Raw genomic sequence first — 144,179 nt, forward strand, 5'->3', positions numbered from 1 at the left:
GGCAAGAAGGCTGAACTCCTCCAGGCAGGTGAGTGGACAAGAATTCCCTGGAAATTTTGCCCATAAAGAAGAAAACCTAAAGATACTGATATGTGAGTGTAGGGAGGTGGGTGATGGGCAATGACACAGCCCAGCCAGGTCACTCCACAGCAATGCTCAGGCTGCCTCTTTCTAGAAGACAATTGGGCAGCCAAGGAGTACGAGACCTTTGAGGAAAACTGAAAGACACAGGCTAAAAGAACCAAACAGCCAAAGGCAGCCCACACGGAGGAAAGCAAAACTCTCTCTCCCTAAAACATTAACATCGTCGATAAGAGAAAATACTGCAGCCACAAAATAAGAATCAGAGGTCATTTTTTTAAAATTCAGATAACAAGGAAGAGTTCTGGGAAATTAAAAATATGAGCACAGAAATGAAAAACTAAGTAGAAAGCTTGGATGACACAGTTGAAGCAGAAAGCAGAGCAAAAAAATAATAATAATAACAAGACATGGAACTTGGAGAGAAATGATAATTAAGAAAAGGAGAGGACCAGTGCAGGAGTTCCAATGCCAAATACTGGGAGTTCTAGGAAGAGAACAGAGGAAACAGAGGGGATGAAAAAAAAAAAAAAATCCAATAAAATTCCCAGAACCAGAGGACATGAGTTATTAGACAGCAGGGATCCATGCAATGGGTGGAAATAGACCCAACCAATAAATATCATCATTATAATTCAGATTACAAAGGGACAAGGAAAGGTAGAAGCTAGTGGAAAAAAATACGAAGTTTGCATCTAAAAGTACAACAATCAGAATAGCATCAGACATATCCTCAACAACATGGTAAACTCAAGGATAGTGGAGCAAGGCCTTCAAATTTCCGAGGGACAATTATAGTTGATCCTCATTATTAGCGGATTCAGTATTTGGAATTTATCAGCTCGTTACAATTTATTTTTATCACCAAAATCAATACTTGAGAAGCTTTGGGGGTCATTCAAAGACGTGCAGAGCAGCCAAAAAAATTGAGTCACATGAAGCATGCATTTCCAGCTGAGGCCAACCAAGGCAATGCTCTACCTTCTTGTTTCAGATCTCATACCTAAGCAAGTGGCCTCTTCACAGTCTATTTAGGGCCACATTTTTTGTGTGTGCTTTTTGTTAGTGATTTCAAACTGTTTAAAACAGCCCCCAAACCTAGTGCTGAATTGCTATCTAGTGCTCTAAGTACAAGAAGCCTGCCATGAGCCTTGTGGAGAACATCGGTGTGGTAGGTAAGCTTTGCTCAGGCATAACTACGAGCTCTGTTGGCAGAGAGTTCAACGCTAATGAATAAACAATATATATTAAATAAGCTGTCTTTCAACAGAAACACACATAAAATAAAGTTATATATTGATGTGTTGAAGAAAATGTCATGACCAGGGACTCAAAGGAACCCAACTCTGTATCTCCTCTAGAAGCAGTGGTTTGGTTTTCGCTAATTTGGTAGTCATGGTGACTGCAGGACACAACTAACTCAAACACCAAGAATCAATTAGAATTATAACCTAGGATGTTTCTTTCGTTTTTGTTTTATAATACAGGTAATGACTTTTTTCTATCAGTGTACAGTTCTATGAATTTTAACACGTGTATAGATTTGGGTGACCACCACCACAATCAGGATACTGAATATTTCCATCACCCCCAAAATTTCCCTGGTGTGGCCCATTTGTACTCAAAGCTTCCCCTCACCCTTAAACCCTGGCAATGATTGATCTGTTCTCCATCACTCTATCATTTTGTCTTTTACAGAGTGTCATATAAATGAAATCCTACAGTAAGGAACATTTTGAGACTGGCTTCCCTCATTCAACCTAATGTTTTGGGATTCACCCAAGTTTTCACAAGTAGCTATCATTTGTTCCTTTTTGCTGCTGAGTAATAGTCTACGTAGCCTAGAATTTTAAACTCAAATCAATGAAGTGTGAAGATACACAGATCTTAAAATGTACCTTGCTTATACTTTGTCACAGGAATCTACTACACACACACACACACAAAGGAGAAGTTAGGGAATAAACCAAGAGGTGAAGACAAGATCTATAAAACCAGGGGATCTGCCATAAGGAAGAAACATAAGAAATCCCCAGGATGATGGTGAAGACAACGTCTTAAGACAATAGCTCTTTAGCTGCTCCAATCCACATTGAAGAAACTTCTTCAGAAGATGAAATCGATAGAAGTTGTAAAGTGTTTGAATACATTGAGAAGAGATTTACACAACTGGTGGTGACTAATTCAGATGAATTAATACACGGAAAAGTAAGCAGACAAGCAGAAAAGGAAAATTATTAACTCTAATGAAAACAAAAAGGTGTGCAGAACAGGAAGAGTAATCAGAATACCCTATGGTGCAACTATGACCACTGGATATTTGTCTAAACATAATTACACTGTAATTCCTTCGGGGCCTGGGAAATAGGGGTGGGGAGATCACTCTCGTTCATAACAAGCCTTGCAGAAATATTTAACTCTTTAAAATATGTGCCTTTATAACATAGATAAAAATTAAAACTAAATTTAAAAATTTAACTTGATGAAATATATATTTTTTTCTATATAAGGCCTGAGAGAGAGAGAGAGAAAGCCATTCCTGATAATACCATCCTTGAAGCGGAAGTCATTAATTCCTTTCTTTGTCTAAAGCCAGTTCAAATTTGGATTTCATTAACAAAAGAAAACTGACAAATACTAAAGCTATGGACCCTCCACACCAGGAAGCACCATGTCTTCATTGTGGTCCTCCATTGAGCAGCTGGGACGGTGCAGGATGTGCTGAATGTGGTCCAGAAGGTGCTCCACCAGCTGGACGTCCACGTCAGCTGCAGAGCTCGCTGCTACGAACAGTGGCCAAGGCGTCCTGGAGCTGCTGGAGGAGCTTGTGTTCCAGATGCCCAAGGAACATGGTGCCCAAGCTGACCAGCATGGGGTTGGTTGGGGGTCTGGCCAGATCTCCTAGCTGGTCCATTTCCAGGTACGTAGTGGTCCTGATCTCTGCCTTTGTATAAGTTGGTTACTTCACTGCGTCCTCAGTTGTGCCTGTTTAGTGGATGCAGGCTACCAGCAAGTGATCGCTTGAACCACACCTCTGTGTTCTGCTGGTGGTAGTTCATCATTATTGTAAAATATACGATATTTCACCTTTAAGTCTGATTGGACTTGAAAGCCATTTGCACTATCACAAGAAATTCCAACATTTACCAGTGACAGGAAAGGATATGCTTGCTGTTAGAGCCTTTAAATAAAACGTTAGTATTGGAAATTTCTGAAAGTTTGTTATAAAAATAGTGTATGTTTTGGGCTTCCCTGCTGGCGCAATAGCTAAGAATCTGCCTGCCAATGTAGGGGTTATGGGTTTGAGCCCTGGTCCAGGTAGATACCACATGCGGCGGAGCAACTAAGCCCGTGCGCCACAGCTACTGAGCCCATGTGCCACAAGTACTGAAGCCCACGTGCCTAGAGCCCATGCTTGGCAACAAGAGAAGCCACCGCAATGAGAAGCCTGTGCACTGCAACGAAGAGTAGCCCCTGCCCACTGCAACTAGAGAAAGCCCGTGCGCAGCAACGAAGACCCAACGCAGCCAAAAATAAATAAATAAATAAATTTATTTAAGAAAATAAAAAAACCATAGTGTATGTTTTTATATAGCTTCCTTGTGCTAACAAAGCTTTGCATTGATGGTACCTATCATATATGTAACATGATCGTCATTAAAAAGACCCGAACAGGGAGGATTAACCAAGATGGCGGAGTAGAAGGACGTGCTCTCACTCCCTCTTGCGAGAGCACCAGAATCACAACTGGCTGCTGGACAATCATCGACAGGAAGACACTGGACTTCACCAAGGAGGATACCCCACGTCCAAGGACAGAGGAGAAGCCACAGTGAGACGGTAGGAGGGGCGCAATCAGAGTAAAATCAAATCCCATAACTGCTGGGTGGGTGACTCACAGACTGGTGAGCACTTATACCACAGAAGTCCACCCACTGGAGTGAAAGTTCTGAGCCCCACGTCAGGCTTCCCAACCTGGGGGTCCGGCAACGGGAGGAGGAATTCATAGAGAATCAGACTTTGAAGCCTGGTGGGAATTGATTGCAGGACTTCGACAGGACTGGGGGAAACAGAGAACCCACTCTTGGAAGGCGTACACAAAATAGTGTGTGCATCGGGACCCAGGGGAAGGAGCAGTGACCCTGGGGGAGACTGAACCAGACATAACTGCTGGTGTTGGGGGGTCTCCTGCAGAGGCGGGGGCTGGCTCTGTTTCACCGTGGGGACAAGGACACTGGCAGCGGTGGTTCTGGGAAGTACTCCTTGGCGTGAGCCCTCCCAGAGTCTGCCATTAGCCCCACCAAAGAGCCCGGGTAGGCTCCAGTGTTGGGTTGCCTCAGGCAAAACAACCAACAGGGAGGGAACCCAGCCCCACCCAGCAACAGTCAAGTGGATTAAAGTTTTACAGAGCTCTGACCGCCACAGCAACAGTCAGCTCTACCCACCTCCAGAGCCTCCCATCAAGCCTCTTAGATAGCCTCAACCACCAGAGGGCAGACAGCAGAAGCAAGAAAAACTACAGTCCTGCAGCCTGTGGAACAGAAACCACATTTACAGAAAGATAGACAAGATGAAAAGGCAGAGGGCTATATACCAGATGAAGGAACAAGAAAAAACCCCAGAAAAACAACTAAATGAAGTGGAGATAGGCAACCTTCCAGAAAAAGAATTCAGAATAATGATAGTGAAGATGATCCAGGACCTTGGAATAAGAATGGAGGCAAAGATTGAGAAGATGCAAGAAATGATTAACAAAGACCTAGAAGAATTAAAGAACAAACAAACAGAGATGACCAATACAATAACTGAAATGAAAACTACACTAGAAGGAATCAATAGTAGAATAACTGAGGCAGAAGAACGGATAAGTGACCTGGACACTTATGACAGAATGGTGGAATTCACTGCTGCGGAACAGACTAAAGAAAAAAGAATGAAAAGAAATGAAGACAGCCTAAGAGACCTCTGGGACAACATTAAACGCAACAACATTCGCATTATAGGGGTCCCAGAAGGAGACGAGAGAGAGAAAGGACCAGAGAAAATATTTGAAGAGATTATAGTCGAAAACTTCCCTAACATGGGAAAGGAAATAGCCACCCAAGTCCAGGAAGCACAGAGTCCCATACAGGATAAACCCAAGGAGAAGCACGCCGAGACACATAGTAATCAAAGTGGCAAAAATTAAAGACAAAGAAAAATTATTGAAAGCAGCAAGGGAAAAACGACAAATAACATACAAGGGAACTCCCATAAGGTTAACAGCTGATTTGTCAGCAGCAACTCTACAAGCCAGAAGGGAGTGGCATGATATACTTCAAGTGATGAAAGGGAAGAACCTACAACCAAGATTACTCTACCCGGCAAGGATCTCATTTAGATTTGATGGAGAAATCAAAAGCTTTACAGACAAGCAAAAGCTAAGAGAATTCAGCACCACCAAACCAGCTCTACAACAAATGTTAAAGGAACTTCTCTAAGTGGAAAACACAAGAGAAGAAAAGGACCTACAAAAACAAACCCAAAACAATTAAGAAAATGGTCATAGGAACATACATATCGATAATTACCTTAAACGTGAATGGATTAAATGCTCCAGCCAAAAGACACAGGCTTGCTGAATGGATACAAAAACAAGACCCATATATATGCTGTCTACAAGAGACCCACTTTAGACCTAGGGACACATACAGACTGAAAGTGAGGGGATGGAAAAAGATATTCCATGCAAATGGAAATCAAAAGAAAGCTGGAGTAGCTATACTCATATCAGATAAAATAGACTTTAAAATAAAGAATGTTACAAGAGACAAGGAAGGACACTACATAATGATCAAGGGATCAATCCAAGAAGAAGATATAACAATTATAAATATATATGCACCCAACATAGGAGCACCTCATTACATAAGGCAATTGCTAACAGCTATAAAAGAGGAAATTGATAGTAACACAATAATAGTGGGGGACTTTAACACCTCACTTACACCAATGGACAGATCATCCAAAATGAAAATAAATAAGGAAACAGAAGCTTTAAATGACACAATAGACCAGATAGATTTAATTGATATTTATAGGACATTCCATCCAAAAACAGCAGATTACACGTTCTTCTCAAGTGCGCACGGAACATTCTCCAGGATAGATCACATCTTGGGTCACAAATCAAGCCTCAGTAAATTCAAGAAAATTGAAATCATATCAAGCATCTTTTCTGACCACAACGCTATGAGATTAGAAATGAATTACAGGGGAAAAAGCATAAAAAACACAAACACATGGAGGCTAAACAATACGTTACTAAATAACCAAGAGATTACTGAAGAAATCAAAGAGGAAATCAAAAAATACCTAGAGACAAATGACAATGAAAACACGACAACCCAAAACCTATGGGATGCTGCAAAAGCAGTTCTAAGAGGGAAGTTTATAGCTATACAAGCCTACCTAAAGAAACAAGAAAAATCTCAAGTAAACAATCTAACCTTACACCTAAAGAAACTAGAGAAAGAAGAACAAACAAAACCCAAAGTTAGCAGAAGGAAAGAAATCATAAAGATCAGAGCAGAAATAAATGAAATAGAAACAAAGAAAACAATAGCAAAGATCAATAAAACTAAAAGCTGGTTCTTTGAGAAGATAAACAAAATTGATAAGCCATTAGCCAGACTCATCAAGAAAAAGAGGGAGAGGACTCAAATCAATAAAATCAGAAATGAAAAAGGAGAAGTTACAACAGACACCGCAGAAATACAAAGCATCCTAAGAGACTACTACAAGCAACTTTATGCCAATAAAATGGACAACCTGGAAGAAATGGACAAATTCTTAGAAAGGTATAACCTTCCAAGACTGAACCAGGAAGAAGCAGAAAATATGAACAGACCAATCACAAGTAATGAAATTGAAACTGTGATTAAAAATCTTCCAACAAACAAAAGTCCAGGACCAGATGGCTTCACAGGTGAATTCTATCAAACATTTAGAGAAGAGCTAACACCTATCCTTCTCAAACTCTTCCAAAAAATTGCAGAGGAAGGAACACTCCCAAACTCATTCTATGAGGCCACCATCACCCTGATACCAAAACCAGACAAAGACACTACAAAAAAAGAAAATTACAGACCAATATCACTGATGAATATAGATGCAAAAATCCTCAACAAAATACTAGCAAACAGAATCCAACAACACATTAAAAGGATCATACACCACGATCAAGTGGGATTTATCCCAGGGATGCAAGGATTCTTCAATATACGCAAATCAATCAATGTGATACACCATATTAACAAATTGAAGAATAAAAACCATATGATCATTTCAATAGATGCAGAAAAAGCTTTTGACAAAATTCAACACCCATTTATGATAAAAACTCTCCAGAAAGTAGGCATAGAGGGAACCTACCTCAACATAATAAAGGCCATATATGACAAACCCACAGCAAACATCATTCTCAACGGTGAAAAACTGAAAGCATTTCCTCTAAGATCAGGAACGAGACAAGGATGTCCACTCTCACCACTATTATTCAACATAGTTCTGGAAGTCCTAGCCACGGCAATCAGAGAAGAAAAAGAAATAAAAGGAATACAAATTGGAAAAGAAGAAGTAAAACTGTCACTGTTTGCAGATGACATGATACTATACATAGAGAATCCTAAAACTGCCACCAGAAAACTGCTAGAGCTAATTAATGAATATGGTAAAGTTGCAGGATACAAAATTAATGCACAGAAATCTCTTGCATTCCTATACACTAATGGTGAAAAATCTGAAAGAGAAATTATGGAAACACTCCCATTTACCATTGCAACAAAAAGAATAAAATACCTAGGAATAAACCTACCTAGGGAGACAAAAGACCTGTATGCAGAAAACTATAAGACACTGATGAAAGAAATTAAAGATGATACCAACAGATGGAGAGATATACCATGTTCTTGGATTGGAAGAATCAACATTGTGAAAATGACTATACTACCCAAAGCAATCTACAGATTCAATGCAATCCCTATCAAATTACCAATGGCATTTTTTACGGAGCTAGAAAAAATCATCTTAAAATTTGTATGGAGACACAAAAGACCCCGAATAGCCAAAGCAGTCTTGAGAGAAAAAAACGGAGCTGGAGGAATCAGACTCCCTGACTTCAGACTATACTACAAAGCTTCAGTAATCAAGACAATATGGTACTGGCACAAAAACAGAAACATAGATCAATGGAACAAGATAGAAAGCCCAGAGATAAACCCACGCACCTATGGTCAACTAATCTATGACAAAGGAGGCAAAGATATACGATGGAGAAAAGACAGTCTCTTCAATAAGTGGTGCTGGGAAAACTGGACAGCTACATGTAAAAGAATGAAATTAGAATACTCCCTAACACCATACACAAAAATAAACTCAAAATGGATTACAGACCTAAATGTAAGACTGGACACTATAAAACTCTTAGAGGAAAACATAGGCAGAACACTCTTTGACATAAATCACAGCAAGATCTTTTTTGATCCACCTCCTAGAGTAATGGAAATAAAAACAAAAATAAACAAATGGGACCTAATGAAACTTCAAAGCTTTTGCACAGCAAAGGAAACCATAAACAAGACGAAAAGACAACCCTCAGAATGGGAGAAAATATTTGCAAACGAATCAACGGACAAAGGATTAATCTCCAAAATATATAAACAGCTCATTCAGCTCAATATTAAAGAAACAAACACCCCAATCCAAAAATGGGCAGAAGACTTAAATAGACATTTCTCCAAAGAAGACATACAGACGGCCAAGAAGCACATGAAAAGATGCTCAACATCACTAATTATTAGAGAAATGCAAATCAAAACTACAATGAGGTATCACCTCACACCAATTAGAATGGGCATCATCAGAAAATCTACAAACAACAAATGCTGGAGAGGGTGTGGAGAAAAGGGAACCCTCTTGCACTGTTGGTGGGAATGTAAATTGATACAGCCACTATGGAGAACAGTATGGAGGTTCCTTAAAAAACTAAAAATAGAATTACCATATGACCCAGCAATCCCACTACTGGGCATATACCCAGAGAAAACTGTAATTCAAAAAGACACATGCACCCGAATGTTCATTGCAGCACTATTTACAATAGCCAGGTCATGGAAGCAACCTAAATGCCCATCGACAGACGAATGGATAAAGAAGTTGTGGTACATATATACAATGGAATATTACTCAGCCATAAAAAGGAACGAAATTGAGTCATTTGTTGAGACGTGGATGAATCTAGAGACTGTCATACAGAGTGAAGTAAGTCAGAAAGAGAAAAACAAATATTGTATATTAACGCATGTATGTGGAACCTAGAAAAATGGTACAGATGAGCCGGTTTGCAGGGCAGAAGTTGAGACACAGATGTAGAGAACAGACATATGGACACCAAGGGGGGAAAACTGCGGTGGGGTGGGGATAGTGGTGTGCTGAATTGGGCGATTGGGATTGACATGTATACACTGATGTGTATAAAATTGATGACTAATAAGAACCTGCAGTATAAACAAACAAACAAAACAACTAATACTAAACTTTCATTGGGTTATTTGTATGGAAATATGTTAATATAAATGTTTCAGACATTAAAAAAAAAAAAAAAAAAAGACCCGAACAGGAATTGCATGGAGCCACTTTAAGCATAAAATCTGATACACAAACTTTATGGATGCAAACTCAAGTTTCTCATGTAAAAATCTGATATGTTATAACAAGAAGTTTTGTAAAATTGTAATATTTAATTACTTTCTAAAATTTTCTATTTTAGTTTTTATATTTTAAGGAAATAACATAAAGAAATATTAATTTTCTTTTTCCAGCCTCCATATCAATGCCTCAAAATTTCTGCCATTTTACCCCAGTGTGATAATAATTAAATTATTATCATTTTAATCATGTACCCTAATGTGAAAAAAATCTTGGAGAGAACTGGCTGAAATCATAAGGACATCTATTATTATTACAATTAATGAAAAGTCAGGAGGTAGGCAGTCCCAGAGTAGGTTCGATGGCTCAGTAATATCAGCAAGAACCCAGGTTCTTTTTAGTTTTGCTCTCCACCTGCCTCAGCATCCCGGCTTCCACCCCCAAGCCTGCCACCTGGTGTCCACAAGACGGCTGCTGCAGCTCTAAAACCCAGGTCCACTCGTGACAATCCCCAGAGCAAAGAGGATCAAGTTGGGAATGAGGGAGGAAAGGGCTTTCTTCTCACATGCCTCTTTCTTTTCAGGAGGAAAATTTTTTCTCAGAAGGTTCCAGGAGACTTCGCCTACATCTTATTGAGCAGAACTTGGTCACATGTTCCAATGTGTGTGTGGGCGGGGGTGTGTGTGTGTGTGTGTGTATGTGTGTTTCGGCACCAAGTAATTCTCCAGCACCAGCTGGGTGTCCTACTCAATTCTACAGGTACATAGTGTCAGATCCCACAGGCTAAGGGCTCAGTCCTGCAAGATGGCCTCCCACTCTACTTCAGAAGCCAATCACAAGTCCACATTGTCACCTTTGCTTCTGACAATAGCTATAGATCAGAGATTCCCAAGACCCCCCTCCTTGAGGTCAATTAATTTGCTAGAGTGACTCACAGAACTCAAAGAAACATTTTACTTACTTGTTACCAGTTTATTATAAAAGGACACAACTCAGGGACAGCCAGATGGAAGAGAGGCATAGGGCAAGTATGTGGGAAGTGGCCCAGAGCTTCCTTGCTCTCCCTGAATGGCCAAGTGTTCACCAACCCAGACGCTATCTGAAGCCTGTTCTTTGGGGTTTTCATGGAGGCTCTGTTACACAGGCAGGGTTGATTAAATCATTGGCCACTGGTGATTAAAGGGGGAGGTGAGACTGAAAGTTCCAACCCTCTAATCACAGGGTTGGTTCCCCTGGCAACCAGCCCCCATCCTTAGGTTACTTAGGGCCTTTCCAAAAGTCACCTCATTAACATAACAGAAGACACTTTTGGACTTTTGTGGTGGTGCAGTGGTTAAGAATCCACCTGCCAATGCAGGGGACACGGGTTAGATCCCTGGTCCGGGAAGATCCCACGTGCCACAGAGCAACTAAGCCTGTGCACCACAACTACTAAGCCCGCACTGTAGAGCCCATGAGCCACAACTACTGAAGCCCCCACACCTAGAGCCCGTGCCCCGCAACAAGAGAAGCCACAACAATGAGAAGCCCGCACACTGCATGGAAGAGGAGCCCCCGCTCGCCGCAACTAGAGAAAGCCCGAGCACAGCAACAAAGACCCAACACAGCCATAAATAAATAAATAAATAAATAAAATTAAAAAAAAAAAAAAAGACACTTTCATCCACTCTCATCTCTCAGGAAATTCCAAGGGGTTTTAGGAGCTCCATGCCAAGAAAAGTGGAAAACCAAACACATATTTCTCATTATAAATCACATCATACATGTCCACCGGTAGACTAATCACTAGTGAAAGGAAATGAGTATTTTCATGTATAGCTTAGAATGAGGCTGGACACAGCCCGAGACAAAAGCTAGTCCTGACCAATGTAACCAGTCCGGCAGCTCCAGTAAACCCACTCCTGTCCATCTACTGAGAGGACTGACGTTATCTATGCCTTGAGGCATAACTGAGAAAAACTCTATGTAAGATGTTGGCAGCCAAAGGCATCCTAACTGAAACAGGCCAACAAGTCAACCAGTGGTTACAAAACACTGTGGTAAGTGCTAGAATATGGCCACACAGAGGGATCTAGGGAGAGGCTCCTAAATCGACCTAGGAGATTCTGAAAGAGGTTCCGTAGAAGGGGACCTTGAGCTCAGATTAAATAAGGAGATATGATCCTGGTACATAAAGTGAGAAACAGAATTTCAGATGGGAAACAGAATAGAACGTATATGGTACAGAAACTTGGATGAGCTTCAGATAATTCAGTATGGTAGGAGATGCTGGCTTGGTCTGCGTCACATGACCACCTTTGTGACCTTTGGGCTGGGGGGCTGCGATTAACATTCTGTGGAGTAAGGGGAACCTTTCTCAAAGGAAGTCATGGAAAGAAGCAATCCTGTTATCAGAAGTAAGAAAAGGATACTAGGAAGACCAAACAAAAAAGTCCAATCAAGTTAGCTAAATAATAATACACTGGGGCTTCCCTGGTGACGCAGTGGTTGGGAGTCCGCCTGCCAATGCAGGGGACACGGGTTCGAGCCCTGGTCCGGGAGGATCCCACATGCCGCGGAGCAGCTGGGCCCGTGCGCCACAACTACTGAGCCTGCGCTCTGGAGCCCGCGAGCCACAACTACTGAAGCCCGTGTGCCACAGCTACTGAGGCCCGTGCGCCTGGAGTCTGTGCTCTGCAGCAGGAGAGGCCACCACAATGAGAGGCCTGCGCCCCGCAGCGAAGAGTAGCCCCCGCTCACTGCAGCTAGAGAGAGCCCGCGTGCAGCAGCGAAGACCCAATGCAGCCAAAAATTAAAATAAATGAATAAATAAATAAATGTAAAAAAAAAAATAATAATACACTGAATTAAAACCTAGGTCTACATATCTCCTGGGTGATACATCATCTGAGAAAAAGTAGAGAACCTTTTCTGTGGCAGACAGCTATCCATCCATCAAAACTTGCCCCACTCCCACTCTAGAAGGTCCACATCTCCTTCAAGGAGACCCCCTTCCACTGACAGCAACACCCATCTTAGAATGGGGAATGAGAAATTAGTTTCTATGACTTTGGCCCTTTGTATTTTGGGGACTATTGATTTTGTTAGCAAGTGTAGCCTAACTAAAATACTTACTGGGACACTTTAATGAAAATCTGGATTATCAATACAATTGTGACATGACTACCTTCTGAATTGGCTGTGAACTTGGATGGGTCAAAAGCATTTAAAAGTAACGAACATTTCAAGATTTTTTTGGCAAGACAAAAAGAATATGATGTTATCACTGGGGTGGGGAGAAGGTAATGTGAGAACTCTGTACTGTTTTTGCAACTTCTTGTGAGTCTTAAACTATTCCAAGAAAAAAAGATATTAAAAAGTATTCAAAAAGGTAAAAAAATAAATAAATATTTTCAAATTTCCACCAGCAGCTTTGGATTCCCACAAGGGAAGGACCTCAGTTTCCCATTCTGTAAAATGAGAATTACAGCAGTGGTTTTCAAACCATAGGGTCACTGAGGGTGTTTCAAAAGCTCAGCAAATATCTGATTTGAATTTTATCTTTAACATATTAAAACTATTTGAAAACACACAGGCCAAAGCATTACATGCTAACTTTTAACACAATGGGGACCCCTGCAAGTTCACATGAACTGTCACATTAGCTCTTTGACATTCAGACTTTGGAACAAAGTGTCTTCTTTGCCATCTATGCATTATATTTGAACTTCTACTGAAACAATAATTATACATTTTGTAACTACATTGTTCTGTTTTGTTGCAGATAGGTGTTAGGAGTTTGTTTCGTTTTGTTTTGTTTTGTTGCTTAAATTCAGAACTGTATCATAATTAGAGAAATGCAAGTTAAATTTACAACATAGCATTTTTTTTTTTACCCACCAGATTGACAAAGATCAGAAACTTGATAACACTGTGTGAGTTAGGATGTAGGAAAGAGGTGTCCTAACAAGTTATTGATGGGAGTTCTAAGTGCCATTGGAAAGCATCAAAAATGTAAATGCACATACCCATTGACCTAGCAATTCTATTTTAGGAATGTATCCTACAGATATACTCTCTTCTGTACAGGCATAGATACAGATATATATTCATTGCAGCTTTGTCTGTGGTAACAAAAAAACAAACTAAATGTTCATTAACAGGGAATGTTTAAGTAAATTTTAGTATATGTATATACACAATGGAAACCTGAACTCTTCCTAAAGCAATGAGGCAAATCTAGATCCACTTGTAAGCAATATTTTCCAAAATACATTGTTATGCAAAAAAAAAAGCAGGCCGTAGAGTGTTGTTTGCATTATGGTATTATTTGGAAGAAAAAGAAATGGATGAATATACATATACCTTTCTGAAGAACACCCCAGAAACTGGTAATAGTGACTATTTCCTGGAAAGGAAACTGGGGGGCTGTGAGAGGTTGAAGGGGCGCCCACTTCTCACTGTATACCTTTTTATACTGTTTGAGTGTTTTCATGTTAAGATATTAACTATATAAAAGAGTGAAAAAATCGAGCATGTGTATGCTTGCTCGTATGAAATTATCTAAGTGAATATACTATTAAAACACAGGTGTGCCACCCTCAGATGCCAGGCAAGACTCAAAGCCAATTCTCATCAAAATAATTGGTTGTATAATCACCACTTAATGCCCGACAGGTTGAGTCTTGATTATATCCTATTACAGTAGGTTTTAGCACTTATTTAACTTTCAAGTGTTTCTTTATTGACCTTCATGTTTATGTAAGGACTGCACACAGTTGTTAAATATTGTTAGTGAATCAATTTTGGAATATAAAAAATTTTCCCCTGGTCTGCTCCAAGATTTCAGATCAGGTTTCAGTGAAAAGGTCAGGAGGGGCTTGCTAGTGTCATCCACGACGTGTCTCCATGCTACGTGCCTGGAGCCCATGCCCCAAGATTCTATTCCAGTGCATCTGGGTGGTGCCTGAGCTTGTGTGTTCTCAGCAAGTTCCCTTGGAGACTCTAAGGCACTCTCCAGTTAAGAATCACCTGCCGCGTCCAGAAAAGCAAGAAGAAAATTATAAGCCCCGCAAACCTTAATCCAAACCTTAAACCAGAGCCCAACCAGAAAGAGAAAGCAACTCTGAGGATTTAAGTAAAGTTGATGTCAGGAATTGATTCACAGGTGATGAAAGGGCTGAAAGGCCAAATGGGAATGGTTAGGCAACCAGAGATTAGTAACGGCTGGAAGTCACTACCCCTGCTCCCCAGGGAGAAGGCTGGGGACCAAGGGAGGAGGACATATTTTCAGACACCAGGAACCAGTCACCTGCCAGAAGCTGAGGCCACAGTGGGCCCTTCTGGGATCTGGGGCCATAGCAGAGACACAGCCACTGCCACCCAGATAGGGAGAGTGGGGGAGAAATACTCTGGTTTCTCCCTTCCACCCATTAGGCAAACCCAACAGGAAGCTAGAAGCCCCAGGAACCTGGAAATTACAGGGGTCAGCTCCCCTGACATGCAGAGCTGAGCGGGGTGGCAAGGAACGGATCAAAGGGCAACAGACTCAGGGCCAGCTCACCAGCCTCGGTTAAATTTACAGGTGAAACTTTAGGCCAAAATTTTCTGTAGTACTTTTGAGGAAACTGAGGGAGAGGTTGCTGACACAAGTACTTCTGAAAAATGCAAAGCTAGCCATTCTCGTTAGCCTTTGTCTGGGAAAATAAAGGCGACTAAAAAGGTATTTGCATACCAGTTACCACACAACTTAAATGGAATCTATAATTTTTCTAGATTCTGTCATTGTACCACACTTTTGTCTGTATGTTTACTGAAAAGGGAAAAATGCTCTTCTGTAATAGTCAAAGGTTTGCTTTAATAGTTACCTTCCAAAGTAACCGTGATACTAATCACCCATCCATCCATCACTTTTTAGATATCAGGCACTGTTATAGACGCTGGTGTACAACAAGGAAGAAAATAAAAGTTTCTGCCTCAAGAACTTAAATTTTAGTCTATTGTGCATGGTTGCCACAGGAAACTAAATTTGTTAAAATGTCTACTATCAAAAAAAATTTTGATCACTTGAAATTACAAATGATTTTGTTAAGAGAAGGATATCTTTGCTCACAAAACTTATGACAATTAACCTAGTGACTATGGCCTCATTATTCTTGTTATGATTAATATTACCAGAATTTTTTAAATATTGTGTATTTTCTTAATAATTGAAGAAAGTATCTGGAAATCTCCTGCCAGGAATCATTTAATGAAGGATATAATTCTAATTGATTGACTTTGAAGCATATGCAAATCTCTGTTCTTCTACAGTTTCTGATACTTGCCCTCAAGGATTCTTAACTGAGCTGGTCCTTTATTGGCCTTTTGACTGGAGGAAATTTATTTAACCTTTAAGAGGCTCAGTTTCTACATCTATAAACTAGTATGATAGTGTCTATCTCTGTGTTGTTCTGAGGATTACATGACATAGCACAGGTAATACAGGTAATTCCTTGGTAGAGATTTTTAGTCAAAAGGAATATTTAAACCATGGGGGGGTAAATCCCTTTTTCTATCAGAAACATGTTGGAAATTTTGTATAAATACATTTTATTTGAATGTAAAAATTCAAATACATGCAGCACAAGGGCAATGATCTAGGGGAACTGATACTCAGTCTTGATATCAAGAAGTAATAGGGAGGAGTGGAGACTGGGGTAAACTGGAGAAGTCAGGCTTCATCCAAAGGAGCGGCTTCTCAGAACTAGCCAAGCGCTAACATGTGATATTCCAAGCCCAGATTGCAGTGCCCACTGAGGCAAAGAGATTTTTATTTTTCATCCCACGTTCATTAGGATTTATTGAATGTAAGGGGCAAGGGAAAACAGGTAATAAACAAGTAAATTGTCATCTATCTCTATAGACAGATATACAGATAGACTGATGGATTGATAGATAAATACAGATAGAGATATTCCAGATATACAATGTTAGATGTGATAAATTCTAAGAAGATAAAGCAGACCGGAAGGAAACAGGGAGCCACTGGGTGGTGGAGGAGGGACTGCAGGATTAGAATGGGCTAGCCAAGGAGGGCCTCTCTAAGGATGGGAATTTGAAATCAGGACCTGAAGGGGTTATGGAAGGTGGCAGGTGGATACAGAGGGAACGGTAAGCACAAAAGCCTTGAGGCTGGAGAGTGCTTGGGGCTGCCGCCTGAGGGAAGGAGAGAGTAGTAAAGAGATGAAGTCAGGCAACCGGTCAGATCAGGGAAAGCAGCGTCCACCAATAGCAGGAACTTCACCTTATAACTTAGAAATGCTCATCCTCGGGCCTCACCCTAGACGCACCGAGTCAGAAACTCCGGGGTGGGCCCAGCAGTCTCCGTCCTAACAAGCTCTCCAGGTGACTGTGATGCACAAAAAAGTTGGAAGACCCCCGGAGCAGGGGGCTTACACCGATTGATCCCAGCTGTTACTCAGGCACGTGATCACGGTCCTCTTTATTTCATTAGCTGGGCAGGGGACCCGCCCAGCGCTCTGCTGATTTGCCGGGCGCTGACGCTCAGCCGGGGTTCACCCCAAGCCCGCGGCGCCCCGCGCACCCACCCAACTGCAGCCCGACTCGGTCCTCTCTGCAAACCACCCGGGCGACCCGGGGGCGACACGGCTGCCCGGCCACAGTGGGGACCAGACGCCCAGGGCTGCAGGTGCAAAGGCGCCAGAGCCGGGGAGGCCAAACGCGCCGGCCCAGACCGCAGGGGTGTGAGCGGGGCGCCGGCTGCCGCAGCCCGGGGTGCGCATCCCTCTCCGCCCGTGGTCGCCCAACCCGCGGAGACGCGTGTGCGCCATCCGGCTCCCGGGGGATTCCGCGGGTGCAGGGCCTCGCGGCCCGGGCATCGGGATTGGCCCGCTGCTTCCCCCGGGAGCCGCTGATGCAAAGGCAGGTTGGGGCGGCCGAGCCCGGCCAGCGCCCTCTAGGCAGCGGAAGTGGAGCTTGCTTTACATCCGTCCTCCCCGCCTCGCAGAGTTGGGAGAAGGAAGGCTGGGGGGTGTGGAAAAATAAAAGGAAAAGTCCTTGCACCATGTAGACCCGCGCCCCCCTACCCTGGCACCCCGGCCGGCCGGGAACCTCCCAGTCTGCGGCCATGAACGCAAGCAGCGAGGGCGACAGCTTCCCGGGCTCGGTGCAAAGTAAGTGCTTTTCCGGGCGCAGCGCGCGCTCCGGGGCCCAGTGCGCGCTCCGGGGCCCGGGCCCAAGCACGTCTGCGACGCAGCTAGCAGGCCCGGGGCCCCGAAATCAGGGTGACGGCCCGGAACCGGCGTCTCGGGGACCGCGGCGGGCTCGCCGTGCGGGAGGTGCCGGAGAGGGCTGGGGGGGGGGGCCCCAAGCCGGCGCGAGGGGGGGCCGCTCTCCAGCCTCCGGAGATCACTTGGAAGGGAATGGTGGGGGAGGGCATGCCGTTCAGACAGTCGTCACCCCCTTGGGGCATTCCCCGCCGCCCGGCGGAGTTTGGAGGTAGATTTGGGGTAACCGCGGCAACGCTGATGGGAAAACTTCTGTCTCGACGGCCCCAAATTCTGGAAGTCTGAGGCTCGGGGACTTGCACGAGGTCTGCCGGCTTACTGCAAAGCCTTTTCCACATTAAAGGTGGAGATCTGAATGGGGAACGGGGCCGTGGTCGTTTTGAGTTTGGGGTTCATTTTAATTTTCTTGTTGAGGACAGCCTTTTTCAAGCCCATGGTTTCGCCCGGAGCATTGTTTCCCAAAGTGTGGACCAGGGACTGAGCGCAAACCAGCCACCTGGGAGCTCGAGCGCTTATTGAAAAAAAAAGAAAGAAAAAAAAAAGCTCTCTGCGCCCCACCCATCAGGTGGAGGGGTGGGCTTGAGGGGAGGAGGGCGGCCTTATCCTGGGCGATTCTGATGCACATAAAGTTTGAGAACCCCTGGCACCTAGTAAGCGCTTAGCTTGTTAGCTGTTACTGTTTACAATTTTGGAGACATTGGTTCCCAAACTTGGCTGTGTATTACATGCATAACTTGTGAAAAGCGCAGATTTCCCTAAACCTCAGCCCGCATTCAGCCCACCACCATTGTGACTCAGTATCTCCGAAGTGGGGCTCACACGTGGCCATATTTAAACAACCCCCCGCCCCGCCCCCTTATTCTGATGCGGAGACAGGTTTGGAGAACTTTGCAAAGATAAAGGAATTCTTTTTGTTGGTGATACGCACAAATTGTGCCCATTGTCTGTTACTGGGTCTCAATTAATACAAATTTTCAGAGGGGATACTTTCAAACTCAAATAGGGCACCTCAGTAATAACCCCACCAGGTGACATGCTGGGGGAGGGGATCCCTGTGCTGGCGTTTTACAAACACCATCTCATTTAATCCTCATAACCATCGTATGAAGCAGAAACTTCTCCCCATTTCTTCCTGGGTATCAGTCCTATTTGATCATTAAGGAATCCTCAGCGATGCAATCACTACATCTCTTGGTTCCTTGTCTTCCTCTTAGCTTGGGCACCTTAGTAGCTACAGGAAGGCAGTGTTCCAGAGGAGAAGAAAAGTGTCCATTCCTTCCATCCATTGCTTTCGTTGTTTGCAAGATGGCTTATAAAACATTACCATGGGGCTTCCCTGGTGGCGCAGTGGTTAAGAATCTGCCTGCCAATGCAGGGGACACGGGTTCGAGCCCTCGTCTGGGAAGATCCCACATGCCGCGGAGCAACTAAGCCCGTGAGCCACAACTACTGAGCCTGCGCGTCTGGAGCCTGTGCTCCGCAACGGGAGAGGCCGCGACCGTGAGAGGCCCGCGCACTGCGATGAAGAGTGGCCCCCGCTCACCACAGCTGGAGAAAGCCCTCGCACAGAAACGAAGACCCAACACAGTCAAAAATAAATAAATTAATTAAAAAAAAAAAAATTACCATGCTCAGCCCAGAGGATCTCTTCATAGCAAGTCAACCAAATTGTATTTCTGTACAGAGATGTCTTGTCTTGGTTGGAAGGGGGAAATTGGACGTAAAGCAAATATTTTATAAATTTTCCAAAAAGATTGTGATGCATGGATGCCAACCATACGTGTACAAAGGTAGTTCTCGTACTGTTTAGACTGGGGAAAATTGGGAATAATATACAAACCTTATAGCTACTGAGAAATTTTGAGGCTTGGAAAACATGGAATAATGTGTTGTCATTAAATAATTATTTTATAGAGATTTTAGTGATATAGCACAATGGTTGTGCGATAGCATGTGGGAAAAAGATTAATTTACAATGCACTAGGATCTTAAATGATGTTTAACTGAAAATGAATGGAAGAAAATATTTTGTAATGTTCAAGGTACACATGGGTGGAAAGATTGTGAGTGATTGCCCTCCTTTCTTCTCTTCCAAATTTTGTGTTATAAACATGAGTTTCCTTGTAATAAGGCAAAGAAATTTTTAAAAATAAAAATTAAGGTAGTCATATTAGTTAGAGACTTATTAATTGTATTTCTTTATTTAACAAACACTTATATAGCACTTTCTAATATAGTGCCAGGACTGTGGTAAGTGCTTTGCAAATGTTAATACAGTATTAACTCTTTGTATTATTACTATTGTGAAATAACGCCTCTGTCAGTTAGGAATGAATTTTGGTTACAAGTAACAAAACTGAACTATACTGGCCTAATGAGAAGTCTAGAATTGGTTGATTCCAGGATTGATTCAGGGGATCAGTGAAGTAAGCTTTTGTAGAGATCTTAGCATTTATCTCATGGTTACAGTATGGCTGCAGAAGGCCCTGGCATCACATCTGCATTCAAGGCCAGAAGAAGAGGTGGACAGTGTTAACCATGTCAGATCCCTTTTTATCACGAAAGCCACACTTTTCCCAGAGGCTCCTCCAGCACTGTGCTGGAGGGTTTCCCAAGTATGTAGTGGACCAAGATTATTTAGACTAGTGGTTCTCATAATGGGGTAGGGGGTTGGAATAGTGGGGGCATTAGTTTTCATAATGACTGGGAAGTACAACTACCTTTTAGTTGGGATAGGAGATGGCTGCTGGTCCTTTGACCTGTAGGGTAGCCCTGCACATTGGAGAACCTTCTCACATAAAATACCACTAGTGCCCCTGTAGGCAATGATCAGGAGCATCGCTTGGGTCTGGGTACATTGCTGCTAGGGCAGAACTGGGATCCTGTTTGCAAGAAGAGGGGAGTGGAACAGATATTGGGCCAGCAACTAGCTTTGTCTGCCACCATGCCCTTTTTTCTTACCATGAATCTGGTTTGTGTTGTAATTTCAAGCTGTTTGGAATTAATCTGTGACTTCCCCTATGTCCCATGGAGTTCCAGGTGGCACAACAGTGCTGGTTGAGCTGACTCCCGACATCCACATCTGCGGCATCTGCAAGCAGCAGTTTAACAACCTGGACGCCTTTGTAGCTCACAAGCAGAGCGGCTGCCAGCTGACCGGCACATCTGGGGTGGCGCCCAGCACGGTACAGTTTGTATCAGAGGAGACGGTGCCTGCCACCCAGACTCAGACCACCACACGAACCATCACCTCGGAGACCCAGACGATCACAGGTATGGCTGGGGGATGGGGGAGTCACTTAGAGTTGGCCTGGCTATGTCCCAAACGCCTCCACAGAACTTGTTAAAAATATAGATACTCAGGGCCAAGCCCCTAGGGTTGCTGATTCATTATTTTTAACAAGCTCCACTGGGAAGCCAGCTGCCCAGCCAGGTTTGGGAACCGCTAGGTTAAAACATTAAGTGGTAGCAGTTATAAATTGTTGTCATGTGGTAAACAAAACAAACAGACAAAAACCAGGTTTCTAAAACAAAAACCTATATACTACGAAAAAAATACTCGCAGGAAATGGTAAAAAGGAAAAAGGTGGTAATTTGGGGTGGTGAGAATATGTGTGTGATTCCTGAATTTGCATTATTTGTCTAAAGGGACAAAAAAAAAATGTTTAAATTTTTTTTTTTAGTTTTTAAATCTATAAACAGGCGTTGATGCCTCCCCTCCCTTGTGCTACCAACCAGGAAAACAGAAAAGTTCATCCTAGTTCTTGGTTGTGTCCAAAATAAATTGCAAATGGATCTAAAATTTAAATGTGCAGCATGAAACCGCAAAAATTCTAGAGTAAAAATTATACACACACAGAGACCCAAACACTTAAACACACACACACACACGCCTATACTTACACCTACTTATACCTAGTAATGTTAATGAGAGAAGTAAGCTGTGCATAAGGCATTAGGGAATGGTGAGGACTGTGGGAAAGTAGAGAAAGCTGCTCTTTGGATCCAGTCAGATATTTGGGTTTTTCTGAGAAACTGAAAAATGTAAAATTTCCGAAATTTTAAAACTTTGTTGGCCAAACAGAATACATCTGTGAGCCTGACTGAGCACACCAACAGCTTCTGGCTTGTTCTCAATGTTTTGCAAGCAGTTAATCTGGAGCTGAGGTGTGGAGAACATCTGAAGTGGGGGTACCAACTTTCGCCCTATCAGTTGTACATTGGTGTGGTGTCTGGATTTTTCAGCAACAAGCAAAGTTTTGTGGTTGTTTCCTTAATGCCTCCAAAATAATGTTTCTGCTGAATTCCTTAATCATTGAAATATAATTGATCACCTCACAAACTTTAATAAGATTACCTTGAGGTCTTCCCACTTTCTCCTGAATTTATTTTAATTCTCATTTTAAAGGAAGTCACCAAGAAAATGTTAAAACTGAAAACCACCTTAGAGATGAGTCTGGTACAACCTTCTCATTTTACAGCTGGACAAAGTAATGCTGCAAGTGGGGATGAGACATGGCCAAGGTCCCACCACAGGTTCAAGACAGTCCTGGGACTTAAGTGCTTTGGCCCTTACCCTCGTGGTCTTCTCCCTGAAGACTTCGTGTTGGGTTCCCTGTCCTCAAACACAAACACCCAGTAACCCCACACACTGGGTGTGAAGCCTGGGACACAAGGCCCCAGCGTGAGGAGACCTCAAGGCCTACACTTTATTTGTGGCCATTGCATCTTTCTGGGTTCCGAGGCTTCACTTATGCTGTTTCCTCTGCCTAAAATACCTTTCCTGCCTGGCTGACACCAACTCAACCTCAAAACTTTAAGGTTCGTGACAGACTGCACACAGAGGATCTGGCTTCATCTCAGGACATTCCCCTCCCCTCTGAATTGCAATAGCCTTGATGATGTCCCTTCTGTTTTCCAAATGTGCCACATTTCCTCAAGCCTGGGAGCCTTTGTATGTGTTGTTCCCTCTGCCTGGAACTGACTCAATTCTTATGCGTGTGTCAGAGCTGGGCTTAAAGGCATTTCGTCAAAGAGCCCCTCTTTGACAACACACATGCACGTGCACGGTTCTCCCAGACCAGGTCAAGTCCCAGTACTTAAATGATTATTTGCAGAACAAACTTCAAGGTCTGTCCCATCACTGAACCTTAAGCACCATGAAGTCAGGAGCTGCACCCCTCGTGTTCACCGTGGATCCCCGGCACCATATTCTAGGCACTTATTCTTTGTGGAGTGAATGCACAGTTGCCCAAATCTCACATCCATCAGTGAAGCTGACCCCACACCAAATAACTGCCCCTTCTTTTGTCCTAGTTCTTTGCTCAGAGATGTTCACCCTCCTCTTAGCATTTCCACTACCCTGCCGTCATTCTCTCTGGCCATACCTCAGTTTTGCCAACTGCCCTCTACGCTCACGCTGGGCCTGGAGCCCTCTTTGTGCCCAGCTCATGGTGGTACCTACTGCACAGAGTTGACAGGAGCTCCAAGCTCCAGAGACGGACTGCTGGACATTTATCCCAGTCTGCCGTCCTGGCCTGTGGACAAGTCGTTTACTCTGCTTAATATTCCTCATCTGTAGAAATGGGTTATAATGGTACTTAATACTATTAGGTAGTAGAATTAGGTTCCTAATACCTAATATCACTGGGTTATTGTGAGGACTCTGCAATAATCCACATAAAGGACCTGGGACAGTCATCTCAATAAACGACCGCTTTTATTAATGCAGAGATTAATGCGTGGGGTGAGATTTGCAGGATGCCGAGTCTCTGCCTGACCCAGCTGCTCTCCCTGATTGCGCCTGCATTTCTGCCAGAAAACAAGCAGAATCTTGCTTTTTTTCCCTTTCTTTAACACTATTTAGTTTGGTTTTCTGGGCCCAACTTCCCCCAGGTTTGGGCTTCAATGTTGCACTAGCCGCAGTTTCCAGACCTACCTGTGGACCAGGATCCCCGGGGAGCTTGTTAAAGATACTGGTGCCTGGGCTGCACCTCTGCACCCAAATCGCTGAGGCTTACGCATCTGCATTTTTAACAAGCTCCTGGGGGATTCTGGGCCTCGACCCAGTTGGAGAGTCGCTCACTGCCCGAAGCCACAGTCTGACCCCTCACCCTGGCAGATTCCTCCAGATAACCACACCCAGATATTGTCCAGGGCAGTTTGTCCCTCTTCAGTCCTTGATTTAAAAAAACCCTTCCTCACTCAGCTCATATGTCTTGTCTCAGCCCAATAATAGTTGGATGTAAAGTAAAATTTATTCTCTGTCTGGTAGCTTTGAAAGCTGCCTACTGTTTGGTAGTTAATTTAAGAACTTTTCTATAAAAGCAGTAAAATTAGATATTGATGCTGGAAAAAAAAAAAAAAATTAGCATCCTACATGCATTTTCTAAGTTCACGGCTTAAAATCATGGGGCTTTGGAGTCAGGTCCCCAAGTTTGAGTCTTGGCTGCACAGGGCCTTAGGAGCTGTGTGACCGATGCAAATTGTAATAGCTCTTGGTGTCTCATTTTTGAAGTGGGGACAAGAATAAATAGAAAGGCCACAAAATTTGGTAGTGAAGAGTCTAAGGTCCTGAGCCAGACTGCCTGGGTTCAAATCCCAGCTACATCACTTGCTAACCAGGTAACCTTGGGCAGGTGACTTAGGGTTTCAGTGTCTTCATTTCCCCAGCTGTAAAATGGAAGTAATGATGGTTCTCACCTCAGAGGGTCCCAGCCGGGCTGCCATGGGCACCTACATGGAAGACACTTAGAGCTGTCAGGGTTAGCTCTCATTACTTACCGAATCAGGGGCTGTGAAAATTAAATGAAACGGCACACGGAAAATTTTGCACAGGGCCTGGCTCATGGCAGGCCCCCAGCCAATACGAGTTGAATTATCACTGGACCTAGAATGATCTTTCCCACCTCTTCTGCTTAATTCCCACTTTTTTAGGTCCCAGGTTAAAAGTCACCTCCACCTAGAAGCTAGCTATGATTTCTCCTTCCCCCCCACCCCACCACCCCTAAGGTTAGGTTCTTCACTGCTTCCTCACCTAGCATGTATCACAGTTGCAATTAATTTGTTATTTCGTAACAAGCAGTCTTTAGCCAGAAAAATGAATTCAGATGCTCCTGGGGATCAGGCAGTGGCAGCAAATGCAACTGCAGATCCACTGTGATGGAGAGTGGGCGGGCCTTTGGACAATAAGGAGAGGAGGAGGAAAGCAGCCCCTGAGAGCCAGGAAGCAGCATCAGCTGGGCCTTGGTGTTGCTGGGAGCTGGGCTGACTCGCTGGTGGGCCATGCTGTTCTCCTGTTGAACGCAAACAGGTTCACAGAACGTCTGCTAGAGACAGGGTCACTCTGACTGTGGTGGGACAGGATGAAAACAAAACCCCTCTGTCATCATACCTGAGCCACAGAATACCAGACATCCCCTCCTCCCCCACCGATCTGAGTGACACTGCTGCTTTACCTATTACAGCTTTAGCCTTCTCTGCTTCTCGGTAATAGTTGCTGAGATATCAAATCATAGACTTGTCCCCACTTCCTGACAGCCTCCAATGCAGGCTTCCTTGAACTTTCCCCCCAAAATCATCTAACATGAGCCCCAAACCTCTAATACTCTTTAAGTCCTTTCTAGCACCCTCTTACTGAGACCCCCCACGGCTCCCGTGGTACGAGGTTTCCTTCATTATAACGACTAATCAACCTATCCAACTACAGGTGTGTCCCTGGTGGTCTTTGGCCAGAGGTCGTTGACCTAGGGAAGATCCAGCCCACCTAGTTGATTTTGAAAGCCTGAAAAAAAATTCTGAAGGCTCAATTTGGCCTGTGGGCCCCCAACTAGTAGTTTAATATCTAGTTTACTAGACTGTAAATCTCCCTGGAACAGGAACTAATCAGTCTTGTTTTCCTGCCACCCAGCACCAGGCCTGGCACATCGTAGGCACTCAATAAAACAGTTACCAAGTGAATGCAGGAAAGGGCAGCTGTAAGGATTAACTTCATTAATGTGCATGAAGTTCATGGCGTGGCGTCTGCCCCATCATCAGGGCCTAGTGAGGGCAGCTCTGGGACTGTCGTGTGTGCCAGATGCTGGAGCCGAGATAATGGAGATGCTTCCCTTGGAGAATTCCAAGCTCATCAGGGAGGGGAGGAGAATTTAGCTGTAAGACATACAAACCCAGCCATCTGTGACAAGTACAGCCTTGTGCAGAGAGTTCATGGAGTAGATTGGTCCCAATGGGGAAAGCCAAGGGAAGAAATGATGAGTGAGATCAAATGTATAATAGGCCTTGAAAATCTCACCTGCCTTGGGGAGGAAGATGGGGGGCGGAGGGCGGGGAGCCTTTCCTCCTGGTGGTCTGGAGGTAGAGAAGCTGATCTTGCTTCTGAAGGCGAGATCTGATAACAGTGGCAGGAGATGACACAGGGAGTATGGGGCAGCAGCCCTGCTTTGATCTGGCCTGTATTGTGAAGAAGCTGGGGAGCCATTGAAGGTTGCCGAGCGTGTGAGTAATTTAGTAAGACAAACGATGTAATGATTTGCCGGGAGAATCTGGCAATAATAATAATAGCTAATTCTCATGTACTGCTCATTATGTGCCATGTACTTTTTAAGTACTCTATATGAAGTAGTTTTTCACGACTTAAATTGTTACGAATTTAAATTTAACATTTCATTTTAAAAATTAAATTTTCACAACATAAATTAGGTACTAAGAATTATTATCCCCATTTTACCCATAATGAACTAAAGCACAGAGGAATTAAATAACTTGACCAAGGTGACAGAGCCAGAAAGGGGCAGAACGGGGCCTGAAAGCAAGGCTACCTGGCCGAGGAATCTGTGCACTTGACTGCACCACATCACCCCTTAGTAAAGTCCTCACTGCAGTGTTTCCCCAAAGAACCACATGGAGCTTTGGTGAAAAATGCAGACACCCAGTCCCCTCCCTTAAGGATACCATCTGGGTGGGTCTGAGCAGGGTCCTGGGAATCTGGACCAGCCAGTGAGGGCTTGGGTCAGTTCAGATGCTATCAGTTGCTCTTAACAGCACTAAACTACAAGAGGGCTGGATTGTAAAACATTCCTTATCTCAGGACAAGAACGGCAGGGCAGACCCGGGGTCTTTGCATCTTCTTGCTGTCCTCGGCAGTAGTCCTCCTCATGGCCACAAGGTGGCTGCTGCTGCTGCTTTCAGCCTCAAGTCTTCACTCAGCCCTGCCCATGGATGGGGAAAGGGGCGGCTTCGCTTTACCAGAGAGGAAATGCTTCTCCAGAAATTCTAGATCCCATTGGCTAAGATGCCCCGTTCCACTGTCTTGGAAGAAGCCAGGCCAGCAAGGGACAAGGAGGAGGGGCTTAGCAGTGGAATCCAATCCCAAGGCCCCTCTGGACAGCCACACTCCTGCCACTACCCTGTTAGAATGGTCTAGAGCAGGAGTTCTCAAAGCTGGTATGCAGAAGAATTACATGGAAAACTTGTTAAAAATCAGCTATAAATATACCCAGACTGTACCTAGATCTCGGCATCAGAATCTTTGGTACATGGTCAATTTTGAGAACCACTGGACCAGGAGGAGAAGGGCAAGAAAGGATGGAAATCTTTCAGTGGCAGTGTCAGGCACATAGGTGCTTCTTTTTTCAGAATGAAAGTCCACGCCAAGCCGCATATCTTCGCCCCAATTCCTAATTCCAGGACGGGGGACAGATGGGCTGATGTGCTGGGGCAGGTGTGGACCACATTCGGGAAAACCCTTTGGAAGAGCATGAGAAGACTTTTCCTTCAGAGAGAGGTGGATTTTTCTCCCAGGAGGTGAATTCTGAGTTTGCATTTGAATCAAGACCCCTAAGTGTGCGTCCTAAGCATGGCCTATATTGGAAGAAACAGGAACAAACAAACAATAGATTTGACGATATGACAATGAAGCAATTTCCTTAATCTGTAAAGATTGGGACTTCCCCGGTGACGCAGTGGATAAGAATCCGCCTGCCAATGCAGGGGACACGGGTTCGAGCCCTGGTCCGGGAAGATCCCACATGCTGCGGAGCAACTAAGCCCGGGTGCCTCAACTACTGAGCCTGCACACCACAACTACTGAGCCTGCCCTCCAGAGCCCACGTGCTGCAACTACTGAGCCCACGAGCTACAACTACTGAAGCCCGCATACCTAGAGCCCGTGCTCCGCAAGAAGAGAAGCCACCACAATGAGAAGCCCGCGCACCGCAACGAAGAGTAGCCCCCGCTCGCCGCATCTAGAGAAAGCCTGCGCGCAGCAATGAAGACCCAACGCAGCCATAAATAAATAAATAAATAAATAAATATATTTGTAAAGATCATTTACAAGTCAATGAGAAAAACATAAAAATTCAATAGAAAAAAAAGCTAATAGCATGAATAGGCAGTTCATAAAGAAGGTATATGAATGAATAAAATATGGTGAAAAAGAGATTCATCTTCAACAATTATTAATGAAACGCAAATTAAACTAAAATGATCTCATTTTGTCCTGTCAAATAGTCTGTGTGATAGCCAAGGTGAAGGGGAGAATGTACATTGATTTAGATTTTCTGGAAGGATCTCATAATTATGAATCACCAAGCGATAAAATGACCATTGCATTTTGACCTGGTTCTTCAGCTTACAGGAAGGTATCCAGAGAAACTAGAGATAAGTTAAAATTTTTGGATAGGTATTATTTATAAAGGTAAACACCTAGAAACCAACTCATTGTCCAAAAGGGGGGAATGGTCAATTTAACTGTGACAACCAACATGGTGGCACATTATGTAGCCATAAGAAATTGTGTTTTGGATGAATGATAACGTGGCAGAATGCTTTCACGTAGCAAAATTGTTTAATAAAATTGCTTAATTGTTTAATAAAAAAGAAAAGAATACAAAACAATTTAAGCCATGACCCCAGTTTTATACTTTTAAAATCTGTATACAAAGGCTACGTTAGCCATTTGGTCCATCATTAATTCAACCAGTGTTCTCTGAGCCCCTGCACTGCCAGCGTCTGTGTGAGGTTCTGGGAAACAGTGATGGAGAGAAACAGGTGTTGTCCCCACCTGGCTCATCCAACCGAAGGAGGAGAGGATGGTCATTAAATACTTTCCCAAATAGCTATTTAATTACAGTAGAGATAAGTACTTTGGGGAAAAAGTTCGGTATTTAATGAGCATATCATGCAAGGGGGTATAGTGCCGTATGGGGACAGCACTGGGCAGGTTTTCTTTTCTTCTCTACACTTTTCTGTACTCTCTAGATTTTCTACAGTTGGTGTTTACTTTTGTTTTGAAAAAATAATACATTTTTAATTTTAAAAAAGAGAAAAGGATTTTAAAAATGGAGTTTTTAAGTCGAAGAAGAGAAGGGAGAAGCAAAGTGGCTTGGGAGACGTGAAATCTTCAGCTATTTGAAGAACAGTTTTGTGGGAGGAGCTACAGTTGGCCCCTTGTGAGCCCAGCGGGTCTAAGACACCAGTGGGTCCTAACCACAGAGAGAGATTTTGGTTCCCTGTGACATTCTTACTTTTTAAGCAACAACATGAGTGAATAACTGAACACCCAAGGTGCTCCTGCTACAGACCGGGACTGCATATAACAAACCGCGCGTTTCAGATGCGCACCTGGGCACACGGGCAAGCCAGGGAGAGCCCCGACGGCAAAAACAAAACCAAAGGCAGGCGTGAGGCCGTGAACTGCTGGGAGCTGTTGGGGGAGGGCTGGGGGGGCTGATCTCACTAAGCACTGGACTTGATTATAAGAGCCGTTGAGAACATTCTTCCCTGGGGATAGGTCACGCCTCTGCTGGAAGCAGTTCCCCCCTCAGCAGATCTGGGTGCTTGGGGTTGTCCCTGCTGCCTTCACTTCTGCTGGACACTCAGATTCCCCAAGGCCACTGCCGCTACTTATGCCAAATCTGAAGACAGACAAGGGACCCCCCGCCAAATGATCCCTGCATTTGGGTGCCTGACTCCCTATGCTTCCTGCCGCCTCCCCCAAGACACCAAAAGCACAGGCAACAAAGGCAAAAATGGACACCTGGGACTGCATCGAACTTCTGTGCATCTAAGGAAACAACCAGCAGCATGTAAAGGCAACCTACTGGATGGGAGAAAATATTTGCAAACTGTCTATCTGAGAAGGGGTTACTATCCAGAATACTCTCGTGTTTCCCCTTTGCTGTGACTCACCATGAAAGGGATGCTAAGGCTTACAGTGGAGGGGCAGGTGGACAGTTAGGGGACGAAGCCCCATCAGTCTCCCTGGAGGGTGAGAATCCCAGGCTCAGGATCATTCAGGACCCAGCACTTACCTCCCAGGAGGGTTACGGACTTCACAGCTGAGCTGAGCCGTAGGGAGGGTCTGGCCACTGTCACAACCCCTCCTCACCCCAGCGTCTTCCAGCCTTTTTTTGTTCAAAAAGTGGTAGAGCAGAAAGTTGGGAAGTCATGGTAGCGTGAACAGCCATCCTAGTTTTAGCACTGAAGGTCCTGTATCCCGGGGAACCCTCAGTCCCAGGCAAACGAAAGCAGTTGGTCTCCCTGAGTCTTGATCATTCCTGTTGAGAGTTTGGTGCCCAGTTCTGCTCAAGTGTAGTAACTAACATTTACTAAGACTCAGCTGTGGCCATATCCTGTGCTACTGATGCTCTCATGAAACTTTGCGATAACCTTATGAAGTGGGCACAGTGATTATCCCCGCTTACAGGCGAGGAAACTGAGGCTCAAAGAAGTCACGTGACTGGCCTGAGGTCCCACACCTAGGAAGTAGCTGAACCTGGACTTCTATCAGTTCAAAGATACATTGTAACATCTGAAATGGGGGTGCACCTTGGAATCAGTGAGATCGCTGCCAGCCAAGAGGCAGTCACCAAAAAATTGTCTTTGCGCGCTTGTAAACAACCTTGATTGCATTGTCATTGATCACTTTTTTTGTCCCTTTGGCAGAGTTGTGTGCATTTTTTGGCGCTACATTTGTTGGGTTTAATTGCTGTTTGAAATGTCTTCTGAGATATTGCAGGATGATTCAGATAGAAGATGAAAAGTAACTGTGCCCCAAAATATCTGGAAACAGTAGCAGGGGGTCAATTTGATATTAATGAAGCAACTATTTGTTGTTGGAGGAACAACTGTAGTTTTTGCAAAGCAACAACCAAGAAAGATGGAGTCCCTCAATTAGACAAAGCTGGGTTAAGGTTTGCTGCTGAGATGCGTGGAGAAGGGTCCCTTACACCATTGGTTCTCAAACTTGAGCATGTATCAGAATCACGTGGGCAGCTTGTTAGAACAGATTGTTGGGTCCACCTGAGAGTTTCTGATTCAGTAGGCGGGGGCGGGGCCCGAGAATTGCCTTTGGAGCAAGTTCCTAGGTAAGTCCAGTGCTGCTGGCTGGGGACCACGCTTTGAGAACCAAGCAGAGCAGAGAAAGCAGGAGCAATAGCTAATCCCGCAGAGTAGATGAAACCTCTCAACAAGAGGCAGGTGTGGTTGGTTAATGCATCAAAGAGACTTGGTATGAAGATGGAACATGAGTTTGTCAGACTCTTTTGGCCAGCTTTAAACAAAAGCCACTTCCCCCGACATATTTCAATTGATGAAAATAGAAACCATGATTTTGCTCAAATACCAAATGCTGATAGAACCCAGCTATTCTTTGACACGCATTGGAATGAAGTTGTCATTGCCAAAGGTGCCCAAGGAGTACAGGTCAGGAACCTGAGTTTCCTATCAAGTATCCAAAGAAATCTAAAAGAATTCATTCAATGAATACTATAAAATGTCTAAGGAATATCTATACATATATAAATACCTAAGGAATATGAAAACACTGCATTATAATGTGTTGAATAGGCAACTTTTAAAAATTTATTGTGTATAAAATAATGCTGCATCTTACAGTCTATAACATCTTGGATTCAAAGAAAGATGATGTTTGTTTTAAGAGAAACTGTAACTAACACCTCAAACCTGTGGAGGGAATATTACTGCTTCAGGCAAAGCCAAAATAGGGAGTAATGTCAGGCCCATGTTGATTTAAAGAAGTTTACTCTGTAAGTACAAGGGCAGAAATGTCAAAGGTGGTGCCTCAGTGACTGAAGTTTGGAAACAGAATATGATATTGGCTCTCAAAGCCATCATTAGGGCCTCTCAGCCTGACAAGTTCATCTAATGAACAAGCCCTCATGGCTGTATTTACTCCTATTTGAAGCCAAATCTCCATGTGACAATTACATGTAATAAAGGAAGAAAGAAAATACATATTCCCAAACGATAAATTTAATTAACAAAGTAGTCAAAAAAATTATAATTGAAAAAAAGAAAAAAGAAATTTGAGACTGCCTATTTTACCTGTTATAATGACAATGTTAAAGACAAAGATGATAAAGATGTTTGGTCTCCTTTTTATTCTTTTTTCCTCAAAATTTCAGTAAGAATACAAGGTTTGTTTGTTTGTTTGTTTTAGGAGTACTTGTGTTAAAAAGTATTTATGTTTAGAGAGTATTTGTAGTTTTGCCCAGAATTCCTTCAATCAGTTCCTTTCCAGTTGTTTGTTAGGATTTTGTGATAAAGCTTATGAAAGTAACTAATGCTTTTGGCTGAAGTTAACAGAAAACCTACCTGGTAAATGGTAGGGACATTTCTTTTTTATTTAGTAAGTCTAGATTTGAATGGCTTTCAGGACTCTGGCTCAACATCTGGTTTTCTTGCTCTCCCTTTATGGTTACAGAATGGCTGCCACAGATCCAGACATCACATCCTCACTCCAGCATGTCCAAAGACAGAAAGTGGGGCAACCAGGGCAGCAAGAATGAGCTTTCCTCAACTACCTCTCTTTCTGCCCCCACCTTTTTTTCAAATCAGGGAGAAAATCTTTTCCAAAAGCCCTGCAGCAGATGTTCTCTAGTGTCTCATGGGCTAGAATGGGGTCACATGATCACTCCTAAGCAGCAAGGGAGACTGGGAAAGCAATCTTAACATGTTCATTCTCTACAAAGGAAGGTGGGCAAAGGGAATATCTATTGGATATTCATATTATGAAAATTAATAATCATCATATCTTTTAGTTTCAGCTCCAGAATTTGTTTTTGAACATGGCTATCAAACGTATCTACCCACGGAAAGCAATGAAAACCAGACAGCCACTGTCATCTCTCTCCCTGCCAAGTCACGAGCGAAAAAGCCCACGGCCCCAACTGCTCAGAAGAGGCTTAACTGTTGCTATCCAGGTAAAGGCAGCATCATGTCCTACTTTTGTAGAGAATGTGACATTTAACAGGTCCAGGACTCGAACTCGTGAATTCCTGACAACTGGACGTAGATGTGCTCCAAACTGCTTGGCTTAAAAAAATCAACCCACAGCATTTGCATCATCACATACGACCCGTCTCTCACTGTCTCTGGTCACCATGCACTGGGCTCTAAGGCTTTTATAGCCATGGGCCTTTCTTTGAATGGGACTAGTGAAAATTTCAGATTACTGTGAATTTTTCTTTCTGTGCTATAACTTAGGAAGACATCCAGAAAAATTATTCCTTCCTTACTTTAAAAAAAAAAAAATCCTTTAGGGAAGGCAAGGAAAATTTCAGACTTAAGGAAAAGTTGCAAAAATAGCACAAAAAATTTCTGTGTACCTTTCATCTGGATTTCCCAAATATTAACATATTACGTTTGCTTTGTTGTTCTTTCTATATATACATATATTTCCCCCAAAGTTGCAGACATGATGTCCCTTTACCCCTAAGTACCTCAATGTATATTTCCTAGGAACAAGAATATTCTTTTATATAACCACAGTACAATCATCAATATCAGGAAATTAACATTTATACATACTATTATCAAACTGCTGACCTTATTAAGATTTTACCAATTGTCTCACTAATGTCCTCTGTATCAAAAGAAAAACTGGTCCAGGATCCAGTTCATAATCACACATTGCATTTAGTTTTCATGTGTCTTTAGTTTCCTTTAATCCTAAGCTTTTGTCTTTCATGACCTTGACAGTTTTGCAAAGTACAGGCCAGTTATTTCATATTGAATAAAATGTTCGTCACTTTGGGTTTGTCTGATGTTTCTTCATGATCAGATTTAGGTGAAGCAATTTGAGCAGGAAGCACAGACGAGATATTATGTACTTGGTACCTGACATCAGGAGCACACTGATACCTGTTGGTCCCGTTACTGTGGGATTAACTTTCATCACTTGGTTAAGGAAGTTTCTGCCAGGCTTCTCCATTCTAAAGTGACTGTGTTTCCCTCTGTCATTGATTTTTCCTTGCCTTCTTAAGGTTGCCAATTCAAGACTGCCTATGGCATGAAGGACATGGAGCGTCATTTAAAAATCCACACGGGTAAGTGGTTCACACACATCCCTTCTCTGTGCTGGGAGCTGGGGATCCGGACAAGTCAGACACATGATACGATGCAGAACCTCACTGGTCATCATGGGAATACAAACACAAATGAAATAAAAACGAGATGCTGTTTCTACACATGATTTTGGCAGAAAATGTTTAGAGCAATAAAATCCAGTGCTGGAACAGATATGAGAAAACTTAGAAGTGGAAATGTGAACTGGTACAGACATTTCGGAAATTGATCTGCCAGAATTAATTAAAATTTAAATGCACATATTCTTCTCATTTGGAGGAGATGATCCTGTAAGTGTGTGTGTGTGTGTGTGTGTGTGTGTGTGTGGTGTGTAATGACTGGTAAACAGACGAAGAAGGGGGAGAATAGTAACTTTTCATTTATGTATCTTTACACTGCATCATTGGATACCTGAGTGTGTTAGTTTTGCAATTTTGAAAGAGGAATTTAATAAATACTTTTTTTAAAGGAGAGAGAAGGATTGCATGGAAAAAGAAAACTGTGATTATTTCTGGTGATTTTAATTTTCTCTAATGTATTATTTTTATGTCTCCCAGACCTTCTGCATGGAGAAGGAATTGCTTTTAGACTATTTTTAATGAAGTATTAGATGCTCATAATTCAGATGATACAGTCATATATAAATTCAGTGAGTGTCAATGTGTATAAGGGAGGGACACTGAAATTTGGCGTGGGCATCCCTAATTGCCCAAATTCTGCTACTTAGCCTCAGATAAAATATCCGGAAGATATAAAATATCCAGCAGTTATCTCTGATATTCCTTGGCCACGGCCAACGATTGCCTTGTTGCACTGGGATCACCATCATGTCTAATCAGCCTCACAGCGTCATGTCATTTGGATTTCTTCTAGTTATCAGAATCTGAAGTTATTAAGTTTTAGGTATTGGTAAGCATTCTCAATGTAACAAGCAATGAATCTCTGCTGGTGGGTGCCCTGTGTTGAAGTTCCATCAGTCACACGTAGCATATTCATCATTGTAAGAGTAAAGGGCTGTCATTATTCATGATAATTGGGGAAGCATTATAAAAATATAAGTGAGGACAACACCCTGGAGTCCATCGCTGCAAATCTTCAGGAAGCAGCCTCTACTCACAGTTAGCCAAGCTTGGGTTTGTAGGATGGTTTCTGCATAACTGCAGCATCTCCGTCAACATCTTCAAGTCAGAGAGTTGACAAGGTGTACTTACCTTAGTTACTTTCGGAGAAGAGGGCGTGGCCAGGAGCAACAAGAGTGGGGCTCTTTACCAGCAGAGCTGGCCGAAAACCATCCAGCTCCACCGACATCCGGCATCTGCTCGGTGTTGCACAGGATGGCGCCCACAGAAGCTGTTTAGCACCTGACAGTAATGAGAAATTATTGTTCCTAGATTTTTTAATTTGTCTGTGAACATTTTTAATAATAAAATTACAATCTTTAATATACTTCTAGATGTATTCTTAAATCCCAGATGTTTATTCTATGAGGATAGTAATCAATTTTAGCTGACAATTGACTTTAGCACTTAGCTATTTAGGATTTGGCCAAAATACATGTTTGATATGTAAAGTAAAGAGTGAAAATCCTGACTCACAGCCCACATCCTTCTCATCTGACACATGCCCAAAAGTCACCAGTCTTAATAGTCCAGTGTGTCTCATTCTTAAATTTTGGCATGTCTATACCAGGCTTAAACACACAATTTACTTTTTCCATCTCTAATTAAGTTAATAATATATACACTATCACTGCAACTTTGTTTCTCCTTTAATGCTTGATGTCTTTCCATGTCCGTATGCATGTATCTACTTCATTCTTTTCGATGGCCAAGTAGGAAATTGGTTCAATAATTTATAGTACATCCATATAATGAAATACTTAAGCCTTAAAAATCATGTTGTAGAAATTTAATGATGGGAAAATGATTGAAATTATTTTAAGTGCAAGAAAGTAGTCAGCGGAGAGGCAGTGTTGCATTTGGCTAAGAAAGCAAGACTGTCCTGGGTTCTAATCCCAGTTGTTGAGAGAATTAAGTAAAATCATTCAGAGGCACAGTACCTTTCAAAAACTAAGTGTTTAAATTGATGTTGGCCAAAAAGGTTTTTGTACCCCAAAATGTACACACACACATACAAGATAATTGGAAAAGTATACATCAAAAAATTAGCAGTTGTTCACGGGTGGCAAGTTGACAATGTGCGTCAGTGAGTACAGATTAAGCTGCTGTAGCAAAACAGCCCAAACACCAGCTCACACAAGGTAGGGGTTTATGTCTGTCTCACGTAACTGTCCAGAGGTAAGCAGGTGGTCTAGGCAGGTAGGCAGCTCTGTCCCCATCATCCAGGGACTTAAGTTCTCTCTGTGTATCACAGTACGTTAGGTTACGTATCCACCATCTGCAGGTATGCTGTCCTCACCTGCTTGTTCACCCTCATGTCTTGGTAACAGCTGGCAAGACAGGTGGAAAGAGAAAAAGTAAAAGGCAAGCCATTTCCTTTTACGAAAGGGACACATTTACCTTCTCTGCCATTTGATTAATGAGGACTTCATCGCAGAATCACCCCTGGCTGCAAGTGAGGCCGAGAAATGTATTCTTTGGCTGGTCAGCCGTGAGCTCTACTAAAACTTAGAGATTCTGAGTTTTAGGGTGTGTCTGTTATGAAAAAGAAAAAAGAACTAATGGGTATGAGACAATGTTTCTTATTTTACTTAGCTGTACTTAAAAATTTTGAGTTGCCTTCTATTTTCAATAGATAAAGAATTCATCTTCAGTGTAGGAAAAATTAGAAAATACTAATAAACAACATAGAAGAAGCAATTCCTCCTCTCCCAAGACGTTAGCTCTTTGCCCATCATCCGTGTAGTTTTGCGGGGGGGGGGGTTTCTGAATATTCTTGGGTGACTGTGTCTTACGCTTTTCATAAGGCAGTGGGAAATAAGCCTTTTTCCTTTTTCATCTTGTTTCCTGATGCTGTCTGTGCACGTTTGAAGGAGACAAACCCCACAAGTGTGAAGTCTGCAGCAAGTGCTTCAGCCGGAAGGATAAGCTGAAGACCCACATGCGGTGCCACACGGGCGTGAAGCCCTACAAGTGCAAGACGTGTGACTACGCCGCCGCGGACAGCAGCAGCCTCAACAAGCACCTGCGGATACATTCCGACGAGCGGCCCTTCAAATGCCAGATCTGCCCGTACGCCAGCCGCAACTCCAGCCAGCTCACCGTCCACCTCCGGTCCCACACAGGTAAGTCCTTCTCGTGGTCCTTACGCTGCGCCCCCAACTTCCTGTTGCTTAAATCACCAGCGCCTTCAAGCACTGAGTCACAACCTAAGTAAAGGACCTGGGCACGTTAGTTCATCCCGTGGTTTGCAGTTTTGCTTTTCATCTGCTCAGAAGTCGCTTTCTCTGTAAAATAGGGAAAAACATCAAGGTTATAACTTTATACATATCTTTATGTAGCTTTAGGCCCTATTCACTAGTATTTAATTGAGGAGGTGCGCTAAATGAAATATAGATATAAGCAATGCATTTTTAATCAATGTCTGCATAACGTATGGTTAGGCATTTCAGTCATCTTTTAAAGACTCCTCTGATCAGTTCAGCATGGGACAGCTTGATGAAAAAACTCAGCTGAGTAGGTAACTTAACAAATGATGTATGTTTTCCTTTTAGCAAGTGTGTCTCTTAGCTTTTGATACAATGGTACTGTGTAACCACCACAAAATCTCAGCAGCATATTGTAGAAGCATTTATTGCTCACATACTTCAGGTCAGCAGGGAGTTGGCTAGACATTCCATTGATCTTGGCTGGGCTTAATCACATGTGTGGGAAAGGCTGGGTGTCCGCTGACCTTGGCTGGGGATCTGCTGGCTGTCTCCTTGCCTTGGCTGGGGCAGTCTGGCTCTGCCCACATGTCTCATAGCCTCCCTCTGGGACCAGTGGGCTACTCCAGGTTTGTCCTTCTCATGACAAGGGCAGACCTCTGCATGGAAGACAAAACAAGTATGCCCCAATGTGTAAGCTCATTTTGAGCCTCTGCTTGCATCCCATTGGCTAAAGTAAGTTAAATGGTTGGGCCTGGTGTCAAGGGGTGGGGCTGAGCTCACCCACAGTGGAAGGTCATCCCAGGGTTACATGGCAAAGGCCATTTTTGCACCAGCCATCATTCACCAGTTCACCCCACCATCATTCACATCTCTCTGACATGCAGATGCATTCATGGCCTCCCAAGACCCACACAAGCCTAGCCAATCATAGGATCAGGCTTAAAGACCAGGAACTTGCAGTCTCTATCAGGTATAGATATGGCTTCTCTTGACCTAGAGCCTTCTGCAATAAAAAGACAAACTGTCTGTCCCCACGCTCCCAACATGCAGCGGTGAAACGCAGCCAGGATACTTATAATATTCCTGCTGTTCCAAAGGGGAAGAACAGGAGGCGCTTGGCAGTCACTGGCGCACAGATTTCTGAAATCCCTCTGGGCAGATGTTTCTAGGTGCCTCCACTCTGGGAACAGGGAATGTTTCTTGATTAGGCATTGACTCGGCTGCCTGGCTTTTGACTCTGCTCACTGGAGCATCCTTTCATCACCTCCCTTAACCACTTCTGAAAAGGAGTGGAAAATGTGCCTTTGAGAAGCTTTCTCAGCCTGCTTCCTGCCTACCAAAAGTTGGGATCTTTTTAGATTTTATTTTAGTCTAGACTGACAGCTTGCTGATAGAGCTATCTTAAAAACGTTGTGAGTTTCCTGTGTATCTGTGTGCCAAAAGCCACACCCATAATTCTTTTGGAGACTTGCCTTTCCTCTAAACTCAATTATAGGCACTTTCGGCAAATAATGTTCTATAGGTTGAAGCCGGTGAGACTTTTAGGAATCCTTGTCCAGCTGAGAGGACTTACTTGGCACCAACTTTATTCTTTTGGAGATTTTAACAAAGAACCTTATGCTTACACCCTTCATTTCTCATTCGTTCTTCCCTCTGCGATCAGTTCCCTGGATATGATCTTTGTCCCCAGGCTTTTGTTTTACTTTGAAAATCTTTTGCTGGTTGAAGATGGGAAACTTCATCTAACCCAGCACATCTTTGATTTTCTGTATTCTCGCTAAATTCCATTTTGAAAATGGCCAGTTCTTTTTTGAATTTGTCTCTTTCTTGTGGGACCTTATCATATGCAGCTTGTAAGACACTTTCACTGTTCTGCCTAGAACTAATGAATCTCTTTGCTCAAGTCTAGAATTCAGTGGGTACATTTTCTATCTTCTAAGTTATGACAGGTGACAGTTTTCCCAAATGCTTGCTGTGAAATGTGTGCACTGCCACTTTTTCAGCCTTTACCTGCCCCCCAAACCCAAAGCCAATGCTACGTATTTTAGTTTTCTGTTATGGCAGCACTCTGTTTCTCGATGCCAATATGTATATCAGTATATGTTGTCACAATAATGCAGTGTAACAAAAAACCCCACAGAACCTCAGTGGATACAACAACATGCCTTCTCTGTTCATGTTTGGGGATCAGCTGGGTGTCATCTGGGCAACTCTGCTGGTCTTTGCTGGGCTCACTTACAAATCTCAGAATCTGCTGGCTGTGGGCTGGCTGTCCACTGGCCTTGGCTGAAACAATCCAGCTGTGCTCCACGTCTGTCGTCCTCCTCCTGGGATCAGCGGGCTAGGACAGGATTGACCTTCTCCTGGCGATGGATGACAGAGGTACAAGCGAGCAAACCCCGATTCACAAGCCCGTTCAAGCCATTACTTGTATCAAGTCTAGTTAACATACCATCAACCAAATCCAATGACGTGATAGAGCCTATTTTATTAGGGGTCATGGCAAGTCATCCTGCCCCTGTCGGGAGAGCATGCATAATTACATACATGGCAGAGGCCATGGCTACAGGGAGCGCTAGGAGGTGGGGAGGTCTGGGGACATTAATCTACTACAGCAAGTTAAGACATTGGCATAACTGGCGCCCATCTGATTTTCTTCAGAAATCTCCTCAGCCTAATTTAGAGGCGCTGAAGGATTCATTTAGGGAAGTTGTTCAGAATCATCTTGACTTAGGAGGGTAAACTTAACCATTTCATTTATAATAGCATCTTTAAGTTGGTCTAGAAAAAGTGTATTTTCTAAAAATTTAAATGTATGCTGTTTATGTAGTATCTCCATGGAATGTTCATTTCCCTTTTATAAATCTGTGGCACTTGTAAAATTTTACAAATTGTAAAATTAATAGGATTTTGTCTTTACCCTTCCATCGCTTTGATCGACTATATTGTCTCGGTAGCAACCTAAACTCAAGAAAGATCTGTCAGCTTAAATATATCAGTTGCTTGTTCACGGAGCAACATTCATTAAGTCCTCACCAGGTACCAGACACTGTGAGGGTCAGGTAGTGGGCAGGAATGAACATGGTCATTAGCTTTGGGGACCTTATGGTCCAGTGGGATTGGTACTGACCAGTCTGCCTCATTTAAGAAATAAATCTATGGTGAAAAGGAAAAAGAAGATAATGATGATGAAAAGATTTAAACCCTTTGCCTTCACGTCAAAAAGTGTTGTTAAGCTCTGCGACTCAGCTGTGAGATTTGGTTATCTGGTTTTTCTGGGTTTGACCTCTGCTAAATTGCTTTAAAAAAAAAAAAAGGCAAACAGATCGTCACTAATTTGGGCAGTGATGTAACTGGAAGACCTAGTAGAACATTCTAGAGCAGTGATTCTTCCTCTGAGTCCACAGACACCTCCACCCAGGGATCCATGAGTAGAATTTAGGAGGACCCTGAACTTGGATGAGGAAAAAAATTACATCTTCATTTTCACTCATCTTACTGAAATGTGACATGTCCTTCAGTTATGAAAATAGGCATCCAGTCTGATTACAGTGCGTGTGAACTTGTCGCCAGTAGAAATCACGGATCTTTTTTTTTTTTTTTTAATTTATTTATTTATTTATTTTTGGCCGTGTTGGGTCTTCGTTTCTGTGCGAGGGCTTTCTCTAGTTGTGGCGAACGGGGGCCACTCTTCATCGCGGTGCGCTGGCCTCGCACTGTCGCGGCCTCTCTCGTTGCGGAGCACAGGCTCCAGACGCGCAGGCTCAGCAGTTGTGGCTCACAGGCCCAGTCGCTCTGCGGCATGTGGGATCTTCCCAGACCAGGGCTCGAACCCGTGTCCCCTGCATTGGCAGGCAGACTCTCAACCACTGCGCCACCAGGGAAGCCCACAGATCTTTTTATAGATCCAAACATCGTTTTTGATAGATCCAAACATCGTTTACACTCTTCTCTATTTAGAAATTGGTGTAGTCACTAGACCCACCGCTAGAGCTTGTTACTTAATGCACACACATTGCCAAATCACAAATTTTTTCTTTTAATTTTTTAATCATTTTCAATATAATTAGTTTCTTTTGTATTCCTTTTGATTTTTATTTTCGTTTCCTTTGTGCATTTAAACATTACCCCGAGAAAGTGTGCATGGGTTTCTCTAAACTGCCAGAAAGGGGTCCGTGGCATAAAAAAGGTTGAGAGCAACATTCTAAGGCAGAAGTCAGCAAACTTTTTCTATAAAGAGCCAGATAGTAAATATACTTTAGGCTGAGCGGGCCATACAGTGTCTATCACAATTTACTCACGTCTGCCAGTTGTAGCATGAAAGCAACCAGAAACAACACACAACAAATGGACGCGGCTGTGTTACAATAAAACTTTATTTACAAAAACAGGCTGTGGGCTAGATTTGGCACACAGTCTGTATAGCTTACCATTCCTTGTTCTAGAGTTTCACGTGAATGATCTCAGTGGCATTTAGTCATGCAAAGCATTGTTTAATTTGGGGCTTCTTCCTTTTCTCGAAGCTTGTTTCATTTGCTCCATCATTAATTGCATTTATTAAACAGCTCATGGTGATGTTATAGGTCTTATACCAAAAAGCCAGAACACAGTCCCACTCTTTTGAGCTTATGGTAAGAAAGCGAACATTGGTCATATGTACAGATAATCACCTAGCATCCAAGAATACCAGCTTTGGCTACATACTCTAAGATGTTAACCAGTATATGACATTCTGGAAAGGGTAGAACTATAGAGACAATTAAAAATATCAGAGATTTCAGGGGTTCAGGGAGTGGGGTTAGGGGTGAATAGGTAGAGCACAGGGCATTTTTAGAGAAGTGACACTATCCTGTATGCTACTGTAATGGTAGATATGTAATAGTATACATTTGTTGAAACCCATAGAAATACACAAAACAAAGAGTAAATCCAATGTCAACTATGGAGTTTAGTTAATAATAATCTATTAATATTGGTTCATCAGTTGTAACAAATGTACTGCATTCATGCAAAATGTTAATAAGAGGGAAACGACGTGCAGGGGAGAGAAGGAGCATATGGGAACTCTGTACTTTCTGTATAATCTCCCCAAATCTAAAACTGCTCTAAAAAATAAAGTCTTTTAATTAAAAAGAAAAAAAGAAAAGAATACCCGCTTTGGAATCAGCCTGGGTTGGAATCCAAGCTCTGCCGTGTACTACCGAGTGACTGGAAACAAGTGATAGAGTCGCTCCAGGCCTCAGCCTCCTCATTTGTACAGTAGTGTTGAGAATAATATTGATAATAGTACCCACCTCATGGGAATGTCGGGATCATCAAATGAGACCATTCTTGTGGAATGCTCAGCAGGGCGCCTGCCATCCGGGAAGCCACCGAAGAACCTTAGCTGCTGTTGTTTTGCTTGCTTAAACAATATTGCAATGGGCGGGGTCACCAATTCGCTTGAATTATCAGATGATTGGGACTTGGCATTCACTGAGGAAGTAAATTTGGAATATCATGTCCTTTCAGATGTTGCAATTTCGCTTTTCCTGTTCATCTTTCACCGAACATGAATTAAAAAAAAAAAAATCAAGCAGCTGGATTTTGTAACTTCACAAGTAAAGAACGCAGCTGGCAATGTGGGATAAATAAATTGTGCGCAATAAACACGTCTTTATTAATAAAAATCTGCATGAAGTGTAAGCTGGGCGTTTCAATCATTGTAAAAAGAATATTCTGATGAGTGAGCATGGAGCTGACTGATTTGAAAATGTGCCCTTGAATCTGTTACAACATGTAACTCAACCAAAATCAACGGATTATGCAAAATTATACAACCGTGAATGGTTCCCTAGCAGAGCGAACACAATAACCATAGGAACGATAGCTTGACTGTTTTCAAGGATATACTAAGTGTACTCGCAAATCTTATTTTTTTTACTGGGGACAGTTAAATAGCTTGATTTTCAATCTCCGTTTTTCTTCTGGGTGTTATAATGGTGGTGGTGGTTTAAGTTTGGGAAAAGGAGAGAAGCCCCCGACCCCTCTTTTTTTTTTCTCCCAGGGGCTGCTAGGAGCTGCAGTTAGAAGGTCTCCACCCGCCTGCCTTGGTATAAGCGATTTTCTGGTGTGTGCTTCGGGGGGATCCGCTATGGTTGTTGCCTGCCTGTTCTTATCGAAACTCACCTTGTGTTGACAGGGGACGCCCCCTTCCAGTGCTGGCTCTGTAGCGCCAAGTTCAAAATCAGCTCGGACTTGAAAAGGCACATGCGCGTGCACTCGGGGGAGAAGCCTTTCAAGTGCGAGTTCTGCAATGTCCGCTGCACCATGAAGGGGAACCTCAAGTCGCACATCCGCATCAAGCACAGCGGGAACAACTTCAAGTGTCCGCACTGCGACTTCCTGGGGGACAGCAAGGCCACGCTCCGCAAGCACAGCCGGGTGCACCAGTCCGAGCACCCCGAGAAGTGCCCCGAGTGCAGCTACTCCTGCTCCAGCAAGGCCGCCCTGCGCATCCACGAGCGCATCCACTGCACCGACCGCCCCTTCAAGTGCAACTACTGCAGCTTCGACACCAAGCAGCCCAGCAACCTGAGCAAGCACGTGAAGAAGTTCCACGGCGATGTGGTCAAGACCGAGGCCTCGGAGAAGAAAGACACGGGCCGGCAGAGCAGCCGCCAGGTGGCCAAGCTGGACGCCAAGAAGACTTTCCACTGTGATCGGTGCGATGCCTCCTTCATGCGCGAGGACTCGCTCCGCAGCCACAAGCGGCAGCACAGTGAGTACAGTGAGAATAAGAGCTCGGATGTGACCGTCCTGCAGTTTCAGATCGACCCCAGCAAGCAGCCCGCCGCGCCCCTCACTGTGGGGCACCTCCAGGTGCCCCTCCAATCCAGCCAAGTGCCCCAGTTCAGCGAGGGCAGAGTCAAAATCATCGTTGGCCATCAGGTGCCCCAGGCGAACACCATCGTCCAGGCTGCGGCGGCCGCAGTGAACATCGTACAGCCCGCCTTGGTGGCGCAGAACCCAGAGGAACTGCCCGGGAACAGCCGGCTGCAGATCTTACGCCAGGTCAATCTGATCGCCCCTCCTCATTCCTCGGGGTGTCCGAGTGAGGCGGCGGCGATGCCCCAGCCGGCTGTCCTGCTGACCACTCACGACCAGACGGACGGAGGCACTTTGCACCAGACCCTCATCCCCACGGCCCCGGGCGGCCCCCAGGAAGGCTCTGGCAACCAGACTTTCATCACCAGCTCGGGCATTACTTGCACTGACTTCGAAGGCCTGAACGCTCTGATTCAGGAGGGGACCGCTGAAGTGACTGTGGTCAGCGACGGAGGCCAGAACATCGCCGTGGCCACCACGGCTCCGCCCATATTCTCCACCACCTCTCAGCAAGAATTACCCAAGCAGACTTACTCCATCATCCAAGGAGGTGCCCACCCAGCTTTGCTCTGTCCGGCGGATTCCATACCAGACTAGTGCTTATAAAACAAAAGAAAGGGGGAAAAGGAGTGACCAAAAAAGAAGTCAGAAATGGAATTCCGTAAGAGGTTTGCCCTTAATGTTTTTAAGGATTGTTGTGAAAACACCCCGCCCCCATAATAAATTGTAATTTTATACTGCTTACTGAAATTTTTTTATGCTGCGATAATCTTGAGACCTCTGAATCGCGGTGTTCTAAGTGCTGTAGAATCTTAAATACTACCAAGATGATTCCGATTAGGGGTTGGAATGAAATGAATTGAGTAGTGAATACATTTGTTTGCTTCCAACTTGATTTGCCAACTCTAATAAAGGTTTTTTTCCATCTCATTAAATTTGTGTAGTAGATGGTGCTTCTCAGCCTCTCTTAAGTTCCCGTTCTGAAATACCCCCAATGTTTGGGGTAATAGTGTTTTAATACACGGATACAAATCTATCGGCATGAAGGACCATTTTCTACATAATGTTACATGGATTTTTGATCAAAAAAAAAAAAAAGGTTTAGCGTAAATGAGGGGAAAAAAGGAATGGTTTCCTAATAAATTGATACATCATTAAAACATAACAAATGTTAGTGATTCTTTAGAGTCACAGTATGATTTGGGTTATTGGGGTTTGAATTATATAATTAAAGAGAACTTGAAGATGCAAAGGTTCTTAGTCCTCTCTCATAAATAGTATATAAATGCCTTACCTTCTTCACAGTCAAATCAAATATGTGTGGTGCCTAAAGTGACCCAACTATCATTTTTATTTTGAAACTTCAGAGTGACAAACCTGACGTTTCTGTTTAGATGCTAATATAATTAACCTTTAGGTTAGGTTAATTATAATATTAACCTTTAGGACAGTTTTCTAGGATGGCATTGTTTTAGATAGTAATATACGTGCAGTCCCAGGGATCAGATGAGAGGGATTGGAAAAGCACCTAGGTCCAAAGCATGGGCTGTATTGAGGAGAGGGAAATTCAAATTTCAGTCTGTTTTGAATTGAAATGCTGTGTGATCAGTAGGTGGCGCCAGAGAGCGATCTCAAATTACCCGTGCTTGGATCCAAAGACCTGAATTTGGGTCTTCATCTCTGATTTCCAGCTTCTAGCATTATCTTCAACTCAGGGTGGGCTCTTAATAAACACTGCATAAATGAAACATGCTGTCACAGAGCATGAGCAAGGATTGGTGAGGAGGGGAGGTTACTCTTGTGAGAAGCATATTTAAAATGTGAGAACACTTTAGATACATTTTTACCAGAGTAATCAACATTTTAATTTTATTCCCTAACACACAAACTTATTAAAATTCTCATGCATATCAATTCACTTTTACATAAAGATATTATTCCCTCCCCCCTTTTTTTTGTAATAACAAACTAAGGAAATATGGAAAATGGTGATGCTGAAAACCTTGAGAATTGCCTGTTGGAAATAGAAAGTCAGCATCCCTTAGGATACACATACAGGGACTTCCCCAGAGAGCCAGTGGTTAAGATGCGGTGCTTCCACTGCAGGGGACGCGGGTTCCATCCCTGGTCGGGGAACTAAGATCCCACATGCTGCACAGCATGGCCAAGAAAAAAAAAAACAAAACACATACATATGTATATATCCTCAAGCTGGGCTTTGTCTTCTTTCTTTTTATTTTTGATCCTTCTTCTTCGCCAGAAATTATTTTCGTATCAGCAGTGATGATAATGCATCATAACTATGGTTTGGTAAGAAATTTAAAAAGCTTGCAGCTTACTCTGTTAGTATTTTAGTAATTTTATCACTTTAGAATTATTGCTTGCAGTTCTTTAGGAAACTATTCAGCCATTGGATTTTACCTGGGAAACTTCTATTGTCATGAACCTGTGTTCTACATCTTTCTTTTTTCCCAGTGTGCCCCTAGTTTCAACTTTTAAATGATTTTTTTTCTGATTATAAATGTAATGTGTATTCAAGATACAAAATATGGGAAACACGTTATAGATCTTCCTCGACGTACGAACAGGTTATGTCCTGATAAACCCATTGTAAGCTGAAAATATCATTAAGTTGAAAATGCATTTAATACAGCTAACCTACCAAGCATCATAGCTTAGCCTCACCTACCTTAAATGTGCTCAGAACATTTACATTAGCCAACAGTTGGGCAAAATCAGCCTATTTTAGAAGAGAATATTGAATAGGTCATGTAATTTAATGAATACGGAAAGTGAAAAACACAGATTGGAGGGGTACAGAATGGTTGTAAGTGTATCAGTTGTTCACCTTCGTGATCCCATGGCCGACTCACTGCCACTGCCCAGCATCGGGAGAAAGAATCAGACCACATAGTGCTAGCCCAGAAAAAGATCAAAATTCGAAGTATGATTCTATTGAATGTGTATTGCTTTTGTACCATCGTAAAGTCGAAAAATTGTTAAGTTGAGCCATCGTAAGTTGGGGACCATCTGTATGTATATTATTAAGAAAAATTTAAAAGTCACTAATAATTTTACTATCCAGATGTAAAAATTGTGACCATTTTAATGGACTTCCTTCTAATCTTTTTTTTCTATGCTTGTGTATGTTTTCTATTTTTAAAATTTATTTTATTTATTTATTTATTTATGGCTGCATCAGGTCTTAGTTGCGGCATGTGGGATCTTTCATTGTGCTGCGGGCTCTTTGTTGTGGCGTGTGGGCTTCCTTCTAGTTGTGGCATGCAGGCTTCTCTCTAGTTGTGGCGTGCAGGTTTTCTCTCTCTAGTTGTGGCACATGGGCTCTGTAGTTTGCGGCACGCGGGCTCTCTCATTGAGGCGCGCGAGCTCAGTAGTCGTGGCACGCGGGCTCAGTTGCCCCACGGCGTGTGGGATCTTAGTTCTCCCACCAGGGATTGAACCCGCGTCCCCTGCATTGGAAGGCGAATTCTTTACCACTGGACCACCAGGGGAGTCCCGTATGTATGTTTTCTACTCCAGTTACAGAGTTGGGGTTGAATTGAGCATACTATTTTCTTTTTATATACTATATTTCTCTTTATATCATTATATCTCCACAGAACTGCTGCCCTCCATATATACATATAATGCACATACACATACATGCATATACATACACACACATGCATATTTGGATTTTTTTAACGAACTACAACAGCAAAACTTGTTCCTTGTGATAAACAATATATAGAATTGTACAAAAACCAAGCCAATAATCTGCAGCCTATTCTCACCCCACCCAAGGTAAGTAAGGTCTCTGTGTTCATACCAACTTAAAAGATAACCTAGAAAAGGCTTTCCCTTATTTTTATAGTAATTGTATCATACTGTGTACATTTCTCTCTACCTTGCTCTTATTATTCCATTTATTAACAGTACTGTGTGTCAGTACAGCTATGCCTAACTTTTTTTTTAAGCAAATGGTAAACTATGACTTACCATGTTATAAGCACCATGCTTTATTCACCCATCTCCATATTCATGGGTATTTTGGTTGTTTTGGGGTTTGTTTGCCATTACAAACTGCCACAGTAAACATCCTACATAGTTCCTCTTATTCAGTTGTGCTTTCTTTTCTTTCTGTAGATTAGAGTCCCCAAAGTGAGTTTCAATGAGTTTCTGTAGTTTGTACTTGCATTGATTCAGATGATTTTTTCAAAACGATAGTCTCATTGGTGGTGTGGGCTCCAGCTATCACGAATCTTGTTATCAATCTTTTGAAGTTTTATAGGTCTGATGTGTGAAAATGGTAATCTGGTCTTTGTGCATTTCCTGAGCTGGTGTTTGGATCTGCATCTCTGTGACATCTCTGCATAGGCTTGTTGATTATTTGCATTTTTCTTATCTATGAACTTTAAACTCATACTCTTATTTTTCTCCTTGGGTTGCTGGGCACCTGGGGATGTGAACCCCATGTCTGTCAAATGGTGCTGAGTTTTCTCCCCTCCTATCCTTTGTCCTTTGACTTTCCTCATGGTGCTATTTCCATATAAAAATAATCATTTTGTATGCAGTCTGATTCTTCTAGTGCTTTATTTGTGGCTCCTGTAGTTTCTAAGAAAGTCCTCCCTTCCCTTGAGGTTTTTTTCTTTAATATTTTCATTATTTGTTTTCAGTTTCTGCAGCCAGAATTCATATTTATGTGTGTATGATATAGGAGTTTAGCTGCCCAATTATACCAGGACCATGTGTTAAATAAAATATTATTTTCCTTGGAACTGAAATCTTAATTTCACCTTTAGGTGAAGTTCCCAAATATACTTGGCTCTATCTCTAGAATCTCTGTTTTGTCTCACTGATCTTTATATATTCTCTGGGTTGCCAACATTACATATTTGATTATATTAGCATTAAGGTAAGCCTTAGTATCTTTTAGACTTGCAAAGCCTCGCCGTAGCTATTATTTTCCAAAATTTTCTTAGCAATTCTTAAACATTCATATTTCTAAACGAACTTCATTTTGTCCATTACCCCTCCCCCCCACAAAAAGAAAACCTTTTGAGGATTTGTATTAGAATTGTATCTGTATGGTTACATGAACTCATGAAAAGAATGACTTTTTAAAAAATGTTAAGTCTGGGACTTCCCTGGCAGTCCAGTGGTTAAGACTCCGCGCTTCCACTGCAGGGGGCACGGGGTCAATCCCTGGCTGGGGAACTAAGATCCCACATGCCACACGGCGCAGCCAAAAAAATAAAAAATAAATGTTAAATCTTCCACCCAAAAACTTTTATTTAAACCCTGTTGAACGTATAGTTTTCTTCATATACAGTCTATTCTTATTAAATAGGGCCTGTATTTTCTTGTTGTTTTGAATTCTATTGTAACTGTAAATAGGATTTTTTTTATGTTAAAATAATTATTTGTTGCAAGCATAGAGAATAGCTATATTTGGTATACTTATCTATATTGTACTACCTTAGAAAAAAATTTTTATTAATTGACAGTAAGTATTTATTAGAAACTCTTGGGCTTCCCTGGTGGCGCAGTGGTTGAGAGTCTGCCTGCCAATGCAGGGGACGCGGGTTCGAGCCCTGGTCTGGGAAGATCCCACATGCCGCGGAGCAACTAGGCCCGTGAGCCACAACTACTGAGCCCGCGCGTTTGGAGCCTATGCTCCGCAATAAAAGAGGCCACGATAGTGAGAGGCCCGCGCACCGCGATGAAGAGTGGCCCCCGCTTGCCTCAACTAGAGAAAGCCCTCGCACAGCAACGAAGACCCAACACAGCCAAGATAAATATATAAATAAATAAAATTTAAAAAACTGAAAAAAAAAAAAAGAAACTCTTGGTCGCTGATAAATATGACTTATGATGGTTGTGGTATAGTCACCTCGTTCCCGGGTGTTTTTTTCTCGTCCCTTGCAATACTTATACTACTTATTTTGCAGTCTTGTCCTATTGTATTAGTCAGAACCTCCAAACAATGTTGAAACAGCTGGCATCCCTGTTGCATCTCTAATTTTAACTTGAATGGCTTTAGAATTTCCCAATTTAATATAATATATGCTATTCCTTGGGTACAGTTTTTATAGTACTTAGTCATTTTCTTCTCCCATTTTCAGAGTTTTTATCGAGGTGGGTTGCTGATTATTGTCAAATATCTCTTAAATATCTCTTGACATAAATATTTGGGTTTTGTACTTACATATGTTGATATGTGAATTAGTGTAGGACATAGCCTGGTATTGAAGCCTCTTGCATTCCTGAAACAAACCGTCTAGGTCATGTTGGATTATTCTTCTAATACATTCCTAGATTTCATTTACTAATATTTTCCTTGAAATTTTTATAACCATATGTGTAAGTGCAGATGAATGCTGGTTTTCTTCTTTGTTCTCTGACTTTGCTTGTTTGTTTGTTTTAGGTTATGTTACTCTGAAAATAAATTGAGGCTCTTTCCTCCTTTTTCAGTGACCAGCAATAGTTTGTTATTTCAGGAATTATCTGTTTATTTTCTGGGCTGATACCCTTTTTCATTGTACATTCTTAACAAACTTTCCATTTTTTTCTGTAATTAATGGTCTATTTGGACTTTATGTCTCAACCTGATAAATTTTGGTGATACATACTTTGCAAAAGAAAAAATCATTCATTTTGCTCTGTAATTCCACTTAACATTCTCCTAAAATTATTTTAGAATCTTTGGCTTTTTTTTTTTTTTTTTTTGATCTAACAGTGCTCTTGTTACTTTTTTTTTTTTTGGTGGGGGGTTTGGGGGAGTTTGGGGCACTTGGGGTGGGTTGTGTTTTGTTTGTATTTTCAGTCTTCTCCTTAGGTAGTTTGCCAGGAGTTTATCTGTTTTGTCATTTATGTAAAAGTAAAGCTTTTGCTTTTATTTATTCTCTCTCTACTCCTCCATTTTATTCATTTCAGCATGTATCTTTATTTCAGCATTATCTTTATTAATTCTTTCCCCTGCTTTTCTTTCAGTTTATTTTGTTAGTCTAATTTCCTGTATTAAGTTCACTTATTTTCAGCCTTTAATAATGGGAAAGCATTTAAAGCTGTATATTTTCCAGTATGACTTCACCTATGTTAAAAGATCATTTTTTTCAAAGTTAAATCATGACTGCCATACAAATATAAAATGAGCATGTGTTAGCAATTTTATTTAATTCATTAATTAATGAGGAAATCAGTGAGTTGTTACAACAGGTTTGAAGGAGAATTCAATGAATGCTTACACAGGCAATCAGGAATGCTGAAGCAAATTTACAGACAGATGCAAAACTGGTTAGGGTCTACAGGGCAACCATCAGTTGCATTCCACCCACAAAGTGTGTTTACATTCTTATATGTTTTTTGCATTATTATATGTTTCTGTAACTCACAAAGTTGTAAAATATCCCAAAAACACTAAAAGGCATTGACCGCTATAGAATTAGATAACCCAGAGCTGGAATATGACGGGACAACCAGTAATCTTTTTTGCCTATTTCCAAGTCTTTCAGAAATTTTCATGACATCCATATCCCTATAGATTTTTATATGAAGTGTCCTTCTTTCGTTAATTTCTAGATACTTCGTTATTTCAGTTTTAGGGTTGGTTGGTTTGTTCAGTAAGTCAGAGGGATAAAACCCAAGAGTTATATAAAGGTTTATTTCTTATTTTTCAAGTAGTTACAGTTTGTGAAACTATATTTTCATTTTTGGTTTCTGATATTAATGAGTTTTGATCTGAGAATATGACCTGTAAAATATGCGCTTTTTGTAATTTATTAGTTTTCTTTATGGCCATGTACATGACCAGTTTTTGTAAATGTTTGGTGGAGATCTATGAATCAAGCATGTTGACTTTGTTATTCAGGTTTTCTAAACCGCTCTTAGTTTTTGTCTGCTTGATAAACTTTGAAAGAAGTATTTTTAAGCCTCTTACTATGGCTGTGTTTTTTTATCATGCTTTTCTTGTATTATTGTTTCATTTTATTATATTTTATCATATGTTGTTTGATGCATGTAAGTTTGTGGCTATTATGTGTTCTTTGTCAATTTTACATTTTACCCTTTAGTATATGCCTGATCTTTCTATTTAATAGCTTTGGGCCTTAAATTACACTTTATTTAATAACAGTATTCTAAGTCTTATTTTATATTTTATTACATTTGCTTGGTTTATGTTTCCCACTCTGTGGTTTAATATCTTCCTTTAATAGCATCTCTTTGTCTTTGGTTGGAGAAGTCAAACTGTTTGCATTTCTCATAGTAACGTATACTTGGTATTATTCATTTCTGTCTTATTTAATATTTACTATTTATTAAACTTTGTAATTTTCTCCTTTTTCTTTTCTAACTTTTCACTTTGTTCTTGAAAGTTCTTATATGTTTCCATTCTGCTAATAGTTACTTTCTAAACTCTAGCAATTATTTTTAAATAGATTCCTCTATTGCTATATCAGATATAAATATCAGCTAGGCCCCAACCTTTCATTAAGAAGTCTCTTCCTCACAAGAGGAGGCCTTTGGGCCACATCTCTTTCTACAACCCCTCTCTCCAAATCCTGGGTGTTGCTGAGGTAGCTTATGAGTTTACTTCCAGGCTTTTGTTAAGTTTTGCCCTACACTATGTCTCTTATGTTCTAATTCTCAAATCACCACATCCACTGAGATTTAACCAAAGATTACAACATTCGTTGTTCACCATAATTTCTTATACTCTTCTTCCCGTATTTCACATCTTTACTCTGAGTTTATCCTTATTCCGTTAATTTCTTGAGTATATTCCTTAGAAAGGGCACATAGGCTGGTATTTCTTTTGTCCCAGCAGATGAATGATACCTTTGCACAGCAGATTCTTTTCTCTTCAGTAATCTTTAAATTCTGTTCTCGTGGAGATGAGAAGTTTGATACTGATCTGATCCAATTCTCGAATGCCCTAGATCCAGCGACCAGCAAAGTTGAGACAAAATGGTAGTGTTGCCAGGAAAAAAAGTTGGGAGGTCTCTCACCTCAGCCAGTCAGGTTGAGAGAACCAATCTCTGAAATTTCCAGAACAGAGGGAGGGGATTGAAAATGGGAAACATTACTAATCTTGAAAAATTTTTGTTGTTCATTTCATCCCACTACTCAGCAACAAAATTATGGTTCTATAAATTGAACACATTTTTTATTCCCTTTGACTGTAGGGCTCCAAGCTTTAAACATTTCTTTTACATCAAATTATCATTCAAAACAACTTTTTGTTGTTGTTATGTTGTAAACTACATAAATATATTACACATTTTTGATAAATAATTAAAATAAGCAAAAGTATATCTTAATGAGATTGATAGGCCTAGTTTTTAATCAGCTTATATATCTGTGATGAATATTACTTTAAAAAAATTTTTTTCTTTTTACCAACTGCTAGAATGAGATACAGATCTCTTTCAGCTATAGTCCCAATTTTCTTTTTTTATTGATGTAAATGCTGAGAAGTCTCATTCATATAAATAAGGATAGGGACATAGAAAGTGTATTGTTACAGCAATGCTTCTCAATTATTTTAATTCCTTCTGAGTTAAATGCCAGAAAATCATACAATGATCAATCATAATTATTTGGGTCAATTTCGTTAAAAGCAAAGAACTGAAAACCACCTGGGATTTCTTTCCCAGTCATGGAGCAATTACTTTCTCAACCTCGGCACCATGAGTCACCTTCTGGGTGTACTCTTAGATGATCAGTTTTAGGGAAAAGTACACATCAAAGTTGAGGATCTGAGAACTGATTTCCTCAATCATGCCCATACACGTCTTGAGAAATCTTTGTATGTTCCCCAAATACAAGAACCCCAGTTGAAGGCCCTTGCCCTGGAGCAGGGTTCAGCAAACTTCTTCGGTAAAGGACCAGGTAGATGCCGCGGAGCAACTAAGCCCGTGTGCCACAACTACTGAAGCCCGTGTACCTAGAGCCCGTGCTCTGCCACAAGAGAAGCCACTGCAATGAGAAGCCCACACACCGCAACGAAGAGTAGCCTCCACCCGCCGCAACTAGAGAAAACCCGTGCACAGCAATGAAGACCCAACACAGCCAAAAATAAAGAATAAATAAATAAATAAATAAATAAATTTTTTTTTTTTTTTTTTTAAAAAAGAACCAGGTAGAAAATATTCAATATTTTTCAGCTCTGTGGGCCACATGGTCTTTATTGCAGCTCTTCACCTCTGCTATTGTAGCATGAAAGTAGCCAGAGACAGTAGTAAAGGAGTGGGTGTAGCTGTGTTCTGATAAAACTTAATTTATGGACATTGACATCTGAACTTCACAAAATTTTCAAGTGACACAAACTATTATTTTTCTTTTGTTTTTTTCCAACCATTTAAAAAAAATGTGAAAACCATTCTTGGCTCACAGACCACGTAAGAACAAGTGCGTTGGACCATAGTTTGCCAACCCTTGCCCTGGACCCTGCACATAATAGGTACATAACAAATATTTATTAAACAAATGGTACTAATGATTTTCAATGATAAAAAGCTAACATTTATTGACTCAGGATATGCCAACACAATGCTAAATGCTCTACCTAATAATCTCATGTAATCCTCCCAACACCCCATGAGGGAGGATTACTAGTATTACCTACATTGTGCAGAAAAGATGTTTCCCAACTTGCCTGGTTTAAGAATCACCTGAAAAACTTGTTAAAAATGCCCACAGCTACAGCCCAGCTTTGGAAATCCCAATACAGCACATCTGGGTGGGACACCTGAGAATCTGTATTTTAAATCTAGGACCTCTGGCTATTTTTCTGATCCAGACAATATGGGAAATACCACAGTAAAGAACCAGAGGCTCAGAAAAGGTAAGAGATCCACCCAGGGTCACACAGCGATTAGGTGATGTTTAAACCAAGAGCCAACACTCAAATCACCTGCCTTCGTTCTAATCAGCATATTTTCTCTAGTCATGACCTTCACCCAACTTGCTAAATCTGGGCTTCTTTGCAGGAATTCATTTCCCCTCTACTCCCACCCACCCCTGGATCTCCCTGGAATGTTAAGTGGGACTGGGCAGGCCTTGCTGGGGTGCCTGCCACGCCCACCCCCAGATGTGAGTTACAGGCCTGTTTTGTTGCACGTCAGTTTACCACTGTGATTTGGGAAGTTCAGAGTTACTATCTTTGCTCTGAGCTTCTTATACACACCAAAATATTTCAGTTTTGTGTCCCACATTATTCTGCTGTGCTTGATCTAAGAGGTCAAAACATAAGCCTGCTAGCATCTAGTTTTACATGGGTTTTCCTGGGGAAACCAAGAATTCAAGGATTGTGTCCTGGAACAGGGTTACTATATTGATACTTCTTGGGGGGGTTTTGTTTGTTTTCTTGGCTTCAGAAGGATTCTCTGAGCAATAAAAACTGAATGCTTACAACTGAAATTGATCTTCGGTTCATCAGCCAGAATTGGATCTTCTGGAAAGATTTCACTTGAAGATCTGGAATAAAAACTATGATAGCTTCTCTCCCCTGCCCTTCTGTTTCCTTTACTGCTGTGACACTGTCCTGTCTTTAAGAGGCTGTGTGAGGAACTAGATTCGACCCAGGGGGCTCTCCACAGCGAGACTGCCTAATCTCAGGCAGGAACTGCAAGGCCCATGACTACAGCCTGCAGAGACGGTGAAGTCTTGCTTAAACCAACCCTTCACGCTTTAAAATGCTCTTCCGCGCTTTCAGTGACATGGGGAAACTGAGCAAGAAACAGATCACGTGACTTGCCCAAGCTCTCTCTGCTGGTCACTGGTCTTTGCTTTTGAGCCCAGGTCCCTACCTCCTTCCTTCCCTCACCCCTCCTTCCTTCCCTCACCCCTCCTTCCTTCCCTCACCCCTCCTTCCTTCCCTCACCCCTCCTTCCTTCCCTCACCCCTCCTTCCCCCAGCGCTGAGTGTCTGGCTAGTGGGTAATAAACAGAGGCAAGAGTACCCATTCCATTTCCTTTGGTTTAGTTTTCTCATTTAGCTTGGTGCTTCCGACTTCATCCTGGCATCATGAGAGCAAAAGAGGGCGCCCACGAGTCCCCAAGCCAGAGAACAAACTCTGAGAAAAGGCTGTGGTTTAGTATTGAATTATTGGGAGCCAGCAGGGTCTCACTGCCACTGTCCTGGACTAGGGGCAATTTTGCCCCTTCCTACACACACACACACACACACACACACACACAGAGAGAGAGAAAAAAATAATATATATATATATAGAGAGAGAGAGAGAGAGAAACTTACATTTTACAACTATGTGGGCACAAGGATTAATATAATCTAAACTGGATTATATTAAAAATTTTTTCTTCTGATTTTAAAACAAATTAAAGCTCTTCCATGGGCCCCTAATTGGAGATGTCAGCCCCTGGGGGTGGGAAGATTATAACCAAGACATGAGGAATGTTAAGAGAAGTTTTCATTCTACAGGGAGAAGAGACAGGTTGGGCAGAAAGATAATTACTTATCTTGGTTTTGCCTAGTTTGTTTTTTTATAACAGCTTTATATTGAATTCTATTGAGATATAATTCAAATGCCATAAAAAGAATTATATTCTTTTAAAGAATATAATTTAGTAATTTTTAGTATATTCATAAAGTTGTGCAACCATTACCAGCATCTAATTGCAGAACATTCTTATCACTCCAGAAAGAAACCCTGTACCCGTTAGCAGTCACTTTCCATCCCCGCTCTTCCCAGCCACTGGCAACCACTAATCTACTTTCTGACTCCGTGAGTTTGCCTATTCTGGGCATTTTATCAATACATAATTGGAATCATACCATATGGGATCTTTTGTATCTGACTTCTTTTACTTAGCATAATGTTTTCCAGGTTCGTCCAGGTTGTAGCGTGTATCACTACTGCATTCCTTTTTATAGCCAAATAATATTCCATTGTGTGGATAGACCACATTTCATTTATCAATTCATCGACTGATGGAAATTTGGGTTGTTGCCATTGTTTGTCCTAGTTTTAAAGATACTCGTGTATTCAGGTTTTGGGAATTATTTGTGAATCTTTGTCATGATACCCACTACCTACTGAACAGTTACTCTGTGTCACTCACATTAACTCTTTGAACATCCCCATCAGCCCTGTTCAGGACCTCTTACGAGCGTCATCATTTTAGGGTTGGCGAGGCTGAGCAACAGAATGGGTGAGCAGCTGGCCCTGGGCTGCACAGCTAGTCTAGTTGATTTGGTTGGACTCACACGGTGATTAAGATCCTGTTCTAGATTCTGATCCTGCCAGAATCCCGTGTTGCAATCTAGTAATGGGCGGGGCACATTCATCCATCTTTGCATGAAGACAAAGACAAAGCAGTTGATTCTAGCCCAGTGATCAGTATGAAAATAGTCAGGCACGACAGGGAAATGACACACTGTTCTCTCAGATAAGTAGCAAAGGTGGAGCCTGGCCAAGGAGCTACTCTGTTCTCTTAGCAAACTAATGTTTATTGAGCACTTACTACATACCAGGTATTTACTAAGCATTTAACTGCTATGCCTCCTATAACCAGCTCTCAAGAAACCAAGAGTGGACCAGAGGAGAACTCTGAAATTTCTTCTGACCCAGTATTGGCATCCCTTAGTTCTCAGAAAACACATCCATCCATACATACATCACATTTACCTTTTTTTTAACACATATATATAGATATGTACTTGTATTTTTAAAACACGATTTCTTAGGATAGTCAAAATGTTTTGCAAATTATAAGTAAAATAGTACTTTTGAATATTCTTCCTTGAACCAATCTCTTTATTTTTTTCCAAAAGTGCTAGCTATAAAATTTTAAAAGAATTCCTTTAGTTAGTTGTTCAGTTTTTAATGCTGATTTTGTGGTTCTTAAGCAGTGATGAGAGTCATTTATCTTGGGCTATATTTTTCTGGCATTATCTTTCCCTGAGCATTACTTCGCTGAATTTTGAGGGTGGAATTGGGTGATATTTAGTTATTAGGGAAAGGGAGACTATAGGGCGAATGTTCTGAATGCCATCAGCTGCTTTGGTTTTGTGAGTTGATTGGTAGGTTCACTCCAGGTAGGTGTATAGAACTTTCAACAGGGCCCACGGAGCTATGAGGACACTAGATTCTATGACTGAGCCACTGCCTTGAAGCAGCTTATGTCTAGATGCCACTGTTTCTTGTCTTGTCATTGCCTCTACCAAAACTGTGGATCTTGAGGGCTCAGACTGGTTCTAACCATGCTAACCCCTGGAAGGAAGTGTTCAGCAAATGTTCACTGAACTCATTCATTCATTCATTCAGTGTTTCTCGAGCACCTACTCTGTGCCAGGTGTGGTTCTGTAAACTTGGGAGGTATCAAGAGCAAACAAAGAGTGATCCTTGCCCTCGTAGTCTACCTTCTAGTGTGGGGAAAGAGACAGTACATAGAGAACAAAACACATAGGTACATTTTACACTGTCTTAGAAGGATAAGTGCTGTGTCATGGGGGGCAGGGTTTGATAGGGGAGAGGGGTTGCAGTTGTATATAGGATGGTCAGGGAAGGCCTCCCTGAGAAGTTAAGACTGGAATGAGGGAGGGAGGGAGCCATGTGGATATCAAGAGGGAGAGAGTTGCAGGCAGAGGGAACAGTCAATGCAAAAACCCTAAAACAGAAATGTGCCTGGGGTGTTTGAGGTTAATGTGACCAGAGAAAAATGAGCAACAGAGAGAGAAACTGGTAGAAAGTGGGGTTGGGAACAGTATGATTCTGTTTTTTATATTCTGCCATATTTTAAAATAACTAAAACAATAACAACAGTTGCATTCATTCAGCACATACTAATTGCATATGATGGTAGTGACACAAGGCAGGCAGGGTTCTTGCCCTCTGGGATCTCACAGACTAGTAAGGCAGATGGGCAAATAAACATTTGTCACAGTATATGAATGCTCTATCAGGGGGACATAGCAGGATGACAGGGAACCCATATAACCCAGGTTTGGAGGGCCCAGGGGAGGCTGCTCATGGAAAGTCAAAATGATAATTGAAATTGGGAACAGAGAAATGGGGGGTGAGCATTCTAAGGTGGGCTGGAACACATGAAGCCCTGGAGGAGAGACGTCATTTGTAATCGGAGCATTTTTCTAGAAAGGAACAGGCAAAAAAAAAAGGTGCTCCTTGGAGAATGTTAGCTCCTGGGAAGGTTGTTTATTTCTAGAGAAGCAACACCACATTTATACCATTTATATAAAGTGATCATATAGTCCATCATCCAGACTGGGACATCAGACTGGGACACCTTTGACAGTGAGGTGGCAAGCACTATGCGTAATTATGCTGGGAGAGCAGGTATAAGTAGCCTCCAATATGCCCTTACCACCCTTACCGATGGAAGGCCAAGCCCAGAAGCTGTAAAATAATGCCTAATGCTTCTCCCTAGTGGTGGAATGCAGCAACACAACACAAGTCAAAGATCAGAGTTTCCTAACCCATGAGTCAGTTTTCCAAGAAAAATAACAAGTCACGTGCCACAGAGCTGATCAGAGTTTGGGTTTTGACCTAATGCTTTAGAGATAAATTTATTACTATAAATGTATCAAGTCTTTATCCATCTGTTTATTCTTCGCTGTGTGATTGTATTCCTATTTTCAGTGTTAGTGGCTGTGGTAGATTAGATTTCTGTTTCCAGCCCAACACACCCTCCGTGGTACAGAATCATACTTATCCACCCTTTCACATTGGTATCATGGTGGGTAGAGTGGCTTCCTGGCCCCATTGACTTTGGGTAAAGCTGTGTGATTTGCTTTGCCCAATGGAATATAGTAGACCCGATGGGAAGAGGGGTTTTAACTGTGTCTAGACCGTTTGGCTCATCCTCTTGCTCTCACGTGACCTGTCATGAGAAGAACATGCTGTGTGTAGCGAAAGACCCAAGGAGACACGAGCAAACATGTGGAGTTGACCTCAACCCAATCCAGTAGAGCCACAATGACTCACAGACACATAAAAAAGAACATAATATTTGCTGTCGAAAGCCACTGAGATTTTGAAGTTGTTTGTCACACAGCAAAAACTGACTAATACAGGAGATTATTAGTAAACGTACTCAACTTACCATTGTCTACTGAATTGCCATTTCCAGTGTTTAGCATTTACTTGAATGAGTGAAATAATGTTTTCCCTGCAATACCACTTTAAAATCACTTTCAACACAAGTATGATGAAAAAAGTATTTGTCCTTGTAAAATCTGGATGCAAATCCAGCAGGTCTCTTCTTCCCATCTTGTCTTGCATCCTTTTTTTTTTTTTTTTAATTTTTGGTCAGTTCCCTTTCATAGGAGAGAGAAAGGAAACCTGCCCAGAGGACTCCCCACCCAATATACCCAAGACCTGTTAGTCTCCATAAGGGCCTCTTTTGTTAGAGGCAACATTTTCCTCACTGGCTCTGAGACTCAGTGCCTTCCAAGAGAAGATACATGAGAGGAATAAAGTGCTGGAGATGCCTCAGCTTTTAAGAGATTTTACACCTTTTCTTAAAGAGGATTCCATTCATTTTGAGCTAACTCTAAGTTACCACGTGTCTTCAGAAAGATTCGCAGAGTTCAGATTAATTTGAAAGATTGGTATGCTGAAGGCTCAATGAGAACTTAAATTTTTTTTCAGTATTAAAGTTCTTGCAAGTTAGCAAATCGGCAGTCATCTTTACAGAGCTCCTTTCCACCTAATCCAGTGTAGACAGCATAGATACACCCAAATTACCTGTAAGCAGGTGAGTAAGTACTGTCATTCAAAGACCTTGCAAGCCTGGGTTGTACAGCAGGCCCATGGAGAAGTGGAACAGTGGATGGTAGTGGTTAAGAACAAGGGCTCTGGAGTCAGAAAAAGGTGGGTTCAAATCCCAGCTCCATATTTTCCCAGAGATATGACCCAGACAAGTGACCCAACCTCTCTGAACCTCAGTTTCTTCTTCTGCATAATGGGGATAATAACAGTTCCTACCTTATAGTGTTGTAAAGAAGGATTAAATAAAATAACACATGTTAAATACAATAATACATGTTAAGATATAGAAAACAAACTTGTGATACCAAAGGGGAAAAGAAAGGGAGGAGGGACAAATTAGGGGTGTAGGATTAACAGGTACAAAATAAAATAGAGAAGCAACACAGATATAATGTATAGCACAGGGAACTGTACCCATTATCTTGTAATAACCTATAATGGAATATATCTGCAAAAACACTGAATCACTATACTGTACACCTGAAACTAACACAATATTGTAAATCAACCATCCTTCAATTTAAAAAGAAAAACAAAAATAATAATACAGGTTAAGTACATAGCACATAGTAGGCAGTCAATTAATGTAGCCATATAGGCAGCAGCGCTAATGATCTGCTTTCTCAGTTTTTCTGTATCTTTGGTTAAGCCGTCAATAGCTCACCTTTGTCATCATTAGGGCTGCTCAGGATCCACCGGCTTCCTGTGTAGAAGACATCTGTCATTGTGCTCATCCAGGTGGAAGGCAGTGTCCTACGCACCACTGTACAAGCTGGTGAGCATCAGCTACTCCCACCACTTCCCTGCAGCTTGAGGACAAGCACAAACCCTGGGCTTGGCCAGTCAGGTATTCCTGCCTAAGACCAAGCAAGCAGCACAAACCATAGGGAGGTATTAAAATTCATTCACAGTAGCAGCATCTCAGCAGAGGTTTAAACAGTGTGTGATGACAGCAGCAGCGGTTTCTGGGAGCAGTGGGGCCCAGCTTAGGGGTTTCCAGCATCAGCATCAGAGATGTTCCCCTGCAGCATCCCAAACAGACATCCTTGCAGGGCACCTCGTTCTGGCCTGCCTCACTTTCTGCCCATCACCTTAGCTGGGCTCTCAGGTCCCTCACATGCTGCCAGTCAATCAATTCCTGTTCTGGTTCAATTGGCCAGCAGTTTCTGTTGCTTGTAATCAATGAACTCTAATTGATACACTCCCAAAGAGGGAAGCTCTGATGGGCTCTATTGTCATTGACCAATAGTGAGGACTCCAGTTGGGCAGAATTGGGGGCCATATCAGCGTAGAAGTCATTGCTTTAGACTCAGCCTTTGCACTTAGCTAAAAAGCCAGCTCAGATGTTTTCAGTCTAACAGTGCAACCCTTGGCACCTTTAAGCAGAAAGATGCCCCTACCACCACCATGGGAATTCTCCTTCCTTCTGAGAGCCTGATGGGTACCAATGCTTCAGGGCTGGCCTTTGACTTCATTATAGAAGGGGAACTTCTTAAAGGAAAAATGTCCAACAATTTTTTTTCCCATAAAACATTTCAAACATACAGCAAAGTTGAAAAAAAATGTTTGGTGATCACCCACATTCTTTCCACAAAGATTCTGTCATTAACATGTTACTCTTTTTGCTTTATCATATATCTCATTACAATATTTTTAATTGAAAAACTAATACATGCAAAGAGTGAAAAAATTCAAACATTCCAACATGGTATATGATGAAAAATTATTCTCCTTTCCACATCAGATCCCCAACTCACTTCCCCAAAAGCAATCACGTGTTTACATATGCTTATATGTATAGTTTTTGTTTCTTCTTTTTCCTGATTTAACGTTTTCCTTTTAACGGCCCCTTACTCAACTTACTGTCTTGTCGTTTGCCTTTCTTTTTTCTTTCATTTAACAATATATCTTTCATTCAGGATTCATTCATAAAATCTTATTAAGCACCTACTCTGTACCAGGCACTTTTTCAATAAACCAGGCACCCTGAATGGGTGGAGTAGTTCTGCTCTCCTCCCTCAGGGCCAAAAATTCAGAAATCATCCCATGTCACCTCATGTGAAACTAGTTAATTCTTTTTTTTTTTTTTTTTTTGGCTGCATTGGGTCTTTGTTGCTGCGCATGGGCTTTCTCTTGTTGTGGTGAGTGGGGGCTACTCTTCGTTGCGGTGTGCAGGCTTCTCATTGCAGCGGCTTCTCTTGTTGTGGAGCACAGGCTCTATGTGCACGGGCTTCAGTAGTTGTGGCACATGGGCTCAGTAGTTGTGGCTCGTGGGCTGTAGAGCGCAGGCTCAGTAGTTGTGGCGCACGGGCTTAGTTGTTTCGCGGCATGTGGGATCTTCCCAGACCAGAGTTCGAACCTGTGTCCCCTGCATTGGCAGGTAGGTTCTTAACCACTGTGCCGCACCACCAGGGAAGTCCGAAACTAGTTCTTTTTTTTTTTTTTTTAATAAATTTATTTATTTAATTTTGGCTGCGTTGGGTCTTCGTTGCTGCACACGGGCTTTCTCTAGTTGCAGTGAGCAGGGGCTACTCTTCATTGCGGTGCGCGGGCTTCTCATTGCGGTGGATTCTCTTGTTGCGGAGCACGGGCTGTAGGCGTGCGGGCTTCAGTAGTTGTGGCACGCGGGCTCAGTAGTTGTGGCTCGTGGGCTCTAGGGCGCAGGCTCAGTAGTTGTGGTGCCCGGGCTTAGTTGCTCCACGGCATGTGGGATCTTCCCGAACCAGGGCTCGAACCCATGTCCCCGGCATTGGCAGGCGGACTCTTAACCACTGAGCCACCAGGGAAGCCCAAAACTAGTTCATTCTTAAAGGGACTTTTAAACCAGGGCTTAAATGTCTATAAGACCCAGGTGATAACAAAAATGTACGAAGGTATCTGCAACACAAAACAATAAATATTTGGAATCCCTGGCGGTCCAGTGGTTAGGACTCTGTGTTTCTACTGCAGGGGTCACGGGTTCAATCCCTGGTCGGGGAACTAAGATCCCTCATGCTGCATGGCAAGGCCAAAAGAAAAAAAAACAAAACAAAATTATGATGTAACAATAAACGTTTGACCACCAGGTGTGCAGGAGATCAGAAGTTGGAACTAAAATGTATTAGTTCTGGGAATTCTTGGGGATTTTCTCTGCTATAAATGAAACTCAGCTATTCTACATTTGGTTGGTTGGTTGGTTTCTTTCTTTTGTTCGGCACCTTGCCCTCTATTCTGTATCTTTTGCACACCTCATGGTTTCTACTTCCCTAGGGTTTTTGCTTCCTCCTGATTTTAGGTGAGGGTAGTTCCTCTCTGGCCTTTCTCTATAGCTTGACCACATATTTCCAGCACTCTGTTGGTTACAAGGAACAGAAAACACAGTAAAACTAGCAGAAGTAAGAAGACTTCCTGGACAGATACTAGGTCGTTTCCAAAATCAAAGAAAGAAACACAGGGTTCAGGGCTGCTCCCCGGACGTTGAAACCTAAACCAGGGAGATGGTGGCGTGTAGCCTCTTTTTTCATGATCATTCTCTTCACTGCTGGCCTTTGCTTGTTCTTATTCTTTCCTCCTGCAGGTGGGTTTTCTAAACTTGGTAGAAAGTTATGGTCACAGTTGGCAACCCCAACTTAACATCAGCCCAATGCAGCAAATTCAGAGGGCAGTCCTTCTGTCTCTGCTTTTGTACATAAACACGCCAGGAATGGTGTGCCCAGTGCCAGAGCACATCTGTGGTCAGGCAGACACAGTGGGTTAGGCTGAGCCCATCCTGGTCAGTGGCCCACTCATCTGGCCATCAGTGGCTTTCCATAAGTGGCACCCCTACCAGAACTAGTTCCCCAAAGGAAGGAGGGTAGCATGGTTAAACAAAACCATGAATATTCATTGCCAAGGCCCTGAGCCTCGGATCCCTCTGCTAACTACCTCCTTCTCTGCGCATTTTCCAGATTTTCCTTGGGGATCCACTCCACCCCCTCTTTCAGCCTATATGCTTCAAATGGGGCTAACACACTCCCTTCATGAGGGGAGGGCATGTATCCCATGCTTGGCCAATCATAGTACCCCGTCACCTTGGTCAAAGTTTTAAGTCCAGAAGCAAGGGTTAGCAAGTTTATTCTATAAAGCAACAGAAAGAGTTGCTGGTTTCAGCAGAAATAATTGATAGTAAATATTTATCATCTCTGTTGTAGCTACTCAGTTCTGTAGTTCTAGCACAAAAGTAGCCATAGATAACATATAAATGCATGATGCTCTGTTCCAATAAAGCCTTATTTACAGAAACAGGCAAGTGGGCCAGATTTGGTCCACAGGCCATAGTTTGCCAAATCCTGGTCTAAAGGATGGGTATATCTATCACCCAAACCAGTCAGGCACAATGTAGGTATTCAATAAAATATAGAATAATGGTTATTACATTTTTAAATAGTTTTTAAAGTTATTATAGTGTAAGGGTAGTAGGTAGATGGCTGCCAATAATAAATAATAATAACTAATAAACTTGATTCTTTACTATTTGTCAATCCCTTTACATATATTTCCCTTTTAATACTCAGAAAAACCATTTGAGGTAGGTAGAGTTATTATCCTCATCTTACAGATTAGGAAACTGAGGCTCGAGGAGGTTAAGAGACTTGTTCAAAATCACACATCTCTGAAGAGCTGGACTCTGGTGAGATAATATATGTAAAATATGTTCTAAAATGCTACTTAGCACATGGTGAGCCTCTGTGAATACTCACTCTTCTCACTGCCATCGTCATAGTCATCACTACCACCACTGTTGTTGCGTCTCAGGTTAGGAGAGGTTGAGTAACCTTCCCAAGCCAGGCCTAGGATCTGCCTCTGGATGTGTCCAAGTTTAAAAGGGAGAGAGGGGAAAGGAGAAATAGGAAATGGTTTAATTATACCCTACTTGCTATACAAAGCCTTTGCATCTACTCGCTACCCATGTCCTGTCTCCAGCACTCTGCCCACCTCCAGCCAGACCGAGGTTCCTCAAAAGTGCCATAGCTGGTCTTTGCACAAGCTGTTCCCTCTGCCTGGAACCCTTTTCACCTCATTTCTCTGTCTGCCCAAGACCTGCTCTTCTTACACCTCTGGGGTTATGAATCTGCCTCTTGCAGGAAGCTTTGCCTGACCACTGTGTGAGTCTTTTTTTTCTTTTCTTTTCTTTTTTAATACAGCATGTGTGAGTCTTTATCACACTGTATTGTAACTGTCTGTTTTCTTATTTCTCCTCTTGATTACTCTGTGACTTCCTTAAAGGCTTACTGTTGCATTCCTAGAGGTTAGTATTGTACCTCACACCCAGATAGAACCCAGTTAATGTTTGGTAAACAAGTGAATGGTTCTGGAACAAGCCCTGGTAGAATATGTCAGTCAGGGAGACTGTATGCCGTAAGATATGGAACACGAAAAGAACCTGAAAATGACAGTTGGTCTGGGAGATTTCAGTGTCACCAGAAAAGGATTGGAAACTCATTTTTCTCAAGAGTAGGTAAGACAACTGACCAGCTCAGGCCTGCCACACCCAGCCCCACATCTAGAAGCTTAGAATTCCTATTCTTGGATAACATTCCTTTACAGTTCAGGAACTTCCAAACCTGTGGGGGGTAGCAGGTGAATTGGAGGCTGTTTTCACTATAAAGGTCCTGATCCACATTGTTGCTTATACAGTATCCTCTTCCAGTATTTCATCTCATCATTTCAAATTCTAATCCATGAAGGGAAGGGGCTGCAGTGGGGGAGGAGAAGGGAAAGAGGAGGAAGAGCTGAGGATCTGTATCGTGGTTATTTCCATTTTCAACTAAGACTGTGCCCTAGTGACTTTTTAATTAGCTTTTTTTTAATTTTTAAAGTTATATATGCTGATGGGAATATAAATTAATATGGCCACATTGGGATAGAGTTTGTCATTTCCTAGGAAATTTGAACGTAAGCATATGCTCTGATCCAGGCATTCCTCCCACACTGCATTTCTCAAACTTACCATGCATGAGAATCACTAAGGGATCTTGTTAAAATGCAGATTCTAGGCTTAGAGAAACTTACACATGTGAATCAGGAAAGCTGTGCAAGAATGTTCATAGCTACGTTGCTCATAATTACAAATTGGAGACCACCCACTGGCAATGAAGGTGTAGATGAAGTGTGATACATTCACAGGGTGACAATGAATGAACCACAGCTGCCTGCAGCAACCTGTTGACTCTCACAGGCTTAAAGGAGCAAGTGAAGGAAAATTAGTCATACTGTTCGACAAGTGGCAACACTAAGCAACATATTTAGGTGACAAAACTATTTTTAAATAATTATTACACAAAATTAGCGATCCTGGAAGAAGGTGGCAGAAGGAAGGAGAAGCTGATGGATAGGAATATGTGAAGGACTTCTTTAGTACTAAGAATGTTCTGTATCTTACGGTGCTGATGGTTACTCAGGTGTTATTCCTTAAATTGCCCATTTATGTTTTATACATTCTTGTATGTGTGCCAAATTTTAAATTTTCAAACTTAAAAGACTGTAAAAAGGTATATAGCAAGATGTCCGTCACTCAGACAACTGCATCACAAATACTGCTGTCCTGTCCCCAGAGATAACTCATGTTACCAGCAACCTGGTCTCCTCTGCATTCACAAGTTTATGTGTGTATGTGTGTATATGTATATATGTTAAATTTTATATAGAGAGATACTGTTACATATATGTATTTACATACATATATACACATACACACAACAGCATTGTTTGTGTTCTTTTCTGTCTTTTGAATATTTCACTTAATACATCTTGAAAATATTCCATCAGTGCACAGAGAAACACATTATTCTTTTTATAGTCATAAAGAATTTATTCTATTTTATGATAGAACCATAATTTAGTCATTTTAATTATTAATTTTTAACCATAAAGTAGTATGTGAACACACTCCCTATTTTTAAAAAATGTGACTAAGGATAATGTTCTCTTATGCATACCTGTGGAAATTGTAGGTTCTCCAATCCTTCCCCTCTGAATCTACTCCCTGCCGCCACCTTGCTTAACTCACAGCCAGTGTGCATCCTGCCAGGACTTTTGCCCTCTGGATTTTCATTTTCACCACTGAAAACATATGTGGACTTGAATATGTGTTTATATCTATGTAGAACTTACTTTTCCTCTTCAATGCAGTATATCTGGAGCTCTAGCCATCCCTATAAACATAAAACTGGCTGATTACTTTTATTTGCTGCCTGGTATGGCTAAACCACAGTTGAATCTAACCATTCCCCTATTGTTGTACACTTAGGTTGTTTCTCAAGTTGTTTGCGATGACAGTAGTGTTGCAACAAACATCCCTGGACCTGTCCCCTTGTGCACATGTGCAAGCATTTCTCTATAGGAGAAGAGATGGAAAGCAGAACTGATAAACCATTGGCAGGGCATATCTAAAGACTGATTGCCAGATTGCCCTCCAAAGTGGCTATAACCATTCACACTCCCACTAGCAATGCATTAGAAGACTAATCTCCCTGCACTCTTAGTAAAAGTAGATGTTATCAGCAGTCTTAATTTTTATTGAGCTGATAGGTGAAAAAAAGGAGGACTTTATGGTGAATATTTATTCCCTTATAGTTAGTGATGCTGAATGCCTCTTATAAGTTTGTTGCCCAGAATCTGCATTTAACACGATCCCCAGGTCATTCTTCTGCACATTAAAGTCTGAGAAGCACTGGAGTCAGAATCTGCATTTTAACAAGGTCCCCAGTGATGCCCATGCACAGTTTGAGGAGTACAGTGGGGGAGGAATAGCTGGATCACAGCATACGCTCACTTTTACTAATATGTGTGGGGTTGTGTTTATCTTTTCTATTCAGACAGGATATAAAACAGTCCTTCAATGTATTTTTAACTTGCACTTCTTTAATCGTAAGTGAGCTTGGACTTTTTTTTTCAAATTCTTACAGGCATATTTTTCTTCTCTGGAAACCAGGTAGTCACTGAATCTTCTTACTTTGCTTCAAATACATGAAAGCTGATCTCCTGGGGGCTTTTGCTGTATGGTTTTCTCTCCCTGGAACGTTCTCTCCCTGGTTCTTCCCAGGGCTGCCTATTATATTCAGGTTTTAGCTCAAAGGTCACTTCTAACGAAACTCAGGTACCGCCCCTACTACCACTCTTCATCTCGCCACCCCGTTTCACCTTGACCATGGCCCCCACCCCTATCTGAAATGACCTGCACACTCGTTCTTTCCTTCCTTCTCTGACTGCCCTGGTGGATCTTGTTTGTCTTGCCTACCCCTCTATACCCAGCACCTGGAACAGAGCCAGGCAACAGTCTGGACTCAACAAATAAATGAATTCTCGGCAGATGAAGAAATGAGATTTGCTCCTGTCTAGCTTTATGCCCCACTGGGGCATCACTTTTACCTGGATAAACATTTCTTGATTCATTCCTGTATCCACAGCAGAAAATACTAGGTGGTAACGACAGAAGTCAAGTGAGGTGGCTTTAGGAGAACACGACCCAAGCAAGGTGCTCAGCCCCACGGGAAGCCCAGGACAATCAGAGAGACAATTATATTTTTATCTATTTCTCTTAAAAAAGAAAGCAATTACTTGACCAATATTAAATAATATTGTAGTACTCATTTAATATAGAGAGAGAAACTGGTATAAAGGCATGGAAATCTGCAACTCAAGAAGGGTTGGGTAATGTCAGTACAGGCTTGTGTGCTTCCAATTTATTCCCACATAAAACAGAATATCTGTCCCAAGTTCATTGGAACCACCAATTTTTTTGTTTTTTGGCTGCACCACACAGCTTGTGGGATCTTAGTTCCCCAGCCAGGGATCGGACCTGGGCCCTCAGCAGTGAAAGCGCCAAATCCTAACCACTGGACCACCAGGGAACTCCCGGAACCACCAATTCTAGATGAGCATTAGCTATTTTTACAGATAACTGTAACTCTTACCCTACTATTATAAATAACTTAACATTTAGAGAGTACTGCCTCTGTAGTAGACATTGTTCCATGTACTTTATATATATGTATTCATTCATCCTCACAACCACCCTGGCTGTATTAGCATCGCCATTTTATTGAAGAGAACACTGGGGCACAAGGCAGCTTTCTCAAGGTCACACGGTAACAGAGCCAGGATTCTCACCCAGGCTGGCCCCAGTCCATGTGCTTCGTAATGACATGATACTGCCTCTGGAATCTTTGTAATGCTTTGTAAGATGTCGAATGACCAGGAGAATCTTCTGTATAATTCAGAGGTACACTTCACCTCTTGGCAAAATGCTTAAGTTATCAAAATTACAAATATACTCCGTTTTTCTTTTACAAAGGGACAAGCGTTGAAAATTTATTGACTTTCTTTTTGAAGAAAGGGAACTACCTAACAACCATTAAAAAAAAAAAATCAGGATACAGGTGATATACATATAAAGAATGAGAAAGTAACTAGTTTCCAAGAGAAACATGCTATGGAGTGAGTATTTGAAATGCATGTTTGGCCATGATTCCCTTGTTAGGTGATTTTGTTGCTGAAAATAATGAAAAGTTGTCACCTGTAAAAACCTCTATCTGCGTGTTTAAATTTGGCAACAGAATTTCCTAATCTGTTTAAACATCTTCCAAATAAAGAGCTTCAGTGGGTTTGAAATCCAGTTGTTAAAGATATAGTTTAGGTTAACCTCTTCAGGTTAATTTGTAGAAGCCCCAGCTTGATTATCAGGGAAAATGAAAATTTACGAGCTGGATTTCAAAGAAAATAGTCAATTTGTGTAACCGGTGAATGGGATTAAAAAGGGAGAACAATGATTTAAGCATAGCCAATGATACTTTGTTTTTTTCTACATATCCTGTGAGGTTTTTTTTTTTTCTCTTCAGTTCTTCGGTGATAACCCTTGAAATCAAGCCATTAAAACCAAACATGGTAATAAACTTAATTTAGGACCATAACGTTGAATGGATGTACTGTAAAATACTAAAACAGTGCCTTCAAAAAAGGAAGCAAGTTTTTTTTTTTTAATTTATTTATTTTTTATTTATTTTTATGGCTGTGTTGGGTCTTCATTTCTGTGTGAGGGCTTTCTCTAGTTGTGGCAAGCGGGGGCCACTCTTCATCGCGGTGCGCGGGCCTCTCACTATCGCGGCCTCTCTTGTTGCGGAGCACAGGCTCCAGACGCGCAGGCTCAGTAATTGTGGCTCACTGGCCCAGTTGCTCTACGGCATGTGGGATCTTCCCAGACCAGGGCTCGAACCCATGTCCCCTGCATTGGCAGGCAGATTCTCAACCACTGCGCCACCAGGGAAGCCCAGGAAGCAAGTTTTAATCTGTTGCTGTCATTATATTTGTAGAAAATATTGATAATTTACTTTGCCTTTTGTTGAAATATATTCAAGGAAAATGCAAATCAAAACCGTAGTGAAATATCATTGTATGTCAATTTGATTGGCAAAAATTAAGACATCTGACAATACGGAGTGTGGTAAAGGATGTGACTCCACGGTACCTCTTACCTTGCTGGGAGAAGTGTAGATTGGTGCCTCCACTGTGGCATCATTTCTTACATAGTCACTTACAATCCAACCAATGTATACATTCATTTAAGAAACTTACACTTTTTAGAAAGATCATAGCTGCATTATTCACGTGGCAAAGACTGGGAAACAACCCAAGTGCCCATCAACAGGAAGGCAGATGAACCAACTGATATTTTCACACCATGGAATATTACACATCAGTCAAACTGGTTGAACAACAGTGATAATTTGGATGATCTTAGCAATATAATAAATGCGGGGGAGGAGTAATTACTGGAGTTACATACCCTTTTCATGAAGTTCTTTAAAAATTAAAATTTAAGGAATACATGTAGGTGCAAAAAAGACTTGCTAAGAAAAAAAAGCAAAGGAATGAAGAATGAAGGGTTTAGGTGGATGGCTATTCAATTCGGGGAGGGGATGAAGGGGGATATATGAGAAATGCAGGTTATGGTTAAGGTCTTAGCTTGGGTCAGTGAGTCCCCTGGTATTAATTATATCGTAATAAGCCAAGCAACAAACAAGCAACCAGACAAATACAGGTCAGCAACAGGTCAGGGATGACAACGGGTCTTGTACCAAAGATTGGTTAATCCAGTTGTGTGCACCTGAGCTGAAGAAATTATTTCTATCCATAGCAAATACAAACACACCTCAAGTAGTAAAAAGCGGTATCAGATGCCTCCCAACCTCTCGGCTGGGTGCATTTCCTTCTTCAACTTCCCCAGAGGCAACCACTGGCCCCTAGAGATCCTTCTGAGACATTCCAAAAGGTCACACGACAAACAGAAGCACACACGTATGTTTTGAAATGGCTTTACATATATGTGTACCTAGACACATATACACACATCCCAAAGAAAACTTTAAAAGTTGCTTTTTAAAAATTTATCTCGAAAATTTAACCTTGAGTGACTTCACCTGGCTTTACACAAACATCCCTACAATCAATTCACAACTTGAAAATCTACGGGAAGTTTGAGGAAAACAGCTCCTTTTTTAAGAAATATAAAAATGCTCTTCTTGCAGACAGTCCCCTAGGGTTTGTCAAGGGTAACCTCCCAGAAGGTGAATTACAGGACGCTGGGAAACCCCACAGGGCCGGAGCAAGCCATGGCAGAAAAGCTCACCGCGGCGATGTTAGAAATACGGATTCCCAGTCCCCGCCCCACGGATTCAGAGCTGAACACGGGTCTTTATTAACCAAGGCCCCCACGTGACTCTCAGGTTCGGGCAAGCTTGGGGCACAGCCCCGCCTTAAGTAACTCCCCAATGGAAGAAAGTAAACATCTGGGGCTTGTAGGTGGCTTTCTTGCTCCCTGTTGGATGTCGTTTACCTGGTGCAAGGAGGGGTCCCCTCGGGTCTCATCAGGGGCCCAGCCAGTCTGAGTACGAACGCCAATTAGCTCAGCCCCCCGAGGACCACGCCTCAGTCACCTGCTGGGCGGGGCCCGCGCCTCTGTCGGCCCCAGGCCTCTTTCCTCCGTGTGGTCTCAGACCCCGGGCGCCAGAGTCCGGGGGCCGGGGGAGAGACGCCGCATGGAAATGCAGATGCCTGGGCTCCGCCGCCTGAAGCCAAAACTTCCGGAATCTGCATTTTTGACCAACTCTTCCAGGACCAGTAAGTTCACCCTGCCGTTGGAGACGCACTAGCCTCATTTAAATTTTAAATTCGAATATGCAGCCACGAGTGGAGGTCGTGCTTCTCAACCTTGGCTGCCCTTCAGAATAACCTGGGGAAGCTTTTTAAAATATATGTACACCAATGCCCAGGTTTCAGTCCAGACCAATTAAGCCAGAATCTAAAAGCGCGGCCTCTGCGGCAGGAGCCGCAACGGCATCACCTGGGAGCTCGTTAGAAATACAGACGCTCAGGCCCCACCCCAGACCCACTGAGTCAGAATCTGCATTTTAACGAGATCCCCCGTGATTCGCGCGCACATTAAATTGGAGGAGAGCCGTGCTTCTAAAATTTTAATGGGCAAACGAATCACCTGGGGATCTCGTTAAAATGCAGACACGGTTTCTCAAACTTAAATGTGCATGCGAATCACCTGGGGAGCTTGTTAAAATGCAGATTCTGATTCAGCGGGTCTGGGGTGGAGCCCGAGAGTCTGCATTTCTAACGAGCTTCCCAGGTGGTGCGGGCTTCCCGGGTGTGGACCGCGCTTCCCCAGGAGTCCCGAGGTCTTGGCTCCGGGCCAATCAGCCGTCAGGGCTCTTGATAAATCGCCCTGCTCGGTTGAGGAGCAGAATTGCCGGGACATGCGCGCTCCGGCCGACGGGGGGGAGGGGGGGTAATTTCCCAACTCCGGGAATTGGTTGTGTGAGGCTGGCCACTCGTAGGGACGCGCCAGAGCCCTGGTCCTCACGCCATGTCGCGGCGCAAGCAGGCCAGGCCCCAGCATCTCGGCTCCGAGGAGCCGCAGCCTGAGAGCCAGGAGTTCGCCGAGGCGGCCCCGGAGGTGCTGGGGGAGCCGGGTGAGTAGTGCTGCGGACGCCCGGCCCGGGGGGCTGGAGGCAGTTTCTCGGACGTTCCCCGGAGCCGCGCGGGTGCGAGGTCCCGGACACCGGGCGTGGAAGGGCGGGTGAAGCTTCCAACCCGAGTTCTGGAGCTCGGGCCTTGCTGACCCCGCCTTTGTAAATTACACACACCCCGCCCTCGTAAATTCACCCTCCTCGGGTAAATTACGTCGCTCCCCGAGGGGATTCCTGCATCCACTCCCCCTCCCCCCAAGCGCTATGAAATGACGGTTCATCTCCCGAACACGTTGGAAGGATGCTCTGAGACCCCTTTGGAGGCTGTCTTCGGGGTGTGCCGGCACCCGGGTTCCCGACCTCCTTGGCGCTGGGCTGGGGCTGAGTGCCTGGAAGGTGGGCGCTCCGAGACCCGCGCCCCAGGCGTTTTCCTGAGGGATGGGGGTGGGGGTCTGAAAAATGTCTGAGCTTCTGCCGGGACCTGGGGCTAGGTGCTGGAGAGAGACACGGCAAAGAACAGGGAGGATAGAATTCCGACCCTCCTGGAGCTTATTATGGCCCAGTGGAGGCGAGAAAGATGGCACATGAGATAAAGCGGTGGAACGTGAGATGTGTTAGGGCTGAGCGCCGGGGAAAACATCAAGCTGGGAGGGGCTTGGGAGGGGGTTGTCCCGGGAAGGCCTCTCCGTGGGGGGCGCCGTCGAGTAAAACTCTGGAGGTCGTGAGGGAGCGAGCGGTGGAGATGGCCGAGGGAAGAGCATTCCAGGCAGAGGGAAGAGCATTCCAGGCAGAGGGAACAGCAAGTGCAGAGGCCTCGGGCGTCAGCGAGGCTGGAGCTTGGAGGCGCGTCCGATTGAGCTTTTGAGAAGTGACGGGAGCCCCAGGCTCCGATTAGGACTTCGACGTCTACTGGAAGCGAAGTGGAGCCATGTTGGGGGCGGGGAGTGAGCAGGGCAGTGCCGCGGTGGGATTTCACCCCGGCTGCCACCGGGCTAGAGGGGCTCCGGGAGTAGCCTAGGGACCCCGGACTACCCTAAGCCCCCGGGGCAGTAGTTCTCACCCGGTGGGCCTTGGAGCCTCTGCTTCTGAACAACCTGCAGGTAGGGAGCTTCGAGAACTCGCTAAATTCTCAGGCTCCCACCACCCCCTCCGCTGCTGTAATCTCAGGGGTGGGGTGGAGTCGGGGACGCTGCATTTCTAAGGCGCTTCCCCTTCTGATTATCTTGCACTCAGGTAAGACAATGTAGGTTCCTACTTGACGGTCCCTCTGCCCTCCACCTTCCCTCCCGCCCGTGGGTAGCTGCTGCCTTTTGCTTAGCAAGGGGGTAGTGAGAGGAGTTTTAGCAGAACTTTCTTCCCTTCTCTCCCTCCCGCGCATTTTCCTGGCTCGGAAAGGGAGAGGGGGATCTAGTCTCTTCTGCCAGAAGGATCAGACTTCCAGCAGCAGGTCTGTCTGGTGGGCTTTGATGACCATACTCTCCCAGGGAGGCAGTGGAGGAGAGCAGAAGCTTAACAAAGTCACTCCTAAACTAATAGTTTGGCATCAAGCTTTAGTTTTAAATACAGTCCTAAAAATAAGACCAAAGAAAACCAACCCTTTAGATAAATAATAGCTAATTAAACAAAAAGTTTCAAGAAACTCAACATTGCCTTTGGAGGGAACTGGGTAGCTGGGGAGTGGGGTTGGAAGGAGACTTTTCACAGTAACTTTTGGATTATAACTATTAACAATCTATAACCTATTCCAATAAATAAATAAAAGTTTCTTTAAAAAACAAAAAACCTAAAGCTTGGCTGGATGGAACTACTATAACCAAAATATCCTGTCTTTGTGCTCAAGGTCTAGAGTGGTGATAGGCGGGTGGAACCGGAGTGGGGTTCCACCCTAACCCTAACCCTAGGGTGGGGTTCCTGGGCTGGGAGCAAGGCTTCTGCTGATCCTCTGTAAAAGAACTGGGGAGGTATTGGGGATGTTGAGTCTTTGGGGGAAGCGATTATAAAAGACAATTCCTGAATAAACCCAGGCTGTTCGAAGTGAGTGCCATGGGCTGCTTTTTCTTCCTGCAAACAGCGCTTGGAGGGCACCTCCTGGAGCCTTGCCCTGTGTTTGGAGGGGTTGCGGAGGGTGTTCTGTGTTGTGCAGCATGGTGGGTGCCAGGGCACCTCAACACCAGCCGCCACTGGGGGGGAAAGCAGCCTTGCAACTGACGTTCCCCCTCCACGCGTTTTAGGTCTGTTATGATGCTGAGCTAGAAGCCCGCCTTTTTTTTTTTTTTTTTTTTAAGGTTGGGCCACTCTTAATTTGCAGATGGCTTTGCAACTCACCTAGCTTTTGGAGGAGATAGAGCAGAGCAGGTCAGTTGGTAGACTTCAGTCACTTCAATCATAAGAGGGGCGGGAAAACAACCTTACCGAAGGAACATCAACAGTTTCTCAAAGGGTTACTGAGTTCTGTCAGATGTGGCCCCAACCCCATCTTTCAGACTAGAAGGGTCTCTGCCCCAGCTGTACCTTTCTCAGGAGTGTAGGCTTCTGACCTTCCTTGCTTTCCTGGATGCTTAAAGTTGAAGGAGGAAGTCGCCTTTAGAGGCTCTGCATGCCTCTGCCGTAGTCTGCCTTGGTGACCCTTTATAGCCTTGGGCACAGTTTTCTGATAGCTTTAACCCATCCATCTCCCTTCTACCTGTCTTCAAACTTGCATTGCTCAGTGTGTTTTCCACTCCCTGAGAATCTGGTGGCTCGTGTGTGTACACATCAGTGAATAAAACCAGTAACGTTTATATAGTGCTGACTTGTATAAGGTTCTTTTACGTATATACATTAAAGAACTTAATCTTCGTCTAAACCTGTGAGATGGGGGCCATAATCCTCATTTTACAGATGTGGAAACTGAGGAACAGGGAAGTTGAGTAACTTACCCAGGGTCACACAGCTAGTAAAGGATAGAATTGGAATTTGGAACTTATCACCTGGCTTCCTAGTCAGTTTGCTAAATCATTGTGCTTTACAGCCTCTCACTTAGATTTCAGCTTTTCAGTCTTCCTTGGTTTCTGTGGGATTAAAAACCCTCAGTAGTTTAATGGCTTTCTTTAACGTGTGAATTGCTAAACAATGCAAGGTTTTGTGCCTTCCTCTGAGGGGCAGAGTGATGGACTTCAGATCTGGCAAGTGTGGGTTCTAATTGGCTGAATCCATCTAGCCCTGCGGCCTTGAGCAGCATCTCCTCCAAGCCAGTATCTCTTCTCTCGAAGAGCAGAAATTCTCAAAATGTGGTCCCCAGACCAACAGCATCAGCTGGGAGCTTGTTAGAAATGAAGACTTGCCAGCTCCACTCCAGACCTACTGAGTCAGGAACTGCAGAGGTGGAGCCCAAGCCACCTGTACCTTAACAAGCCCTCCAGGTGATTGTGATGCCCAGGTTTCTGAGTAGTGCTGGCTTGGAGTTATACTTCTGCCACTTTAATGAGCATAGGCATCACCTGGGGATCTCGTTAAAGTGCAGATTCTGTAGGTCTGGGACCTGAGGTTCTGCATTTCTAACGAGCTCTCAGGTCACGCTGATGTTAGTGCTCTGAGGACCACCCTTTGAGTAGCAAAGGCTTAAAGAGTAGTATGAGGATATCACTTGGAGTGCTTTAAAAAGGCAGGTTCCTGGGCCCACCCCCAGTTAAGTCTGGATGAGGCTTTGGAAACTACATTTAACCCGCAATTCAGGTGATTCTGATGTAGGTGTGGAGGCCGTCCTGTGCATCACAGGATGTTTAGCAACATCCCTGGCCTCTGCCCACTAGGTGCCACTATCGCAAACGTGGGCACACGATCATGACAATCAAAAACGTCCCCAGGTATTGCAAAATGACCCCCAGTTGAAAGCTACGGGACTAGGTCAGTTGTTCAGACCCTGTTAGGGGGCTTCAAGCATCACAGCTACTTGGATGTGATACCTGCAGTCCTTTACCTGAAGCCCTGTAATAGCATTGACTCAGTGGAGGCGGGGCCCTGTACCAAGAATTTACATTGTTCATCTCTTAACTCTGAGGCAGGTCGGTGATACCTTTTTACAGATAACCTTTCTGAGCCTCAGTTTACTTAAGTTGCCAATAGTCACACAGCTAGCACGTGGCTAAGCAAACCCTATGCCTGGAACTGAAGCCCTGATCAACGTGTTCTACAGCTTCTCATGGTAAGAAGGTTTACCTTAACAAACCTAGCAAGAAAGATGGAATCCACCTTCTATAACTGGGGCCAAAAGTCCCTGACCTTGGCCTGTAATTCATAAACTAGTTAATATATTTTTTAAGACTTAAGATATTGACAGCAGCTCTTTTTACCTTGGTCTTAAATCTGTTTGGAGAGAAATCACTTTACAATCTTCTAGGAGTACTTAGGCTTTGTTATAGAAATTTTTAAACCTGCATATTAGATTGAACCATATGAAATTATCTGATCATTGTGGCCCACAAAAACAGCAGTTTCACCTAGCTTAGCCTTACTAACAGAGAGAATGATACAATGAACTTCGTGGGCTAGACGCTCAGTTTCAACAACTAGTTACACGTGGCCAATCTTGTTTCTTCTGTGCAGCCTTCCCCTCCCTGGATTATTTTGAAGCACATCAGACATAAACAATTTATAAAAAGCCATCCCTAAACTACTAGAATGCTTTTAAAAACTTTAATTTCATCTTCACACCTTTAAAAAAAAAAAAAATTCCCTTATCAAACTTTCAGTTAGTGTTTGCACTTCCCATGGTCTTAAATGGCTTTTTCAAAAATATATATCAATTTATTTATTTATTTATTTTTGGCTGTGTTGGGTCTTCGTTTCTGTGCGAGGGCTTTCTCTAGTTGCGGCAAGCGGGGGCCACTCTTCATCACGGTGCGCGGGCCTCTCACTGTCGCGTCCTCTCTTGTTGCGGAGCACAGGCTCCAGACGCGCAGGCTCAGCAGTTGTGGCTCACGGGCCCAGTTGCTCCGCGGCATGTGGGATCTTCCCAGACCAGGGCTCGAACCCGCATACCCTGCATTGGCAGGCAGATTCTCAACCACTGAGCCACCAGGGAAGCCCCTTAAATGGCTTTTACAATATGTTTAAATTGGGATTCAAAAGGGTCCTGATACGACAGACCATCTCAAATCTTTTAGGCCCTGATTTTTCTTTCTCCTCCTCCATCTTTCAAGTTGAAACAGTGGCATTTTGTCCTGGAAAGCAGTGGCACTTGAAGTGTGGTCTGTGACCTGTTACTGAGTTGAGTCAAAATAAATTCAGAAATGGAGAGTAAGCACTTAAAAACAGCTCGACATCCAGCTTTCTGTCATATCTAATAATGTTTGGGCTTTTATTGTCTTATTCCACTTTTCTCGTAATTTGTCTTTATTTTATAAAAAATACTGGTCTGACGGATCGGAAATTATTCTATGTACCAGGTCTTCCCCACGTCGTTTGAGAAGCGCTGCTGCAAAGTTTTGCAGTCTGAATCTTGGCAGTTGGGTCCCTGTCACGATACCATGTTCCTTTGTCCCCTGTACTTCCTGGAAATTGGTAAAGAGGAAGAGGATTGTTAAGACCAGAGTGTGCATGGCTTCTAACTTGTGATGTTTGGGTTTTTGTTTTGGTTTTTTTGTGGGGGGCGTGGTAGGTGAAATAAGCCCAAACCTGCTATAAGACTTACCGTGGTGCTTATATTTGAGAAATTAAGTAACGCTTACTATTGTCTCAATTTCAGCTTCAGAACTAGATAATGATGTTACAAAACCAACTTATCCCTCCGCTGACAGCAGTGACACCCAGAAAGCCCCTGTCACAGCTCTTCCCTCCGAGTCAAAGGAACAAACAGCGACCCTTGGGGAGAGGACCTTCAACTGCTGCTATCCAGGTAAAGAGTAAACTCGAGGCGCTGAGCCCCTTCTCTCTACGGGGCTCGGTCACAGGAGCTCGGCATCTGTTCGCTCACTGACTCAGCATGTGACTTGCCAGAATTTCAGATTCCTGGTCGCTTTCCTCTTTGAGGTTATTTATATTAAGGGAACCTGTTTTTCTTTTCTAGGTTGCCACTTCAAAACTGTTCATGGCATGAAAGATTTGGACCGCCATCTAAGAATTCACACGGGTAGGTATCCATTCATTTGCTCAAAACTTGAGTGTTGAAAAAAACCCAAGGATGTGGATATGAATGAAGTGCTGGGCGTATAGTGGCGAGCAGGACAGAAACAGTCTCTCTGCCTCATGAAACTTAGTCTAGTGGGAGGGTCTGGGACCTAAAAAGTCACAAAGGCAATAAGGGTAACTAACAGGCGAGGGGAAAAGTACTGGGACTGTAGTAGGGGGATTTGATCTAGGCTGGTCATGACGGGCTTTTCGGAGGAAGAGACTCTTACATTAAACTATGAAAGATGGCTGAGGGACTTGCCTGGTGGTCCAGTGGTTAAGCCTCTGTGCTTCCACTGCAGGGGGCACGGGTTCGATCCCTGGTCCGGGAATTAGATCCTGCGTGCTGCATGGCAAAAAGAGAAAAAAAAAAAGATGGCTGAGTAACCAGATGAGGAGAAGGAAGGGCTCCAGGCAGAGGGAACAGCGGCGCAAAGGCTTGGAGGGAGCAGGAGCCGAATGGGTGTGAGATGCAGTTGGAGAGGCTGGTGGAGGGAGGGGAGGGGCACACCGCGGCCTTGTGGCCGTAGGAATCTTAGATAAGAGCAATGAAGTTGCTTCTCGAAGGTGCCTTCAGAGCAACCAGCTGCTGAGAATACAGGGAAACCATACGTGCTGGAGCAAAGGAATGCGTGATCACGAACCAGGCTCTGCACACTACGTACGGCCTGTTGTCATGCCCACTTGTCTAACTATTATCTGTGGCTGCTTTGTTACCAATAGTGTAACAGCAAGCCCATGACATATTAACAATTTTATGAAAAATAACTATTTTCTGGCCCTACAGTGGGGTTATTGAGTAGTTGCTGGAGACTGCATGTTGCACAAAGCCTAAGATGTATTATACTCTCTGGTTCTTTACAAAAACTTTGCCAACCTCTGGTCTCTAGTGTAGACTCTATAGTAGCCTGTATAAGTTGGGATACTGATGTCTTTGCTCTCAGAGAGACCAAACTAAGTGACTTAAACACAATCAGATTTATTTCTCTCAAGTACAATTTAAGAAGTAAATAGTCCACAGCTGGTGGAATAGCTGGCAGCCTAAACATACAGCTTCGTCTCCTGGTCCAAGGCAGCTCCTCTAGAACTCAGTCTCTCAACCAGTGGAAAAAAGAAGCAGGAGGAAGGGCTCACAGCATGCCTCCCTCAGGTCATGCCCCAGAAGCAGCATCCCCTGTGACTTAGCGGGATAATGAGGAGAACTTAGTCGTGGCCACATCAGGCATGAAGGGGGGCTGGAAAATGGCTTCAAGAGGGGCAGCCATACGCCCAGCTAAAACCCTGAAGCTCCATCATTAAGAAGACCGCTTTCTGGACAACTAGTCTCTACTGGAAATGGGCGTCGTGCTATGGAAACTAGAGAACAAAGGGTCAACTTTGCCTGGGAAGGGTGGATCATGAAAGGCCTCCTAGTGAAGCCTTGAAAGACAAGGCTGCCAGGATGATGTTGGTAAGAGCATGCAGACCGTGGGAGCCATTTTAACAAAGATGACACCCCCCCCTTCCTCCCCAGCAGGGTGGCCTGGCTAGGCAACTTCAAAGTGGGTGACTCTGCCCTGAGGATAACTGAGCAATCCTCCATTGGGGCGGTGCTACTGCCATCTAGTGGGTGGGGGCCAAAGGTGCTGCCGAAATCCTGCAATGCACAGGACAGGCCCTGCAAAGAACTGTCAGGCCCCAATGTCAACAGTACCAGGTGGACCTAGAGAGCTAGGCAGGGGCTGGATTAATGTTTTATTGAGGCGATACAGAGCATGATGGGGATACAGAAAGTATAAGGCAAGGCCCTGTCCTTGGTGGGGTTCACTGAGTCAGGGGTACATATGTAGGGCAGACCCGTGCTTCCCTGGTAGGTGTACACTTGAGCTGCTTCTCTGGATCCAAGGCAATTGCTCTGCTTCTCTGAATTTCTTACCCAGTGGAAGATAGGAGTAGGGCCTGAGAGGCTCACAGCATCTTTCCCTCTAGGCATGACCCAGAAGTAGTGTCCCTTGTGACTCATGGAATAGTGAGTAAGCAACTAAAGGCTGCATAAAACCAAAGTATTTCGGTCCTGTGACAGTCCAAGCATGGTGGCCGGGCCCCATGGTTTCAGGGAGTCGGGCTCTTCTTTTGTTGCTTTGATATCCCAGTGATGTAGCTCTCCTTGGTGTGGTCTGAGATGGCTTACTGCACCTTAAAGGCACATCCTAGAAGTTACACACATCATTTGAGTTGACGCCCATTTGGCCAGAACTTAGTCACATGGCCACTCTTAGCTGTGGAAATGAAGGCCGGGAGCTTGAAATATTCAATCTGTGTGACAAGTGCCCAGCTACAAAGAGAAGGTTCTATTACGAAGAAAAAGAACTAATATAGACCAAATGACATCTCTGACCCAGCTGTTAGTGGGAGGCAAGGATGGCAGTATATGTGTGGGTGATCACTTAAGGACCTTTGCCAAATGGGTAGAACATTGATTTCCCAGCCACTGTTTGAGATCTTTTACACTTCAAAACTGAAGATCCCCAAAGAGTTTTTTTTATCGACAGTTACTGCATTAAAAGTTAGAACAAGGCTTCCCTGGTGGTGCAGTGGTTGAGAATCTGCCTGCTAATGCAGGGGACACGGGTTCGAGCCCTGGTCTGGGAAGATCCCACATGCCGCGGAGCCACTAGGCCCGTGAGCCACAACTACTGAGCCTGCGCGTCTGGAGCCTATGCTCCACAACAAGAGAGGCCGCGATAGTGAGAGGCCCGCGCACCGCGATGAAGAGTGGCCCCCGCTTGCCGCAACTAGAGAAAGCCCTCGCACAGAAATGAAGACCCAACACAGCCAAAAATAAATTAATTAATTAATTAATTTTTTAAAAAAAGTTAGAACAAGAACTTTAAAACATTTATTCATTTAAAAATAACAGTGGACGACTTCCCTGGCGGTCCAGTGGTTAAGACTCCACGCTTCCAGTGCAGGGGGCGCGGGTTCGATCCCTGATCAGGGAACTAAGATCCCACATGCTGCACCACGTGGCCAAAAAAATAAGTAAATTTTTAAAAAAAAATAACAGTAAGCTCATTATATATAAACACTTCTATGAAAAGTAACTATTTTCCAAAACAAAATGTGATAAGTAACATTGTATACACATTTGCAAACCTGTCTTAGTAGCTGGATTCTCATCCCTCTATTCCAGTAGACAGTCTATTGCCATGTGTTCCTTTGGAGTATATGAAGAAAATCTGGCCTCTCATATAATGTAATTGGAAATGGAGGAGTATTTTGATAACCTTTTCAGATAATACTACACCAAAATACAACAAATGATAGTTTGTTAAAGACTAGTTGTTGCGGTCATATCCATAAATTTTTCAAACTGTTAAAATCCATTCATTAGTTTGTTTTCCACTTTGAATGGCTCCTACTCAGGCTTGATTTGACAGTCATACACTGGACATTTGGGAAAATGTAGGTTTTGCTAACTTTTATAATTGTTCCAAATGTTGACCCATTTCATTGTAACCATAGGAGAAAATCACATTTAATATTACCAATCTCATCAGAAGTATCTAAGAACTAGGATGCTGCAGGCCCAGGGTAATGGGGATATATGTTCTGAAATCCGAACTTTTAGAATCCAAAAGTTAACCTCACAGTATCATCATTAACGTTCCTTGACGCGACATTCTCACTTAGTTCATATTTTAGAAAACATCTGCGAAATACCAAATCTGAAAATAATCATGGTTTTTCAGTTCTTTCAAGTCAAAATGGTGCAGCATAAGAAAAGCACCCGGTTTTCAGTGCAGTTGTCCCACAAGCGCTTGTTCTCAAGCCAACTAGCGTATTTTGGTTTACAGCAGACTTTTTTTTTTAATGTAATTGACATTTTTAATAGGGAAATTTACCATTCAAATTTCAAATATACTAAATAAGTTAAATATTAAAGTTTATGACTTACTAGCAAATATAGGAGGACAAATTTATGGGAGAAGTAGGCAAAAACAATTAGCAAAGACCACAAAGAAGACAGATTAAATATGACTAAAGTTAAAACTTACAATAAGATACCATTAAGGAGTTAAGACAAGTGTTCTACAAGAAATTTGCAACATGGGGCAGAGTTCATCTTCAGAACACACAGGATGCCTACAAATCAAAGATCACTCCAACAGAAAAGGATTTGAACAAGCAATCACTTAAGAAATAGAAGTGCCAATATTCACATGAAAAGCCCACAAGGAATAAAGTCCAAAAGAAACAAGTACTGTATTTTCCTCAGTGGGCTAGCTGAAAAGTACTAAATTAAGATTGTGAATCACAGAGCATCATGTATCACCTGGCACTTAATTCAATCATCACCACACCCTGCCTCCCCACCTTCCTAGTGGGGATGTGTTTATCTTTAGGGAGGAGCCTGGGATTAAGGATGGGGGAGCGAGGGGGGACGTAGGAACTGGATAGAGTGCTGAAAGGAGCAGGACTAGTTTCAAAAGAATTTTGTGTGTTCTCTCCAGGCCCCTTGCTGTCTTAGTTATTCTAATAGTTCAAGTGGATTCTTTTGAATTGTCCAGGTAGATTATCATATGCAAAGAGTGAGTTTTCCTCTCTTTCTACTTGATCTGGAGTGCCTTGGCCTTGGTGCTCTGGGTCAGGGTTGAAGAGTAGTGGTGAAGGTAAACCATCCATATCTTACCCCTTACTCTAATGAAGTATCATTTTTTTTTTTTTTTATATTATAGGCCCAGCAATACATTTATACATATTGTTACATACAATTGCTTTTTTTTTTTTTTTAATTTTTATTTATTTATTTATTTTTATGGCTGTGTTGGGTCTTCGTTTCTGTGCGAGGGCTTTCTCCAGTCGTGGCAATCCGGGGCCACTCTTAATCGCGGTGCGCGGGCCTCTCACCATCGCAGCCTCTCCTGTTGCGGAGCACAGGCTGCAGACGCGCAGGCTCAGTAATTGTGGCTCACGGGCCCAGCCGCTCTGCGGCATGTGGGATCTTCCCAGACCAGGGCTCGAACCCGTGTGCCCTGCATTGGCAGGCAGATTCTCAACCACTGCGCCACCAGGGAAGCCCATGAAGTATCTTGATTTCTTTTTTTGGGGGGGGGGGGCTGTGCTGCACGGTTTATGGGATCTTAGTTCCCTGACCGGGGATTGAACCCGGCCTCTCGGCAGTGAAAGTACTGAGTCTTAACCACTGGACTGCCAGGGAATTGCCTTATTTTTATTTATTTTTTTTAACCACCATTTGTGGTTCGAGTCCTTAGAATTCTTTCGAGATCATTTATCATGTTAAAGAAGTTTTTTTTATTCCAAGCCTTCTGAAGTTGGTTTGGGGGTGTGTTTTGTTTTGTTTGGGTTTGGGTTTTTTCATCAAGAATGATGATTGAATTTCACATGTTCTGCACTTAAGATGGTTCTCTGGCGTTTAGCCTCATAAAAGAGAGTGACTTCCAATGTTTGTATTTTTATCCCACTCTATACTTCTTCACTTGGTATTGATATCAGGAATAATCTATCATGAAGTAAGTTGAGGCATTTTTTTCTTTCCCTCTGTGATTAAACAATTGAACATGAAAACACTTTTGCTGGAAAATTGGGTAGAACATGCCCACAGTACTCTGTTTATGGCTTTTTTCCAGAGGCTGGAGAGGGTGTAGATTAGGCTGTGATGACAGTGTCCATCTCAGTGGCCACTGGAGCCTGCCCTGCTCACCCCTGTGTCCCCAGAGTCAGTGGCAGCTCCGCGCCTTGTGGTCTTCTCACCAGGACCTGGCTGGTGGAGCGACCGGTCTGGAATACGCCAGATAAAGGCGTTCTTGACCTTTTTTCTTGCTGTGGACTCCTGGCAATTTTGTGAAGCTTACGGGACCCTTCGCAGAACAGTATTTTTAAACATGATAAAAGCACATTAAACTATGTTTAAGTACAATTGCTATCAAAGTGTTCATTGTGTGATATTTTAATACACTAAACCCTTGCTTTCCTGAAGTGTAGTACAGACCAGAAAGGTCACCACCACCTGGGAGCTCGTTAGAAACACAGAATCTTAGTCCCCACCCAGGCCCACTGAATCTGAAACTGCATTTTACTCTTTGTTTCTATGAGTTCTGCTTGGGAAATGGGGAGATGTTGGTCAAAGGGTACAGACTTGTAGTTTTTAGAGGAATGAGTCCTAGGGATCGAATGTACAGCATAGTGACTGTAGTTAACAATTCTGTATTATATACTTGCAAGTTGCTACGAATAGATCTTAAATGTTCTTACCACAAAATGGTAAACTGAGGTGATGGAGGTGTTAAGTAAACTTATTGTGGTAATCATTTCTCATGATATACATGTATTAAACCATCACATCATATACCTTAAACCTACACAATATCATATATCAATTATATCTCAAAGCTACAAAAAATCTGCATTTTAATGAGACCTCCCCACCCCCAGATGATTCATTGGCACAGAAGCACTGAAGCTCTGCAGTTAATTTTCAGATCCAGTGGCTGGTCTACTATCTTAATTGTGAAGTAGTGATGAGCGTAAAGGGTACTGAGAACTACAGCAAGTAGAATGCAGTCTGAACATGGCTCATGTCTATTAATGGGGGTCTCGGGTACCATTATTATGGTTTGTTGACTACATCTATAATTGGAGGAAATGCTAAACTCCAGTTAGAGGTAATGGAGATAAAAATTTAATCCTTTCCCATGCAAGGTCTTGGATCCCCTAAATTGTATCCATGAGGCCCAAAATAAGAACCCCTGCTCTGGTTGAGAATCCGCCTGCCAATGGAGGGGACACGGGTTCGATCCCTGGTCCAGGAAGATCCCACATGCCGCGGAGCAACTAAGCCCGTACGCCACAACTACTGAGCCCGCGTGCTGCAACTACTGAAGCCCGCGCGCCTAGAGCCCGTGCTCCACAACGGGAGCCACCACAATGAGAAGCCCGCACACTGCAACGAAGAGTAGCCCCCACTCGCTGCAACTAGAGAAAGCCCGCGCGCAGCAACAAAGACTCAACAGAGCCAAAAATAAATAAATAAAGTAAATTTATTAAAAAAAAAAAAAATGAACCCCTGCTCTTCACAGGGAATAAGCCAATATTTTATAATAATATAAGTGGAATATAACCTTTAAAAATTGTGAATCACTATGTTGTACACCTGAAATATATAATATTGTACATCAACTATACTTCAAAAAAAAAACCAAACAACCCCTGATCTGGAATGTTACAGGTCATCTTGGGCAAGAGAAGCGAGTGTAGCCAACCAGACACTGGCTCTTTTTTGTTGTTGTTTGTTTTTGTTTTGTTTTGGCCACACTGAGTGGCTTGCAGGATCTTAGTTCCTATACCAGGGATCGAACAGGAGTCCCAACCATTGGACCACCAGGGAATTCCCAAGGCACTGGCTCTTAAAAGCATTTGCCTAACAGTGACTCATCAGTTTTGCTCCTCTTCCATTGGGCAGAGCCAGTCAGATGTCCAAGCCTGCAGTGATGGGACCATGCAGCATAATTCTCCTGGGAAGGACAGTGAATATTTGAACAATAAACAATTTACCTTGGGGTACATCTCTGACATAGCAGTTTTTCTAAATTGTTATTGCTCCGTTTTCTTTCTTGATTCAGACTGTAATTTTATATCTTTCTGGATGATCACCATTTTATTGAGCCTTCTAAACTGATTGGGGTAAAGTCCTACTTAATAATCATGATTGAGTTTGTCTATTTCTTGTCCCCTTTCTCCTTTCCAATGTCTATTAAAATGGTTCTCAACCAGGTACAATTTTGTCCCCCTCCCCCCCAGGACATTTGGTAATACCTGAAGACATTTTTGACTCTCAGAACTGGGGAGGAAGGTGCTACTGGCATGTAGTGGAAAGGGTCAGGGATGCTGCTAAACATCTTACGTGCACGGGACAGGGCACAGCAAAGAATCACCTGGTCCCAAATGGTTGTAGTGGCGAGATTGAAAACCCTGGCCTATTGGTATCTTTTCTTTGAGCAAACCTCCCTTTTTAACAGCCATTTTTTGTTTTTATTGATCAAGTGCTGTTCATCTTCATTTCTTCTAGTTTCTTGAGTTGCATATGGTTCGCTTGCTTTCAGCCTTTTGTTTAAAATGAACTGAAGTTCACAGACATTCTTCTGAAAAGTGACTAGGCTATGGGCTTTGATACGTGGAGCTCCCCCTGTTCATCTCTTAGGAGTTTGTAATTGGGTTTTGATTCTTGAGCAAAAGTTGTTTTAAAACATGTCCTACAATTTGCAAGCTTTTCTTTGAAAAACCTTTTGTGAAACCGTGTTAGATTCATAAGTTTGATTCACATCTACTTAGTGAGTTCTATCTCCTCAGTATAAAATTTTTAGTGGCTTTCACCATGATTTGTTTTGCCTAATATTGATATTTCTGATGTCTTTTAGCATTTTCCTAGAGTATTTTTCTATCATTTTCTACTTCTCTGCCATTTTTATTTGGGTATCTTAAGAGCATTAAGCTGACTTTTTTTTTAAAATGTAATTGACATTTTTAATAGGAAATTTAATCCATTTGTTTTTTGTACTAAGTGGTGTTTAGTTTGATTTCTACCTCATTTTGTGTTCTGTTGTATCCCTTTTTTTTATGATTGGTTCTCTTTTGTGGTTTGGAAGCAGTACTTTCCATTTCATTACTTATATCCCACATCTTATCCACTTACCTTTTTGTTGTTGTTCTGACGTACACAGTTCAAGTGTGATACCCTGCATCAACTGTCAACTGGCTTTATTTTTTCGTCCCATGGAATGCTAGTTCAAGTACAGGATATAATTTCTGTGGAACTTTGCAGATACTGTTCCCATCTTGCTACCGTCCAGTGTTGTCTGAGGAGTTGTGTGCTCATCTGAGCTTTTTTTTTTTTTTCTGAAAGCTTTAAGATCTCATCATTCCTAGGCTTCTGACACTGTACCACCATGGCTCTAGATAAGCCATCTTAAGACACATGTCTGGGGAATTCCCTGGAGGTACAGTGGTTAGGATGTGACACTTTCCCTGCTGGGGGCCCGGGTTCGATCCCTGGTTGGGGAACTAAGATCCCCCAAGCCGGGTGGTGCGGCCAAAAAAATTTTTTTAATTAAAAAAAAAAAAAATCCATGTCTGTTTTTAGTGTTGAAATAATTATTTTCTCTAACTTCAGGTTCTTGAGTTGGGCATGTCTTTCTGTTCTGGCTTTCCCCAAGCATTTGGTTATTGGGTTGATTTTTATTTGGATGTGATCAGTCTGGAGTGGTTATGGGGGGGAAGCGTGGAACAGTTTGGTGGCGATGTTCTGGGCTTGGGGTTCTCTGCTCTCCAGGGTACCTCTAGGTACTTGGGGCCTTTAACATTGTTTCTCCAGCCTAAGCACGCTCACTTCCTAACAGCCTGGGAGATAGACACCATTGCTGCTTGTGGTTTAGTACAAGTAAGGGAAGGGTAAACCTGACCATTCTCCATGTGGTTTATCAACTAGTGAGCCAGAAAGCTGTTCCAATACCCTTCCACCTGCCCCCTCTGATTTTGAATACTTCTTTATTTTTTTAATTTTTTTTATTTTTGGCTGTGTTGGGTCTTCGTTGCTGTGCACGGGCTTTCTCTAGTTGTGGCGAGCGGGCTACTCATCGCGGTGGCCTCTCTTGTTGCGGAGCACAGGCTCCAGGTGCACAGGCTCAGTAGTTGTGGCACACGGGCTTAGATGCTCCGCGGCATGTGGAATCTTCCAGGACCAGGGCTGGAACCCGTGTCCCCTGCATTGGCAGGAGGATTCTCAACCACTGCGCCACCAGGGAAACCCTGATCTTGAATACTTCTATGACCACTCTCGTTTTCCCAAACAAGGTTTGGCCTATGATTTTCTTTCAGTCTGATATTATCTCTGTTCCTTAGGAGCCTTCAAAAGTTCTGAGCCATGAATGAATAGCACACCTACTTGTTTCCCAATGTGCTAATCTAGACCTCAGTGTCTTCCTATCTCTGGGCATTTGGTGAGAAGGAAGAAGCAGACCCCTATGCTCAGGCTACCACCTTGGTCACATCTCTTTGCAGTCATCTTGGTAGAGAAAACCCTTAAAACCTTGACTCTTCCTTATGTGTTTGAAGGAGACAAACCACACAAGTGTGAGTTCTGTGACAAGTGCTTCAGCCGGAAAGACAACCTGACCATGCACATGCGGTGTCACACCAGCGTGAAGCCCCACAAGTGTCACCTGTGTGACTACGCTGCCGTGGACAGCAGCAGCCTCAAGAAGCACCTGCGGATACATTCCGACGAGCGGCCGTACAAATGCCAGCTCTGCCCGTACGCCAGCCGCAACTCCAGCCAGCTCACTGTCCACCTCCGGTCCCACACAGGTAAGTCCCACACCTCGAAACCTCGGTGCATCCCTTGCCTCTAATTCCTTAGTGTTCATTTAGTTAAAGCACAAGCAACTTAAATGACTTCAGGGTGTAAGTAAAGAAATTTGGAACTTCTGTGTTGATTGTGAAGTTTGCGGTTTCTTCTACCAGGACAACAGCTTTCAGTAAAACATGAAAGTCTGACAGCTGGGTTCTCTAACTTGACTACATAGACTACCACTGGGGATGATAATCCAATTCAGCAGTCAGGAAGCAAAGGATGTATCTCAATAAAAGTCTGATGTATAAACTAGGTGTTTCTGTCATTTAACTTAAACTCTGATTGCGTGGCTTAATTCAGAAACATGTAGCAAAATCACCTGAATGTAACTGCAAGTCACAAACTTCTAGTTCTAGAAATTAGACTTTGCAGAAAAGCTTTTCCTTCCCTTCTTTGTGAGACCCTGTTGAAATAACAAGATAGAACCAACCAATCCAACATGGCACAGAAAAATGGGCATTGGGAGGCTCATAAGGAGAGTCGTAAAATGAGAATTTCCAGTGAATTCATGGAAAATGGCAAGCAGACAGGCATATACTGACATCTAAAATTGAGTAAAGAAAACTGTGTCCCAGCAGACAAATGGGAGGTAGCTATAGTGTTGGGAGCCAATCTTTCCAGCCAATTTCTGTCTGCGTTGAGCGTTCTGGACTTGGAACTGGTGTGTAGGCTGCAAAGGTCAGAGTTCAGAGGAGAAGCTGAAGCCTATTAGCAAAATGGTCTAAACTATCCAGTAACAGGTAAAGCCCATGACACCTATGTCTAATCCTTAAACCAGTCTACTCTTCCTAACTGTAAAATGTCAACTATGGATTGTCTCATCATCTGCAGAAAATGAGTGGTATGAAATGTGCCAAATCTAACAAATAACAAATTCTGGAGATAACAGAGTACTTGGGTAACTTACAAGAATTTTTCAGTTTTCTTTGGTATCTACCCACCGGCAGAAATGTTGCATCCAAGAAGAGTTTTATGAGAAAAGGTAGTCAGAACAAAGAGGTATGAATTGAAACTAGGGTTGCTGGCTATAAAGTTAAACTTTCCAGAGACCAGGAAAAAAGTTGGAGAACTGATGATAAGAAGATAGAAGTCTGGTTTCTGACTAGGTCTAGGAAGAAAAGAGAAGTCAGAAAATCAAATGAGAAAAGTTTTTCAATTCTCAGGGGCCATGAGAGATGAAAGGGCTTACAAGATGCCACACAGGACAAAGGGAATGGCTGGAGAGATCCATACCTAGAAAGACTTTTCAGTAATGTTGGCTTCTTGGAGATAGTGGAACAGTGCCCACAAAGTTGAGAAATGATTTGGTATGTAGACTTCTATACCCAGCCAAACTATCTCAAGTGTGAACGTAGACTAGACAACAGTGTGCAAGGACTTGAGACTTCACTCCCAGCCACCAGGCTAGTGGAAGTTATTGGAAGATAAACTCCAGCCAAACAAGGGAGGAAACAAAATTTGGCATGAGATATTTGATATGTGAAGATCTGAATGAAGCTGACTGGGGTTGCAATAAAGGGAAATATCAGGATGATACGTATATAGAAGGTTGAGGAAATTCAGCAAATCAGAAACTCAAAATCCATGTAAAATGTTACATAATTAAGAGACTGGATGGCTTTTGAGATGATGGTGCAATTCTTTTTTCCCTCAATGCACAAGCCAAGAAGCAGGATAAAATGTGACCCCCAAGTGAGCATGTAAGAAAAGAGAATCAAGGGAAGGGCAAGATAGGTGTATGGGATTAAGAGATACAAACTACTATGTATAAAATAAGCAACAAGGATGTACTGTCCAGCATGAGGAAATATAGCCATTATTTTGTAATAACTTTAAATGGAGTATAATCTATAAAAATATTGAATCACTATGCTGTATACTTGAAACTAAGATAATATTGTAAATCAAAATACTTCAATGTAAAAAGAGAATCAAGGTGAACTTGATACTAGCCACATGATCAACTGGCCCAGGTGGAAGTGGACGTTTATCCACTATAAGGAAGTGGACGTAATCCCAGTGCAGAATTTGGCTCAGGGGAATGTCACATACCCAGTCATAATATACATTACCTGTGGTTTGTGTCTAAAGTTTAAAGCAACTAGTTAAAGCATGGGAATTAAGTCAGAATGCAAACCGAACTTAAATGTAAAAATAAAGCTATTTCTCAAGCAGGGAGAAGGTAGCGTGACAAAGAGAAAGGAATCCTTAAACCTCTCAAGCTGATGAACTAAAAGTTGAAGCTATTACTCATTTTAGAAAGTAAGGCTAGAAGAGTCAAAATCACAACCAACAATGCAGGAGAAGTTTGGGAAAAGGATGGATATGTAGGATAAGTAAGAATCTCATCTTTGCGTATAGTCAACTGCCAAGGATATTTAAAGTAACAACCTCCAAAAGAACTAAACCCTTAGCAGTGCCTCCAGGGAGTACAGAGGAGGCTATGGCATTTCATGATTTGTCTTCTGCTGCTGCCATATTCATGGGTTAATTTTATAAATAAAATTCATTCTGCCATTGTGAAACTACAAAACTTTAATAATACAAGCGAGTTAACTGATGTAATAATACAGGTGAAACACTAAAATGAGCACGTTTATAAGTCTTAGCTTGATTTGGAACAGTTGTATGTAACATAAACCACACCTCTTCCTTCCACGTCCAGATTTGGGATGTGAAGTTAAGTGAGTTTAGATCTGAAACGGAAGTGTCATGAAGAGTGTGGACTTGGATGCCATGATGCCTGGATTCAAATCCCTGCTGTTTGGCCACGGTCAAATAACTTGACCTCTCTGAGCCTCCGTTACCCCATCTATTAAAATGGGGGTAGTAGTACCCACACGTAGGATTGTCGTGAGGATTAAGCGAGTTAATATACGTGGTTAGTGGTGGTGTTACCAGGTGACAAGTAATTGGAGTTCAAAGACCCAGCTACCTCTCTGCGGCCAGGTGTTCTGAGGTGTGTTTGGGGGGAGTTCTGTGTTGCCTGCCTGCTCTAATGGAAACACACCTTCCGTTGCTAGGGGACACCCCCTTCCAGTGCTGGCTCTGTAGCGCCAAGTTCAAAATCAGCTCGGACTTGAAAAGGCACATGATCGTGCACTCGGGGGAGAAGCCTTTCAAGTGCGAGTTCTGCGACGTCCGCTGCACCATGAAGGCGAACCTCAAGTCGCACGTCCGCATCAAGCACACCTTCAAGTGCCTGCACTGCGCCTTCCAGGGCCGGGACCGGGCCGACCTCCTGGAGCACAGCCGGCTGCACCAGGCCGACCACCCCGAGAAGTGCCCCGAGTGCAGCTACTCCTGCTCCAGCGCCGCCGCCCTGCGCGTGCACAGCCGGGTCCACTGCAAGGACCGCCCCTTCAAGTGCGACTTCTGCAGCTTCGACACCAAGCGGCCCAGCAGCCTGGCCAAGCACATCGACAAGGTGCACAGGGACGAGGCCAAAACAGAGAACTGGGCCCCGCCGGGCAGGGAAGGGCCCCGAGAGAGCGGTGGCCAGCACGTGGCCCAGATAGTGACCCAGCGGGCCTTCCGCTGCGAGACCTGCGGCGCCTCCTTTGTCAGGGGCGACTCTCTGCGGTGCCACAAGAAGCAGCACAGTGACCACGGTGAGAACAAGAACTCGGGCTTGGTCACCTTCCCGCCCGAGGGCAGTGCCTCGGGGCAGCTGGGCACCCTGGTCTCCGTGGGGCAGCTCGAGACGTCCCTGGAGCCCAGCCAGTGCCTCTAGTTCCGCCGGGGAGGGTGGGCAGCCGTCTGGAATGCCAGACACGCGCCCCTGCCCGGCCCTCTGCACTCAGGCCGTCGAGCCAGACTTGAGTCACCAGCTGCGGGGACACCTGCTCCAGCTTAATAGGCCCGCAGAGGCCATGGCCCCAGTCACTGTGGCCTGAGGGCAGGCAGGCGCCAAGGCAACGCTGTGGAGACCCTCCCCCATCCGTGTCCCTGTCTTCCCTCCAAGAATCGTCTAAGCAGGTTGTCTCGGTTCCAAGGTGGGGGGCGTCCATCGAGCACTGCACCCTCCAATAGGGATAGTTTCTTCGCGATGGATTCCAGTTCTAAAACCGATCCATCTCCGATGGAATTAAGAAACTAATTAGACCACATGGAAAAACTAATACTACACTCATCTGTAGAGCGGGAAAGGTGAAGGTGATGGCGGGGTACCTGGAGGGTCTGGGGTGGCCGGAAAAGTTCTATTTCTTAACCTGGGTGGTGGTTTATGAGTATTCGCCTTCTACGTTTTTTGTGTGGTTCCTTTTGTCTGTTGTCTTATAATAAAAAGGCAAGCTCATCTGTAGAATGGTGTAAGAGGGACACTCCATTTTTATGGTCTCCCATAGACAGGTTATGGTGTGGGGTTCTGCGGCGCTGCCCCGGCCCCGTAGTAATTTTCTCTATAAATGCACGTAGGAGATCTGTGTCTTAGTGCTGTAGTGAAGCGAAATGCAGTTTGATCTGTAGGTGGCGCCAAAGATCAAGCTGACGCTAGCTCAGCCTGTAATTGTGTGTTGTGAAATTCAACCTTGGCCTACTTGTGTTCATAAAAAGAGATGAGGGGCCCAGTGGGCCCTGGGCTTGGTTCTGGGACATATGATGCGTGGGAAAGCCTGAGACTAGTGTCTTTCATCACAGTAAGCCCTTGGTGTTTGCTGAACCAACAAACGAGAAACCCCAAACCTCTTGTAAATGGACATTTCACTTGACAGAAACTTAGGAGGCCATGGAATGCCAGTGGATATATAATTTATCCAAAGTTGCTTTGTTCTTTTCTTCAAATACAGTCTTTGTTTAATACAAATTCTTGTGTGCCCTCATCAAGCTAAACATCTGTGCTTTTAAAACGTTGAATAGATCCATTGTTTTTGATAAACTAGAAACAAGGATGTGAAAACATTTTTTTATAGATTGTATGCAGGGGACTATGTCACTTATGAAATAGAGGTACAGAACTTATTTTAGAAATTTTGTTTGAACAAATCTGATTCCATTTAAGTCTGACTTCAGGCGAGTTATAACGCACTGTTGGATCTTTTTGTAAGAAGAAAAGATGGAAATGATAGAGAGAATTAATCATTTCTTTGCTTTAGAGCTATTTTTGGTTGTTCAGAAGTGTTTTGTTACTGAATGCTGGTGCATTGTACAGATTCTTTTGTCACCTTTCTGCCGTTTGTCAAAAAGTCTTATCTGTGTTTCTGTTCTAGTAACAGAAGGGCTGTTGACCTTTCAAGTGGGAACCGATAGATCGAGATCGTAGAGACATTGCTTGTACTTCTGGTGTTATAGCTCTTCAGATAAACAGGAAAAATATCAGCCTCTTTAGAAGACATTTTTTCACACCTGTATGGGCATCAAGGGTCTTGGATCCACGCTGGTATCACAGCAAATTTGGTTGCCCAGTAGAGCGGAGGTCAGCAAAAAGTTTGGGATCAGATAGTAAATATTTGAGGCATTATGGAGCCATTAGGTCTCCTTCGTGACTAAGCTCTCTGCACAAAAGCAGCCAGACTATAAGAAAAAGAACATGTCTGTGTTCCAGCAAAACTTTATAAAATGAGGATGAGACTTAAAACATACAGCTAATCACCAAATAAAGCTGGGAAGCAGCCATAGTAGGTAAGAGGCTGCTGACATGGTTTCTGCACCCAGCTCTGTTTCGCAAGGTCAATATGGATCTGAAAGGGGAAATTGATTAATGAATATGTTTGCAGTTTGACGTCACCTGGACCAGGGGTTGGCGAACTTTTTCAGTAAAAGTCCAGATAGTAAATTTTGGGGGCTTTGCTGGCCTTAGTCTCTGTTGAAACTACTCAACTCTGTTCACCTCTGTGGCACAATCACTCAACTCTGCCATTGTCACCGAAGCAGCCGTAGATAACAGGTAAGTGAATGGGTATAGCTGTGTGCCAATAAAACTTTATCTACAAAAAGCAGGCCATGATTTGGAGGGCCATCTTTTGCTGACCCCTGAGCTGGGCTATTGAGTGCAAGCAACGGGGTAATTGCTGATGGGTGAAAACACAGGAGAAATACTGAGAATGCCAAGTTTCCTGGGATCCCTTTAAGGAAGGTACAGCTTCATGCAAGAGATAGGCAAGTTCCAGCTTAGGCACTGGGAAAAGCTGCGTCCTTTTGATCCTTAGGCAGTGTAGCTATAAAATCTCCAGTGAAGAGTCCAGAAATCAAGATGTTACCCTCTTGCTCTCCTCTGATTAAGGTTTCTTGCTGCCTTCTAAACGTTGTAGAACATGAATTTTTTGTTTGTCCCTGGATTTAATTTCTTAAAAAAGTATGCTCCTCAATTCCTGTTGCTGTGTTGTTGTGAGTCCTTACTCTGAGCCAGACACTGTGCTGGGAACGTGACCTGTGTTAACTCATCTACTTCTCCCGGGTGCCATCCAGAGCTGGAACTAGGGTGAGACAAGGGAGGCACTTGCCTAGGGCACTCAAAACTCAGTAATCACTCGTTTTAAAGCAGTATTTTTTTAATTGGAAAACTATGGCCCACAGGTCAGCTGCTTTGTTTTTGTAAATGAAGTTTTATTAGAAGTTGGCCTGGGAATTAAGGCAGGACCATGCAGGGGCAGACTTGGGCCTATCTTTAAGAGTGTGATGTTTTTGTTCGTTGCGGACTTTTTTGCGTTACGTTTGGTTTTTAGGAAAATTGCATTAAAATAGTCACCTTGATCAGTGAGATTTTTGGTACCACTTTCTACTTGCACCAGAGGGGATTGCCTCAACCACCTCACCCTAGTCTCTGCCTCTTGTTCAGATACGAAGGTGAAGAAACTTCTAGAACAGAGTTGGGTTTCAGTCCCAGGCAGTGTAGCTCCAGAGTCCACATTTTTAACCAAAGCACTAGGCTGGGTTTCCAATTTTAAAATATATATATTTTGTTAGAGTAATAAGTTGATCTGAGTAGGGTAATGACAGAACCATCCAAAAGGAGCCTTCTTTTGTTAAAAGGTAACAGGGTTGAGGAGGAAGGAGGTAAGAACAACCCTGCCTGTGGCACTACTGTCTGGCTGACGTCCGGCTAGAGATTTTGCCTCAGATTCTCAGTTTGCTCGTCTGTAAAATGGGCCATTTCAGGCATTTGGCTTAACGATAAAGTCGACTGGTTTAAAACACCAAAACAGAAATTGGCTCACCTGTGTGTCTTTTTCTCGTTTATTTTGTTTGGGGCCGGGGGATGGGGACAACCAAGAACTAGTACCGTGACCTTATGACACTGGACATCGTGGTTTCTATCTTACTTCTCAGCCCCGCCCCGCATCTTCAAGACATGGTCCAAGGTGGTGGCAACTTAAGCTCCAGCCAAGATAGAAGGGGGAGGCCATCCTCCCTCTTCTTAGCACTGCTGGAAGGTTGCACATAAACTTATGCTCACCTCTCCTGGCTACATGGCTGGTCATACGCCATGGCTGTTGCAAAGGGTGCTGGGAAATCGTGGCTCTGGAGTAGCCTTGCCAAGTTAAAACCCGCAAGGAGATGCTGAGTCGTGAGTATTCTCTGCCCCTGAGCAATAATGCAGGCTCTTGAAGGCTGGAGATGACTTTGCTATGAAACACCTGGCACAGGTCCTGAACACCCAGGGTATTCTGTACATGAACGTTTCTGTTTTATCAGGGCTTTGTTGAGGCACCCTCTGTCTGTTCTTTGTGCGTATTGGCCCATGGCATTCTTCCAAGGCTTTCTGTCACTCTAGTCCGGTGGGTCTCAACTGTGGCTCTGGGCTGCAGTGCCTGGAAAGCTCTGAGGTATTTGGAATCTGTCTCTGTGGGGAAGGGCCTGGGCATCAGTACTTTCTAAAATTCTGCAGGTGATTCTAATGTGCAGCCAGGTGGGAAGAGCTGCTCCAGTGAAGGAGCAGGGCTGTCTTCATGCGTGCTTGCCGTCTGTGCAGTCACGAGGGGCCTCACACTCGGGTGCATGCTCGGCTTTTGCTGTCTTGGAATTCTTAATTTTTGAACAAGGGGTCCTGCATTTGCATTTTGTATCAAGCCCTGCAAATTACGCAGCCAGTCCTGTGAGGAAAGAAAACATGCCTAAAAAGGGAGCCTGTGTGCATCACTGGTACAGAAAAGGTCTCAACTTTTGAAAACAAGACTCCTGGCTGGGGCTGGCCAGCCAGGGCTCTGGGTGGGAGGAAGAAGTGCCATGAACCATGAAGTTCAAGCATTTCCCTGCCGGATTCCATTCAAACCTTACAATGAATGACATTTGTATTTGCCGTTACAAGAGAAAACTAATCTTCAGAAAAGTTAACCTGCTCAGTGCAGCTAACACAGGAAAGTCAGACCCACGTGTGCTGGACTCCCGTGCCTGTGTGTTATTTGCAGCCTGAATCTCCACTTAGACTAGGGTGTCTTCCACTGGCAGAAGTAGGGGAATTGGGGACGGAGCGATTTGAGTTCTAAGTGTCGAGGCAGGAAAAGGACAAGATCTTTTGCACGAATGGTGAGGTCGATAGTTGGATTGGAAAAAATTTTGAATATGGGTGTTGTTGGATGATCGGAAAATGTCCCTAGGCTGTCTGCCCACATGCTGGGGGCAAGTATTGCAGGAATGACCCATGTTACATTCCCCCAACAGGCAGGTTACAAAATGTTTGAGCAAATTTTGCTTCGATACTGATCGTTGGTGATAACCGCACTTGAACTCCCAAGAGTGTGAGTGGCCACCTGAGCCTGTGCTCAGCCACTCTCAGGGGCCACGTGGCTAGGATCTCGTATATGCCCCACCTTGAGACGCTTCTGTTTTAATAGAGAAGAAAATGAAGGTAAAGAACCCAAGGCCAGCAGTTGGTCAGGATTAGAACCAGTGTCTGCGTCCTCCAAGTGGAGCTCCTTCTAATACCCAGCACCACCTGGTGGGGAGACCTGCCTTAAGGCCAGTTTTCTTCATTGCTTTTTGAGTCATGGACCCCTTTGTCAGTCCAGTGGAATCTCTGAATCCCTTCTCTGAGTGATGTTTAAAAGAATAAAACAAAATGTATAGGTTTGCCAAGGAAAACAGTTATATTGAAATAGTTATCAAAATATTTCTTGGATTATGTGCATTTTTATCAGCATTATATTAAATGAAGGCTGTAGCAGCAGACCTAGTTAGTAACCATAGTTGACCCTTGAACAATGCGGGGCTTAATCCTAGTCTAATTTATAGTCGGCCTTTGGCCTTCCATGTCCGCAGTTCCTCCATGTTCATGGATTCAACCAACCACGACATGTAGTACTGTAGTATTTACTTTTGAAAAAAAAAAGAATCTGCGTGTAAGTGGACCAGTGCAGTTCAAACTTGTGTTGTTCAAGGGTCAGCCATACTCTTAATTTTGAAGGAGAGATGCGCATAAATGTTATTTCAAGATAGCTACAGCAACCAGAATGTTATATGAAAATAACTGATTTCTTTTGCTGACTGAATCACTGGTCCTGTTAATGCTTCTGTGGTTTGGTACCTACATCCCGAACTGACAAATGCTCAATTTCAGTTAGAGGCGAGTGAAATAAGATTCATCTTCCTTCCCATCCAAATCCCTGGACCCTCTAAATTCTATCCATGGTCCCTTTGCCGCTAGGTTAAGACCTCTGATGCTAATGGAATTTCTGGGGTCTGGTTTTCTTGGTAAAATTTGAACTTGCAGTTTTTTCCAACATAACTAGATCTAGTAGCACCAGCACTTAAATATTTACCCCTGCCTGCCCTCACCCACCCCCCAAAAGACCTTGCATTAGGAAGGATTCACCGAACAAGGCTCTTTGTAATGCCTACGTACAGCCCTTTTCTGATAAACTGTTCTTAAGATGGCTCAATTGTCACCTGTTAGTTTGAGGGACTTTGGCCTATAGAAAATAGACAGTGTATGTTTGTCAAACAGTTCTGAAATTCTCGAGGCATTGCACGTACTCACGTGCTCTCACACTGCACCACCTATTTCTGGAAAGGTCACAACGGACTGGCTTCAGCCTAAAGCTAAGGGTAGGGTTTTTACCCAAGGCTGAGAGAGTAACACATGAAATAACAGCAGATAATTCTAGTATTCAGCCCAGGGTTATCTGCACTTGTTCATTTTAAGCATCCTGGGAGGGAAATGGTTATTTCAATTGTATTGGTGGTTACTTGTGGATTTGAAACAATCTACCTTCATTTCTTTTAGTTTTGATAAATGATCCCTTTATATTTAAGAGAAATTCACGTCCTGTGTGTAATTCTTTCAAAACACATAGACATCTCTAGATTTTGAGAAAAAACTGGACATATTTGCCACTTATTTAATTGTCCATTTGTCCCTCGTTGCAAGAAGACATTTCTAACATCGATATCTGAGGGAATCAATGGTACAGACATCATTTAGATTGTCTTTAAAAGAAAAATCTTTATTCCAGTTACTCATTTCTCTCCTGACCCTAGCCCAGTCTCCAGCCCAAAGGCCAGCAAACTTTTCTGTAAAGCTGGTAGGAAATATTTTAGGCTTTGCGGGTCGTACGGTCACTTGCAACTGCTCAGCTCTGGCCTCACAGCACAAAAGCAGCTGGAAATGGTACGTAAAGGAATGTGCGTGTGTTCCCGCAAATCTTTACGGACACCGAAATTGGAATCTCATGTGATTTCACATCACAAAATATTTTTAATTTTCTCAACCGTTTAAAAATCTAAAAAACCTTAGCTCGTGGATTATACAAAAACAGGTGATAGGTTACATGAGAAACACAGGGCAAAGTATACAAGGGATCTCTGTTACTTTTATAACTACATGTGGATCTACAATTATCTCAATAACAATTTCACTTAGAAAAATAAACTAACAGGTAGTTGGCTAGATTTAGCCCCCAGGCTGTAGTTTACTACCCCTGCCAGTCAGAACAGCTTATGAAAATATGATACATAATTTTAAACTGCTCTATTTCTTGATTGTTTTTGACATGAATGGAATGTTTGAATAGGATTTTTTTCTGACGTGTGCTGTCTCCAAATATTGGTTTTATATTACAGTTCAAATACAAAAGCCTTAGCCATGTAGCTGTTGTAATTAAAGATTCTAGTGTGGCTTAAGTATCTAAGTGATACTAAGTAAATTTACATTTGTCAAATGTTCACTTAACTAAAAAGCTCAGCATACTCTCTCCGAAATATGAAAGTCATTTATAAGAAGTCCTGCAGTCCTAAAATGTTTTCTTTTAAAATAATAATCTCGACTTCTTTTTAAAAAATCAAGCAATACCAGGGGATGTGCAGTGAAAAGTCTCTCTCCTTTCACAGCCCCTCATTTTCCCTTTCAACAGGCAGTCACCATTAGCAGTCGGTGTCTATATCTATAAACGTTTTGGTTTAAAATTTGTCATCATGGCTGCCTTTTGGGGTTGGCTTCCAAAAATCATAATGATAGTAGCTGCCAGTGCCAAATGGTGCTTGAACCTCACAAACATCTTGACTCCATACAGCAACTCTCCAGAGTAGGTGACGCTGGCCCCATTTTACAGATTGAGCTCTTGAAGGGCAGAGTCATCGGACACAAGTGGGTCATGGTGTTTGCATGGTTTTGTGGTTTGATGAAACAAAACCCTCCTGATGCTGAGTGGCTGTTGGTATGGAGGTTGGATGAGACATTGGAAAGATAAGCTACCTTCCGGTATTGAAAGCGTTCTGTTCTTAAGAACTGTCACTATTGTAAAGTGACTTTGTCTTCTTATTACAAAAGCAACATGTGGTCACTGGAGGAAACGTAGAAAAGCAAAATAAAAATTAACCTGTAGGGGCTTTCCTGGTGGCGCAGTGGTTAAGAATCCGCCTGCCAATGCAGGGGACACGGGTTCGAGCCCTGGTCCGGAAAGATCCCACATTGCCACGGAGCAACTAAGCCCGTGCGCCACAACTACTGAGCCTGTGCTCTAGAGCCCGTGAGCCACAACTACTGAAGCCCACGCACCTAGAGCCCATGCTCTGCAACAAGAGAAGCCACGGCAGTGAGAAGCCGGCACACCGAAAACGAAGAGTAGCCCATGCTCTCCGCAACTAGAGAAAGCCTGCACACAGCAACGAAGACCCAACGCAGCCAAAAATAAATAAATAAATAAATAAATAAATAATTTATTTAGAAAAAAAAATTAACCTGTACTTTAGCCATCACAGCATCTTGCTGTTGGGGTGGGGGGGCACCTCCAACCCAAGGCAGGTAAGGAAGTTTTCCATCGTCAGTGCTATGATGAAAAGCTTTGTGGAGAACTGTGGAATGCATCCTTATTTCCTGAAGATGAACTTTGAATGTAGCATGGTAGTTAAGAGCCCAGAGGATGCATTCAGAGTACCTGGTTGGAATTCTGGCTCTGTCATTTCATTAGCTGCATGACCTTGGTCATATTAAGACCCTCTGTGCCTCATTTTTTTAAATCTATAAAATAATCGTAGTACCTACCTCATAGAGTTGTCATGAAGGTTAAATAAGTTAATCTATGTAAAGAGCTAGAACAGTGCCTGGCACATGCTAAGCCCCAGATTGGACTAGCTAATCATAATTTATATTTTTTAATGGGTAGTTAATACTGCCAACAATTCTCAATTACCCAGGAGTTTCCTTAATCCTCAAATTGGTATGTGTGACTTTGGAATTAATTACATATTTTATGAATTGGATTTACTTTCTTAATAGTAATTTCTGATGCACCTACTTGAATCAGGACAAACCTACACAGACCTTGCCGTTTATCCTCTTCTCTTTGGTCAAGTAAAAAATGCCTGTACTTTGAAAATAAATGGACGTAATAAGTGAACACAATGGAATAGAAATCACCTCTTCGTTGTAAACAAAATTTAATTCTACAGCCAGATAGTGGGAAAGAGTATTCTTATGCCTTGCTAGGGGGAGTTTTGAGGGGGACCAATTTGGTGATATCTACCAAAATATTAAAATGTGAGTTCCCTTTGACCCAGCAATTATTCTTATAGGAATTTCTCCTGTGGAATTAATTCAAGTATGCAAATGAGTGTGTTCAAGGATGTTCAGAGCAGCATCGTCCACAAGAACAGTTAGCAGGATACAACCAAATGTCCATGAGAACAGGGCTGGTCAAATGATGATACAGTCATGCAGTCCTGGCCACACATCACTAAAAAAAAAAAAAAATGTGGTTGACCCATGTGTGTTGAGATACAAGTGGTTGAAGGTCAATTATTAAGTAAAATTAAGTTGCAGAGTACTCTGTACAGTTTAATCTCCATTGATGTTTTTTAAAAAAAGTTATATACGTGAATATTGTCTTAAAGGACATGAAATAACTTTAATGGTGGCCGTCTCTGGTAATTGAAGCAGGCGTGGGAAAGAGAGGAGAGCTTTTATCACTTTAATAAAATCTATTTTGTTAGGCTTTTTACAACAAGCAAGAATTACAAATAAAAATAACTTTTAAATTTATCTTAGAGGTTCTCATCCACTTTGCCAGCTTATTCACTTTGATGCCCAGTTCTAAATATAAATGATACATTAAATGTGTAAAATCCTTTGGAATTTAAACATTCTATGAACATGTCATCTCTTGTGTTTTGCTTCTTCTACATTCTTCCTCCACACCTACAGCCTCCTACCCACCTTTGGATGCTTTTTAACCTCATTTTCTGGAAAATACTTGGGTAACCAACCGAAAAGAGTTCTTTAAATGCAGTTTGTGAATTGCACAGAACATCTTTCAAAATGTGAGCATGGAAGAATTGATCACCTTCAGGGGTTTCTTTGTTATTTTCTGGCATTCTAACTGCAGGATAAAATAGGAATTTACCCAATTAGAGCAGTAGTCATTTCAGCAGCTGACCTTGTTTCTGCCAAAAAAATTCAGTCACAGAGTAGATCTCTTCCCTGATTTCATCTGTAACTCACCTTGCACTCCTGTGCTTTCCTTTAACAAAATATTCTCGGAGAACGTGACCACACCTCTGAAGAACAGGGAATATTGTGCTGGGGGCAATACAATGCACTATTGATATTTCACTCCAAAAGAATATATTGATCTTAATGTTTTAATTTAAAACTATTGCAATACAGTCGATCATTTTTATCATATTAAATTCATGCTTATAGAATATTGGAAAATACAAAATAATACAGAAAATTACCTATAATCTAGTCCCAAATCCATAGGCAACAGTTGCTAACATTGTACTCTATTTTCTTAGTCTTTTGCTCTGCTTAGTATGTTTTTACATCATTGTGTAATACATGCTAATGTCTGCACAATTCGAAATTTTTATTTTCCCCTCTTTGTAACCTAATATAGCATTTCTCCATGTTGTCAAAACTACGTATAAATGTTACTTACCATTACTCCCTTGGTGGACATTTGGGTTTCTTTTCATTTTTTTATTCTTAAAAATAATGCTACTTTTATCATAATGCATAAAGCTCTTTCCATATATAGCATTATTCAGCTAGATTCCCAGAAATTGAATCACTAGGTCAAAAGTCATGAACATTTTAAAGGCTCTTGCTAAATGTTACCAAATTGCTTTCCACAAAGCTTGTACCAGTTTACCCTCATCAGCAATGCTGAAAGGCCAAGTTGACTTTCTCCTTCTCCAAAACTGTGTATTATTTTGTTAAGTACAATGCTAATTTAGATAAGCTGATTATCATTATCGCATTAGTAACTTTTAATGGCATTAGTGGAGGACTTTTAAAAATCCATCCATGATCGTATTTTTGCATTAGTTAAGTGATGTGTATTAAATATTAAAATGGCAAAAAATATCACAAGTGTCCTGATGACCAGGTATCAATTTGCAAGGATAAAATCCGCCAATCCCTTAATCCAACAGCAGAGTAGGCACTGTATAGACATAAAATCACTTGAAATTTCACCACTAATAATAATATATATAATAATATAATAATAATGCCATTATTTAGCACATAATTAGTGCAGTAACCAGCAGAAAGGAGAATTATTAAAAATCTGGATGGTTTGCCCAGGGATGTTGGGAATTTATACCATGTGCCTTGATTAGTGTAATCAATATGAAATACCACTTGTATATAAATCGTAGGACTCAGCAAATGCTGTAACTTCTAATTGGACGATGACGTTCATGATGACCGAAGCTCCCAGCATAATTAGTTTTTGGTGATAAGTCTGCTTGAAAACTGCCGGGCAGGGAACCATTTCCAGTGGATTATCTTTCACTGCTAATAGCCTCACAGACTGTTTCTGTTCCTATATTTAAATGTAACTCTTGAAAGCTGAACACAGCTGTGATCAAGGAAGGGGATGGGGCGGGCACCACAAAAAAATAAATGCAGAGCTTTGCCGGATTTTCAGTAACTGAGGGCAACCTATAAATTGGAAATGCTGCAGTTGAAAAGCTCATGTCAGAAAATGAATGGGAGCCTTGGGATGGGGTGGGGAGATGGAGGGAAGCAATTCCTTAAAACTGGACATATTTAAAAGGAAGGAAAAAGAAATGCTTATCTAGTGTCTCTTAAGGGCTACTCCTTGTGCCCTCATTGCTGTATCATTTAGTTATTTGGGAAAAGATTCAGGATTGCTGCAAAGTAGCTTAGTTTAAGAATAGCCAAAAATGGGTGATATGAATAATCCTTCAGTGATTAAGGGCTTAAGAGGGCATGAAGATTATATTTGATTTCATTTTTTTTTAACATCTTTACTGGAGTATAATTGCTTTACAATGTTGTGTTAGTTTCTGCTGTATAACAAAGTGAATCAGCTATACATATACATATATCCCCATATCTCCTCCCTCTTGCGTCTGCCTCCCACCCTCCCTATCCCACCCCTTTAGGTGGTCACAAAGCACAGAGCTGATCTCCCTGTACTATGTGGCTGCTTCCCACTCGCTATGTTGATTTCATTTTTAAAGCAGAAAATCCTGGTACCCCACATTCCTGTTTTGATATCTGTAGAATGGGATTCTGTAAAATCTAACTGAAAAACTGGTGCTAAAAGAACAAAATCTTTAATAATATGATCTTACCCCCAAACACCTGTAATGATGCCATAGCTAACGTGAAGATTATATCGCAGATTATATACCATAATACTGTTAGGAGAAAACAGAAAAGTTGACACCTTCAGTTCAGAAATATTTACTGAACACATACTATGTTCCTGGCATTGTGTGAACCATGGAGAGACACGAGAGAAGGACATCAATATATGATTTTATTCCTTTCAAGTAATTGTATTTCAGCTATTGCTATTGTAAAAGTAATACATGATCATCTGAAATAGATTTAAATCTTACATGTAATTTAAAAAGAAAGACGGAGGACAATTCAATAAATGTGGCTGGGGAAATTTACTATCAAGCTAGAAAAAATAAAGTTAGATTCCCTGCTGTAGTTACAAAAATAAATCCCCCTTGATTAACAAAACCTGAACAAAACTGACAGTTGTGGAAGAAAATACGGAGGAATATATTTTTAGTTTATTCAAAAGACACAAATACCATCAAAGAAAAGAGATTCGACAGCTCCAAATTTAAAACACTGATAATAGTAATAGCAATAAGGCACCAAATAGCAAATTTAAAGGCAAGCAGGATACTTGCCACCTATTTTAGACAAATTATTAACATCCAGCATGCACAAAGATCTCTTTCAAATCACTAAGAAAAAGACAATCCAACAGAGGAGAATATGGCAAGGGCTAAGGACAGAAAGATGGTGGGAGAGGACAGACATGTGGTCAGACCATTTGCAAGGGGCTGACTCAAGAAAATGGACTTGAAAAGGACAGGTGAGCTAGTCTCCAACTGTAAGATCGGCAGACCTTTACAGTTGGTGATACCAAGTGTTGGCAAGAGTGGCTAAAATATAAAATATGGGACTTGAGGGTCCAGTCCTTGTAATATACGACTTGTATGTTGCTGCCTTAAGCAAACACACTGACTTGGACAAAATTGTAAGCCCTCCATACCTGGTCCTGCCCTGTGCTAATTGTGGAAAGAGTAGAGTACAAAGCAGAGGCCCTGCAACTGTGGTTAGAAGCCTAGACTCACATCTCAGGCCAGCTCTGCCACTTACTGGCTGAAAGGCTGGGGGCAGTGACCCCCAAATACCTTCACTTCATCCTCACACTGTAAGATCTTGAGCAGGTTCATTAATTTCCCAGAAACTCAACATCCTCATCTAAATGATGGGCACAGGGTTAGTGAGAGGATGAAGTGAGATAAGGCATTTGGCCCCTGGCCCAGATCCTGACACATGGTAGGTACTCACTTAATGATGGTTATAATTGGAACTTTGTATTCGATCCCCCATAAATTGTATAATACCTGTGACAGTAGACTCTGGGACAGGCACAAAATAAATACTAGCTAATTCTAGTGTTTTGCCTCAGATATTCACAAGAGATTCTCATTTTAGATAATAATGAAATCAAGATATACATTTATATATCTTGTATGCAATTCAAGATGTATACATTGGTATACACTCATAAACCTGGCCTCCCCTGCTGGAATTTCCCCTGCTCCCTTCTGGAAATTCAGGAGTGAAGTGATGCCCAATAATACAACTCCTACTGGACATATAAAATAGATTTTACTGTGTACAAATAAATGGGTGTATAGACAGGCACAGATTGCTCAGGGATGATTATACAGTTCATCTTAAGTATTAGGGCATTTTTACTTGTATCTATATCTTATCTTACTTGATAACAATGCAAAGCAGAATGTAACTTTTTTTTCCCTTTTCTTCCTCCCAACACACCTCTTGATCAGCAATCCTGTTCATCATTTCTCCAAACCAGATCTTTTTTTTCCCTGGAGCTTTAAACGTTTTTATTTTGAAATAATTTTAGATTTAGACAAGAGTTGCAGAAATAGTCGTTCCCAGAAATACCCTTCACTGAACTTCCCCAAATGTTAACAGCTTACATGAGCACAGTACAACTATGGAAATGAGGAGAACAACCTTGCTATGATACTGCCGCCTGATCTCCGGACCTTATTCAAAATCTGCCAGTTGTCCCACTCAGGTTCCTTTTCTGGTCCAGGATCCCGTTCCGCATCCCACGTGCACTTAGTTGTCCTCTAACAGATCATCTGTCTTCCTTTGTCTTTCATGACCTTGACACGTTTAAAGAGTACTGACCAGTGTTGTGGAGAATGTTCCTTAATTGGAAATTCTTTGATGTTTCCCACGATTAGGTTGCAGTTATGCAACTTTTTTTTGCAGGAATGCCACCCGTGGCTTTTTTCAGTGCATCATATCAGGACTTACCTGAAGTCAATGTGTCTCATTACTGATGATGTTAACCGTGGTCACTTGGTGAAGGTGATGTCCATAGGGTTTCTTCATTCTGAAGTTACTCTTCTTCCCTTTGTCCTTAATAAGAACCCTGGGGGGGGGGGAGATTCTTTGAGACTATGCAGATATTCCATTTCTCATCATTCTTTTGCTCACTAACTTTAGCATCTATCCACCGTTCTTGACTGTAACAATTATCCCTGTGGTATTTGCTAAATGGAGATTTTCAAATTCTATTATTCCTTTCACATTTGTTAATTGGAATTTCTGTAAGAAGGCTCTGTCCTTTCCCCCCATTTGTTTATTGACTTATATCATTTATTATTCTCATTGCTTATTTAGTGTGTTCAAATCACTCTAGATTTGGCCATTCGAAGGTCCTTCAAGTTGGCTCCTGTGTCCTTTCAACATGGCCCCATAGTTTTTAAAGCACTTCCTTACTTTCTGGTATCGCAAGATGTTCCAGGTGCATCTTGTGTATTACCTGCCCCAGCTCTGAGATTAACTGTTTCTCAAAGGAGCTCTGGTTCTTTTTATTGGAGAACAGTATTTAATCGTGATCTGCACACTAGTGTATCCATTGCCACTGGGTGTCTCTAGACTGTATCTATCTTGCATCTTCCCTCCTCTCTCCAACCCCACCACCATCCGCCTGGTACAAGTCATCATCGTATGTCACCTGGATAACTACCTCTTTATGGATCCCCCTATTTCCAGTCTTGCCTTCCTCCAAGCCATCCTCCAAACAGTAGCAAAAATAGAATCTTCAAACATTAGCTGGACACCATCATTTCCTTGCATAAAACCTTTGCTGGGTGTCAAGATTAGGTCAGAATAACTGAAATCACTCTGTCTTCAGACACAGGGGGAATTGAAGCTTTGCTCAAGGCCTGCCATGTCTTAGCACAGGGTTGGCAAACTTCTTTTGTAAAGGACCAGAAAGAAAATGTTTTAGGTTTTGCAGGCCACTCAGCTCTGCTGTTGTAGCACAAAAGCAGGCATAGAGGGCTTCCCTGGTGGCGCAGTGGTTAAGAATCCGCCTGCCAGTGTAGGGGACATGGATTCGAGCCCTGGTCCAGGGGGATCCTCCATGCCACGGAGCAACTAAGCCCATGCGCCACAACTACTGAGCCTGTGCTCTAGAGCCCACGAGCCACAACTACTGAACCCACGTGCCACAACTACTGGAGCCCGCGCACCTGGAGCCTGTGCTCCGCAACAAGAGAAGCCACTGCAATGAGAAGCCCACGCACTGCAACGAAGAATAGCCCCTGCTCGCCGCAACTAGAGAAAGCCCACACACAGCAACGAAGACTGGCAGAACCTGGAACCCATGGGGAAGGGGATTCTGGGAAATGTCAAAATGGCAACAGACAGATTAGCCCAGTGGCTTTCACGTTCCCATGGACTGAAATTCCCTCCATACCGTGGCTGCTTTCTCCCCTTGCTCACTGCACACACTCCACTATATTCTTCTCTCTCAGTTCTTCAAACCTGCCAGTCTCTTTTCCACCTCAGGACCTTTGCACATGCTGTCCCACTTGCTTGGAATGCTCTTTCCACCCACTTTTTGATCTTTTTTATCTTTTAGATCTCAGATGAAAGGGTACTCTCTTGGAGAGGCCTTCCCTGACCCTTCTATTTAAAATCGCCTCCCCTTTTAGTAGAATCTTTCTTATCTCAAAGCTAAGGGAACTTAACACCTTAGTTTTGTTCCTTGTCACCTCTCCAAGATTTAGAACAGTGCCTGGCACACACAGGTGCTCAGATACATACTAAATGAATGTAACACTTAGCATGATTGGCCAACATTTCACTTGCCTTATATACTATGTTGATTGATTGTTGATCTGCTTTCTATATCCATATAAGCTCTTTTAGGGCAGAGGTTAGGACTCTAGCATTTATTGCTTATACCTAGCCCCTAAAATAGTGCCTGGAACATAGTTGGTATTAAGTAAATATTTGTTGAATGAATCTCACACATTTTAAAAACCTTACTATGGATAGTAAATACTAGATAATCATGGAGATCAGGTAAAATTACATAGCAAAATTTTCTTTTTATTAAGTATGTTCTGATGTCCATTCAGTGTCTAGACTTCTCATATTTTCATGTGGCAACCCATCCAAGAAGGGGAACTCTGGATTTGGAAGGTCCCCTCCAAGTGTGGGACCAGCGTGCCCTGTCAGTTCTTTGCCTCACCTTAAGATGTCACTAAGTGACTTGGCCGTGGCATCCACTGGCTGTTGCTGGAAGAGCTGGGAGGTCAGGCCAGGGAGGGAGGAAATGACCTGGTGTCATGAGCAAATCTCCCACTTCCTCCGGCGCCTGGCAGACAAGGTGACGAAGTGCTGATGTGTCCCTCCTGCTTTACGGGGCGTTTATTAGCACACCTGATATTCCAGAGCCCTGGAAACCTGTTTTCTTCTACAGCCAGAACTTTAGTAAATCAGGCCAAGCCAGATAAATCATGTCACGTCACCATTGACTCCATGGTCGTGGGTCCAGCACTGTTCCTAGGACACTAGGATGGACTCACATGTTCAGTAATATTTCTGCTTTCAGGAAGTGGTGGGGGAGCTGATAAATACAGGAAAGAAAGAACTAAAAGTAACAGAAAAATCCTAAAAACAAAGTGGTATTCTGGATTGGATCCCAAAGCAGCGAAAAAGAACATGAGTGGGGAAAATCGGTTAAATACAAACAAAATGTCTAGTTTAGTTAATAGTGTTGTACCAATGTTAATTTCTTAGTTTGTTAACTAGGAGAAGCTAGATAAAGCATATCTAGAACTGTACTATCTTTGAAATATTTCCATAAACCTAAAAGTAGATTTAAAAGTGTACAAGGCACTGTTGGCTTGGATAGCAGGGATATATTTTGTAGGCTTCTGAGGCAGTGAGTGAATTCCTGAAATCGAACAGACCTGGGATGAATCTTTACCTCTACCACTTACTAGCTGTGTGACCTTAAGCAAGTGACTTAACCTCTCAGAGTTTTAGTTTTCTTATTTTTAAACAATGTCCATGTCATTGGGTTGTTCTGAGGGCTCCATGAGATAATATCCGCTAGTATGGTACGTGCACATCGTAAATTCTCAATAAATGCTAGCTTTCCTTTCTCTGGCATTTCAGAAAAAAAAGAGCAATCAGCTGTGCTTAAATATTTGGAAAATAAATAACAAGAGGTGAGATTTGTATTAGGTCACCAAGGTTGGCTCTTTTGTATTAGAAAAGCAGGAAGGGGACGAGCGCCCCACCTGAAAGTGAGCCAAAAGAATCACATTTGGTCAGTTTTTAAATCTATGAAAAGTATTTCTTAAGCTGTTGAAAGGCATTTTTCTATTAAAACTGGTCTTAAAAACTGGTGATTTTTTTCTAAGATAAAATTAGAGATGAGCAAAGCAACACTTTGAAGGTTATTCACTGCAGCACCGATTATAAATGCAAAAGATTGGAAACCACTTAAATGCCACCAAGTAGGGAAGAGTCTGGCTAAATAACTTATGGTTCATCCATTTCATGGAATTCTCTGAAGACATTTTTAAAAATAAAAAGCAAGTGTCTGTCTGTATATATACATATATATTTATATGACATAGTCATACACAAAGATGCATTGACAAAAAAGAATAGGGTGCAGAATGTACACACAATATGCTATCATTTATATATCAAAAAGAGGATATGTTAGTATTTATTTCATATATGCATCCAGTATCTCTGGAAAGATATGCAAGAACCTGGTAATAGTGGTTGCTACTTGATCTGCACCAAAGAAAGGGACCATCTATCTTGTTAAAAGTCACATCCATCTTGTTAAAATGTTACTGCCAATAAAATTTTACATTTTTTGTTTAGGAATGTTTAACCAGAATTTATAACATACTTACTCCTTCCATATATTTTTTAACTTTGTATTGTGGAAAATTTCAAACATATACAGAGGAGTGAGAATCATAATGATCCTCCCTGTACCCATGACCCAGCTTCAACAATGATATAATTTCTGTTCCTCTGATTGTTTTCATCAATTACACAAAAATTAATAATTGTAATAGTGACTCAGTTCTGACCAAAGGAAGTTAAATTTTTTAAACTTATATATAAATTTCCTTGCTGAGAATTTTGATAAGGTGATCAATAAAAGACTTCTAAGCAAAAAATATTTATTACATTAATATAAAATTCCATGAGGATGTGGAATTGAAGTGCAAATTTAAGGAGAAAACTCCTTAAATAATGACATAAAATTTCAACTATTAAAGAACAGCTTATTCATATATGATTTAAGTGGGTGACAGTGGAGGTCAAGGATACATGATATTTAGATTATTTTCAACACATTTAAAGAAATTATGTAACAAATAATTATAGTGCCAGAATCCTTTTAAGCTGTTTAAACATAGGAAGATTTAGATATAAACTTTAAAACATGTAAGGGAGTACATACTTTTAAAAAATTATTTTATAGAGTATGAGAGAAAAACAGTTTGAAGATCACAGCTCTAGAAGACCTGATGTTTATTTCCAAGTCTCAGGGAGCTGTTGTGTTGATGGGATAGAAGGTCATGCCTGCCTGAACCCCGAGACAGCAAAGGGAACCTGGAACCTGAGATTGAGGTCTGATCAATGTGTCTCTTTCCCACTATCCATCATGACTGAGTTGGATTATTTCAGGAATGCAAGGTTGGTTTAACACTTGAAAATCAACCAATTTAATTCCCCCATCCAAGCCTAGGGTCACAGATGTTTAAGTCCCCTTGGCCATTGTATATATATAGAAATAAACACCACTAGCCACCATCCCTTCCTTTACTTATCAAGCAACCTGTTGAAAGCAACCTGTTTTCTCTTGAAAACTTTTTACTTTCTTCAATGCGTGGATAGTGGAGGGTGAAGCACATGTGTACTCTAACCAACTACCTTGAAAGAATGGTGGCCACTCTCTGTCTCTTCTCCCTGGCTGCATATTCTGTCTTAACACAGTGTTCTTCCAAGAGTGGCTTGTTTTCTACCTGCAGTTGGAATCCCCTGTAGATTCCTGGGCCCCAGCTCAGAACCACTGAGTCAGGCTTTCTGGGAATCTGTGCTTTAAACATCACCCCTCTCCCCAGTACCCTAAAGCTTATAAAATGCCATTCTAACTCACTTTCACTCTTCGCACTGTTCAGAAAATGAAGTCTCTATTTTATTTTCACACTGGGGCCTTCCCTAAACCCTGTCTTGGCCTTTCTGCTACCTGACTGTTCCTCCTCTGATCCCTTTGAGGGTTTCACTTCCTTCCTATATTCCCCCAAATCCCTATGCTCCCCAATACATACGCCTCCTGCCCCGTTCTCTTCAGATTTCAGTTGCCTGCCTTTCTGCTGATGATTCCCAAGTTCCCATCACTAATCCCGATGATTCTCCTAACAGTAGCCAGCTTTACTGAGTACTTACTGAGGAATGTGCACTAGACCTTGACTTTGATTAGCTCATTTATTGCCCAGAGGAGCTCTTTGAGATAGGTCATCATGATCACCCTCTTACAAATGATAAAACAGAAGCTCAGAGGGAGAAGCAACTTTTTCCAGCTTGTAACAATTAAAACTGGGTTTTGAACTTGGGACAGTTTGACCTCTTAACCTCTCTGTAGATACCTCACCTGTGCTCCAAAATGCCTGACACAGAACTTGGTACCTTCCCTTTGCATTCTCCCTCCCCAACTCCTAGGCCAGATATCTTCTGTTTGCCCTTCCAGAACCACAGGATGTAACCCCATGTCCTGAGTCTTCACATCTGGAAATACTCCCTGCAGATCTCTAACTTCATCCTTTTACTCTCTTATCTCGCATTTTTTTGCCACTCACTCTCCTATTACTAAAAATGAAGTACATTGAAGATCTCTCAAAAATTATCTGAACTTAGTGACAGAACCAGAAACAAAGTAACATGTCCAGGTATGGAGGCTTCTCTACTTGTAAACAGGACGTTGCTGAGTCCATATTATGCAAAGTCTAAGTGATGGAACACAGGTAACCCTTGTTAAGGTGTGAAGTGAAGGTGTAAATATAACCTTCACTTTCTTTTCTAACCTAATCACATACCTCTTCTTCCCCACATTTGACTCTGTCATTGCTTTAGTATTTATCAAAAATGAAGAATTAATGATCATAAACCCTTCAAAAATAAGCACAAATAGGAAAATGCGGTAGACCAGAAGGCTGATCATGGTGGCTTTAGTAATCAATCCAGCCTAAAGATTTAATCCCTCCAAATGTGCCTTTTAGTTTTTTAACTTGGATTATTTGTAATATCGATTTTTTTTTCATATAAAAACCCAAAATTTAGCATTCTCTTGAGAAATCAGACAGTCCAGCAACAGCAGGTCCACTTTCCTACATGTCAGTAATTGGTAAGGGCAGAATGTTGACAGTTCTCTTTAGACAGGGCATGGGCTCCCCAGATCACTGCATCTCTACCATGGCCTGTCATCTCTCTGATTCTGCCCCTTAGTGTCAGCAGCCCTTCATCTTCCCACTTGGCGTTGTTTAATCTAGCCTGCAGTCTCCCTTTAGACTTGGGCAAGAGGAGCCTCTGCCCTGGACTCCTCACTTTTGTGGCTCTGAATATAAAACACACAAAAAAGATATTTGCTAGTCATGGGCAAGTCTGCCCCTCAACATCTGGTACTCAGCAGTGGCACTGTTCAACCCATGGCATTAAACAGGCACGCTTGTGACTGACACCGTTCAGACCCCGGGAAACACTTCACATCTCTGGTCCTATTCTGCAAAGCAAAAGGCACTTGCCTCTGAATGCCTTGAAGGTTTGTTGTCATACTGCTGCCAACATCAGACAACACTGCTTCACGGTGCATGGAGGATTTGAGCACGGGAAGCACTTAGGAAAGAGAAAAGACGACTGAATTAACTGTCGAAGCCTTCATGCCATAAATGCATCAGATACTTGTATAGCCCATCTCCATAGCAATACCAGAGCAACCCCTTTCTTGTTTCTCATTGTCCCAATTCATTATTCTAGAGGTGCTTACAAAGAGCACAGTATTTGTACCAGTTACACATGGCAGCAGAGGACATTTTGTAATATTAATTCATATAACTCTTCAATTTGCTTATACCTTGGTCCTGATGTAACAGGCTTAGATTCTCAACATTGGCAGCTAGATGAACACTGAATGCTAAAATTGAAAGTAGTTTTATTTTTATAATGAATATTTAATGGGATTTAACAAATTCTTTTAACTATATATATATATTTCAGCTTTGTTTAAATAATTTTTATGTAAAGCTTGATCTCAATTATCATTTGTATTTTACCTTTCCATCTTAAATAATTTTGAACGTTTTGGTAGAAAAATATTTTAAAACATTTGTGAAGTATTTATAACATCTAATTTTTAAATGAGTATTCACATTTTTTATACTTTGATAATTGTATTTGATTTTTTTTTCCATTTTTTAGATGATTATTGACAAAATCAGGGGTCAACAAATGACGGGATTTTATTTCAAACAGCCTAAGGGCTATATTTACCCCATGAACTAAGAATGGTTTTTATATTTTTAAAGGTTTGTACAACAAACCAAGAAGAATATATGAGAGAGACCATATGCAGACCACAAAACCTAAAACATTTATTATCTGAATCTTTACAAAAATATTTTACAGTCTTTGGTCAATAGAATATAAATTATGTAAAAACCTGACTGTAACTATACATTTTATGAGTCTACTGAAATGGAAGCAACAAAAAGAAATGGGATAAATAATAACTTATGAATTATGTTTGTTACTCATATGAATATCACAGGCCCATCGACAGAACACCCAGATATGTGCAGGAATAAGTAAATTCTCTCCTCTGTGGTTGTTTGCAGACTTTGAATCATATATAAACAATAACTTGACACATATGTTTTGCTTTTGTCATTATGAATGCATACGTGTCAAAGTGGGAAGATTAAATGTTTTGAGATTTGTTTAATGACTTGCACGCCTCCTGGCATACGGTGTGCGGGCCATGACCCACAAATGTTGTTGGCAGATCTGCCTGTCCGTTTTCCTCTGCCCCCTGAGTGCATCTGAGTTTCAGTATTGCCTTAGCCTAAAAATGTTGACCAGAACTCGTGACAGATCCCAGTATCTATCGCCCTCTGTTGGCGTTGAGCAGAGTTGCCACACTTTTGCTTCCGCGTGGAGTTGTGTTCAAATCCGGAAAAGCTCGGAGTTGAACACATAACTAGAGGATTTTCTGTGCTTTGTATTAATATCCTGGTTACATAATAACTTCAAAATACTTGAAGCAGCAAAGGTGCTTTATGAGGCAACAACATTCTTATCCCCGAAAAAAAGTCATTTTGTTCAAATCCTATCTTTCTTTTTACTAATCATCATCATGCGCTGCAAATGCTTTGGGTCAATGTTTCCATTCAGTCTCTCAGACCTTTTTATTGATATTATTTCGACACCGGGAAAGAGACACATCTTCCAGTTAATTGATGGAAGAAATAACACGAAGTCAAAGGATGGGAGGGCATTGATAACCCCAAAGAAAGGCGCAATCCCCTCGCCACTGGAGGCAAAATAAGACAGAAGGAGAAGGGGGAGGAGGAGAGGGATGGTAGGGGAGGAGCTGGGAAGGGAGGGTGAGAGAGGATGCCTCCGGGCTCTGACCCCCACTGGGTCCTTATCAGCTGCCTCTACCTTAACTGCTTCCTCCTTAACAGGCTTTCACCAGCTACACCGGGTACTTTCTTTCAGGGTGGAAAGAGGTATTGCTCCTTTTAAGGGTGAGCCTGAGCGAATCGGAGCTTTGGAGTCTTTCTCCTGAAGCCCCGCTGACCAACCCTCAAGTGCAGGCTCTCAGTGGTCAGACCCCACTCATGAGAGCAAACAGACCACCCTCCCCGAGGGACACCCCTGAAAACATTTGTGACCTGTTCTGCTCTGGGATTGAGTCCCGAGAGGTTCTGCAAGTGCAGTGAGGGACTTGTCTCAGCACTACAGACGCATGCAGAGCGGTATCTGGATCCTGTTCCTTAAAGGAATCAGGAACGTTGCTCATCCCACATTTGAATCTACATCTGACGCTTATTTTGTCCTGCGTTGTAACTACTCAGTCATTTTCCTAGAGTTGCATACATTAGTTCTTGCCTGTGGCTTTCAGTTTCACACCTTTTGAGGATCTTTACCATAATCCGCGAACTAATTTATGCAACTGTAGGTTATTATACTTCTGAGTGTTCCTTTTAGGGTTCAACCTATAAAAGCCAGAAAGGAAAAAAAAAAAAAAGTTTGGTCTAAGAAATTAAGAAAGATTTTCACTTTTGCTGGGGAGTACGCTTAATTCCGCAACTCACTTTTTAAAAATACATTGAAGCAGTATTCTAGCACACTTGCTACATTTTCAACATTCCTAAAATCGCCCACAGTACTTTTTTTTAAAAAAACCCTCTAATCACATTTCACGTTGACTTTCATTTTGTCACTTTGAATTGGGGCAAAAGGTCTCAAGATCTTTTCTGTTTTCTTGTTTTTGAAAATAGCGATTCCAAAGGAGGGGCCTTTTTCCCCATACAGGATTTTATTTTTTAAACTCAGATCCACTGTTCTGACATGCTGACATTGGAGTCTTTTTGTGCCTATACTTTCCCTTAATTCCATCATTGACATATTTTGATGTCTGTAAACCCAACAGAAGGAAGGGTCCCGGGTAACCAGACGTAAGTCAGTATAAAAAAGGAGTTGGGGGGTCTTGGGGACACTGACTCCTCTTCAGAATCCCCTGAAGAGAGATTGACCATTGACAATTTAAATCTTCAATGCTTTATCTCTTTGTTTGAGTCTCGGAATGCCATTGATACCTTCTTTGTATTTATAATTGTTTTAATTAGCCACCCAGCAGGGGCCCCTCTCCCAGCTGGATTATGGGCAGCACAGCAGGACCTTACAACCCAGTTAAAACAAAGCCCAGACTTTATGGCTCGCTTAATTTCTTTTATCTGTATCAAAAATTTTTGTTCTTTTTTCTCTTACTCTTCCTCATTTTCACTCTTTTTCCCCTCCCCCTCGTGTTTGTTGGGGGGCAGGAGCAAAAAGCTTAGACTCCCAAAATGGCTTTGCTTTTGAAGAATCAAAGAATTATGGAAAAACCTCTACAGTGAATATTTATCAGCAGCTCACATCTCAAGGAGGAAAATAGCGCAGATGTGCTTGTCCCCTGGTCTTAGTAACATGCCATAAACCTCCACCATGATTGTATCTTGAGCATTACGCTGAAATTGATGTCGGTTGCTAAACTTTAGTGGGTGGAGGGGAGGGGAACGTTAGCAAAAAGGCTCCTCTGTTGTCCCTGGTGTTGTTTGTTCTATTTGACCACATCCTTCTTTTGTGGATGGAAATCTGGAGGATCAATTATGATGCAGATCTGACACCATTTCCATTTGTGGGAGCGGCGTGGCCAGGGATGTTTGGACTTTTGCAAATTCTTACATTGTTAAGATTGTTTTTCCTCCACTTTGAACTGGATGCTGCTACTTTGGTGTGCTCACGAACACACTGCCTGACCCAGAGCATTTCATCAGAAGAAACAGAAACATAGGGCTTGTTTGTGGCTTTATAGAATTGCCAGGGCCTCTCTTTATTTGTGAATCTGTAGAACTGCCAGTCTAGAAATGAAAACAGGACTGATCCCTGTGGAAACATGCATCACTGCTGAAAGTAATCTTCCTGCATTATGCTGCAAATAATCTAGTTTAATTTTTTTCTAATAATACCCGAAGTAACTTATTTGCATTTAAACAGAAATGATAGCTCCAGTTTTCGGATATGGAAAAGGCTTTGAACTGGCTTCTGTGTTTCTGTACAAAGGTCTTAAATGTTGTTGAGCCCTACCTTTATTTCTAGAACTTTCCAGCAACCAGACAGGGTTGGGAGTGGAAGGGTGTTGTTTTCAGTTTGTGTACCATTACGCAGTATTTAGGTGTCTTGAAAACCAAGGATGGTTATAATTAAAATTTTATCGTGTTACCTGGATTTATTTTTGGCTTTGTAGCCAATCAGAGACCCAGACATTCACTTGGCTTTGTAAAACAGCAAATATCACAAAGACCGTGAATAAATACCCATAGCAATTTGTTGGGTGCAATTGTAAGGCTTTGAAATTCAATGACAGGATTGAGAAGAGGCAGGAAACCCTGCGTGAGCTAGAGGCCTAGGGGTTGGGAGACTCTTGCAGGAGCCTAGTGTCCTTGAGGGGCACTAAATTACTAAAGGATCAAAGAACGATGCCCAACATTGTCACGTGCGACATATGTATATATTTATGTTCATGAAGATAGTATAGTTTGATAGTTGCACAACATAATGAGTGAGCTATGCCTCTTAATTATACACTTTAAAACAGTTAATTTCATGTTAGGTGAATTGCATGTCAATAAAAAATAAAGTGAGGCGATCTTACTGTCTGGCTTAATCCTCATAGGATAGGACCCCGTTGGGATCCACGTTTTGAATATTCATCTCATTTCGTATCGAGGCAAGGGGACTCGACTCACCTAGAGTCACCCTCTAGTGACAGCACAGAACTAGAGACTTAGAAATCCTGCTTTTCTCTAGTGCGCTTGCTCCATCAAAATGACAAACAACAGCCTAGTTTTCTACGTGCTGATTTACAGGTTTTGTGGCTGCTTGTTTGCTTGCTTAGATGGTATTAGAGTGGGCAATGTGGCGCTTAGAAGCCAAGCAGGTCTGTGCTGGGAGCTGCTAAGTACTTGCTCTGAGCCCCTCCTCCTCCCCACCCACGCCCCCCTCCTCCTCCCCACCCGCACCCCCCTCCTCCTCCCCACCCGCACCCCCCTCCTCCTCCCCACCCGTACCCCCCTCCCGTGCTCATCTCCACCTGGGGCTGGATCTCACCCAGCCTCCCAGGGCTGCTGTGTGATTTCCAGAGCCAGCCCAAATGCAGGACGTTATAAACATGCTTTATAGTGTATCTGTCATGCAGCCAGACCTCAGTAATGGAGCATTTTCACTTCTGTGATGATGATTATAATCGCTGTCATTTTTATTCCTGTAAATGTGACAACATTGACCCACAATCAAAGGCAGAGAATTCTTTTCAATGTAGAATATGGTTCAGAGCGTCAGCAATTTTAATCTGTGTGCAGATTAAAGATAAACAGGAATATTTTTAAAATCACTTATTTGGGAGATTTTTATTCCCCTCACAGATGTTACTGTGAATATCTGTATGTCTGTATAAGTATATACATATCCATACAAGAAATCCCCATCGCTGTAAAATATTATATGTTAGCATAGGCATGGAAGGAAAAACGCTGGAGAAACCCATGGTCCCTGGAGTGGGTGGGCTCATAGTCTTTCCTTTCCATGCAACGTATTTCGTAACGCTTGATTTTTTGTTTGTTTGCCTTCTTCATCCTATATCACCAGTCCTGGAAGCATGCCAGGCACAAAGTAGACGCTCCATACATTTTTTGTGGAATTAATGTATATAGTAAATATGTAACCAGGAAAGCAATGAAGGGAATTACACAGAATAAGTTTTACGAAATCACCGCTTTATCGCAGTAAGGAAAATACCCTATGATAATATACTCGTCAAATTTCCAACAAAAGGTGTATTTCCAACTTTATTTTTCACTTTCTTTTTTCTTAAGCCTGAACTGAAACAACAAAAGGCATGTTTTTTGCCGAATCTATTAGAGGCACTGAGCTCCTGGTGGAACAAGCTGGATGGTTCTTGTGCTGGCTAAATTCTATTAGCGGAGGGCCACGCCGGTGGGTTTGCGTTGCCTTGCGAGCTTCAGACGATTTCGACTGCACCTCCTGAAGTCCCTCTTCGTGACGTCATTCACATCTGTGGCGACTTAAGCCTCCTGTTTCTTTGAAAACGGAATTTGAGAATATGAAGGGTTTATACTCTCTAAACTAATTAGCAGTGACCAGTAACTTGAGGAGGCCAACGTGCCCTCTAGGACACTCAGTTTACCTGGGGGTCTCGCCAGGTCCATCCAGCCATTTCTAGATACGTTACCAACCCCAGTGAGGGAGGAAAGGAGGCGTGCACTTTTTTAAAATAGAGAACTAATTACGTATAGTTCTTCCAAGATTTCTTTTTGTATGATGTGACCTGGCAAACAAATGTAGCATCCGGTGTTTGAGAAATGGATTTTCAAGGAAAAGGTGGTGCTTTACGGAAGAAAGTTTAGTTATATAAAGCAATTAGTGAGATCGATACATTAAAAGAGAAGACAATAAGTGGGTTTTCTTGCATAATTGTAACATACAAAATATGTATTTATAACATACATAAATAATATAGTGTGGTCCATTCTGATATGGAACAAACTTGAAGATATAGTAAATAAAGAAGTCCAGGTATAAAATGGTGTACATAAGAACTGAAATTCGAACGGCTAGGATGGCAAGAAAAGCCAGCAACTTCTACGTACCCACTGAACCCAAATTGGCATTTGTCATCAGAATCAGAGGTATGAGTGGTGTGAGCCCAAAGGTTCGACAGGTGTTGCAGCTTCTTCGCCTCCATCAGATCTTCAATGGCACCTTTGTGAAGCTCAACAAGGCTTCGATTAACATGCTGAGAATTGTGGAACCGTACATTGCGTGGGAGTACCCAAACCTGAAGTCAGTAAATGAACTGATCTACAAGCGTGATTATGGCAAAATCAGCAAGAAGCGAATTGCCCTAACAGATAACGCGTTCATTGCTCCACCTCTTGGCAAATACGGTATTATCTGCATGGAGGACCTGATTCATGAGATCTATACTGTTGGAAAACGTTTCAAAGAAGCAAACAACTTCCTGTGGCCCTTCAAATTGTCTTCTCCACGAGGTGGAATGAAGAAAAAGACCACCCATTTTGTAGAAGGTGGAGATGCTCGCAACAGGGAAGGCCAGATCAACAGGCTTATTAGAAGGCTGAACTAAGGTATCTACCACGATTATTTTTGTAATCTGGTCAGTTAATAAACAGTGACTGCTTTCAAACTGAAATTAAATAAATAAATAAAATAAAATGGTGTACATAGTATAACAAAAAGCATATAGGTAGGCAGTCGATCTATACATATTTGCTTGCAAATGCGTGGAATCTCCCTGGAAGAATACATGAGAAACTTATAAAAAGCCATGATTGGTAACAGTGCTCTTCTGAGCCATATTGGAGCTTAACGCAAAAGGAAAAATCTGTAATACTGACCTTGTTTTTATTTGAAATTTTGATATTTTTGTTTGTCATGGATTTTTTCCATTAAATTTCAAATTTCCATTAATTTTGGTTTTAAAGTATTACATTAAAACAGTATTTATCTCGATTACTGAGGTTTTGGGCACCCCCTTTGCATTGTGTGCCCAAGATGAGTGAGGGACCTCTTCACCCTAGTCTTGGTTCTTGCTCCCCTTCATACTGTTTGACTTTATTTTCACCACATACAAATATGGCTTATTCAAAAATAAGGGAAAAATGCATTTAGCCACAAGTGGTATTTGGAACCCTTTGCAATCGTGGTTCTTAGTCTTTTGGGGGTTATAGATCCCACGGAGAATCTGATGAAACTACAAACTCTGCACGTACAAACTATATTCTGCATTTAATTTCAAGGAGGCCGACAGACCCCTTGAGCCCCATCCAAGACTTTTAAAGAATACAACTCCAATTAGAGAGATTACCAAGAGGCCAGACTTCCTCTTCAACTAGTGTTCTGATTTCCCCTACATCCTCCCTACCAAAGAAAAAAACTAAGTGTCTTATTTCTATTTTTCATGTCTTTTTAGCTATTCCTTAAGTGATGGGGCATATGTTGTCTGTCGTGGGGACAAATAACATATTCCTTGTTCACCAGCTCATCTCTACTGTTTCTGTAGTTATTGGCAGGGTCTCCTGGGATCTGAATAATTCCCCCCAAGTGAAATGATATGTCATTGGCCAGGCCCCATAGTAAAAGGGAATTACTCTAAATTTATGTCACATTGAAGGGCCCCCCTCCAATACATTACTCAACAAACTCTAGACCTGGTTTCTCCACTCCAGCACTACTGGTCTTTTGAGCTGCAGAGTCCATTGCTGTGAGGGCTGTTCTGTGTGTTGTAAGGTGTTTAGCAGCATCCCTGGACCACTAAACGCCAGGGGTACCCCCCCAGCTGTGATAACCAAAAATATCTCCAGACAGTGTAAGATATCCCCTGGATAAAATCATCCCTGCTTAAGAACCACTGGGCTAGGGAATTCCCTGGCCGTCCAGTGGTTAGGACTCCACGCTTTTACTGCCGAGGGCGCGGGTTCAATCCCTGGTCGGGGAACTGAGATCTTGCAAGCTGCATGGTGAGGCCAAAAAAAAAGAAGAACCACTGTGCTAGACTGTGCAAGTCATCTGAAGATTTGGTGACTGTTTTCCAGTTTTTCATCTCACCAACTTTTGGTGAGATGCTTGCATTTCCTATAGTAACGATTAATGCACTGGGTAAACAACATGAATGGATAACTTACAGATTTGTAGAAATGTTAATCCTGAAGTTCTGTCCTTTTTACAGTCAATCCTATTGTTTTTTATGAATTCGCAACCATGGAAAAATTCGTAAAGACCTTCCCCTCCCTCAGCTGGACTCTCCTTCCTCCTCCTAAAATATCCTCTTCTGCTTCTCCAGCCCTAACTCCAGGAAGTTAAAACACAACCATTTACCTGTTACAAATGAGTAGCTAAAGTAATCCCCAGTCTTTATGGCCCCCAACTTTACTTCCGAAGAGTGTTTTTACCCAGCCCTAGAAAGTATTACTTTCTGCTCGAGTGTAATTAAAATCCCAGTCATCTATTCAAGAATGCCATTGCCAGTAAGATATTAATTGTGTCTTGGAGCTGGAAAGTATTCTTCCTAACAGGACTTAATGGAGCGCACAGATCCAAGAGACATTGATAATCGTCCCCTCCGGAAATATGACACTGGGGAGATGGATCATTCACTTTCACTGTTTTAGGATTTAATGGAGGGTAAAGTTTTTAATCTACTTGTTGGGAGCTTAATATTTCTAAGAAAGAAAAGACATCTTACAGTCTCAAGAGCCAGGCGGAAGTCTCTTTATTTTTATTTTTCGTTGAGTTTAAAGACCTTTTCTGGGTTTTCTTATGGGGATTTATTCGTCATTATATTAACTCTAAGCAACGTTCATTTTTCCCACTCTTCATTACCAAATAGGCAGCACAAAAATGTTATTTTTTTTTAAAAAGGCACAAAGGAACAAAACAAATCATTGTGACTACCAACGCACAGGGAGAGCCACAGGGACATCGGGATGTGTCTGTCTTTTGCACACCTTTATGATGGTGAAACTCAGAGCAGAGCTCAGAATTGATTCTGGAACATCGGGGCCAACACCAAATCCGTGGAAGGCATTATATTCCTTAAGTGGATTCTGTTAGGAAGGCCTAATTCCCTAACATGACTTAAAGTCTGAGCCAAATTCCAAGCCAATGTTTCAATTTTGTTGGGTCAGAATACCTTAGATAATCCTGTGTTGTTTTGGTGTCTGCGATTTGTGCTTGTCGGTTTTTGTCATTTGCATGTATGTGATTTATTTATTTAAAAGAGGTAGTCCATTCACGGGATTGAAAATGCAAAAGGTACAAAGGGCTGTGCAATAACAACATTTGCTTCTCTTTTTCTGCAAGCACTGATTCCCATCCCATCTCAGCCACCACTGTGAGTTTCTTGTTTATCTTCCTGGGGATTTGTATACATTCACAAGCAAAGGTTTTCACACTGTCTTTTTTATTGGTTGCTACAAATGAAGCATATTAGACACACTGATTTTTATCTGCTTTTTCCACTTATATATGCATCTTGGACATCGACCCCTATCGTCAGTATTAGAGAAAGCTACCTACCACATTTTTTTAAAATAGCTGCCTAGTATTTCAATATACAGCTGAACTTAATGTTTTTAACCATTGACCTACTTACTGCCATTTACATGGTTCTACTCTTTTCTATAACAACAATGCCACAATGATTATTTGTAAATACAAAAGCATAATGTAGCAACTACCTGAATACCACCCGTACCATCTGAATTAAGAAAGACTCCTCTGCACTGCACCCCAGATTAAAAAGCTGCTCTAGAATTTTTTATTATTATTATTTTAAACTAACTTTTGTGGAAAGCTTTGTATTTACTAAGATAAGTCATTGTTATAGACTGACTGTTTGTGTCCCCCCCAAAATTCATATGTTGAAATCCTAACCCCCAATGTGATAGTATTAGGAGGTAGGGCAGGGAATTCCCTGGCCGTCCAGTGGTTAGGACTCTTTCACTGCCAAGGGTGCGGGTTCAATCCCTGATAAGAAGAGACACCAGAGAGCTTGCTTCCTCTCGCTGTGGTCCAAAGAGAGCATGTGAGGATACAGTGAGAAGACAGACAGCCATCTGCAAACCAGGAAGTGGGCCCTCACCAGACACCACATCAGCCAGCACCTGGATCTCGGATTTCCAGCCTCTAGAACTGTGAGAAATAAATGTTTATTTTTTAAGCCACTCAGTCTATGGTATTTTTGTTGTAGTAGCCTACATTGACTAAGACTTTCATACACTTGTTTATCTCTAGAGACCCTAGAATTGAAGGAAAAAACTCTCATTGCAAGCTACATCAGTCAAGTCTCCTTCAACTGTGAGAAAAACCCAGCTCACATAGGCTTAAACAAAATAGGAAATATACTGGATTACATAACTGAAAAGGCAATTGCTGTCTGGCTCGCTTCAGGCATGGCTGCATCCAGGTGCTCAGATACTGTCCCACAGGCCCTGCCTTCCTCTTAGGCAGGCTCTATGTGCGGGATCCTCAGGAGCTCCAGGCTTACATCCTCCCAGCTTCCAGTCCAACACCAAGAGGGTATATCCTCAGGGTTAGATCAGGAGTTCTAAACAAGAATTCCATTTTGCTTTTTCTGAATGGCCTGGGATGGGTCATGGGCCCACCTTTGATACAGTCAATGTGGCCAGGGACATTCAATACTGGAAGAGAGCCTCTCTGTTTACTCTACTTGTTCCTATCTTTGTGTGGGACTGAGTGAGAATGTGATGGCTATGGCAGCTTCTGGCAACCATGTGGCAACAAGTCCGAAGATGGAAAACCAGTGCAAGAGGAGAGACAGCAAAAGGATGGAGAGACCCTGAATCCTGGTGGCTTTGCTGAGCCACCAAACCCACCCGGAACCACCTACCTCCAAGACATCTTGTTATGTGAGATCATTAAATATCCTTAGTATTTAAGCCATGGTTACTTGCAGCTGAAAAGATCCTAGTGGGCACAGCATCCCTGTGAGACAGGCTTTCTTCTTTTCATTTCACAGTTGAGGAAACTGATGCTCAGAGAGATGAGGGTTCTGGCTGAGAACAAAATTTAAAAAAATAAATGAAAGAAAATGGTCCTGTTGGTTTCCACATTGCCTCCCTCACCCCAGCCCTACCTGTTCCTCTCAGTCTTCCCCATCTCATGTTAGGGTATCACCAATCGAGGCTAAAACCAAGCTGCTAGAAGTGATTCTTCTCCTCACCCATTCCAGCTGGTCCAACATCACAGCCATCATCCTGGACCCTAAACCCATCTGCCTCTCTCCACCCCTACCACCACAGCTGAATCCAAGCCCCGGTCCCCGTCACCTCCCACCTGGCAACCAGCAGGCTATCCTCACTGGTCTCTGCTTCTATTTCGGACTCAAACGTTGTGTTCTCCACCCAACAGCCAGAGCGAGCTTTTAAAATGAAATCAGAGGATTTCCATCACAACAGAATTACAAACAAATAAAACCCTAACCACGGGACTTCCCTGATGGTGCAGTGGTTGAGAATCCGCCTGCCAATGCAGGGGACATGGGTTCGAGCCGTGGTCTGGGAAGATCGCACATGCCGCGGAGCAACTAAGCCCATGCGCCACAACTACTGAACCTGTGCTTTAGAGCCCGCGAGCCACAACTACTGAAGCCTGCATGCCTAGAGCCTGTGCTCTGCAACAAGAGAAGCCACTGCAATGAGAAGCCCACGCACCGCAACAAAGAGTAGACCCCCCCCTCACCGCAACTAGAGAAAGCCCGCGCACAGCAACAAAGACCCAACGCAGCCATAAATAAATTTATTTATTTAAAAGAAAAAAAACTAACCACGTCCCTTGAATAAAGTTCAATGACCTGGGCCCAGCTCACCTCCGCAAATCTCTGACACCCTCCCCCAGCCCAGCCTTCACCCCAGTGTCCTTTTAATCCTGGAGATCTCTGAAAGGGGCACTGGAGCAGCTTGGGTCCTACATCCGCTGGCTGAAGGATGGGGGCGTGATTACATCACTTTGTGGAGTCCGTTGCCCATACGCAACTCTACTGGCCTCTGGGAAGACAAACTCATCTTTCAGCCAAAAAATTATTTGGTCCAAGACTGCAGTTCTCAACTGGGGGCAGTTCTGCCCCCCAAGGGGCATTTGGCCATGTCCGGAGACACTTTTGATTGTCACACCTGGGGCGTGCTCCCAGCAGTTCTGCCCCCCAAGGGGCATTTGGCCATGTCCGGAGACACTTTTGATTGTCACACCTGGGGCGTGCTCCCAGCAGTTCTGCCCCCCAAGGGGCATTTGGCCATGTCCGGAGACACTTTTGATTGTCACACCTGGGGCGTGCTCCCAGCAGTTCTGCCCCCCAAGGGGCATTTGGCCATGTCCGGAGACACTTTTGATTGTCACACCTGGGGCGTGCTCCCAGCAGTTCTGCCCCCCAAGGGGCATTTGGCCATGTCCGGAGACACTTTTGATTGTCACACCTGGGGCGTGCTCCCAGCAGTTCTGCCCCCCAAGGGGCATTTGGCCATGTCCGGAGACACTTTTGATTGTCACACCTGGGGCGTGCTCCCAGCATCTAGTGGGTAGCAGTCAGGGATGCTGCCCAACATCCTGCAGTGCTCAGGACAGCTCCTACCACAGAGAACAATCCAGCCCCGAATGCCAATAGTGCCAAGGTTGAGAGACCCTGCCCTAGGAAACGGTGGCCCCTTTTGGATGGGGACCTCCTCCCTTCTCGTACTGACCCCCTGACTACAGTCTTTTCGACCGTGTGCCCTTCGCCCATCGTGGGCTCCCCCTTCGGGTTCTCCCTCTGAAGACCCAGTGTCCACTGCTTGGGGTTCACAGCCCAGGGTCCCAGGGAGGATGGGTGTGGCACACACATTCTAGGAGAAGGCTGTCCTGTGGGGTCAGCGTGAACCCCTCTCCACTGTGAAATGTGCTTGCTGTCACCTACTCAGAATGCCCCACACCTTCGCAAGTCTTTGCACCCCCATTTCATCCGTTCTCCTCCCTAAGCTCCTCCCCCCAGCCCCATCCTTGGGCCACTACCCAGCCCTGATCTACAGAAGGAGCCCCCTGAGGAGGCAAGGCAGTGCCATTTAAGCTAATCCAAGGACATTAGGCAGGAAGCAGGGGTGCACTGGAAACTGGTGGGGTGTTTGTGGCTGTTACACTAACTAGGGACTGTCCCCTGGCATTTAGTGGACGGGGCCAGGGATGACAGATGTCCTCAGTATGTGGGATAGCCCCACACCACAAAGAGATACTACCCTCTCCAACTTTCTGTGTGTTGTGGAGCATTAATGCAGGACCTGTAAGAACATCTGTAAGAGATTCACCTGTAAGAACGTCACTCTTGCTCATTTTGTTCTCTGTGCTTATCTGTAATTGGCCTTGGCCTGTTATCACGATGTTAATTAAGGTCAACTTCCATTTTCTCTTATCTGATACAAATAAGCCTGACCTATGCATTCTTGTTGTAATTATGTCCATGCATGCCCTTTGCTCTTTCTTTTCCTATTCTGATTGGCTCCTAAATCCAAACTTGGCCATTATTGATTGGAATAATTGTCAGACTTCTTTCAAATGTCTCCTAGCCTAGTATCCCAAGCACTTCCATATGGAAATAAATATTAACATTTTTGTCTAGAAAACAAAAAGTTACCTCTACTGGGAAGCCTTCACTGCCCACCCCATCCTCCTCAACCCTCTCACTGTGCTGAGAATGTCTCTTTCCTGGCACTCATTGCCATAGTAGTTAAATTGTTTTATCTGTACCTTTGTTTAACGTCTGACTGCCCCCTACCCTGCAAGCTTCCTGAGAGCAAGAACCCTGTCTTTCTTATTCTTCACTGTACTGCATTGCTAGGCATGTGTTCTAGAACACAGGAGATGACCTGTATATATTTGTTAGATAAAAGAGAAGGGACAGAGGGAGGGAGAGAGGAAAAAATTATATCCAGAGCTTTGTTTTTTGAAAAGATATTAAATAATGCACTGAGGCTCCTTTTGGGGTTTGGAGGGACACCTGGTAGGTTCACTATAAAGCGCATGTCTCATATTTTGCTCGCTTATATGTTTATTATTTATTCCCTTGAGGGGAATTTTTGAAAAGCAGTTCCTGCTTTAAGAGACCAAGCAGAATCGACAAAAGTGAGTGGCCACTTTCTGTACGAGCAAAGTTTGGAGTCATTCTTCTGACAGGTGGCATCAGAGTTCCTACTCTGGTCCCAGCAAGTCCCTGGTCCTGCCCTCAAGCAGCTCACATGCTGGAGGGCGACTCAGACTCAGAGACAGGTCGTTACAGAGATGTCGGGGCGGGGGAGGGGGTCACGGGGGGTCAGAGTGCCCAGGAGCGCTAGACAACATGGTGAGGGCTGGTGTGTTATCCAAACATGTCAGTTTCTGGTGACAAATGGAACCACCAGGGGGGTGACAGCCTCCTCCAAAGCAAGCATGGCATGTGATGACTGGGAGTTGGACGCAGTGTGTTAAAGCCGTGGCCATAAATCGGACGATGTTCAAATGTGCCATCATTGGGTCAGGTCAGTCTCCAAATCTGTCAAACCACTTACTCTTGGCCCCGGGTCAGCCTCTGTAGAAAGAATTGTTTTCCTGAACTGCCCTCATACTTCATTTCCTTACTCTCTGTGATCCCTTAACTTTGGATGAGTCTAGATGGTTTTATAAAAGCTTTTTCTTGAAATTACAAAAGTAGTAAGGGAACATTGAAAAAAACTTATAAAATATACACACAAGAAAAAATTGTGTTCAGTTTTTAAGATAAAGATTTCAGTGTCATTTCTTTGCATAGATACTTTTTAAACAAAATGGGATTTTTCTCTATATATACTTTTTTTTTTTTTGGAAATAATTATAAACTCCCAGGACATTGCAAAGAGCATAGAGAGGCCCCATGTTCCCTTCACCCAGCTTCCCCCAGTGGTCACGGCGCACATGACCATAGTACAATGTCTGTACATACTATTGGGTAGCTTTTTAAGAAAATTACTACTCTAATGCGAACATCTTTCTGTGTGTTACTCTCTGTTCTCCCAGGTGCCATGCTTGGCCTCTGCGGTCTAGTTTTCACGCTGCAGCCAGAGGGATTCAGTTAAAATCTAAGGGGGATGGCAGCCCTCCTTTACTCAAAATTCCCAAGGGGATCTCACCTCACTCAGAGTCTTCACAGTTAACTGGGAGGCCATGATGATGGCACCAGTCTCCCATCCCCAACCCTCTTAAAGTCTGGTCACTTTTACCACTCTTCCCCCTGACTCACTCTGCATCAGCCATGCTGGCCTCTTTGCTTTGTCCAACATCTCAGATGTGCTCCTGCCCCAGGGCCTTTGCACCGGCTGTTCCCTCTGCCTGTATGCTTTTCCTCAGGCATATAATTGTTATATCTGTTATTCATTGTATGAACAGCTGCCCCCCAATTAGGATATAAGTTTCAGTAAGGAGGTATCCCAAGCACCTAGAGCACACTGCTATATACCTAATAAGAGTTCAGTGAAATATTCACTGACATACAAATTAATAGTGATTAAGAGCTTGGATTCTGTGTTTGAATCCCAGCTCTGCCACTTAGCTGCGTGACCTGGAGCAAGTTACTTTTCTGTGCCTCAGTTTCCTCATTTGTAAAATAGGGGAACAATAATTATCTATCTCACAAGATTTAGTTACCTTAGCTAAAGATTACCTTAGTTAATGCATGTAAAGAGCTGGTGCAATGTCTGGCATAAAGTAAATGGTAAGCAAATGCTAACCACAGTATTGTTTTATAGCATTGCTGTTAATTATGTGCCATGATTGATTTTGACAATAGCTGGATATTTAGTTGCTTTCCATTTTTCATAGGCTTATAGAAAAGTACAGTGAGCTTCCTTATAGCTAGAACTTTGCACATGCTCCTAATTATTTCTTTAAGAAAAAATGTTCGTGATAGCTTTCTTTTTCCACATAACTGCTCTCCCCAACCAGGCTATTTCTTGCTGGATAACAATTCCTTTTGATTGTTTTTCTATCACCAGTGTCTTATATCTCATAGGTTACACAAATAGCCCTCAAGCAATCGTTGTTGAATAAATGAATATTTAAGTGAATGAAAAATATACTTTTCCTAATACAAGCTGACACATTAGTAAACTGCACATTAGTGTTTCAGAAATGGCACATGGTAGGTATCTGTGGCAGAGACTGCCCTTGTCCTCAAGTAGTCATTCTTCTCTTCTATAAAAGCAGAAACCCTGATTGATGGTAGGACACATTGGTGTCCAGAATAAAGACTCATTTCCCAGCCTCCCTTGCAGCTAGATGTGGTCATGTGACTGTGTTCTGGCCAATGAGATGTGAGAACTTCCCAGTAATGGCCTTAGGGAAGGAACGTGGTCTCTCTCCTTCCTCTTTTCTATTAGGTAAATGTTGATATGGTTCCTGGAGCTCTTGCTTCCTTATTGGACAATTTGAGAATAGTAGGACAGCTAGATGGAATGAGCTTCAGTTCCTGACAATCATGAAATCACCATACTGGCACTCTACTGCCTGTATGTACTTGAGAGAAGTAAACGTGTCTCTTTGTTTAAACTACTGTTACTTTGGGTTTTCTATCCTGCACAGCCAGACCTAATCCTAACTCATTCAGGGCTCAATAAATATTTCTTGACTAAATGAATGGAAAGTTTGTACCTACATTCCTGGGTTTGCATTTGGCAAAGCATTTTCTCAAGCTTTGTTTAATTTGGTAAAAGTCCTAAATTAAGTTTCCAACCTTGTACCTTCTAAAATCTACTGCTAGTCTCTGGTATTTCTGTAATGTGATGTATCATGTAGGATGCATCTGTATACAAAGGTCACTCAGTTTGGTTTAGACAAAGACATTTAATTATCTCAGAAAACAAAAGTCTTGCATCTCCATTTGACATAATGATTCAGTGATGTCATCCAGGACACAGGCTTTTCCTACAGTCTGTTTCCCCTTTCTCAGCATTTTACTGACGTCTTACCTCATGGTCCCAAGATGGCTGCCACCACAACCAATATCATATTCTCACACAGCAAAGGGAAATGGGAGTGGGCACAACAGTGCTTTTTCCTCCTGTGGCTTCCTCTTTTTGTCAGGGAGGGAAATCTTTTCCAGAGGCCCCCCAACTGGTGCCCATCTCTTTGGCCAGACTGGGTCACGTGACCTCCTCCACAATAATCACTGGAAAGGGGACAGAATTGCTCTGATTGATACAGACCAGCTGGTCCTCAGAGTGTAGTCCACAGAATCCTGCGGTCTCTGAGACCCTCTGAGTCAGGGGGGCTGTGAAGTCAAAATGATTTTCATAATAACACTAAAAAGATACTTGCCTGTTTTCATTGTGTGGACATTTGCACAAATGGTGCAAAAGCAGATATGAGAATCCTGCTGTCTTCTATTAAAGGCAGTTATTGAAGAGATTTGCATAAAATGTAAAAGACTGAGTGCCACTCTTCTCAGTAAATTTTTTTAATTTTGAAAAATATTCATATTTCATAAATTTTTTTATTACCATGTAATGGGATTATTATTGTTTTAAATGAATTACAGTTGTCCCTCGATATCCTCTGGGGATTGGTTCCAGGACCCCCGCAGACACCAAAATCTATGGATGCTCAAGTCCCTTATATATTGTAAAATGGTGTAGTAGGGTCAGCCCTCAATATCCGCAGATGCAGGACTCACCCATGCAGAGGGCCGATTGTAATAAACAAATATTTTTAATTTTCTCAGTTTTCATTTCTAAGTTGGTATCTTGAGATAAATCAATTTGAGAATTGCTAATTTAGATGAATCCAGGAGGTAGACACCATTTGTTCTGCACAAAATCAAGGTCTTGTTATAAGGAATGAGAGGAAAATGGTTGTCCAGGAGACAAGCAAGAATGTCTGCCACACTTTCCAAGAACTCAGATTATATATACAGCCTGTGTATTGTTAAGTACTTGTATCTATTTTTTTTTTTTTGTCATTTGAGTATATGGTTTATATTAAATTTATACTTCATGGCACTGAGTTTCATATTTAAGAGTTTAGACCCAATGGTTCCAGCACTAATTAGTTATATAACCTTCAACGGTGCCTTCACCTCTAGGAGCCTCAATATCCTAATCTGTAAAATGGGGTAATGGACCACTCTTGTCATTTTTGCAAATTCACTCTTCTGGTGGGTTAAAGAGATAAAGTACAAGAGCACCTAGTACCATTCCTGACACATAGTTAGTAGTTGCCATTAATTCTCGCTTTTAACTTTTATTCATGTTCTAAGTCACAATCATTCTCATAAACTTTTGGTTCCTTGAGAAACTGAGGCCTACCAAGGTGATTTTTTTTTTTCAAGGTGATGTTTTAATATGACATGTGGTGAAATAGCCAGAATGACATGTGTGGCCCTTACTGTCAGCGGAACATAAAATTGCATGTGACCAGGCAGTGGTGAAATGGTTCTTCCCTTCTCCAGCTCCTGATCTATTCTCTCTCTCTCTCTCTGTCTCTCTGTCTCTCTGTCTCTCTGTCTCTCTCTCTCATACACACACAGCTACCTAAATATATACGTATGCATCTGTATTTATTTATTTCATGCCTGACTTTATATCCTATCATGAGAAATAGAACCATAAATAGATCCAGTAAGCAATTTCCCACCATCTTTGATGGGCTTATTGCATTGTCCCCACCAGGAGTAAAATTGTTACTTTAAAAAAAGGCCTGAGGGGCTGCTTAATGGGCACGGGAGTTTCCTTTTCATTTAATGAAAATGTTCTGGAACTAAATCATGTTACTGGTTGCACAACATCGTGAGTGGGCTAAATGCCACCGAATTTTACACTTTAAAATAGTTAAAGTGGTAAATTTTATGTTATGTGTATTATACCACCAAAAAATACATAAAGCAGTCCAAGAGGCTTTCTGGTCCATTTTAGGGAGACTTGGAGAGGGGGTAGGGTTCCCCAAACTCAGACCTTCCACCACAGTGAATCTTCCCTCTGGTGGAGGCTTGGGGCCCTACTCACAGACTCGCTTCCTCTTGGACTGATTGGTCCACCTGCCTGTCCCACCTCTTCATTTCCTCCTGGCCTGGAAGCTGGAAACATTACAAATACACCCCCAAAAATGTCTTATGTAGAATGATCTGCAAAGCTGTGTCTCTTACCAGAATGGAACTGTTGTTGCTAATGCCTAATGAGCATCACCTTCCGAAGCTGCACCAAGACGTGTGGTCACAGGCAATGTCTTCATCCTTCCCCATTTCAAGGGAAGGGGATGGCTTCTTGGCACTTTTTGGAAATCCAAGGTGTGTACTCCAACTGTTCAAAGACCCGCCGTTTACTTACTGTACTTGTGTTATCAAAGACCCCATAAAATCAAGTGATTTCCTCTGCTTTTGTCCAGGACTCTGGAGAAAATGACACTTAATCACCTCAAATTCCCTTCTGTCTGTGATCCCCTCCGAGAAATAAAGCCATAAATATGTTGAGTTTTGTTGACATTCACACCGGAAAGAGCAGAGAGTTCCAAGTAGTGCGGTTCCTTTCCTATTTTATTACCAAACAGCAAGAAAAAAAATAGCAGAGGGGCTTTCCTGGCAATTCAGGGTAAGACAGTGTACTTGTTTTTTCTCCCCAAGGGGGAGGAGCATATCTCTTCACACCATTGCCAAAGCCAAAAGGCTTCTGAATGCACTGACGCTGCGCAGAGCCGTTCCATAAAATGCTTAGAGCACCTCTGCCCCGGAGCAGGGAACCGGGGGATCTGAAAAGCGTTCATGAACAGAACTGCGTCCGCTCGTCCTCCCTGCCTCACGTTTGAAAATATCAACAACATTGCTGTCCACTGTAATCAAATACTTACGCAAAAAGCTATGGAATGCGCAATAATTTGTCAGGCGTCCTTTTAGTGAAGTCCGCTAGAGCAAACTCTGGTGGGCCCCCTTGACCCTGAGAGAGTGTGCCCTTTAACCTTATTTGGGCCTCTTTTATGTGGGGCTTCACTCTGACCAGATGGCTAAACTATCAAAGGATTTTATGAGTAAAAACTCCTTTCTCGACTCAAAAGTTGTATATTTCTTTCCATGTTAATGTGAACTATCAACCCAGAAGCTTTAAATTGAAAACACAAAAGGTGTCCTGCAGCTGGGCCTCCAGCCTCCCCGCATTGTGTGTGAACACAAGGGCTACGGGTGTTTGCAGAGAAAACAGCTGACACCCAGATGAGGACAATTTCAGCTAAATATTTAAAATAGCCATCAAGAAAGGAATGATTGATTGATTTTTTTTTTTTTTTTTGGTTCCAGCCATGATCTTTTATCAAGCTGCAGGCAAACATGCTTCCTGCATAAATCCAAACTGTTATCTTTCTCTCTCTCTATCCCGTGCTTCCACATTTCAGGAAGGCTGGGTGACAAAAAGTCATTAGACGCAATTGCGCCTGGAATCCAAAATAGAAAATGTCGCCTCTCAACGTTAGATTTCAAGTTACGTAGTCCTGAGAGCTTGGGTGGGTGGTGTGTGTAAATGAATAGTTTGTTTTGTAAATTCTTGGAAATGTTCCTCAGAAATGAGTTGACTCAACAAATATTTATGAGCGTAACCCATGAGGCAGACACGATTCTAGCACCAAGCAGATTGCTTGAACCAGAGCTGGAGGACTCCTATCGAGAAGATGCTCATTTATGTTATGTGCTGAGAAAAGCAACAAAGAAATAAACACCCCAAAATGGCAGGTGGTAATAAGTGCTAAGATGAGAACAAGACAAGGCAGTGTAATGGGGCCATTGTGTCGTACAAGGATGACTCTCAAGTCTGTATGGTTAGGAAAAGCCTCATTGAGAAGATAATGTTAAAGCAAAGATCTGAGTGAGAAGGAGCCAGCCTCAGGAAGATACAGGCCAGAGCTCTCCATTCAAAATATAACACAAGCCACATATGTAGTGCTAAATTTTCTAGTGGCCAGCTTTAAGGAGGTAAAAAGAAATGGGTAGAAATAATTTAAAGTTATTTTTATTTTAATAAATGTTTTTAAAATATTAATTATACTAATTATTATTTAAATGTTTTTATTTAAAAAGTTATATTTTATTTTAATGATATATTTTATTTCATTTGTATTATATACAATTTTTATTTTGTTTTATTTGAGTTTTTAAAACTATTTTAAATTTATTTTTATTTATTATTTTATTTATTTTTACATGTATTTAATAATACATTTTGTTATATTTAACCTCATATGTAATGTTAAATTTTCTAGTAGCCAGATTAAAAAGGGTAAAAAAGAAACAAGTGAGATTAATTTTAATAATATATTTTATTTTTACTAAACTCAGTGTATCTGAAACATGATCTTTTCAAAAATGTTTTGAAAAAAATAACAAATGAGATTTTTTTTACTTTTTTTATTTTCCCAACAATAAGTCTTTGCAGTCTGGTACAGGTTTTTTACCGACAGCACATCTCAATTTGGACAGTAAATTTTCATGAGAAAGATTTGATCTGAATTTCAATTTCATCAAGTTTACAATTGAAAAGGTAGATTCACATACACAAATTGTACTAAAGATACTTAAAAGTGTTCTAATAATTGAATGAAGTATCAGTTTTGAAGTTTTAAATTAAAATGAAGTAAAGTTAGAAATCCGGTTCCTCACACACAGCAGCCCCATTTCATGTGTGGCCCCGTGACACGTGGCGATCAGGTGGGCCAGCTCAGGTCTGGGGAGGAACATCAGAGCTTCAGAAGGGCAGCTCGGGGGAGGACCACTTAGCGCAAGGTCTGGGGGCTGGAAAGGGCTTGCTGTCTTCCAGGAGCAGAGAGAGTGACCACGGTGGGGAGCAGAGGCAAGGATGGGCTCCAGCCAGGTCCCGCTGGGTCTCACGGGCTGTGCCAAATGCTCGGATGTATCTTAAGTGTGACTTGTTAGTCCCCAAATAGAAGGCAGGGGCATAGAGTAGAACTAAGTTTATTGTGGTACTTTGGAGAGTAAGGTATCAACTTGTGGGAACACTGCGTATGTCCACACCAGACAACCTAGGAACACACACCAACAAATGTCACAAGGTCGTAGGGAGGTTCACAGCACTGCTGGAAAAGCAAAATACTGCAAACAGCCTGAATATCCACCCATCTGAGAAAGGATAAATAGAACGTGATATGTTCCTGAGAGGAAATATGACCCTGCAGTTGAAAAGAATCATATGTATCAACATGATACGTCTCAAGAATAAGAAACTCTTTATATAAATTAACTTATAACATTTAAAGATACAGATGTATAGATAGAGGTGTACATATAGAATATTAAAATTATTGTAACATAGGCTAGAAGGAAACATCAATATCGTGATAGCAGTCATTTTGGGGGGAGGCCTTCAGAAAAGGTACAGTGGGCTTGACTGAATCAGTAATGTTTTATTTTTTATTTTAAAAATATCAGAGATTGCAACAGAATGATTCTATTTGCTGATTTGGGGGCAGTGGGAATATAAGTGTTTGTTCTACTATGCTCTGTACTTTTCAGTTGATTTGAATATTCTCCAAATTAAAAAAAATATCTATCAGAAGAGAAGAGAAAGGAAACCTTTGTCACCCTCAGTCCTCATATGCTATCTGTCTCTGCATTTTCTGTAACCTTCCAGCGCTGACCATGGCTTAGAATTAGGCAGTACGGATCTATTACATACTGTGTTTACTTATAACCTTTTCTGGAAAAAAAAAAAAGAGTTGCTGGCCTGGTTCTGCAATGTCTGAGGCTGACAGTCAAGAGGATTTTTAACTCTTTCTTCACTGGCATCAAGCCACCTATTTTTTTTTTTCTCCCCCTGTGGCTTCAGGATTTTTTTTTTTTTTTTAAATACCTCAATATCAACCCTAAAGACTCCATAGCAACTTACATTTTTTTTTTTTATGATGACATTTTAAATGGGAATTATTTATTTATTTATTTATGGCTGTGTTGGGTCTTCGTTTCTGTGCGAGGGCTTTCTCCAGTTGCGGCAAGTGGGGGCCACTCTTCATTGCGGTGCGTGGGCCTCTCACTATCGTGGCCTCTCTTGTTGTGGAGCACAGGCTCCAGACGCGCAGGCTCAGGAGTTGTGGCTCACGGGCCCAGTTGCTCCGCGGCATGTGGGATCTTCCCGAACCAGGGCTCGAACCCGTGTCCCCTGCATTGGCAGGCAGATTCTCAACCACTGCGCCACCAGGGAAGCCTGGCTTCAGGATTTTGAGGCCTCACATGTCCCTGTACCTCTCATGGTTTGGAGCATTGAAGGCCAAACATGTTCCACATTGAGCAAAATAATAAGTAAGTGGAAATTCAAGAGTTGGCATCACCATTCTCCATTGCTGCAAAGAAAGTAAAGAAATTCCTCTTCTCTGATTTCTGAAGCTATAACTTCTGTTATGGACTCCATGTCTGTATCCTTCCCAAAGTTGCATGCTGAAACCCTAAGCCCCAGTATGATGGTATTTGGAGGTAGGGCCTTTGGGACATCATTAGGTCATGAGGGTGAAACACCCAGGACAGAGAATTAGTGCCCTAATAAGAGGAAACACTAGGGAGTTTGCTTCCTCTCTCTCTGCTCTCCACCATCTGCAAACCAGACACCAGATCTGGTGGCACCTTGATTTTGGACAGCCCAGCCTCCAGAATTGTGAGAAATCGATGTTTGTCACTTATGCCACCCAGCCTGTGGTATCTTGTGACAACAGCTCGAGCTAAGACAACTGCTCATCCAGCCTTTCTATAAAGCTGTGGGGCCCTCAGCACTCAACTTCCCCGAGCCTTAGTTTCCTCATCTGTCTCATGGGGATAATAATCATCGTTATCTCCCTCATAAAACTAATATGAGGTACAAATGCAATAATGTGTGTAAGGTCCTTGGCACAATTGGCATTATATACATATATGTTAATTATTCCTGTATCTCTCTTTTTGTTGCTAACATTTATGTGACCGGATGACTATTGGATGGTGGCTAAGAACACAGGTTTGTCAAATAGGCATGTTGGAAACCTACTCACCCACTTCTAAGTGAACTTGGGTCACTTGGTAGCTGTAGGGTAGTTGAGAGAACTGAAGGAGATAATCCTTGTAAAGTCCCTCCCTGGCAGGGGCCCTGGCCCGAGGTTAGTGCTCCGGGAATGCGGGCTGCCAGTGAAGGCGCTGATATGCGGAAGGCCCTGGTTCCTATTCGTGCAGGACAGGAGCGGTGTTTGCAGCAGAGAAAGTACTAGCATTTCAGAGAGACCCGCCTGCTCACGTGCAGCACACAAGCTGACTTAATCTTGCAAATTCATTCAACAATTTCTTACAGACAAATGTTATTCTGAGCTGCATCTCTATCAACCACCACACATCCTTTTAAAAAGCAGCCTTGTATATTTAAAAGAATGATTTGGCCTCCCGTTTGTCGCTTTCTTAAGTTGCTCTAGTTGTCATTGTTAACCCATCAGGCTTGCTTACCCAACCAGGTTTATCAATGGCAAATGTTGAGGGCTTCATTGAGTTATGACTATAAACATAAGGGATACGAGAACAAGGTGAAAGGTGGCTTCTTTATAACAGCTGTAATTTATCCAAGATTTTGTCCTGGCCTTTGATTTGGGGGCTGAGGATCTAGTGTCCCCCTGATTGCATTAGGAGCAGCCTTAGGGGTCAGACGGAATTCCAAGGTCCTGGAATCAGTTAGAAGGCTGGAACATGCACATGTGTGAAGGCACAGGGAAGAGGCCTTTATAGCAATCATCCTCCAAGACCCAAACACCAGCCCAGGCAGCCTTGAGAGAGGATGGGCCAACTTCAGGGACATCCAACCTGCTCTCATGCTCAGAAGGTCCCCTTAAATGCTTGGTTTAAGGCTCTGCTGTTGCCATCTTGAAATTCTTAATAAGGTTTTTTTTTGTTTTTGTTTTTGTTTTATTTATTTATTGGCTGCGTTGGGTCTTCGTTGCTGCTCGCGGGCTTTCTCTAGTTGCGGCGAGCGGGGGCTACTCTTCGTTGCGGTGCGCGGGCTTCTCATTGCGGTGGCTTCTCTTGTTGCGGAGCACGGGCTCTAGGCGCACAGGCTTCAGTAGTTGTAGCTGTCGGGCTCTAGAGCACAAGCTCAGTAGTTGTGGTGCACAGGCTTAGTTGCTCCGCGGCATGTGGGATCTTCCCAGACCAGGGCTCGAACCCATGTCCCCTGCATTAGCAGGTGGATTCTTAACCACTGCGCCACCAGGGAAGCCCTCTTAATAAGGTTTTAACAAGAGGTCCTGCACTTTCATTTCGCATTGGGTCCTGCCAGTTCTGTAGCCGGTCCTGGGAGAGGAAGCCAGGGCTCTTGCTCACCCCAGACACAATCAGGACAGTTATAATAGATGACAAGTATATTGTACACCCAGGGAATAATACTCATCACAAGTGACATGCATGAACCAAGGACTTGCACAAACTATCTCATTTCATCCTCCCATGGACCCATTTTAGAGATGGTAGAACTGAGGCATGAAGATAGTAATGATAATTTACATTTATCAAAGACTTGCTATCAATATATACCAGTCATCTTGATAAGCACTTCATAAGCATAATCTCCTTTAATTTTTTTTTTTTAATATAGAGGAACTTTTTTTTTTAGCACCTTTTAATTATTATTTATTTATTTATTTATTTATTTATTTATTTTTTGGCTGTGTTGGGTCTTCGTTTCTGTGCGAGGGCTTCCTCTAGTTGCGGCAAGTGGGGGCCACTCTTCATCGCAGTGCGCGGGCCTCTCACTATCGTGGCCTCTCTTGTTGCAGAGCACAGGCTCCAGACGCGCAAGCTCAGTAGTTGTGGCTCACGGGCCTAGTTGCTCCGCGGCATGTGGGATCTTCCCAGACCAGGGCTCGAACCCGTGTCCCCTGCATTGGCAGGCAGATTCTCAACCACTGCGCCACCAGGGAAGCCCAATCTCCTTTAATTTTGATAACAATCCTGTGAGGTGAGAGTCATTGGTTCAGCCACATCTTAATTCTTCTTACAAATATAAACTATTAAGTAAGAAAAAAGATAGAATAATCCAAAGGAAGCGGAAGGAAGATGGCAATAAAGATAATTTTTGAAATAACAAAATAGAAAACAAAGATTTTGAGAGGAAAAAAAACTAGCCAAGCCTAAAGCTGGTTCTTTGAAAAGATGAATATGTAAGGAAAACATCTAACTAGACTGATTAAAGCAGATTAAAAACATGTAAATAAAAATATTAGGGATAGAAAGAGGGCTTAACTACAGATACAGAAGAGAATGATAATTACAGTTGAATACTGTGAAAGATTTCATGCCAAAAAAAGGTGAACTCTTGGCAAAATTAACTTCCTAGAGAAACATCACTTATCAAAACTGAACCAAAAAAAAAAAAAAAACTGAACCAAGGGACTTCCTTGGTTGAGTACACATGCATATCATATGTACACATGCATATACACACATGTACACACACATGTATGCACACACACCAGGCAAGAGCAGGTTTACGGGCTAGTTGTACCAAATATTCAAGAAACAGGAAAGAAGAGGCCGTTTACTGCTGCCTGATACTGATAGCTAACATTTACTGTGTACCAAGCACTGTGCTAAAGACTTTAGATGTTTAATTTCATAAAAAGTGGGGACTAGTATCCTCATTTTACAGATGAGGAAACTGAGACCCGGAGATTTTAAGGAATTTGCCCAGAGTCATGCAGATGGCAGGAGGTAGAGAGAGCTGGAATTGAATCAGTTCTTGTGTCAACTCTACAGTGTAGCATCCATTGCCTCTACCTTCAACTCCCACCCAGAACTGGACGAGGGAAGCCATGTGGTCTGCGTCTAAGAGACAAAAGAGCAGGACCTTTGTGGGCTCAGGCTTGACTCTATTTCAATCCCTGGGATATTCACCCAATTAGAGCACCTAATGGGGTTCCCTGCCCCCACCTAGCTCACATTCCACTGTTTTCTTAAGCGGTTTTGTTTGATCATCCTCTTAAGAGATAGCAGCTTTGTCATAGGAGGGCATTGTCTTTTGGAATCTAATCATGCTTGGAGGTAGGACCTGATGAGTATCTCAGCCCCATGATTAAGAACAAGAAGACAGCTGTGGGCTTCCCTGGTGGCTCAGTGGTTAAGAATCCACCTGCTAATGCAAGGGACGTGGGTTCAAGCCCTGGTCCAGGAAGATCCCACATGCCGCGGGGCAACTAAGCCCGTGCGCCACAACTACTGAGCCTGCGCTCTAGAGCCTGCGAGCCACAACTGCTGAGCCCGCATGCCACAACTACTGAAGCCTGCATGCCTAGAGCCCGTGCTCCACAACAAGAGAAGCCACCGCAATGAGAAGCCCCCGCTTGCCGCAACTAGAGAAAGCCCCACACGCAGCAACGGAGACCCAACGCAGCCAGAAACAATTAATAAATAAAATAATAAAATAAATAAATTTTTTAAAAATAAAAATAAATAAATAAAACAAAGACTATAAAAACATCTTATGTTTGCAAATTTTACAGAAACATATGACCATGTGAATAGATGCTAGGGCCCTTACTAGGGCCACTGAAGGAAACTTGAAACTTAGGTTTCACATACCTAACACATCCATCTCAACTTCTCTTAAATCATGCTTTCTGGACTTCCCT

The 144,179-nt window shown here is 42.6% G+C and overlaps 2 protein-coding genes across 7 annotated transcripts; both read left to right on the plus strand.

Moving 5' to 3' along the window:
• The first annotated feature begins 17,752 nt into the window (after nt 1–17,752).
• ZFP64 (ZFP64 zinc finger protein) lies at nt 17,753–95,310 on the plus strand. Of its 6 annotated transcripts, XM_061209125.1 has the most exons (10): nt 17,753–17,921; nt 19,250–19,825; nt 21,069–21,308; nt 33,098–33,259; nt 34,322–34,384; nt 37,396–37,647; nt 80,069–80,218; nt 80,390–80,452; nt 90,601–90,852; nt 93,922–95,310. In XM_061209125.1, the coding sequence occupies exons 2-10, from the start codon at nt 19,663–19,665 to the stop codon at nt 94,629–94,631; spliced, it is 2,055 nt and encodes a 684-aa protein (XP_061065108.1). In that variant the 5' UTR covers nt 17,753–17,921; nt 19,250–19,662; the 3' UTR covers nt 94,632–95,310. The 6 variants fall into 6 exon arrangements, with proteins under 6 accessions (XP_061065108.1, XP_061065111.1, XP_061065107.1 ...); XM_061209128.1 differs by lacking the exon at nt 19,250–19,825; XM_061209124.1 differs by lacking the exons at nt 80,069–80,218; nt 80,390–80,452; nt 90,601–90,852; nt 93,922–95,310 and adding an exon at nt 43,913–45,338.
• A 25,141-nt stretch (nt 95,311–120,451) lies between these two features.
• Nucleotides 120,452–123,138, plus strand: LOC133104112 (large ribosomal subunit protein uL30-like). Its single transcript, XM_061209791.1, has 2 exons — nt 120,452–120,468; nt 122,568–123,138. The coding sequence occupies exons 1-2, from the start codon at nt 120,452–120,454 to the stop codon at nt 123,136–123,138; spliced, it is 588 nt and encodes a 195-aa protein (XP_061065774.1).
• Nucleotides 123,139–144,179: the final 21,041 nt, after the last annotated feature.

The sequence above is a fragment of the Eubalaena glacialis genome, chromosome 13 (genome assembly GCF_028564815.1).
Source record: "Eubalaena glacialis isolate mEubGla1 chromosome 13, mEubGla1.1.hap2.+ XY, whole genome shotgun sequence".
NCBI lineage: Eukaryota > Metazoa > Chordata > Mammalia > Artiodactyla > Balaenidae > Eubalaena > Eubalaena glacialis.

What these genes read in the sequence shown, in the direction of transcription:
- ZFP64 (XM_061209124.1), top strand. Translation starts at nt 19,663, where the DNA reads ATGCTCAGCCCAGAGGATCTCTTCATAGCAAGTCAACCAAATTGTATT. An exon ending in CCAACCATACGTGTACAAAG is followed by an intron (nt 19,826 to 21,068) that starts GTAGTTCTCGTA and finishes TGTCCCATGGAG; the next exon opens with TTCCAGGTGGCACAACAGTG. An exon ending in GGAGACCCAGACGATCACAG is followed by an intron (nt 21,309 to 33,097) that starts GTATGGCTGGGG and finishes CATATCTTTTAG; the next exon opens with TTTCAGCTCCAGAATTTGTT.